A 144,179-nucleotide genomic window follows, 5' to 3' on the forward strand; every position below is an offset into this window, starting at 1 on the left:
GCTAGCTTATTCTACAATAATAAATAACTCAAAAATCTCCGCAGTTTACAACAACAAAGATTTATTTCTTGCTCCCATTACATGTCTTTAACTGATTGGTTGCACCTCTATTCTGTATCTTCTTCATTCTGGGACCCTGCTCAAATGAACAGTCCCAATATGGGACATACTGATCTTGGGGTAGAGAGGAAAGACAAATGGGAGAATCCTTCAATGAACCATCTGTTAACATTTCATTGTCCAAAACAAGCCATATAGCCAAGCTTGATACCAATGGGTCACCAAAACCAAGTCTTCCGGTGGAAGGGCAGGAAATTATTGGGAACAACTTTGTTGCTTAAATGACTTCCTGAAAACATATTTATCCAAACAATAGGTCACTCAACTATCTCCTTCACAGGACAACAGATCTCTCAACTGGGCACATCTGCTTGTTTATCAAATGACTTTACTCATCAGAATCATGGGATACAAGCAAAGTAAAGCTCAGGGGAAAATTCATAGCTAAAAAAATTTATATTTACAAATAAGACTCAAGTTAGGAAAAAGATTGCCAAGGAAAGCAGAAGTGAAGAATCATAAATAACGCATATGCAATAATGAATTTAAAAGGAGAAACATATAAATCCAAGAAATGTTTTTTCCAAAAATCTTAAACCTACATTAACATAAATCTTTAGGTCATCTGATCAAGTGAGGAAATGAGCAATACCATGAAAGCACAAAAGTTGGAAATGACAAGGGAATAACCACAAATAGAGGAAACTGCAAGATTCATAAGCGAATATTTTGCTCAACTCTTAGTAAATTAACTTGAGAAACTGAATTAAAAGGGTGGTTTTAGGAAAATATAAATTGCTGTTAGTTCCAATACTACTCAAATTATTCCAGAGCATAGGAAAAAAAAAAAAAAAGGAAAGAAAATGTCTAAATTCTTCTTATGAAGCTAGTGTAATCCTGGTAACAAAAACGCTAAAAGAAGCCACATATTAATCCCACTTATGAATATCAATATAAAATCCTACATAAAATATTAACCAATAGAATATAGTATTGTATTAACATAACATTTTATGATTGTTTGTGTTTTTGAGAATACTCCCAAAATAGTGCCCTCCATTTTCATCAGGGTTCTAAAAAAAAATCTGAAGACTAGGAATAGAACACATGGAGACCAAAACATCATCTGGATTTCCAATAAAGGCTATATTAGGGTCCACAGTTGACACGTTAGTCCAAAGGGGCTGCACAGTGAACCCCAGAATTAGATTTACTCAAATAGCATTCAGTTAGGGTGGAGACTTGCCCAGGTTATATCATGGAGAAGCAAAGACCTCCTACATGCTGTGGGAAGCTAGCTCGGAGAAGAAAACAGAAATGAGCTAAGCATGCCCGGTTTATTCTTCCAAAACTTATATATCATGCAAGTCACTCCACTTTCCTTGGGCAGAGAGAAGAAGGGATTGAGAGAGGCCAGGAATATTACATTAATTTGATCCTTCACCTTGGAGAGAAACATTGGAAGTGGAGAATACATTTTAGCTTTTTAAAAAAAAAAAAATTCATTTGGTTTGACCATGAGTCTATGGTCTACATCCCTCAAGAAAGAGACCCATAAGGAGAGTCCTGCTCTTACCCTCAGGAGGCTATTCCACCTAGAATTGGGTGATCTGGGACTTCGATGGACAAGATAGATTTCTCCCCCAGAAGGCTATGAACTGGCCCAGAAGAGTACATTATATAATAAATCCAAAGCCATGCTATCCTCAAGGCTGAAATTTTATTCTCCATTCTTTTTTCTATCTTAATTTTTGTTCCTGCTGTGCCAAAACAGAGGTTGTGCAATCAGTTTAAATGACAATCTTAAGGTACTCCAATGGTAAAACACAAATCCTTTTGTTGTCTTAGAAGCCCCCAACTGGAACCTTGAGGATGCAGTCAGCTAAATCCATTTTAGAGAAATTCAAGAAATTGAATAAGAACTGGGTAATAAAAAGATATTACTGACTTATTGTTAATTTTGTGAGGGGTGATAACAGTGCTGCTGTTTCTGTTATTAAAAGTCCTTATCTGTTAGAGACTCACACTAAAATATTTAAGGTTAAAGTAGTATCATTTTAAGAATTCTCTTTTAAATGTTTCAGCAAAAAAAGCAAACAGACAAAAGACAGTCAAGTGAACATACTGTAGATGTAGTAAGTGCTAGACTGTTAGAGATGTTCAAGGTATCTCAAAATCCCAGGAGCCTAATTCTGCTGCCTAGGAAAATTAGGGCAGTGTTACTTGAGTATTGGAAAATGCATACAGACTTTTCTGGTCTATTCGGGGGTAGGGTTACCAAGGAAGGCAACTGCATTCTAAACACAGGACATAGGATATGTAAGGGCACACAGGTTTGGATGTTGAAATACACATGGAAGAGCTCAGGGCAATTCATTAGTAAAAAATGTGCACAACCCTAGTGAAAACATATAAGGTAAAAAGTGTTATTTGTTTTGATTGTGCAGAGTTATGACTAGAATCAACTTTTTTCCACTGGATCATGCCATTTCAGACCAGTTAATTTTGTTAAATTATCTCCTCATCTAGAATGCCATTTTCCTTTTCCTTTATGAAAATACCAGCTATCTTTCAAGACAGGACTCAAGAATTCCCTTCAGTCAAAGGCTCTCCTTACCCAACATATAGTTAACTGAATTCCTCCTCTTCTGACTTAAGAGCATGCTATTCACTGTGGCACTGGATGATGAGCTCGTCTACAATATCAGGACAGTTTTATGTGGGATAATCTCATCTCCTGGGCTAGAAAAAGTTAACTCAAACCAAGTCTAGAAGAATACTTAAGATCTTATAGGACTTATCTGTAGGGCATTTCCCCAGACACAGGGAGAGGGCCAGATGTGAGCAGTCAAAAGTTCACACATCTACTCAACTCCCACAGATGCTCTTTGGGGTTGATATTTCAGTTTTACTACCCAGGGGCAAGAATCACCCCCAAAATGAAAATGAATGTGGTTCTATGACCTCCTTAAATGTTACAAAAATGGGTAATGCCAGAACTAAAAGCTGAGATCCTTTAGTAATATTGGAATATTAACATTTCTTTTAAAAATTTTTGTTTAACTTTGTTAATTTCAGTTAGGAATTCTAAAGAAAAGCACGAATGAAAATGGAATCTAAGAATGGATTTGAACTCTATGGTAACAATGTGAGTACATTTTATTTTTTTTAGGAACTTGGCTATGAAAAGACAGGCAAGCATGACTCTTTTAAAGGTATCTAAATCCAAGAAGGCAAAAGTTTAACAGAAAAACCATAATGCAGGGCAGGAGAAGAGTAGACATTTTAGTTCCTCTGTTATGTGGTACCCAGGATCACAGAGGGCGGTATCTCTGATGGATAATTTAGAGAGCTGAATTGTAGGCTTGGGTCTCATTAAAGCTATTAAATATGTTAGCTTGGTTGGTTTAGGCTGAGAATAAGATGGCTTTGCAATTTTTAAGATCACAACATAATGCATTTTTAAACTATAAATTAAAAAAAAAACTAACACATATGGCTAAACCCAAAGAAAGCTCAATATTAGAGAAAAACATAAATTAGCTGAGTCGGTTGGCTTTCTCTCTGTCAAGACTAAATACTTGTCAAAAGTCACATCAAGCGGGAATATTCAGCCAACAACAGGACAAAGGTACACTGAGGGGAAATATTTGGTGGAAGAGAAGGCATAGTGTTTTGGCAATAGCTAATATTCTGAAGCTTGGAATCTACTTGTTTAATATTGCTTATTTGTTTACAAAACAGAAATGATCTAAGTCTTTATTTAGTTGGTATATTCCTTTCCTATTGCTGCTTCCACAAATTACCACAAATCTGTGGCTTAAAACAACACAAATTTACTCTCTTATACAGTTCTGGAGACCAGAACTTCAAATTCAACTTCACTGGGCTAAAATTAAGGTGGTGACAGGCTTTTGTTCTTTTGGGAAGATGTAGGAGAGAATCCATTTCCTCGCTTTGTCCAGAAATTGGCTACCTACATTCCTTGGTTTGCGGCCCCTTCCTGCATCTTCAAGCCAGCAGCATAGTACCTTGTTATCTGTTTCTTTGATAGAACTGTTGCTTCCACCATCACATTCTCCTTTCTGATTCTGCCCCCCTCCACTTTCCTCTCCTATGGCCCCTTGGTATTACATTAGGTCCACCTGGATGATCCAGGATAATCTCCCCATCTCAAGATCCTTAACACATCTTAATCACATCTGCAAAGTCCTTTTTGTCATGTAAGGTAACATATTCACAGGTTCCAGAGATTAGGACATGGACATCTTGGGAGGACCATTTTTCAGTCCACAACTGTTCAACAAATGGATGATATGGAAAGACATTTTGATTTATGAAAAATTCCATTTTTATTTTCCTAGGGAATTTCCATTAAAGTCTCCACTGAAAAATAAGAAGGAATAATTTGTAAAAGTAACAATATTACTAGTCCACAAAAACTAGGTTGAACAGAGCAATTCATTTCTGAGGAATCCAATAAAATGGAAACATACTGTACTCTAAAGGAATATTCATGTGTCTCTACTTTGTCTTTAATTTATAGTGATAGCTGAACTACATCTCCCATATTTTTCTTATCCTCACTGTACCCTGCCCTGACATTAAAAGCTTCCTTATGATGTGGGTTTCATTGAGGGGAATTAATGGGTCATATTGATGGATTAAAATGAAACATTTGGAGTTGCAGTTACATTATATATGGTGAATGACCTTGAAAGTCTTAAAAATATTATTTTAGTCTTTCTGTAATATATATATATATATATATATATATGAGATGTATCAAATATCTAAATGTTGATGTTTGCCAGATTTTTAAAAAAATCATTCTTTTTATAAGCAATGAAGGCAATGCTATCATTGAACAGTACTTTTGCAAGAATTTCCAAGTCTCACAGCTCAAGTGTGCTGGCTTTTAGGGCCATCTATCTCTTTGGGTCTCTGCAAAATTAAATGCCAGCTGGCACAGGATAGCTATAATATAGGAGTTAAATATGGTTTTATGAATGGTTTAGCTATTGATTTTTAACTTACATTTAAGATAAATAAATCACTAAGTGGATCAGTTTTCTTGATCTAAGGTGTTTGAAAAGATATTAATGTGGATCTCACGGTACAGCAGAGCTATCCTATGGAGGTTGCATGAAGCAATTGTATGTTTCACAAGCTTTTAGAATTATCTATACTTAAAAATTTACAAAGAATAAAATTCACTATTAGAGCCAATGGAAAACCACAATTCAAAAGTCACTGATATTTATGACTAGTGGTTCTATCTCTAGAACATATATTAAGAACAAATTTTAGTTTTCTTCTACACTTAGAAAAAAAACTTTATTTTCTTCTGTGTCTTTGCTCTTTTTCTTCCTCTTGTCCCTTTTTACATAATCTTCAATCTACATATCCTAGTTCAAAGGGGGTCTAACCAAGATTTTCAACTTTATGTGCAATGGAATAATGAGGAAGAGGGGAACATATTCTACGACTAAGTGCAGGTCCTTCGGACATCCTTATAACATCCACCAGAAATATTCCTTCCTATCATAAATATCTAGGTGTTACATTTTTCTCTGTTTCAATCTCACTGCTATTGTGGGCTCTCCATCCCTTCTGCAGTGTCCCCAACTACTCTCTTACTTCCATGAAAGGGTCCTCAACAACTGTGGCAGTTTCTAGGAGTTATCTTCAAGTGTCCCCACATAGCTGATCTGGGCCATATCAGAAATGCAGCCATTTTTCCTCTCTTTCTCATCAGCAACATCGCCCATGAAATGCCAAGAGGCTCTGACGCTACCTCCACTGCACTTTCTTCCTTGTAAGGGCTGCATATGGTTGACAGTCCCCTGAAATCATTTCATGTCCTTGGACACCGTGCAGACATTTCTGTGCTCAACAAGAGACATATTTCCTTGGTATCATATTTAGTCATGGTAGTTCCTGAGGGGAACTACTTTGGGATCCCAAAATCTCTCATAGGTTTTGTGGGAAAATTACTTCTGTCTGCTTCCTGCTATAATCCTTCTCTCTCTAGGACTCAGACATGAATTTGAATGGATAGGGCAAAAAGAAAGACCATTATCTGAGACCATCATCCTGAACTCTGACTTCAAATTTCTCTTCCCCTTCTAGAACTATATAAAGTGTTTGGCACAAAACTTGGCATGTAATAAATGTTCAATAAATATTAGATGACAAAAGTCTCTGTCTCTCCTTTTGGTCATTTACATCCCTTAGAGTTCCATAATTAGCCTATTCGACATAAGCCTCAATTTACATTTTAAAGGTTTCTTTCCATAAATGATTCCTTGCCACTCAGTCATGAAGTTAAATAATCAGAAAACCTTGCATCGCATCTTTTTGTGGACATTGCTACATCAATAAAATGTGGAGTCCATTCCTGAATGCTCTTATAAATGAGCCCTTGGATGTCTCTAGAGTAGATCAGCCACTGGCCAATAGCCAGTGAGGAACAGTGACTGGCCAACAATCACATGACTGAGCTTAGCTGTGGATTCTCCAGCCCCAGGGGAGCTTTGAGATGTCTGCGTTTCTGACCAATGAGCTTGGCTGCAACCTCATGAACGACTTTGAGCTAGATCCTCGCATCTAGGCTACTCCTAGATTCCTGAGCCTCAGAAACTCTGTGAGATAATAAATGCCTGCTGTTTTAAGCTGCTATGTTTTGGGTAATTTGTTAAGCAATAATAGGTAACTAATGCACTCCTTACTCTTGATTCTTACCCTTTTAGCTCCCCATCATCAGACATTAATGCCTTTCATTTGTTTATTGTGTTTCTGTGAGACCAAGTGTTTTCTCTTTGGATTGCCTTTGTGTCCTCAGTGCCTGGAAGAGTTTGGAACGTAATAGGTGGTCAATAAACATTGAGTAATGAGTGTCTAAAATTTTCATGTAAAAGGTTAAAAATTTTCAATTTCATATACTGTTGTTAAATCAGTGTACAATTGTCTAATTTTATAGCCATGTGTGTTTACAGTAAACACTCTTGTGGAATGTTTGCCTACTCCCTATGATCCCCTTCACTGGAGCAGAGGGCCCCTCTGTATAAGGTACAATATGACCCCTAGCCCATGTCACTGATGATTGGACGACTGCTAAAAACCAGATCCAAGCTGAGCCAATCGGAAATTTTCCCCCTGAGTATTTGGAGTTAAAATCAAGAGAGTGAGAAGAAAGAGCCTCCCTGTGTGGCTGTTTCTGTGTGTCAGTCTGCACAGCCTACAATGTACTACCATAACCACACCAAAATTAACACAGAGGTGGATTTCTTTCTTCTATGTGTTCATCCCAGGATGATCAGAAGGCTTTATGCAACAGCAGCTACTCAAGGATACAGCCTGTTGGGACAGACACCATCTTGAATGTTGTCATCACTGTGCCAAAGAAAAAGCTGAAACTTTGAAGGATCTCACACAAGGAATCAACTGCTCAGCCTGGAAGTGACATAACATTTTTCCTCACAACTCACTGGACAGAACTGCTCACATCCTCTTGGTCTCTCTCCTCCTCTCACTCTCCCCCCAAGTATAAAGGAAGTGCATTCCTAGCAAATGCCCAGAAGGTAGGAAGTAGAAACTATTTGAACAGCACTAATGACTCCTCATCTAAACATAGATTGCATGAGCCATGAACAGCCATATACTTTCAGGTAGCCTAGGGATTGAAGAATGATGACAAAACAGATGTCCAGAGAGAAGTGAAGTCAGGAGAGAATTCTACCTCAGTTCCCAACTGTTTGTCTTTTTCAGGTCCTGTTTCAACTTTGTACTGAGATCTGAATGCATTCTTGCCCTTGGAGTTGGAAATCAATAATTCTGTGTGGGATATGTTAACTTTGAGATGCCTATTTGGCTTTCAAGTGGAGATGTTAGGGAGGCCATCTGATCTATAAGCCTGGAACCTATGGGAGCAGTTTAGGCTGCCGATGTGACTTTGAGAGTTGTCTATAAATGGTATTTAAAGCTGTGGGGGAGGAGGGAAGCATTTAGATAGAGCAGTGGATGAAGGATAGTACTCTAAGATACGAGGCAGCTAATATTAAAGGACAGTATAGAGGTTTCTCAAAAAATTAAAAATATACCTACTATATGATCCAGGAATTGCACTACTGGGTATTTACCCAAAGAATAAAAACACCAATTCAAAGGAATATATGCACCCTATGTTTATCACTGCACTATTTACAATAGCCACATTAGGGAAGTGGCCCATGTATCCATCAATGGATAAAGAAGTGGTGGCATATACATTCAATGGAATATTATTTAGCAATGAAAAAGAATGAAATCTTACCATTTGCAACAACATGGATGGATCTAGAGTACAATGCTAAGCAAATTAAACCAGTCAGAGAAAGACAAATACCATATGATTTCATTCATATGTGGAATTTAAGAAACAAATGAACAAAGGAAAAAATAAATAAAAGAGACAAGCCAAAAAACAGACTCTTAACTATAGAGAACAAACTGATGGTTACCAGAGGGGAGGTAGGTAAAATAGGTGAAGGGGATTAAGGGTACACTTACCATGATGAGCACTGAGTAATGTATGGAACTGGTGAAACACTGTATTGTACACCTGGAACTAATATAACACTATGTGTTAACTACACTGGAATTAAATTTTTTTAAATAAATAAAATACACACAGGGAATGAGAATGAATGTAAGAATTATCTTCCACTAGATCTTCCGGCTGATTTCTTACCATTTAGGTCAGTTCACATACTTGCCTGACTGCCCAACCTAATTTAGCCACTCTCTTTCACATTGTCCTTTAATTTTCTTTTATTACTTTCCTCTTTCTTACTTTCTCAATTATCTGATGTCCTTCAAGAAAGCAAAGATCCTTCTCAGAGAAGATATTTACAAATGACATATCAGAAAAAGGGTTAATATCCAAAATCTATAAAGAACTTACGAAACTGAACACCCAAAAACAAATTATCCAGTGAAGAAATGGGCAAAAGACAAGAATATACACTTTTCCAAAGAAGACATCCAGATGACTAACAGACACATGAAAAAATGATCAATGTCACTCATCTTCAGAGAAATACAAATCAAAACCACAATGAGATACCACCTCACACCAGTCAGAATGGCTAAAATTAACAACAGGCAACAACAGATGTTGGTGAGGATGCGGAGAAAGAGGATCTCTTTTGCATTGTTGGTGGGAATGCAAGCTGGTGCAGCCACTCTGGAAAACAATATGGAAGCTCATCAAAAAGTTAACAATAGAAGTACCCTACAACCTAGCAATTGCCCTACCTGGTATATATCCAAGGGATACAAGTGTGCTGTTTCGAAGGGGCACACGCACCCAATGTTTATAGTAGCACTAACAATAATAGCCAAAGTATAGAAAGAGCCCAAATGTCCATCGACGAATGAATGGGTAAAGAAGATGTGGTGTGTGTATATATACATGTATATATATGTGTGTGTATATATATATATATATATGATGTGTATATGTATATATATACATATATATGTATACATGGCATATATATATATACATATACACCATATATACACATATACACCATATGTATATATGTATATGTGTATATATATATATACATATATATATATACACACCACATCTTTATCCATTCATATGTATGTATATGTATATGGACACCACATGTATATATATATATATATACACACATATATATGTATATATACATACATACAATAGAGCTTTACTCAGCAATCAAAAAGAATGAAATCTTGCCATTTGCGACAACATGGATGAAACTAGAGGGTACGCTGCTAAGCAAAATAAATCAGTCAGGGAAAGACAAGTATCATATGACTTCACTCATATGAGGAATTTAAGACACAAAACAGATGGACATAAGGGGAAGGGAAGTAAAAAGAACATAAAAACAGGAAGGGGGACAAAACATAAGACACTCTTAAATACAGAGAACAAACTGAGGGTTGCTGGAGGGGTTGTGGGTGGGGGGATGGGCTAAATGGGCAAGGGGCATTAAGGAGGACACTTGTTGGGATGAGCACTGGGTGTTATACATAAGGGATGAATCACTGGAATCGACTCCTGAAAACATTATTGCACTATATGCTAACTAACTTGGAGGTAAATTAAAAACAACTAACTAAATAAATAAATAAACAAACAAACAACAAAAAAGAAAGCAAAGATCTTTCTCTCTTGTCCCTAGCATCTGAAACAATACCTAGCACACAGCAGGCAATATATATTATATATATATTTTTTAAAAGAATAAATGAATGCTGCAGTGCAAATCCATTTCACAAAAATATTCTGTGGATCATCTGTTGTAAATGCTAGAAGTGATGACAATTATACATATTCTTAGATACAAATTACTATACATCAAGACGATTGTCCTCCCACCAAGCATTTCTCTATGACTACCATGTAATGCAGAGCCATGAAAAGAGTATGACCTGAGAAATAGCAGTAGCAGCAGCATTATCTCTGAATTTGTTTGAAATGCAAATTCTAGGCCCCACTAAAGACCTACTAAGTAAGAATCCCTGTTTCAACAAACTCTCTAGATGACTCTTAATGCACACTAAATTTCATAAGCATTGATGGAGGATAAAACTAGAAAAGATTACTTGATTTCAAAATACCCAGACCTTCAAATAAATTAATACATGCATAAGAATATTAACACAGTCTTTATTCAAGGACTGTATGGAGCATAATTTGCAAGGAAGTCTCTTTCTTAATTAGACCTGGAAACCAGTGTGGAAAAAGATACTCACATAAAAATTCCACAATGCAAGTTTACCTGGAATAAATGCCGAATGGATCCTATAAGCCTCACAGCACACTCCACTCCACTACTTGAGCAGAATCATTTGAACACAGCTTTACAGAATGCTCACCATGTCTCATACCCTATTCTAGACCTAGAGAATACAAAGATAAAAGAAGGAAGGGGTACTTGTCCTCCAGGACCTCACAGTCTATTGCTGAAGACAAATAAGCAACCTAACAGAATATAAATGGTGATATAGGACTAAAAAGGAGGGACCTCACCATACCTGGGGCACCAGGGAATGCCATTCCAAAGTGAATCTTGCATCATATGTTGCAGTTGAGGGGGGTGGTGGTGGAGGGATTAGGGAATGGAGGAAGAAGAGCATACTGGACAGAGGGAAGAGTGTGCACAAAACAAATGAAAGCTTTCATGAAGACAGCATGAGCATTCCAGAAACAGCAAGAAGACGTGGAAAACAATGAGGCTGCTTCAAGTAATCAGGTATAGAAGAGTAAGTGCTTCAACAATAGCAGAGGGAGTGGGAACTCATCCAAGCATGATGTACCATATAGAGTTGTAGAATCCAGCTCTGCCAAGTGAGGTTGGACAAGTTAATTTTCTGTGCTTTACTTTATTGTGCAGATAAAAATGGAGATAATCATAGAGTGGCCATCAGTCTGGAAAGAGATTTTTGTTTTTAAGTGATTGAACTCTCTTGGTTAGGTTTTCTGGCATAGGCTTATTTAATGAAATCAGAGACATAAATCACTTGAGCAAAGCACCACAAATGTATTCACAAGGATTCAAAGAAAGGCTGCATTAGTTAATCATGTTCATTGAAATGCACACACTGAGTTGTGCATTAGTGATGAGAAAAAATACCTTGAACATATCATGTAATGCCATTGCAATGTAATCACTCATTTAGTTTGTGTATTTGTGTTGCCAGACTCTATGGTCACATGTTAATACTGACCTCATTGGGCTGTTGGGAGGACTAAAAATGAGTTAATTCATAAAAAAAAAAAAAAAAAAAAAAACCTATTAGGAAGTGAGAGGCTTTTTCTAAGCTCATTAACTGTTATTAAGGAAGTAAAACTGAAAAATGGAGAGGTAATGAATAAGAGGTACCAGTCCACTGCTAACAACCCATTGGATGGTGGTCCTATCACTGAAATGTTGCATACAAAAGAATCAAAGCTTCTTTCCTAACTGTGAGTAAGATTACTGGTTTGCCAGCCTACTTGTCTGCTTCCCTCCCTGGCTACAAAACGACGTCACATTCACTACTGCCTTTTTGGACAGATGAACACGGATCAGCTACTATGCGCTGGGTACTGAGAATGCAACAGTTCACAAGATCAGTGTAACTGTCTTCACGGAGCTTGGGTACGTTAAGTTCGAAATACCTCTGGAATCGACATTTTCCAAATTTTTCTAAAGTGTGGAGTAGCAGAGGCTGGCCCTCTTAATGCTAACAAACAAGGTCCACTGAGAATCAACTTTCCTATGTATATGGGTAAGGGAAAGAAAGAGACGAAACCATTAACGGAGGGAGGACAACGCGGTAAGGGAAGAAGCAAACGAGATTGACTGAAATAAGAGGAGGATAACATTCAAATGAAAAGGAAGACAAAGGTCCAGAACAGCTACACCCTCCCGACGCTCTCGCTGAACAGGGAACACATGCCCCAACCCACGCTCAAGAGCCTCGCAAACCTGAGAACGTCGCGCATCTTCAAAGGACCGCCTCTCCGCAGTGGTGCCCGGCGCCGCTCTATGACGTAAGGGTAGACGGGACTTCCGCTCCGAGTGCCGCCTAAGCAGCAGCGTTGCGATAGAGCCCGCTGTTTCCTAGGCCGACAGGTGAGGCATTGGCTTGGGGGGACGACTTTGCGCGAGAACCGACAGGCAAGCAGGCACAGGGGAGCCAGAGACCTTCCTCTCTGTGGTTTCTCGTAGAGCCTGTGTTGCCCTGGGCTAGACGGCCCGCAGGGCGTAAATAACTGCTGCGACCGCTCGAGGTTCGGATCCACTCTGATGCTGTCCCAGCAGTCGCTCCTATGGGCGCGGTAAGGAGCCGTTTGTACTAACTGCAGCCTGCCTGCGGGACGTTTATGGCGGCCCTTTTGGGAGTAGGGGCTTGGACATTGGGCATTTGGCCGGGAAGAAGTGACTAGCAGGGGCCAGTCTGGGCCGGAGACTCCACAAAGGTCAGAGTTCTTGCACCTCTAAGAAATTCTAAGAGTTCTAAGCCTCTAACTAGCCCTGGACTAGTCACTGTCTTCCCTCGAGCATCCCACTTATCCATCGGCGGGGTCATTAAAGGCTGTTTTGGTTTGACCTCAGTTTTCTCCTTCGGATCAGCCTCCTCCCCCCCATCCTCTTCCAAATTTGTTACACCAGGTACCCTTGAGTATGGACTCGTGGGCCAGTGTCTGAACTTGACACTTCCCTACCACATGTTTGATGTTCAGCCTTAGTTGCTCAAGTATTTTTCTGTGGCACCAACGTCAGAACCGAGCTCCTTCCTTTGAACTTAGAATGTAGCATGTTGGGGAAACCGTTGGGGCTTTCAGTTGCCTCAACTGCTTGCCCTGCATCATGGTATTTTAAAGAAGGAGTCTGTGCCTCAATTTTTCTCATCTGTAAAATGGGATACATTGGTATCCATTTGTTAAGATTGTCTTATCAAACAAGATAATTCTTGTGGCACTTAGAACAGTGTTTTACACACAATAAACACTCCATAATCATCCACTGTTACCGAATGACACACCCATACCCACACCCACTTCACAGCTCTCTAGATGTTCTTTGCAGCAGGCATCTTGTGCTCACACTGCTTTATAATCACTCTTCACCCTAAGGCCTTAACTGTAAATTCTTACCCTTGAGTTTTTTTATTTTTTCACACAAGGCAAGATGAGACATGTATTCTTTGATTCACAAATTCATTTCTCCTCTCACAAGTAGTAACAGAGCACCTGCTTTGTGTCTTGTATGCTTGTATGCCAAACACTGGAAGAGTTCATAGTCTATATCTGAACCCGTAGTTCTTAGCCACTTTTGTTCCAAGAGCAAATCCCTGTGATGAAAGAGATAGATATAACAAAAAGAAACCCAGAAAACTTAGGGGAAATCTCTGAAATCTTATTCATGAAGTTTTTTTTTTTAAGCTTCTTTCTAAAATGATAAATAGGAAAGTCTCTTTTGGTTCCCCCCATCCCCAATTTTTCCACCTAAAGGTGAACGCCTGCAGGATTTTGGTATAATGTGCATCATGCCCATTCCTTCTCTGACTTTCTCCTACAATACTGTGCTATTTATTCAGATTCAATAGTATTACATAAAATTTCAGAGTGCTATGTGACTGGAAAATACTGGAATAGGAGTCAGAAGACTATAGAATTGATTTTGCCATTTAAAAGCCCCATAACCTTGGACAAATAACATAACATCAGTTGTACGTCCTGTCGTGCAGGCATTGTTAAAGTCAGAAGAGAGGATGAGAATGTACTGCACAAATGAAAAGAATTACAAAGAAGGTGGTTTTGTTGCGACTGGTGAGATTATCATCAAGTCAATATAGAAAATGATGACTTCTCTAATATGTTATTTGGAGAAAGATGAAATGAATATAAATTTAATAGCAGACTAAAAAAGGTTCTGTTTATGCATCTATTATGTGTTGACTTGCAGCTGTATGTTTTGAAGCTTACATGTGACTGTGTGGTAAGATTCTTGGTTTTTCTCTTTAATTCCACTTATACCAATTGCAATTAAATAAATACATGTGTAGTTTCAAAAACTTTCTTATTCTGACATAAATTATATATTGACAGGAAGTTGCAAAAAATATATATATAAGGAGGTCCCCATGTCCCATTCAACTAATGTTCCCCAATGGTAGCATCTTGTATAACTATAGTATAATTTTTTAAACCAGAAAATTGACATTAATGTATCTACAGAATTTATTGAGATTTCCCCCATTCCATAAGCACTCATTTGTGTGTGTATATAGCTTCATATAACCACCATTTTCTTTATAGCCACAACCTTCTCATCCTACCTCAGTCCTTAACCCCTGGAAACCACTAGTCTGTCCTCCAACTCTTTAATTTTGTCTGTTTCAAGAATGTAGTATAAACACAACCATACAGTGTATAACTTTTTGAGATTACTTCGCATTAATTCCTTTGCGATCCATTCAAGTTGTTGAGTGTATCAATAGTTTGTTTCTTTTTATTGCTGAGTAGTATTCTATGGTATGATTTACCATAGTTTGTTTAACCATTCACTTGTTGAAAGACATGTGGGTGGTATCCAGTTGTGAACTATTACAGTTACGACTAGTATGAACCTTTGTTTGAAGGTTTTGTGTGAACATGTTTTTATTTCTCTGGGATAAATGCCCAAGAATGCAATTGTGCTAGGTCACATGGTGTGTATTTAGTTAATTTATATATGATTTTTCTTCTTCACCATCTTGATATGGAGGATTACATTGATTTCTTAATGTTAAGTGTACCTGAAATAGATCCCACTTGATCATAGCATATAATAATTTTTATACATTGCTGGATTCTTTTTGCTAATATTTTATTAAGGTATAGATATGACAGGCATTGGTATGTAGTTTTCTTTCTTTTTTTGTGCTGTCCTTGTCTGGTTTTGTCTTTTATCAACCCACAGGTACTCTAGAGTCTTTAGTGATAAACCCCTATTTCATTCCTAATATTAGTAATTTGTGTCTTCTCTCTTTTCATCTTAGTGGAGTTTTATTGATTTTATTGATCTTTTTCAAAAAACTGCTCTTTATTCCATTCATTTTTCTGTACTTCCAATTTTAAAAATTTGTTTAATGTTTACTTTTGAGAGAGAAAGAGAGAGTGTGTGCATGAGCAGTAGAGGGGTGGAGAGAGACACACACACAGAATCTGAAGCAGGCTCCAGACTCTGAGCTGTCAGCACAGAGCCCAAATCAGGGCTCAAACTGTGAGATTGTGACCTGAGCTGAAGCCGGCCGCTTAACTGACTGAGTCACCCAGGCGCCCCTACCCTTTCCACATTTCATATGTAATTGTCCTATTTCCTCTATATACATTGAGCACCACATCAAATAATGCTATGAACTTTTGGTTCAAGCATCAAATATGATTTAAGAGCTTCATAAGGAGAAGGATAGTCCCTTATATTTGCCATTGCTTTTAATCATTCCATTGTTCGTCCTCCTCTGAAGTTAAACCTTATTCACTTACTTCTTTCTGTTTGGAGAATTTCCTAAGGATAGGTCTGTAAGGGACAAATTCCTTTAGTTTTTCTTCATTTGAGAATATCTTTATTTCCCCTTCATTCTTGAGAGGTCGTTTTTCTTGATACAGGATTTGTAGTTGATAGTCTTTTTCCTTCAGCACTTGAAAAATGTTGTGCCACATTTTCCTGGCCTCCCTGATATCTAATGAGAAATCTGACATTCTAATTACTGTTCCCTTATACCTACTATTGTCATTTCTCTGTGGCTCCTTTAAAGATTTTTTCCCCTTATTTTGGTTTTCTGAAGTTTGACTATAAGGTGCTTTGTATTTCTGTAGTTAAGAAACTCTGTCCCGGTAAATATCAAAATTTATTATGTGAAAAAGATTGTATTTTAATTCAGTGGAGGAAAAGATGTTTTCTTTATTAAATGGTATTATCTTAAAGAAAACAAAGCAGATACTTATACAGGTGGATTAACACTTTAAATGTAAAAACTAGAATAACAAAAATGAAAATAAACATCTAAGAAGCTATATGTAAAATATAGGAATCCAGAAAAGGGCCAAGGGTCAGCAATATACAAAATTCTCTTGCAAGTCAATAATAAAAAGATAACCCATTTGGAATGTTGGCAAAGAATATGAATAGACATTCCATAGAAAACAAAGTCCAAAAGCCCAGCAAACATGAGAGGATGTTCAAATGCACTAGCAGCCAGAGAAATGCAAACTAAAGAGTGCGATGTTTTATACCCGAAGACTTAAAAGAATTAAAAATAATGGTAACTCTTACTGATGATAGGATTATAGAGGGAAAGATACCTTCCTAGATTGCTGGATGAAATGTGATTCTGACACCCTTTTGGAAAGCCATCTGGCAACACCTATTAAAATTCAACCCAGGAATTCCACACTTGGGAATCTGGCCATTAGAAACAAAAGAACTGGTGTATATGGATATATGTAAGAACATGGGGATTTAAGAGTACTTATGGCAACATTGTCTCAAAATACTGGGAGTCAGTGGAGCGCCTGTCAGCAGGGAAATGGTCACATGAATTATAGTGTATCCATATTATAGAACCATTGAAAATAATGAATTAGAGTTACACTCTGACTTAGCAGGATTTTTATGTATTATTATGAAAGTAAAATACATTGGAGTGTGTATAATATGCTCCTACATACCAAATACTGGCAATTCATATTTATCAAAATTCATATAAATGTTTATGTATATGTGTATGTGATTATAGAAAGATATGGAAGACCTTATACTGAGTTAGTAACTTGAGTTTAAGAGTAATATGCATGGACGTGAAAAGGAGAGGTAGAAATGAGGCATATAAAAGATTAAAAAGTAATTGACCATTTTTTAAAAATCCCAGTATATATTATATCTCATTTATACATTCAAATGAAATTGTGTGTGTGTATGTAAAATTTCTCAAACAAAGAACATGACCTCTGGAGTCATTCAGACATCTGGGTTCAAATTCTGACTCTACCACAGTCCAGTTTACGGGTTGTGTGACCTTATGCAAATTCCTTAGTATCTTTCAGTCAATTTTCTTCTCATATGTTTTGTTGGGGTAGAGGGAGGAAACAGTAGTACCCATCTCGTAAGATTTGTTGTGAGGGTTAAGTGATGACAATATGTATAAAGTGTTTAGCACAGTGCCTGGTTTATAGAAAGTACTCTTAAAATGTGAGTTCTTACTATTGCCTCACTTCTTTTGCTCTTTGGCATTTGTATGTTTTTAAAAATTCATTACCAGCTCCTAACTTTCTGGAAACATTCCCCTGTGGCTTATATGACTTTACATATCTTCTTAGTTCATGCCTGTTTCTAATTGTTCCTTTTCATTTTTTAGCTGGCTTTTTTTTTTCTTGCTTAGGGAAATTCCCCTCCCCTAAAATTGCAGCAGGAGCTGTCAAAGAATCTTTTGAGTTAGGTGACTGGGTGAATAATGGTACTCTCTATAACAACAAAGTCAGGATCTAGGATGGGATCTGTAGAGTTTATTTTTGAAACAAGATGATTTTAATTTTTGACACTTATAAAAGTTTGGTGCATCAGTGAGGCACCCAGATGAAAATGCTCAGTAGTTAGCACTCAAAGGGATGAGGGCCTGGGGCAGAACCTTCGGGTACAGGCAATGGAGGAGGAAAAGGTTCTCAGTGAGGATATCATAGAAGCCAAGACAAAGGAGCTCTTTAAGAAGGAGCTGGGCAAATCATCTCTCTACTGTGACCTTTCTGGAGCTTTAGCTCTGTGGGTCCCACTTTCTTCTGGTATTGTCGCTTATTTTCTTGAAACTTGCTGTGTTCGTAACTGAATCAGCTTCCTTTCCTCCAACTAACTTCCTTTCCCCAGTATTTCCCCTTTGTGTGGACTAGTGCTTTCATTCTCCTCATCTTTAGCGTCAGAATCTAAGTCATCTTTGCACTCACCGTTCCCTGGCTTGTCATACAGAATCATTACTAAGACTCTAGTCTCTCATTCAACTCCTTTATTCCCACCCTCTTTTCCTGCTTAGGTTATTTTGATAGTATCCAAGCTTTAGTGTATTCTTCTGGGTTTTTTTTTTTTTTTTCTCTGTCTTTCACAGTCTTTTTTAAAAGAACTACATTAATCAAATCCTTCCCCATTTAAAAAACTATCAGACTTCCTGTGCCTTCAACACTTTCCCAAACTGTTAAGAAAAAGAGAGTGAGGGGCGCCTGGGTGGCGCAGTCGGTTAAGCGTCCAACTTCAGCCAGGTCACGATCTCGCGGTCCGTGAGTTCGAGCCCCGCATCGGGCTCTGGGCTGATGGCTCAGAGCCTGGAGCCTGTTTCCGATTCTGTGTCTCCCTCTCTCTCTGCCCCTCCCCCGTTCATGCTCTGTCTCTCTCTGTCCCAAAAATAAATAAACGTTGAAAAAAAAAATTTTTAAAGAAAAAGAGAGTGAGATGTTAAAGGGAAAAGTTAATATGATCACCATTGACAAAATTGGTCAAATCAGCTTTTAGAAGGTTGTATGTATATTCTGTCCCTCTCTTAAAGGCTCAAAAATTCTTATTAGTGTAACTTGAAAAGTTCTGCAGAACTGAAATTTATGTATCTTTGTTTAACTTATTTTGGTAGGTTGTGTTTTCCAAAGTTGGCCACAATAACTCCCATACCACATATTCTTCTTGCAATGACTTTGACTTGCTTCATTTTGAGAGGGGTTCATTTTTCCTCTCTTTGAATATGGGTAGGCTGTGGCTAACATGCCACTGATGCCATGTGACCTGTGAGGCTAGGTCTTAAAAGGTTACTGTTTTAGTTTGGTCCTCTTGAGACAATTGCTGTTGAAACTCGGCCATTATGTTCTGAACAAGCCCAAAATAGTCCATGTGGAAAGACGACATAGAGTTGTCCAGTGCAGGTGTTCCTGGCCAAAACCTATCTGACAGCAGCATGTGTCATCAGACATGTAAATAGAGATACTTCCAGATGGCATCTCCTGCCCCCAGTGTACATATCACACACCCGGCTGTTGAGTCTTCTCAGCAAAGGTCCCCAACATTATGGATTAGAAATAGGATATTCTTCTGCTGTGCCATTTCTCAATTCCTGACCCAAAGAATCCATGAATATAGTAAAATGGTTGCTTTAAGCCACTAAATTTTGGGGTAATATGTTATGTCGCAAGAGTAACTGGAACACTCATAAAATATATACGATCTTGTTTGTGAATAATGACAGCTTGCTTTCTTTTTATCCAATTCACATACTTTTATTTCTTTTCTGTGTCTTATTGTATTGGCTAGGACCTCAAGTACAACACAGAATAGAAGTGTTGATAGCAGATTTGTCTTGATCTCAAACTTTCGGGTCGGAGGTGGGGGTAGGGTTGGTTTTCAGCATTGCACCCTTAATAAAATGTTTGCTGTAGGTTTCTTTTATAGATAGTTATATTTCATCAAGGAAGATCCCTTTTTTTTTTCTAAAGAGTTTTTTCATGATTATTGGATTTTATCAAGTGTATTTTCTGTATTGGTTGAGATGGTTATATGGCTTTTCTCCTTTATTCTGTTAATGCAGTAAATTGACTAAATTTTGAATGTTTAAACAGCCTCACATTTCTGATATATACACAATCTGATTGTCATGTATGGCCATGGTATGAATCACTGGATTTGGTCTGCTAATATTTTGAACAGAGTTTTTGCATCTATGTTCATGAGCGAGGTTGGCCTGTAACTTTTCTTGCTTATAATGTCAGGTATTGATACCAAGATATGCTGGGCTCATAAAATGAGTTAGGAAGTGATCTCTCTTTTTCTGTTTTCCAGGCAGCTCTGTTAGATTGCTGTTATTTCTTCCCTAAGCATTGACTCTCATCTGGCCCAGGAATTACGGACTCAGTGTCTTTACTAGCTATTGGACTATTAAGAGTCTTCTAGCCTTTTTGTGTTTGTCTGTATTGGAATTTGCCCATATCAAATGTATTGGCATAAAATTCTTCATGATATTCTTTATCATTTTGATGATATAACTCCATTATATTTTTAATGTCCATAGAACCTAGAGTGATAGCCTCTTTTCCCATCTTATTGGTTATTCATGCCCTTTTTCTTTATGAGTCTTCTCAGGGGCTTATTTATTTACAACTCTTTTGAAAGGCTAACCTTTTGGCTTTGTTAATCCTCTCAAATGTAAACTTTTTTCCTATTCCATTAACTTCTATTCTTTATTATTTTCTTTTTTTTCTATTTTTCTTTATTTGGATTCATTTAGTTTTCCTAACTCCTTAAGATAAATAGTTACATCTTTAATGTCCAGCTCTTTTTCCCTAATATTTTAGAAAGCATTTTAAGACTTTAAATTCTCCTGCAGTCATACCTTTATCTGCATCCCATACATTGAAATTTCTTATTTTCATTATTTATTTCATTATTACTTAGTTTTCAATTACATTGTGAATTCTTCCCCTACTCATCAGTTATTTGGACATTTATTGCTTAATTTCCAAAAATTGGGGGATTTTCTTATTATTTTTGTTATTTTTATCTAATTTCCACTGTGGTTAGAGAACATACTCTATTATTTCATTTTTTTGGAAATTTATTGAGACTTGCTGTATGGCTCAGTATATGGTCAGTTTTGGTAAATGTTCATGTGCACTTGAAAAGGATGTGCATTTTGCAATTATGTGGCACGGAATTCTACACTTGCTGATTGTGTTAATTATGTTAATATAAATATTATGTAATTCAATTTTTCTATATTTTTATTGGCTTTTTTCTTTGTTTATTATTTCAGATACTGAGGTACGTCAGAATCCTCTACCACGATTGTGGTCCAATCTATTTCTCCCTTTACATTTGCTAATTTTTAATTTATCTCTGGAGGCTAAAATATTATGTACATACTTATTTAGAATTGTTATGGTCTCCTGGTAGATTGACTTTTTGAAATGTTCCTGTTTATGTCTCATGTGCTTCTTACTTTAAAGTTTACTTTTTAAATCTGACTTCAGTATAACTATACCATCTCTTCTTTGATTAGTATTTCCATGGTTTATTGTTTCCATCCTTTTATACATTATGTATCCTTATTCTTAATGTGTATTATTTATAAGTAGCACACAATTACTTGTTTTATTTTTATCCAATCTGATCATCTTTGCCTTTATCTAATTAGTGTAATTGGTCTATTTACATTTAATTTGTAAATGTAATTTGTTACTGTTATATTTGGGCTTAAGTAGTTTTACTGGGTTTTTTTAATTTATTTGTTACACTTGATCTGTATTACTTCTCTGCTTTCTTCTTATATTTATATTAATTATATCCTCTATTTCCTCTTTTATTACACATTCTTGAGCAGTTCTTTTATTGGTTACTGATTTTTTTAACAGATTTTTTTTTCCAGTACTGTTTTTTCTCTAGCTTTTCATATGGTTTCAACATAAGCAAGGGTTTCCTTGCTAACATGGGATTGAACTTAATTCTAATATACGTTTTAAACTAAATTTAAAACAACCCCAGACTCACCAGATTCATAGAGCTCTCCAGTATGTTAACATTCATTAATAGAGTAACTAAAAACTTAACAGAACTTTAAATAAAGCTTCTGCTGCTGTTTTTGTACATATATGTACTTCTTATGTTGTGTTTTGAAAACAGTTACAGGGGCGCCTGGGTGGCGCAGTCGGTTAAGCGTCCGACTTCAGCCAGGTCACGATCTCGCGGTCTGTGAGTTCGAGCCCCGCGTCAGGCTCTGGGCTGATGGCTCAGAGCCTGGAGCCTGTTTACGATTCTGTGTCTCCCTCTCTCTCTGCCCCTCCCCCGTTCATGCTCTGTCTCTCTCTGTCCCAAAAATAAATAAACGTTGAAAAAAAAATTAAAAAAAAAAAGAAAACAGTTACAAATTTTACATCTCATCACTGGGACTTAAAAATTTCAATTTTCACTTGTTTAGTGACTAAATATTCTACAAGTAGTTTTAGTACTAGTGCCCAGAAACATCATTAATTAACTGTCAGTCAGGGCTCAGGTACATGCAAAGTATATGCTCTGCTCTGTGTAGTTGTGGGACATTAACACAGCCCTAGTGTTTTAACTCTGAAAGAAAATCATCTTACTACCTCTGTTTCAAAGTTAGTGTACTTTAATTGAAGACTATCTGGACATTGCAACACATATTTGGTTGTGCTCATCACAACAAGTGCCCTCCTTGATACCCATCTCTCATTTGGCCCATCCCCCACCCAACTCCCTCCAACTCTCAGTTTATTCTCTATAGTTAAGAGTCTGTTTTATGATTTGCCTCTTTTTCCCCTGTCATCTGTTTCATTTTCTAAATTCCACATATGAGTGAAATCATAGTATTTGTCTTTCTCTTATTTTGCTTAGCATATCCTATAGCTCCATCCATGTCATTGGAAATGGCAAGATTTCATTCTTTTTTATGGCTAAGTAATATTCCATTATGTACATATAGCACAACTTCTTTATCCATTCATCAGCTGATGGACATTTGGGCTCTTTCCATTATTTGGCTATTGTTGATAATGGAGCTATAAACATCGGGGCGGATGTGCCCCTTTAAATCAGTATTTTGTATCCTTTGGGTAAATGCCTAGTAATGCAATTGCTAGATCATAGGGTAGTTCTACTTTTAATTTTTTTTTTAATGTTTATTCATTTTTGAGAGAGAGAGACAGAGTGAGAGCAGGGGAGAGGGAAAGAGAGAGGAAGACACAGAATCCGAAGCAGGCTCCAGGCTCTGAGCTGTCAGCACAGAGCCTGCTGTGGGGCTTGAACTCACAAACCATGAGATCATGACCTGAGCCAAAGTCAGACGCTCGACCCACTGAGCCACCCAGGCACCCCTCTACTTTTAATTTTTTGAGGAACCGCCATACTGTCTCCAGAGTAGATGTCACCAGTTTGCATTCCCACCAAGATCGTAAGAGGGTTCTTCTTTCTCTGCATCCTCACCAACATCTTTTGTTTTCTGTGTTGTTAATTTTAGCCATTTGGACAGGTGTGAGGTGATACCTTATTGTGTTTTGTTTTGTATGACACAAGTTTTTTAAAAATACTTTTATCATTTGCAGTTCTTACATGCATGAATAAAGCAGAATTCTTATTGAGTAGCCAAAATGAAATGCGAATGTTATTTGGATTTGGATGCTAAAGCTAAATGAGACTCATTTATAACTCCACTTGCAAATATTTTTGTTCATTAATGTAGCCTCACTCTCTCACCGGCTGACTTTATAATAAATAAATATTATAAATTTGAACTGTAAAATTTATACTGATCAAATGCTGCTTTTCTGTTTTATATATTGTCTAGGTTTGTGTAAGATTTAATTGGAAAAATTTTTTTCTAAATAAAATTAAACCCATTAATAAAAACAGATCAACACCTATATTTAGGTAAGTAAAGATTACCTAAGTTACACAAATTGTATTTACACTTGGTTTTTATCCACCCTAAGTCTTGCTGGTTATTAAAACTGATTTCATTTAAGATTGCTTATAGGCTGTGTTTGTAGGTAGGGCCATCACCCTCTACTATTATATACTTAGAACACATTGTCCCTTCTTAATTGGACACTTGTTTGCAGACCAAATCACCTTGGATTCTTAGGTAAGGAAGAACTTGAAATTTCTTACTGTTAAGGTTTCCTTTGCTTTTCATTTATTTATTTATTTTTATTATTACTATTATTATTATTTTTGGCTATGTGGGAATCAGAAACATAAGTGTGAGTAAAATTAAAAGATGCTGTGTTGGGGTGCCTGGGTGGCTCAGTCGGTTGAGCGTCCGACTTCAGCTCAGGTCATGATCTCGCAGACTGTGAGTTCAAGCCCCGCGTCGGGCTCTGTGCTGACAGCTCAGAGCCTGGAGCCTGCTTCAGATTTTGTGTCTCCCTCTCTCTCTCTGCCCCTCCCCTGCTCACATTCTGTCTCTCTCTCTCTCTCTCAAAAATAAATAAAGATTAAAAAAAAATTTTTTTTAATAAATAAGGACATTAAAAAATTTAAAAAAAAAAAAAAGATGCTCTGTAATACATAGGTTTACTCCAGGTCTCTTAGTTTTATTTTATTTGAGGTATTTTAGAGGCGTAATTAATTTTTTGTTTTCCAGATTTTATAGACTGTGTTTGAGTTTCTTATCTATTTGAATTCTTATTAATTTTGTGGCTAATCAAACTCCCAACATGTCACGTGCTTAAAGTTAAGTATTTCTGAATAGAATATAGTTAATAACTTTGGATTCTCTTCTAGTGCAAGTATGCGGTTTATCCAGTGTCTTCTCGGATGGTGCTCTAATTTAATGCAATATAGAACAGTTAAATCTCATTATTTCCAACATTTTATAAATGTCATAAGAGCTTTATAAATATACTCTGTTTTGTGACAGTTTCAGAGATTGGAGTACAGTGACATGTATTAGTGAGCTAAAGATCGATCCTTAAGAAAATGTGAGATGATACTTTCATTTATTTAGTCAATTTATTTTGAATGAAGAGGAGTTCCCACTTTTTGAGTAAGAATTTTTTTTATTTTCTAAGTCGTTTTATTTGGGAAAGTTTTAGACTTTGGGTTACACATGGAGATTGGGGTGTATGTTAATGTTTTCTTCCTTCCTGTGTCCAATCCTTACCTTAACCTAAGGTGGCTGTCAATCTGGGGAGGTTTGGGTGGTGCCGGTAGTGAGTTTGTTGACTGTTGTGCTGTGAGAGTATGGCATGACATGAATAACAAGTGCATAGATTACCAGGTGAAGTTTACCTGGTTACCTTTACCACTGTTGACTTATGTTAAAGAAAGGTGCTGTGAGTTTAGAGTTTATTTGAGGTGTTCAGGGAAGACCTCAAGTAGGAGGTAGGATTTGAGCTACGTCTAAGATGGGAAAGATTTGAAGAAAAAAATCTGGATAGACAATGCAGGATGTATCAATCTAGATCCATTCAAGAGACGGAAGCCACACAGTAACTCACATGGTTAATTTAATATAAGGAATTATTAAGCTGTGGAAGAAGAGAAACTATAAAGTTACTATATAAAGAAAACTCTAAAGATCCCCTAGGGATGAGGGAAAGTACCCAAGAAGAGACAAACTGGGAACGTGGGTTTAGATCTTATTTAAAAGGTGTGGTTGCAGCCCAGTGTGTGATAGAGAAAGTTGGTGGTTGCCTGCGCCAAAGCTGATCCACAGTTGCCATGTCAGGACGTGAACCAAGACTGGTGGGAGGGTGTGCAGAGTGAACCAGGGTGCTGGTGTAGGTGTGAGGTCTGGAGCGTGTGGTGCCTGCATGGAAGGGCCACAGGAACAACTCCAAGTGAGTTGAGGCTGATAGGCAGGTACAGAGGAAGTTGGGACACTGCTTTGGGTACTGCTGGAATGGGAAGTTGAAGAAGCTTCCTTTTTTTTTAAGCAACCCAGAGCTCTATTGGGCAAGGCACTTCCAGCCTACTGTGTGTGACAGAGGTCAGGTGGCTGGCTCTTCAGTGTGCATGTGAGCTGAGGAGAGGGTGCAGGGAGCAGCCACCTGGTCTGAGGTACTATCTGGGATTCTTGCTACATTGCTGCTGCTGCCAGAATAGAGAGCTAGAGAAAGAAGAAACACATTGCAGCCAACCAAATTCTGGACAAACTGTACTCTGTAGGCACCAGTTATTAGAGTAGGGTTTTGTTTGGTTTGGTTTGGCTTTTCAATCTTGGCGCTGTTGACTTTGGGGCTAGATAATTTTTTTGTTGTGAGTGTTATCCTAGGTGTTATAGGATGTTTAGCAGGATCTCTGGCTAATCTGATCCTGAATCGTACTCCTGTGAAGTCTTTCACTTCACTGAAGATGTGTCTCCTTGTTTCTCCTTACTCTTGTGGTTTGTTTTAATTTTGTGTGTGTGTGTGATCCTATAATCCAGAATAGATGAGTGGTCATATACCTACCGTATATGCTTGTGTTTATTGAAATTTGCCTTTTTAAAAAAATTCTTGAATATTGTCTTGGCCCAAGGTTTTACATTTTAGCAACTCATTTTATTGTTTTTCTCCTCTCATTTAGAAATGGACTCCAGTATCAAGGAGGAAGTTCCTGTGCATGAAGAATTCATTTTATGTTGTGGAGTTGAAACCCAGGTTCTAAAATGTGGGCCCTGGACTAACCTCTTCAATGAGCAGAGAGCCAAGAGGCCTAAGCTGCTTATTTTTATTATTACAGGTAAGTTTAAAAATCTGGATGAGGAGTCTTTATACAGATACTTCTATAACTTTTTCAGATTTTAAAGAGAATTTGATAAATATAAAAAGCTTTGTGGAAAGAAATAAAATCACTCAAATTATTGATAACAACCACGCTTAGTACTTTAGTGGCTGGGCTTTTTGTTTTTCTTTAGTGCATTTATATTATATATATTATGTTGTGTATTACATATGCATTTTATTTTTATTGTTTTTAATATGAAATTTATTATCAAATTGGTTTCCATACCACACCCAGTGCTCATCCCAACAAGTGCCTTCCTCAATGCCCATCACCCACTTTCCCCTCCCTCCCACCCCACATCAACCTTCAGTTTATTCTTAGTTTTTAAGAGTAAAAAGAGGATCCTGGGAAGATGGCGGCGTAGGAGGACGCTGGGCTCACCCGCGTCCTGCTGATCACTTAGATTCCACCTACACCTGCCTAAATAACCCAGAAAACTGCCAGAAGACTAGCAGAATGGAGTCTCCAGAGCCAAGCGCAGACGAGAGGCCCACGGTAGAGGATAGGAAGGGCGGAGAGGCGGTGTGCACAACATGGACTGGCGGGAGGGAGCCGGGGCGGAGGGGTGGCCTGCCAGCCAAGCAGAGCCCCCGAATCCGGCTTGCAAAAGCGGAGGGGCCGGACGGAGTGTGTTCCGACAGCAAGCAGGACTTGACATCTGGAAGATTATAAGCTAACAGCTCTGCTTGGAGAACGGGAGGGCTGGAGGACAACGGGAGGGAGAGTTGTTGAGCCCCGGATGACAGAGCTCAGCTTGGCGGGGAACAAAGGCCCTCACCAGCGCCATCTCCCTCGCCCATCCCCCAGCCGAAATCCCAAAGGGAACAGGTTCCTGCCAGGGAACTTGCTTGCACCGCGCAAACACCCATTGCTGTGCTTCTGCGGATCCATCCCTCCAGCGGATCTGACTCCCTCCTGGTGCCGCAGGGCTCCTCCCGAAGCGGATCTTCCAAGGAAAAGCAGCTGAGCCTGCCCCTCCCGCCCCTGTGCACCTTGCTGATCCACCCCAGCTAATACGCCAGATCCCCAGCACCACAAGCCTGGCAGTGTGCAAGTAGCCCAGATGGGCCATGCCACCCCACGGTGAATCCTGCCCCTAGGAGAGGGGAAGAGAAGGCACACACCAGTCTGACTGTGGCCCCAGCGGTGGGCTGGGGGTAGACATCAGGTCTGACTGCAGTACCACCCACCAACGCAGTTATTCAAGACAGCACAGGGGAAGTGCCCCGCAGTCCCACACCACTCCAGGGACTATCCAAAATGACAAAACGGAAGAATTCCTCTCAGAAAAACGTCCAGGAAATAACAACAGCTAATGAACTGATCAAAAAGGATTTAAACAATATAACAGAAAGTGAATTTAGAATAATAGTCATAAAATTAATCGCTGGGCTTGAAAACAGTATACAGGACAGCAGAGAATCTCTTGCTACAGAGATCAAGGGACTAAGGAACAGTCACGAGGAGCTGAAAAACGCTTTAAACGAAATACATAACAAAATGGAAACCACCACAACTCGGCTTGAAGAGGCAGAGGAGAGAATAGGTGAACTAGAAGATATAATTATGGAAAAAGAAGAAGCTGAGAAAAAGAGAGAGAAAAAAATCCAGGAGTATGAGGGGAAAATTAGAGAACTAAGTGATGCACTAAAGAGAAATAATATACGCAAAGTTGGTGTTCCAGAGGAGGAAGAGAGAGGGAAAGGTGCTGAAGGTGTACTTGAAGAAATGATAGCTGAGAACTTCCCAGATCTGGGGAAGGAAAAAGGCATTGAAATCCAAGAGGCACAGAGAACTCCCTTCAGACGTAACTTGAATCGATCTTCTGCACGACATATCGTAGTGAAACTGGCAAAATACAAGGATAAAGAGAAAATTCTGAAAGCAGCTAGAGATAAACGTGCTCTAACATACAAAGGGAGACCTATAAGATTCGTGACCTATCTCTCTACTGAAACTTGGCAGGCCAGAAAGGAATGGCAGGAGATCTTCAATGTGATGAACAGAAAAAATATGCAGCCGAGAATCCTTTATCCAGCAAGTCTGTCATTTAGAATAGAAGGAGAGATAAAGGTCTTCCCAAACAAACAAAAACTGAAGGAATTCGTCACCACTAAACCAGCCCTACAAGAGATCCTAAGGGGGATCCTGTGAGACAAAGTACCAGAGACATCACTACAAGCATGAAACCTACGGACATCACAATGACTCTAAACCCATATCTTTCCATAATAACACTGAATGTAAATGGACTAAATGCGCCAACCAAAAGACATAGGGTATCAGAATGGATAAAAAAACAAGACCCATCTATTTGCTGTCTACAAGAGACTCATTTTAGACCTGAGGACACCTTCAGATTGAGAGTGAGGGGATGGAGAACTATTTATCATGCCACTGGAAGTCAAAAGAAAGCTGGAGTAGCCATACTTATGTCAGACAAACTAGACTTTAAATTAAAGGCTGTAACAAGAGATGAAGAAGGGCATTATATAATAATCACAGGGTCTATCCATCAGGAAGAGCTAACAATTATAAATGTCTATGCGCCGAATACTGGAGCCCCCAAATATATGAAACAATTCCTCACAAACATAAGCAACCTTATTGATAAGAATGTGGTAATTGCAGGGGACTTTAACACTCCACTTACAGAAATGGATAGATCATCTAGACACACGGTCAATAAAGAAACAAGGGCCCTGAATGAGACATTGGATCAGATGGACTTGACAGATATATTTAGAACTCTACATCCCAAAGCAACAGAATATACTTTTTTCTCGAGTGCACATGGAACATTCTCCAAGATAGATGACATACTGGGGCACAAAACAGCCCTTCATAAGTATACAAGAATTGAAATCATACCATGCATACTTTCAGACCACAATGCTATGAAGCTTGAAATCAACCACAGAAAAAAGTCTGGAAAACCTCCAAAAGCATGGAGGTTAAAGAACACCCTACTAAAGAATGAATGGGTCAACCAGGCAATTAGAGAAGAAATTAAAAAATATATGGAAACAAATGAAAATGAAAATACAACAATCCAGATGCTTTGGGATGCAGCGAAGGCAGTCCTGAGAGGAAAATACATTGCAATCCAGGCCTATCTCAAGAAACAAGAAAAATCCCAAATACAAAATCTAACAGCACACCTACAGGAAATAGAAGCAGAACAGCAAAGACAGCCTAAATCCAGCAGAAGAAGAGAAATAATAAAGATCAGAGCGGAAATAAACAATATAGAATCTAAAAAAAACTGTAGAGCAGATCAACGAAACCAAGAGTTGGGTTTTTTGAAAAAATAAACAAAATTGATACATCTCTAGCCAGGCTTCTCAAAAAGAAAAGGGAGATGACCCAAATAGATAAAATCATGAATGAAAATGGAATTATTACAACCAATTCCTCAGAGATACAAGCAATTATCAGGGAATACTATGAAAAATTATATGCCAACAAACTGGACAACCTGGAAGAAATGGACAAATTCCTAAACACCCACACTCTTCCAAAACTCAATCAGGAGGAAATAGAAAGCTTGAACAGACCCATAACCAGCGAAGAAATTGAATCAGTCATCAAAACTCTCCCAACAAATAAGAGTGCAGGACCAGATGGCTTCCCAGGGGAGTTCTACCAGACGTTTAAAGCAGAGATAATACCTATCTTTCTCAAGCTATTCCAAAAAATAGAAAGGGAAGGAAAACTTCCAGACTCATTCTATGAAGCCAGTATTACTTTGATTCCTAAACCAGACAGAGACCCAGTAAAAAAAGAGAACTACAGGCCAATATCCCTGATGAATATGGATGCAAAAATTCTCAATAAGATACTAGCAAATCGAATTCAACAGCATATAAAAAGAATTATTCACCATGATCAAGTGGGATTCATTCCTGGGATGCAGGGCTGGTTCAACATTTGCAAATCAATCAACGTGATACATCACATTAATAAAAGAAAAGAAACGTATGATCCTGTCAATCGATGGAGAAAAGGCGTTTGACAAAATTCAGCAACCTTTCTTAATAAAAACCCTCGAGAAAGTTGGGATAGAAGGAACATACTTAAAGATCATAAAAGCCATTTATGAAAAGCCCACAGCTAACATCATCCTCAATAGGGAAAAACTGAGAGCTTTTTCCTTGAGATCAGGAACACGACAGGGATGTCCACTCTCACCGCTGTTGTTTAACATAGTGTTGGAAGTTCTAGCATCAGCAATCAGACAACAAAAGGAAATCGAAGGCATCAAAATTGGCAAAGATGAAGTTAAGCTTTCACTTTTTGCAGATGACATGATATTATACATGGAAAATCCAATAGACTCCACCAGAAGTCTGCTAGAACTGATACAGGAATTTAGCAAAGTTGCAGGATACAAAATCAATGTACAGAAATCAGTTGCATTCTTATACACTAGTAACGAAGCAACAGAAAGACAAATAAAGAAACTGATCCCATTCATAATTGCACCAAGAAGCATAAAATACCTAGGAATAAATCTAACCAAAGATGTAAAAGGTCTGTATGCTGAAAACTATAGAAAGCTTATGAAGAAAATTGAAGATGTAAAGAAATGGAAAAACATTCCATGCTCATGGATTGGAAGAATAAATATTGTCAAAATGTCAATACTACCCAAAGCTATCTACACATTCAATGCAATCCCAATCAAAATTGCACCAGCATTCTTCTTGAAACTAGAACAAGCAATCCTAAAATTCATATGGAACCACAAAAGGCCCTGAATAGCCAAAGTAATTTTGCAGAAGAAGACCAAAGCAGGAGGCATTACAATCCCAGACTTTAGTCTCTACTACAAAGCTGTAATCATCAAGACAGCATGGTATTGGCACAAAAACAGACACATAGACCAATGGAATAGAATAGAAACCCCAGAACTAGACCCACAAACGTATGGCCAACTAATCTTTGACAAATAGGAAAGAATATCCGATGGAAAAAAGTCTCTTTAACAAATGGTGCTGGGAGAACTGGACAGCAACATGCAGAAGATTGAAACTAGACCACTTTCTCACACCATTCACAAAAATAAACTCAAAATGGATAAAGGACCTGAATGTGAGACAGGAAACCATCAAAACCCTAGAGGAGAAAGCAGGAAAAGACCTCTCTGACCTCAGCCGTAGCAATTTCTTACTTGACACGTCCCCAAAGGCAAGGAAATTAAAAGCAAAAATGAACTACTGGGACCTTATGAAGATAAAAATCTTCTGCACAGCAAAGGAAACAACCAACAAAACTAAAAGGCAACCAACAGAATGGGAAAATATATTTGCAAATGACATATCGGACAAAGGGCTAGTATCCAAAGTCTATAAAGAGCTCACCAAACTCCACACCCAAAACACAAATAACCCAGTGAAGAAATGGGCAGAAAACATGAATAGACACTTCTCTAAAGAAGACATCCGGATGGCCAACAAGCACATGATGCTCAACATCACTCCTCATCAGGGAAATACAAATCAAAACCACACTCAGATATCACCTCACGCCAGTCAGAGTGGCCAAAATGAACAAATCAGGAGACTATAGATGCTGGAGAGGATGTGGAGAAACAGGAACCCTCTTGCACTGTTGGTGGGAATGCAAACTGGTGCAGCCACTCTGGAAAACAGTGTGGAGGTTCCTCAAAAAATTAAAAATAGACCTACCCTATGACCCAGCAGTAGCACTGCTAGGAATTTACCCAAGGGATACAGGAGTACTGATGCATAGGGGCACTTGTACCCCAATGTTTATAGCAGCACTCTCAACAATAGCCAAATTATGGAAAGAGCCTAAATGTCCATCAACTGATGAATGGATAAAAAAATTGTGGTTTATATACACAATAGAGTACTACGTGGCAATGAGAAAGAATGAAATATGGCCCTTTGTAGCAACATGGATGGAACTGGAGAGTGTGATGCTAAGTGAAATAAGCCATACAGAGAAAGACAGATACCATATGGTTTCACTCTTATGTGGATCCTGAGATTAAAACTGAGAACAAACTGAAGGTTGATGTGGGGTGGGAGTGAGGAGAGGGTGTGTGATGGGTATTGAGGAGGGCACCTTTTGGGATGAGCACTGGGTGTTGTATGGAAACCAATTTGACAACAAACTTCATATATGGAAAAAAAAAAGAGTAAAAAAAAAAAAAAAAAGAGAGGGAGGGAGCCAAACTGTAAGAGACTCTTACATATACATTTTAAATCATAATTGGAAGTATGCATATAGTTTTGTAATCTACTTTTTAAAATTTCTTAATACCTAGAATAATTAGAACTACCAAATTTGTGACATTTTTCTAAATAATTTTTTCTATCTCATTCCAAGATGATTTTAAGTTTACTGTGGAACGTTTATTTATTCTGAGATGTGTAAGCTGGGTCATTTGTGACTTTTGCAGAATCACTATCAATAGAATGTCCAGCGTAGTTTCTTGATCATAGATATTCAAAGCCCTTTTAAACTTGTAAATTAGAACATATTATATATATATAGAGAGAGAGAGAGGGAGAGAATAGATATCTATCTATATAAAGATATATCTTTATATATCTATATCTCTATATAGAGATATATAAAGATATAGAGATATATTTATATATCTCTATATAGAGATATAGATATATCTCTCTATATATCTATATCTATATATCTATATATATATCTCTATATCTCTATATAGATCTATCTGATATGTGTGTGTGTGTGTGTGTGTGTGTGTGTGTAGAGATAGGTAGATACATATCAGCCTTAAAGATTAAGATTAAGAATGAAATTGTGACTATATATCATACCATATATAGCTAAGCCAATTAGGTATTATGATTGCATTTCTTTTCTTGTACATTTTTTTCTTGTTGTTCTCTCTGAGCTAATTATTGTCTTATTTACTTAGTTTTCTACTTTTGAATCACTAATTTATCCTAAAATTATTCTCTAGGAAATGAGAAAAAAAAGTCCTTTTAATGCATTTGAGTAATCAGTCTGGTTTTGGTTTTGTTTTTCTCATTTTTGTTTTGTTTTGTTTTGTTTCTTTGGAGATACGCTTCCCAGAACTCTCAGTTCATTGGCTCCAGTCTGGACTGATTGCTCTGTAGGTCTGCTGCCCAGGCCATGCTGGGAATTCCTGTCACTTTTCTCCTGAGTTAGATTCCATTTCCTGGATCCCACATTTTCTTATTTGTTGCTTTATTGGTTAAGCACATCTCTTAGTAACTTCCTGAGAAGAGGTACACGGGAAGTAATCTTTTAAAGATCTGTCATGTCAGAAAATGTCTCAAACTTCTAGTTTGGAGATAATTTGTCCTTAGAATTTAGAGGGCATTTTAGCTTTTCATGGTCCAGAGCTGCTTTTGAGAAGTCTTGATATCATTCTGATTTTTTATCTTTTATATTTGAAGCTCACCTGCAAGGAAAAGCATTTTAGATCTTTTCTTTGTTCTAAGATTCTGAAACTTTACCATAAAGCACCTTGTATGGATATTTTTTTCATACACTATAGGTTTTTTGTACCCTTTTAAACCAGAGAGTCAGATACTTCAATCCTAAGAGCTATGTTTTCTCTTCTTGTTTTATAGTCACCTGTTTCATGGGTAAATTATCATTTTCTTTGGCTTCTTGCATTATTAGAGTTTTTACTTTCTTCCTTTTTCTGTTTGTTTGCATTAGCATTTGTTTTTCCTCACATGTCTGGTAATCCTGACTACCCTTTCATTTTTAAGAGGAAAACACAAACAGCTATTGGAATCTTTGTGTTCAGGGATGAGGCTTGTCCTCAGGTGTGCCTAGAGTGACCAGCTATTGTAGTCTGAGAGATTTTCTAGGACACATGCCTTTCAGTACTAAAACCACAATAGTCCTATGCAAAACAGGATGGCTGGTCACCCTAGATCCCACGCTAGGGTAAGGGTAATTGGGTAGGGACCCAGCATTTCACTGGAGAATTTCCAGCTTTCAGTTATCTCTACCTATTTCTTGGGTCATTCAGTTTTCCTAGGAAGGAATCTCCCAATATCCTGTTTGAGGAGTGGAAGCCTGTTTGTGAATGTTCAGGGCTGAACAAGGGAAAGAAGGTAGGAAGTTTCAGTGTTTAGTAACAGTTAATCAAAGCTCTTCTCAGTATAGTGCTTCCGTTTTCAGTTGGCCTAAGATTCCTGACCCAGAACCTCTTCCGCTTAGCCTCTTCTGGAAATAAAATTTCCTGTTTCCTTTCATGATATAACAGTCATTTTAGAAAGCAGTCTGTTGGCATCTATTGAAATTAAAAATACATATGCTTTAATAGCAGCTAGGGAGAGTTTGAAATTATAGGCATGACAAGTACTGTTTGATGGAGCAGAGATTTGAGGCCATGGTAGAGTATAGGATTGAGAAGGTAAGTAGAAATGTTGTCTTGGACTGGAGACAGGATATTCTTCAGAGGCTAGCATGAAGGAGGTGAAGTTAGTTACCAAAGTAGAGAAAGTATGAAAGCACGTCAGAGAAAGTAAAGTAATTTCCTGCCTCCTGAGCTCTGTTTTTTCTTCTAATTAAGAGTTGAGGTGATCTGTTGAGAATAAATATGGCAGAGGGTAGATAAGGGCCCTGAGGAAAGTGGTCAGCATTGAGAATAGCAGGTATATAGGATGAAAGGAATTATCAACTGAGAACAAGTAGATTTTGAGCAGCACTGTGATGGAATAGCAGGTATATTGGGAGTGAAGTCTGACCTATCAGAGGTAGAATGGTTTGAATGTTAACCATTTCTGGGTAACGAAAAAATCTAAACCAGTGGTTCTTAAAGTTGGTGTTGGGACCAGCAGTATCATCTGAGAACTCATGAGACATGCAGGTTCTCGGGCCCCACCCAGACTTTCTGAACCAGAAACTCTGGGGGTGGAGCAGTCTGTGTTTTAACACGCCTTCCAGGAGATTGTGATATGCTTACCACTGATCCTAGGCTGTGGCTATCAAAATTAGTTGCTTAAGTTTCATGTGCAGGAAGTTCGTTGAATTTGATCAGGGTAATGAATTATGGGACAAAGGTATTGGCTCAGTGAATCTACCCAGATTTTGAAATCTCCTGACATGGAATGGCACCTAAAATTGTTATTTAAGGGCCAGGGTTTTCAGGGAATGTGTGAGAATGACTAAGAAGTTGATAGATGGAGATGGAGGAGGAGAGGTTGTTGCAATAAGGTAGACGAGTAGGTGGAGCTGACAGTTCCCTGTGCTTCTCTACTCAGAGGTGTCCATTCACTCACTCACTTACCCTCAGAGCTGGGAAGCTTGTGTTGCAAAAGTCTTTGCTCTCCTTGAGGTGCATGAGGTGTTAGAGAAGAGTGCGGGCTCTACTGTGGATGCTTGAAAGGAAGAGTCCACCATAGGGGAGAGCCAGGTTTAAAATATGAGGAAGAGACAGATAGAGGGAGCGTTCAGTGAAGACACTGTGAAGAAAGAGAAGCTTAAAACATTTGTTGCTTTGTGGTGTCATTGTTTTGTGGTGCTTTGACATTTTCAGATCATTCTTAGTTTTTTAGTGTTCTTTTATGTTTGCCCTTCTATTCTCATTGCTGCCCTTGGCCCTTTTCCTTGGAGTTCATGGGAGCTGAAGGCTGGTGCTGCTCATTAGTTTATAGAGTTCAGAATTGTATTTTACATTTGGGCTTAATCTATTTATACTGTGGGGAAAATTAGGATGACAGTATTTCAAGGATTGTTAAACCACTGAAGACATCATATTTAGTCTGTCTCTGATAGTTGATGTAACATGTCATTTTAAATCACTTTGCTTTTGCAGCTAGCAAATTTAATCACTTTTAAGTTGGTAATGATAATGAGGAGTGATTTATTAGAATCCACAGATTGAGGAACTTTTAACTTAACTTCGTCTTTTCCAGTGAAGCTTTGTTGTAGAATTTCTGTTAAGTAACAATATCCTTGGACTTTCTTTAAATAAAGAAATGACCAAAGGGAACCAATTTGAGAACTCACTGTAAAATATATTGAGTCATTATAACTCTCCAGTGGTCATATGGGGATAATAGAGTCATGCGATATGTCTTAGATTTGAGTACAGTGATCAGACAAGCGGACAAGGCTCCATGTGCAAGCCCAGTGTTCTTTCCATCTGACAACCTTCTGTATAGATGCTATGCCACATTAACTTTATATGTGGCAGGTTTTGTCTCCTACAAGATTAAGTGGAAGGCAAAAATCTACAATTGCAATGTTAAATAGTTTATTGGCAGTTGGGGTCTAGAGATGGTCACCACAGCCTCTGTTATATGTTACTCAAGCATTTGACTATATGTTTGATCAAGCATGTGTTTATAACACATTTTGATATCCTTTGATAAAAAGTTTTACTAGCAGTTTTATATTGAAATGTTTTCAAACATCCCTATACCTGAAAATACATGTGTACATGCATGTGTGAATGTGTGTATATCTGATTTTAGCTGCAGAAATAAGACCCTTTAAATTTTTTGTGGTTTCCTAACCAGGAAGTTAAATTCATGGTTCATAAAGTGTTATTTAAGGGCCACGATATTTAAGTAGTGAACTATGCAAAGACATTTAAGTGGTTTGCATTACATTTTCCACTTCTATCTCACTTGTCAGTCAGATCTTCCTGATACTTACTGGCCATTGTGGACTCTTCTGTTTCTTCAGGAGCCAAGCTCTTCATTGCTTGAGGGCCTTCGTACCTGTTCTTCTCCTGTTCTGGTATCTTCTTTCCTCAAATTTTTACAAGGTCGATTTCTTTTCATCTTTTGGGTCTTAGCTAAAGGTCATCTCCTTAAACATTTTTATCAGGCCACCCTAATCTCTTCCCTTGAGGATCCTCCCACAATCATCATATAACTTCTCCCACTCTTGAATTAGCTTCTTTATTTATTTAGTTATATGTATATATTTTCCTACTGAATATGAATTATAAAAAGGCCTTTAACTGTCTTGTGCCTGACACAGTGACTTCCATGTAGAAGGTGATCAGTAAATAATTGGTAACTAAAAGAATATACAAAAGAAGCTATAGTACTGAATAGAATGAAATGAACATGAAGCAGTTGAAAGTATCATTTACTTGATGATGACAAAATAGTGAACAAGAAAGCTTCAAGGTATTTGCTTAAGATCTTATAGTCATTAAGCAAAAGAACTCAAAACCCAGAGATAGGTGGAAAAAATTGTTTTGTAGCAGTTCATTAGCTAGTACTTTTCAGGTTCATATTGTAACTCATTGTAATTCGTGGTAATTATTGCATCTAACTCATGTAGGTGTTATCTTTGGATTCTCCTTAAACCAGTTTTAATGTGCTGTGCACCTTAAACTTATAGAACACGACATGTCAGATTTATTCAGTAAAAAAATAAATATATAATAATAATTATAGTAATAATAGCTACCATTTATTCAGCCCTTTCTTTGTGCCAGGTATTGTGCAAGTAATTGCCCATTCATTATTCCTAATGATAAGGCCAGCTACTCTGTGGGGCTTTTGTAAGATTAACTAAAACAAGGTATGCAGAAGATCCTAAACCGGATAGTTTATGATGAAGAACTGAAATAATGAAGAAATCAGTGTCAGGTAGTTTATGTTCTTTTCTAAATTCAGTATTATTATTTTCTTTTGTATACTCTTCCAGTCATCAAATACTTATTGAGCACTTATCATCTGTGTGACCTTGGGCAAGTTGTTCAACCTCTTTGTACCTCAGTTTCATCATTCATAAAATGGAAGTAATAATAGTACTACCTCAGGTTGGGACTAAATGAGTTAATACATGTAAAGCACTCAAATGCTGCCTAGCATGTAGTAAGTTCTAGCACTTTAAAATGATGATTATTATTTTCTACCCATGTGAAAAAAAATGGTAAAACTTAGCTGAGAGACCTAAAACATTTAAATATGAGACATAACCCATTCCCAGAAGATTATACTCAGTAATATAAAAAACATCAAACCTGGGGTGCCTGGGTGGCTCAGTCGGTTAAGCGGCCGACTTCGGCTCAGGTCATGATCTCGCGGTCCGTGAGTTCGAGCCCCGTGTCGGGCTCTGTGCTGACCGCTCAGAGCCTGGAGCCTGTTTCAGATTCTGTGTCTCCTCTCTCTCTGACCCTCCCCCGTTCATGCTTTCTCTCTCTCTGTCTCAAAAATAAACAAACGTTAAAAAAAAAATCAAACCTTTTTAAATTAATGTATAAATGAGGTGAATTTCATCAGAATTCCAAAAATAAATTTTAAAAATTGAACCTGGTGGAAATAATTCTAAAGGTTATGACACCAGCCTAGAAAATTTAGGGGAAAAAATTAAGAGAAGGGATTTGGTCTGCCAGTTACTGAAACATTTTTTAAAAAAAAGAAAGGAAGGAAGAAAAACACAATGTAGTAATCAAGGCAGTATGGTGCTGGCAGAGGAGAAAAGGAAAAAATAAATGGAATTATTTGGAATCAGAATTAGCAAGCAAATGTAAGAATTCAGGGTTGAATTCAGAAGACATTTCAAATCAATGCAGAAAGAATGGGTTATGTAATAAATGGTCTTGGGGCACTTGGCTAATCATTTGGAAAGAAGTTGGATTGCTACTTTGTACTTGATACTAAAAAATATTCCAAACTTATTAAAGATTTAAATATAAAACATGAAACAGTGCTGTCCACACCCACCTTAGATGTTATAGCCCCAGTGCTGTACATCCCTCCTCTATTCGTCAGCCAGTCCGCTGACCAGAGAACATATTACTGCATTTAAAGAAGTTTCTGTACTATTTAACAAAGATGTCACTGGCACAGCTACAAAAAGGAATATAGAACTCAAGTCACTAGGTCTGAATGCAACAGAAGCAGACTAGCAATATGGACGACAAGACCATTTACCGCCATCGCTAGCCATGACACGTCTGAGTAGCTAACATTTATACAGCACTCGCATCGAGCAGTGTTTAGGTGCTTTACCTTTATTAATTCACTTAGTTCTCACATTAGGTAGTGCAGTTATTATCCTCATTTTGAAGACAAGGAAACCAAGGCTCAGAGAGGTTAAATAACCTTCCAGAGGTCACACACTTAATAAGTGCAAAGCCATGATTCCAACTCCTACAGTCTGGCTCCAGAGTCTGTGCCCTTAACCGCTTTGCTACATTCCCTGTCAAGAAAACTGAAATGATGAAGAAATCAGTGTCATTTGACAAGGGTGGCAGAGGTTATATCAGTGCAACAAAACCATGTCATCTAATTACAAAGAAGAGAAACCTAATAGCATGAAAAAATAATAAATTGTACAATAGATATTGCTGGAAATGAACTAGTGTCTGTGAAAGTATTATACAGATGGTGACTGCAAGATGAAACCCCATTTCACTGTCATTTCCCCCTAAGATATATCATATTGACTCTTTTCTAAAAGGTTATTATTCATTCTGTTTCTCTATAGCAAACCCATGTCAAAAATACCTTCTGTACATACACAAGAAAAATCTATATGTTGGTGGTCTTTTTCCCAAAAGGTCAAACTATACATATGGTTACAATAGAAGTACTTGTGGTAAATGACAAACACTCAGTACACTCCTCAAAGTACGCTCTGTGAATGATTCTTACACTGATTTGTTTTCATGCAGCTTGGTAACTGAGCAGAATAATATCTTGAAGGGCTTTAGAGGCAGGATTAATGACTTTAAACCAATAGGATGATAAAGGGAAGCCAGTGTAAGGTGTTTAAATAGGATACAGCTATGATTTGATCTGAAGTTTGAGGGTATCTCTCTGGGTACCTGAAGAATGGATTCCCGGGGGACAAGAGTAGCCAGAACTCCCATTGGGAGACTAGTGCAGAAAACTTGATGGGAAGTGATAATGCTAATGGAGAGAGGTAGACAGTATAAGGATGTATTTTGGAAGCAAAGTTCACAGGACTTACTAGGGAATTGGCTGTGAAGAACAGGGACAAACCTGGTGTTAGTACTTGAGCATTTGGTATAGGGTTGGTGGCTCCATTTTATTAAGGAATAGGGAGGAAGAATTTATCTTGAAACAGTTGGAGAACAAAGCAGGAGCAGGAATCTTCTGAGCGATCATTCCCAGACTTAAGGCAGAAAGGATATTAAAATTGAAGTGTATGTGTCAATGTTAGTAGATTTGTAGAAGAAAGTGTGAGGATAAATCCATCGTTTCCACTCTGCACATCTTCTTATATGAGCTTAGCTTTGGTTAACTAAGATCTGTGTTTCTTTTCTTAGGTAATCCAGGTTTTTGTTCCTTTTATGTACCATTTGCAAAGACTCTGTACTCCTTAACAAACAGACGCTTTCCAATTTGGGTTATCAGTCATGCTGGACATGCTTTGGCGCCCAAAGACAAGAAGATTCTTACAACCTCAGACGGTATGTCTTTATTAACATCTGCTTTCCTTTACAGTGAGTGAGTGTTCATGAATCTGGAAAGCCTGCTAAGGTTAAGAGTTACATCATTGAAAACCTCTGCTTGTGGCATTGGGCCCAGGCTCTCACATTTTGGTAATTTTAGGGTTTTTAGAGTCATTTTAATTTTTTAAGGTAATTTTCTCTAAAAATTTGAGCAGATCAAACAATTTGTGTAAAACTTGCCTTTTCTGTGTACCAGCTAGTAATCAGCTATATATTTATTGATCAAGCACTATATCTCCAGAGTTGTACCACGAGGTGGTGGGGGAAAAAAGTATTGTAAGCCATGGTCCTTACTCTAAAGAGGCCCTTACTCTAACATTCAGAGAATGATTAAGTGATAAACCCTGGCCTGCTAATCATGTAGATATTGAAGAAGTGAACAAAGGAGAGAACACAGTATCAGTTTGAAAAGACTTTGTGGAATAGATGGGTTTTGACAGTTGAGTAAAATTTGGATCTAGGGGGTAAGGCGAGTGCACAGGTGTAACAGGCAGAAGAATTAGCACAGCAGGGAGAGAGATTCAGTAGGTGTGCCAGTGCTGGGCAAGGCCAGACACGGAGGAGCCTTGGACCTGGGGAGAGAGCTCTGACTCCATTGCTGGAGGCCTTTAAATGCAGGACATAAAACCATATAGCTGCAAATTACTTGCTTCTAAAGCATAAAAATTTGGCATGTTCACTCTTCTAAAATAAAACAATGAGAGGGGGAAAAAAAATACAACTTAACTTCTCTGTAGGCATCTCATTCAAGGGCCATTTGTCCTAAGCATGTCCCTTAGTTAATTTGAGGTGGGAGAGAGGTGGCTGTGGTGTCATTGCTGAGTTGCTCCACGTCCTGGTGTGCCTCTCCTGTGGTATGAGCATTTTAATGAGCATCTAATTATATGGGAAACCACATGTGGGTAGGGAGGGAGAAAAGGGCAGGTGATAAGGGAACTCTCTGTACTAATCAGTAAAAATTTTCTATAAATCTAAAACCATTCTTAAGACCTGCTAAAAATTACTAGAATTTAAAAATAATTTAATATTTACATTGTGCTCTTTATCACTGTTTTAACTTGGCCTGCCATAACAGAAACCATAGACTAGGTAGCTTGATTAATAGGAATTTATTTTCTAGTAGTCTGGAGGCTATAAGCCCAAGATGAAGGTTACAGCATGGTTAGGTTCTGGGGAGAGCCCTCCTCCTGGCTTACAAATGGCCTCTTTCTCTTTGTGTCCTCATATGACAGGGAAGGAGACAGAACAATTTCATGTGCTCCAGGAAGCTCTCTGATGTCTCTCCTTGCAAGGCCACTAATTCCACCATTAGGGCCCCACCCTTATGACCACCTCTAATCCTAATTACCTCCCAAAGGCCCTATCTCCCAGTACCATTACATGCGGTTTATGGCTTCAATATAAGAATTTTAAGGGAGACAAACATTTAGTCCAGGACAGTCATGAGTAAGAATGTTTTATACATATATTTTTAAGCTTTATTTATTTATTTTGAAAGAGAGAGAGAACAAATGAGAGGCTGAGAGAGAGGGAGAGAGAAAGAATCTTAAGCAGGCTCCACACTGTCAGCACAGAGCCCAACTCAGGGCTCGATCTCACAACCCTTGAGATAATGATCTGAGCGAAATCAAGAGTCAGACACTCAACCCACTGAGCTACCCAGGTCCCCACGAATGTTACGTATGGACATTCCAAATCTGATCACAAGTATAGGTCAGCATATATATATATATATATATACCTGAATATATATTGTACCTGAATAATACTAAAACATACCAGTTACTACTTGAAATAGTTTTACTAAATATTTAATCAGGTTTTAATAGTTGCCTTTGGTCTGTCCTCAGAAGTATTTCAAAACTGGTCCTTTGAGGGTACCAGGGTGACTCAGTCAGTTAAGCCCCCAACTCTAGATTTCAGTTCAGGTCATGGTCTCATAGTTCATAGGATTGAGCCCTGATTCAGGCTGTATGCTAACAGTGTGGAGCCTGCTTGGATTTTCTCTCTCTCTCTCTCTCCCTCCCCCCTCTCATAATAAATAAGTAAACATTAAAAAGGAAAAAAAAAAAAAGAAACTGGTTCTTTGAAGCCTTGAGTAATGAGGGAAGTTTCTGTTCTAAGTAGAATATCTTCCCACATTCATGAACATCTGCATGTGTGCTAAATTTGTAATAATTGCCTTATTTGAAGAAGCGGGTGACAGCTAAGAGGTGTCTTATTTTTATCCACATCCTGTTTTTGGCTGTTAACTGGAACATACGGTCAAGACACAATGTAGTTTTTGCAGAATTTAGGAACCAGAACCACCCTCATGACTACAAGGTTGATGGCTCTTTGGTTCTGTTGTTAGTATGGAATTTGGTTCTCTTTTCTTTTCCCTCCTGAAGCCGTAGCTCAAACTCTTTGTGTGTCACCTCACTGTGAACATCTCAGCTCCCTGGCTCTTGACCTCCCCTCTTAATTCTCACATATGGTAGTAAAGATCAGCTTCCTGAAATGTTAGTTCTGGTTCCAGAGTCCTGTGTTAACTTTAAGTTGATTTTAACATGAGATACCAGCTCCTGAGAATGGAATTTAATCTCCTTCCTCCCTGGGCCCGCACCCCACCAATTTCACTTAATTTACTCATTTTAACGTGTCTCTTTGCTAGCACTTAGGGAAAAATATGCCTGCACTTACAACAGATCTGTTGGACTTACATTGTTTATTGTTAGGTAAGTCATCAGCCAGATTTCCTATGTCCTCCTCTTTCTTTAAGATATCACATGTAAGATTACCCTCATCTCAGGGGCGCCTGGAGTAACTCAGTTGAATATCCGATTCTCGACTTTGGCTAAAGTCATGATTTCACAGTTGGTGAGATGAGGCCCCCCATCAGACTCTGTGCTGACAAGCGTGGAGCCTGCTTGGGATTCTGACACTGTCTCCCTTTCTCTTTGCCCCTCCTCTACATGCTCTAAACAAACAAACATTAAAAAGAAAGAGATTACCCTCATCTCCGGAAACCCTCCACTCCTCTCTGCTCAGTTTCCACTCTGTGCTCAGGCCTTTGGTAAGTCAGACTTCACTTCAGTACTTTAGTTGCTCAGATTTCTTCTGCTACACTTCCACCATCTTTTTTTACTTCCCTAATTATCTTCTGTGTAGAATTATAGATCTACAGATCCAGTGCAATCCTTGTATAAATTCCCACCAAAATTCCAATGGCATTTTTCACAGAAATAGAAAAAAAAAATCCAGGGTGCCTTGGTGGCTCAGTCGGGTAAGTGTTCGACTTCGGCTCAGGTCATGATCTCATGGTTTGTGGGTTCAAGCCCCGCATTGGGCCTTGCGCTGACAGCTCAGAGCCTGGAGCCTGCTTCGGATTCTATGTCTACCTCTCTCTCTGCCCCTCCCCCACTCGCACTCTGTTTCTGTCTCTCAAAAATGAATAAACGTTAAAAAAAATTAAAAGAAAAAAGAAATTAAAAAATCCTAAAACTCATATGGGATCATAAAAGGCACCAAATAGCCAAACAAACCTTGAGAAATAAGAACAGAGCTGAAGGCATCATGCTTCACGATGTCAAACTATATTGCAAAGGTGGTAATCAAAACAGTGTCACACTGGCATAAAAACAAACCAGTGGAATAGAATAGAAAGCCCAGAAATGGACACACACATATAAAGTCAATTAATCTTTGACAGGGGCTCCGAGAATGCACAATGAAGAAAGAGATAGCATCTTCCGTAAATGGTGTTCAGAAAACTGTATATCCAAATGCAGAAGAATAAACTGAAATACAGTTTATAAACTGAAATACTGGAAATTAATTCAGAATGGATTAAATACTCACATTAAGGCCTGACACCATAAAACTTATTCTAGAAGAAAACATAAGGAAAAATACTCCTTGACAGTGGTTTTGGTGGTGATTTTTTTGAATATGACACTGGAAGTATAGGTATGAAAAGCAAAAATAAACAGTGGGACTATCTCTAAAAAGCTTCTGCACAGCAAAGGAAACAGTCAACAAAATGAAAAGATAACCTGTGGAATGGGACAAAATATTTGTAAACCATCTATCTGATCCAAAATATATAAGAAACTTATATACTTTGATAGCAAAAAAATTAAGTCTGATTTAAGAATGAACAGATTTTTCCAATAGCTAAGAGGTGTATGAAAAGATGTTCAACCTCACTAATCATTAGGGAAGTACAAATCAGAGCCACAGTGAGACTCACTTCACATCTGTTAGGATGACTGTTATCAAAAAGATTAAAAAAAGTAACAAGTATTGCCAAAGGTGTGGAGAAAGGGGAACCCTTCTGTACTGTTGGTACAACCATTATAGAAAATAATATGGGAATTCCTCAAAAATTGAAAATAGAACTTCCATATGATCCAACAATCCCACTTCTGGATATATATCTTTTTAAAAAATATTTGTTTACTTATTTTGAGAGAGAAAGCGTGCATGCCGGAGGGACAGAGAGAGAGGAAGAGAGAGGATGAGAGAATACCAAGCAGACTCCGCACTGTCAGAGCAGAGCCTGATATGGGCCTTGATCTCATGAGCTGTGAGATCATGATCTGAGCTGAAATCCGGAGTTGGACACTCAACCTACTGAACCACCCAGGTGCCCCCGGATGTATGTCTAAAGGAAATGAAATCAGTGTCTCAGATATCTGATATGATATCCCATATTCATTGCAGCGTTATTCACAGTATATGGATAATTCCAGGATATTGAAACAACTTAGTGTCTGTTAATGGATGAATAAAGAAAATGTATATGTAGACACAATGGGATATTATTCAGCTATAAGAAAGAAGGAAATCCTACCTTTTCAACATATTGATAAACCTGGAAGATAGTATGCTAAGTGAAATAAACCAGACACAGGAAGACAAATACTGTATGATCTCAGTTATATGTGGAATTGAAAAAGTCAACCTCCCAGAACCAGAGGCTAGAATTTTAATTGCCAGGATTTGAGGAATGGAGGAAATGGGAAGGCATTGGTCAAAGGGTACAAACTTTCAGTTGTAAGGTGAATAAGTTCTGGGGATCTAACATACAGCATGATGATTCTAGTTAATAATGCTATATTGTATAACTGAAATTTGCCAAGAGAGTAGATCTTGGTGTTTGCACCATCACAAAAAAGAGAAGAGGTGATTATTCCCTCCATCTTGAGCCTACTGATGGCAGTGCCCTTAGTTTGGGATGCCTGCAGCACTTGCCCACACACACATCGCTGGTAGGGAGCTCCACAGACATTTCCTCCATCAGGGCACATATTTATGGCTGTGCTGGCTCTTGTGGTTCTTATTGTGATCCACAGGATTCACTTCAGCAAGAAACCATCAGGGAACTCTGAGGAAACAAGATTTATTACCTATAGTTCCTGGAGGGTACATGGCACAGGGAACAGATATGGGGCTCTGCCTTTATTAGGGTCTGAGGGTGGGGTGTCTACAATTTTGGAGGTTTACTCTGTAGAGCCAGAATCAGGGTTTGGGAAGGTAGAAGTGGGTCACACAACAGTCAGTTATTTAAATTACCCAAGGCTTTCTGAAAGGTACCTTTGTGTGTGTGGGGGGGGGGTGGTCTAGTTCCTTATCTGGTTGTTTTGCTAGCAGCTGTGTCATAGAGATGGCAATATGTTTATTGAAGATGGATGTCTTTTGACGTGGATACCTCGTCAATCAAAAGCTTAAGGTCAGGTACTTACACTACACTGCGTAGGTGATGGATATGTTCATTTGACTGTAATCGTTTTACATTGTATACACATATCAAATCATCACGTAAAAACAATCCTGTATAACCTAAATATATACAATTTTTATTTGTTAATCATATTTCAATAAAGCTGAAGAAAAACAATTATAGATAGTGGATGATGGGTACTTGGGGGTTTATTATACTATTCTCTCTACTTTTATGTATGTTTGAAAGTTTCCACTCTTGAAAAAAAACTTTAAAGAAATAAAAATAATTATAGAATCTTAGATCTAAAAGTATCTACAGCAATCCTACCATGAACCCTTATTTTTTAAGGAAAGAAAATGAGGCCCAACAAGGCTAAATCACCTGCTGGTGAGTGACAGAATTTTGACAGAAGTGCCTTTTTCATAGTGTCTTTTTCTCTGCATTATTGTGTGTGCTTGTGCACACTTGTGTGCATGTGTGTGCGTGTGTGTGTGTGTGTGTGTGTGTGTGTCCTTGTGTCCCTCTATGAATGCAATTCACTTGAGATTGAGAGTCTTTAACACTTTGCAAAAGACTAGGGTATACTTTGAAAAGTAAGTCGATCCTGATTACCTAGCGTGAGAGATTTTCAGAGCAGTAGTAAGTGAAACTAAATACACAGATCTTGTTGCCTTGATTAAAAACATCTATTTCAACAGCCATTGTATTGAAATGTAACTGAAGGTGGACAGAATGTAGAGCAGATACTTGCTCTGCTATGAACTATTTTAAAAGATACATCTTTATTGTTTTAATCTATTTCTTCATAATGTGCCCAAAGAAATTTGGGGGTTCAATACCATAGTTTTTCCTTTGTAAGGAAATTTATATGTTTGCTCAGAGTGTGTTTTTGCTGTTTGGAAAACAGAGGTGTTAAAAGAATTCTTCTTAGAAAACAGACTCAATTAACATGCTAAACCTCCAGAAGCTGCCGGCCCTTCTGGCCTGTTATCTTAACCTCTGGCAAGAGAAGAGACAAGCCCAGGACAGAGGGAGCCAGGAAGTAGTGGAAATACCTCGGGATACTCAGTGAAGGATAATGGATCTTCTTTTCTGTAATGTAATGGTGATTAGCTAACATATCTGATTCCTACATTCTTAACCTGGGTGAGAAAGACCATCTACAATAGAAACCGTGTACTGAATTACCTAATGAGAGCAACATTCAACTCAGTTATCAACAGTAAGTCCTTAAGTGAAGACAAAACCAAGCATTTGAACATGATGAGCAACTTTGGAAGTTGAAAATAGATTCAAAGAGTAACCCTAGATGAGGGCTTCTCAAATTTTGGCCGGCATCAGAGTCACCTGGAGGATTCGTTAAAACAGATGAGTGGGTGTCACCCCAAGTTTTTGATTCACATAGATGTGGGGTGGGATCTGAGAATTTGCATTTTTAACAAGTTCCTGGGTCATGTTGATACTATTAGTCCTGAGACCACATTTTCATAACCATTACTGTAGATCTTCACCAGTAAACACTAGTGAGGAAAACCAGTAGAAATTAACTGTTGTATGTCTGGATTTCTGAGAAATGTCTTTAGTTCTTGTTTTATTGTTCTTGTTATTTATAACTTTGAGTATACTTGTTGCTTAGGCTGCTTCTCTACTATTGAGTTAATAACTTAGTAATTAGAGCCTGGTTCCTTTGCTCCCTAATGAGAACAGTGCCATCTAGAGGCATTAGCCCAGAGGGCCACCAAAGGGCCAAAGGAAGCTGTGGTTTACCTAGAGAGGGTGAATGGACAACTCATCATCATCGAGGGTTTATTGGCAACCTACTTGGTTATTACATGAAATTCCAGTATCCGCCTTTTAGGTTAGTGCCTTTCTAAAAATTTGTTTAAATGTTTATTTTATTTTTGAGAGAGAGAGAGCATGCGAGCAGAGGAGGGGCAGGGAGAGAGACAGAGGATCTGAAGCAGGCTTTGCACTAACAGCAGAGAGCTCAATGTGGGGCTCAAACTCACAAACAGTGAGATCATTACCTGAAGTCGGATGGTTAACCAGCTGAGCCATCCAGGTGCCCCAGGTTAGTGCCTTTCTGTCTGTTCTGAAGAGCCAAAACCTCTGTGCAGGGCAGGGGAGGGTGCTGTGGGCCCCACTTGCACCCTCATTTAACCAGAACAGTTCTGCTTTCATCTGTTTTACATAGTGAAAGTTATGTTTGCAAATGCAATCCATGGTAGATTGCTTTGGATAGGCAGGACAGATATATTATTCATCATCCAAGATTATTGCTCTAAAGTACAGGTTTTTTGACATGCAAAATATGGCGTGAAAAAGATGTAATCATTGAGAGAAAGGACATAAACTATAACCACCCATCAAATGTTGAAAGTATGTTTTGCTTCATATTAGCACATGTTAAAATTATGAACAGTTGGAAATAATATTCTAGTTGCACCACATTATCACAATCATAAATTGAGTATAATTGGGAGAACAGATGTTCACCGATGTCAGGAGGGGGTGATTCAAGACAAAAAAAAAAGGCGTGAAAAGAAAATGTGAGGAATTAGAAGTATAAACTCTCTCTGGCTTTGATTTACTATAGAGTCAGCTTACTTGATGGCAGATTCATTATCAACTATTTTAAGTCATTTGTTCAAAAAGTATAACATAAAAGCTAGAAATCACAGTGGTTTAGTTTCAGCTGATAAAACATTACCTAAAAAAGTTATACAATCTTTCAACTAATGATGAATTTGGGTCATGCTTATCCAAAGAAACAATAAACCACTCCCATTCCAGTATTCAAACAGAAGGAAAGAGAGAAAAATGGAGTTTTCTCTCTTGCCAGAACCTTGATTGTCCAAAGAACATGAAGGTAAAATGGAATGATTAGATGAGCCCAAGGCAAGGACAGTCAGTCAATGCTCAGGGCTCACAGTCATTGGAAATAAACAAGTCTCTAAGTAAGTGGGAAGAGACAGAAAACCAAAGGGCAGAGCAAGAAAAGAAGTTAAGAAACAAGCAAATTATAGAGTCTTGGGGGAGACAGAAGTAAGAAGCACAGCAGGACTAAGGAGAGTGACACTGCAGTTAGTGTCCTGTTACTGGGTCTCTGCCCCTTTCTTTGTGGACCTTAGGTCTCATGCAGTGGAACCCCGACTCCTTGGTGATGTTCAGTGTCCTCCTTGATCTAGTTGCAGCCTTCCTTTCCGACCTCATTTGTCTTGTCCCACCTCTCTATAACCATAGACACAGAACTCATCACTTTCCAAAATTACACCTCACACTTTTATGCCTTTGAGCTTTTGTTATTTACTGTAATAACATTATGTTCTCCTTGCTGAATCAATCTCTCTGTCTCTCTCTTTCTCATTTCCCATATTTTCCCCCATTGAAATCTTTAGCAGATCATTGGGTTTTGTCAGGGTTTTGGAAAGCATAATTTGATGACCCTGGTTTTCACCATCTATTTGGAGAATAATAATTAAAAATTATTTTACAAGGCATGTTTGGGTTTTACAAAGGTTTTTGTTTGATAGCGGTTTTAAATAGAGTGCCTAACGTCACTGTGTTACATACCTTAAAGGCTAACAGAGACACACCAATGTTTAGATACAGGGAGTTTACAGAACTACTTAGGGGGCCAGGGACAGTCAGGGCCTAAACTATGAGGGTGTGCTTTCACATCGACTTAGTAAATTCAGGGCACCATCATAAAAGGAAGACTTTAATTTAAGTAAATTAAATAAGCATAAAGAATTAGAGACAGTTCATGTCCACTGTTTCACTGATATTTGGCATAAATCTAGGTAAAGTCCTTTGGGGCTTTTGTATTCCATTGAGAGTAATGAAGAAGTGAAGGGTGGTTTCCCCTATAAAACTGATGTAAGATAGGTAAGAACAATATGCCAAAGCATTCTTTATTAAAATTTTTTTCTTTTATTTTGAGAAAAAAATTTTAAATGTAGAAAAGTACAAACAGTAGTGTAACAGTCCAAATTCTGTTAGTTGATTTTCTCTTGATACCTAACACTTTGCCATAATGGCCATATTTACCATCATTGCCTCAATATTTTCTGTTAATAAATACAACAATACAGAAAATTTTCATTTTTAGATCCTATCTCCAATTATAATTTAGAGTAAATTATATTTGTAGTGACATTAATGTAATGATGCACAACATGTGATACTATTTTGTGTTTTTAAAGCTTTACCTGAAGAGTAAATCATATATGTCTTCCTCAAAGCATTCTTTAAAATATGAAGTGCCATTTTTAGCCTTTTAATATCCATATGTAAGTTGTTTAATTGAAGTTATTATTAATAAATAGCTTTGGAGTAATGATGGGGGCAGGATGGAAGAGTCCACTAGTTGAGAAATTTTGGTGTGAGAGTGGAGAGCTACTGTCTGTAGACTCAGTCCCAGCAAAAGGCTCATGTAGGCTAATCTCCAATTTTGTTAGTTAGATTGCATTTGAGTGTATAGAGTTATACATTTATAGTAGTATGCATTAGTAAAGAATATTTCCTGGATGTTTATCTTGGTTTATTTGGAGAAGGACACAGTAGTTTTCATGAAACCAGTATGCATTACCTTTCAGCTGTGATGCAGTAAAAATGTGTCCTTTTCTTGAGGAAATGCTTAATATATACTTATTTCAGTGTTTTACAATTGTGTTTTTATCTATTTCTGTTTGCTCTTATTAGATTCCGAACTCCTTGAAGGGCAAGGGATTATATTGTATTTATATCTGTATTTTCAAAGTCACCATGAGCCAACTAGTCACCATTTTCTGTCAGAGTGGTCAATTCAGTTGATGTGAAATGGAACAAAATAATAGTTACCAGATTTCCTGTATACTGAATCTGTCAGGGATACTTATTTATTTATTTATTTATTTATTTATTTATTTATTTAGAGGGAGGAGGGGCAGAGAGAGAAAGAGAGGGAGACAGAGAATCTCAAGCAGACTCCACACTGCCAGCACAAAGCCCAATGCAGGACTTGAACCCACAAACCGTGAGATCATGACCTGAGCCTAAATCAAGAGTCAGATACTTAACTGACGAGCCACCCAGGCACTCCCATAATATTTTGATCTAAGATTGACAGAATGTTAATAACTGGATCAATCAATTTGAATAACTAGATGAAAAGTAAATATGAAGTACTAATATTACTTAATTCCTCTATGAATTTTGTAGAAACAGATTATATATACCTTTTGAAATAAACTCCAGCATCAGTAAATGAGCTATAAAGTAAATTCCATAGCAATGGGCCTAAGAAATAGGGCCAGGTTCTAAAATGGAATTGTCAGTATCATATTTAAGACTGTATCTGGATAAAGATTATGTTCCAAACATACTTTGTTGATTATAATTTGGAGTACATTTTTCTATAGAAAGAATAGCTTAAGTAATTTCCATATTATTATTCTTCTGATTTGGGTACAATTGAATGTAGTTTTTTTTACTGTATTTTGTGGACAGTAAGTTAATGATTTCTAGCATTTTTTCAGAGTATATTAAAATAAAATATGAAAATATGTAGTGAAGTTTATAGCTTTTTAACTTCTAGTTTTTGCTAGTAAAATAATGTCCAGGTAGCACGTTTAAATTTGCTATCAACATTATTTCTAGAAAGTGCTTTCTCCTTTAATCTCATTACTACAGCAGACACTAATAAGTAACGTGTTTACCTTCGGGATCTTCTGAGGAGTTCCCAGAGGTAAAGCTAGATTTACTTCTGAAATATTCATTTGAGTAATCTTTTGAATTTTAATATGCATTAAAGTTTATACAAAATATAACCTTTTAGAACCTTATTTCTGCTGCCAGTGAAGTTTTAAAATGTTCACTGCATTTAGCTCGTTCCCTTTCTGTTTACACTATCCACATAAATGTCCTTGGTATATATTCGAGGGAGGACATAAATGACAGGAACTGAAGTGACAGTAATTGTAACTATCATTTCTGTCACAGTTTATGCCAGACAGCTGTGCTCTGTGCTTCAGAAGCGTTGTGTTTACACTGCCAAGACCACCTCCATTATATATGAGGACACTGAAGCCAGGTTAAGGGACTTGCCCTAGCCACCCTCTTGTGAGGTCCTCAGCTGGGATTTAGACCCAGATTTATCTTGCCCCTAGCACCCATGGTATTTACTACACCATACTATCCCAACGAAAGGAAGATTTTTGACATTTTCAAACATTGTGTATTTTGAAAAATAAAGGATTTGGCTTGCAGGTGTTATAGATGCTTGTTTTTAGAGTATCTGAGAACAATATGATCCCTTCTGGGTAGACCGATCAGAGAAGATAAACTGAGAGGGAAGCATAAACTACTCAAACTTAAGTGTAATATTAAATAAACATTTGGGTTGGGAGCTATCAGGGGCCCTACCAAAGTCAGACTTCCAGATTCTGTCTCTTCCCAAGTCTGTTTGATGCTGAACTTCCTTGTTAAACGGAGAATGGATTCGAGGCTGACGTAGGAAGAAGGATTAGGGCAGAACACATCTTACCCAAGAGATCAGTAATACCATGGAAAAAGGGAACTAAGCCTCACTGACTGGGTAGAAAGGTCTTCAGAAACTGTATGCCAGGCATTGGGAGACAGAGATAAAAGACATAAATTGTAAAGTAGGAATAAATCAGGAGTAGTGTGGTGAGATAAACGTGGATGGGATGTTGTGGGAACTGAAAGGAAGGCTAATTTCTCCTCGCCTACTGAATCATGAAATGGCCTTTCAGAGGAGATGACACTTGTTGGGAGGTTGAAGGATGAAGAAGAGTTGGCCAGATTAACAGGGGGGAGCTGAGCACCGAAGAAAATGAAAACAGCACGTACAGATAAAACTAAAGAGCAGTCCTTTGCAATGAGTTTCGGGTACCTTTTGAATGAGCCACGTTGTGGCTCATTATAGTTCGCATGAGTAACTTGTAGGAGTCAAATTCTAGTAATTCAAATTTTAATAAAGAATTTATTACCCTTATGATACTTTGAAATATTACAAGTTCATAAGGAAAACCTATTGACGTTTTCTATATGTATAGAATATCAGAGCTGACAGCGTCCTCAGAGAATGTCTAATCAGTACATATTGTCACGCCACACAAATATTTACTGTGTGCTAGTAGTCACAGAGGACACAGATGAAAAGATGGACCTTGCCTCCAAGGAGCTCACAGCCTCCGAGAGGAAATAAGCAGACCATAACACAAGTATGGTAAAGGGTTGTAATAAGGATAGAGAGTACTGGTTAAACACAAAGGAAGGCTCATTCATTTTTCTTGGAGATTAGCTAGATAAAGTTTTAATTAGCTCTTGAAGATTCCAGAAGACAGTTCATTTAAGGAAGGAAAGGAAGAAAGGATATTTCAGTTAAGGCTGCTGGTTAAAAGGAACAACTTACAACATTTCTCCTTAAGCCCTTCAGTCAAAGTTCTTCAAACAAAAATTACCTCAAATAATGAAGCACTGTCGTGGATAGTTGTCTATTAATAATATAAACTGGCCTAACCAGTGGTTCTCAGTGTGTGGTCCTGGGACCAACATGTCTGGGAAGCTTAGAAATGCAAATTCTTGAGCCCCAACCCAGACCTACTGAACCAGGAAGTTTGGTGGTGGGGCCCAGCAGTCACCGCTTTCACGTGTCCTGCAGAGGATTCTGATACCTGATCAAGTTTGAAAACTAGTGGCCTAAGCGAACTGTAGTTCATGGAATAGTTGAAAGTTCATGGGCTTTGAGGACAAAACCTGGGTTTGAATCTCACCTTTCTCACTTATTAGGTGTGTGACTGTCAGTCTATCACCTAATGTCTGTGAGCTTTGGGATTGTCATCTATAAAATGAAATCACTAACACTTCCTTTCCAGGACTGTTGTGAAGACGGGTTGATGTAATTTAAATAAAGTGTTTAACACTGTAGCTAGCACATTTGTAGGCTTTAAATAAATGGTGACTGCTACTGTTGTTAGTTTTTTTAGATATTTTTCCCAGTGAATTTATTACTTTCACTAATTGAGTGAAAACATGTTCATATCTTTTGCTTTTAGATTCAAATGCTCAAGAAATCAAAGACATCTATGGACTACAAGGTCAAGTGGAACACAAGCTAGCTTTCTTGAGAACTCATGTGCCAAAGGAAATGAAACTTGTGGTCATTGGCCATTCAATAGGCTGCTATATTTCCCTTGAGATTTTGAAGCTTGCTCCTGAACTGCCAGTAAGTATGCCTCAGGCGGTGACAGTAGGTGCCTGATGATGCTCTTGCACAAATCCTCCTCAGCTCTCCTTCCCCCTTTTGTCTCTTGTTTAACTGATCAGTAAAACAGAGAGGGGGGTTATTTGGTGGCTGTGTTTACTTTTATTTGTATTACTGTGGGCCTGTGCTAGTGTATGTATGTTCATGCAATTTCCATGTGTTTCAAAAAATAATACGGTAAGAGGTAGGGATTTTTCCAGATGGATGCCATTGAATCTAGGGTTATCTGGAATTCTTAAGTTGTATGTAACTCATTGTCTTTTATAAAAGAATATTGAAGAGCAGTTACCAGCTACGACCCAGCAAGAATCTTTATTGGGAGAGTATTTTACAAATGTTCATGCCTCCTTTCAAAAGGAAGAAAATTTATCATCATTATCATCATCATTATCATCAGTAGGCAAACAACAGCTGCCCTTTATGGAACACTAAATCTTTATTAGGTCATAAGTCTGGAGCCTTATCTGTTCCACAGCTTGGCAGCCTTTTTGAGACATTCATTTATTCATTCACAAATTATTGGGTGCCGCTAGGTGTCAGATATTAAGTGAGACACTGGAGACACAGAAACCTGTTTAAAGTGCCCAAGAAATCTAGGGAGCTAGAAGAGACTTAAAACAGAAACTTGTACTTTCACTAACATGTACCATTGAAATGACCTTTTGAATGGATGCAATTCACAACATAAAGTATTTCTTTATTTGATAAACATATATTAAACACTGGCCATGTGTCAGGCCCTGAGCTGTGTTTCGAGGACATCCCAGTGAGTAAGACAGCCTTTGAGGTAAGAGAGTCCAAAGTCTCGTGAAGGAGACACACTAACCCATAGGTCTGATAACTATGATCTTACATAAGTACGGGGTGTGAGGGAGTACTATTTAACCTTGTAATCCAAAAGCAAGATTGAAAGTGGTTCCTTCCTGGAATCTCATTCCATATGATAAAATCCATCTAGTGGAGTTTCGGAGCTCACTAGGAATTTTCTTTTTCTACCAGCTTGGCACACTTACTTCTTATAATCGCCCTTAGGAAATGTACAACTATAGCCTCCGTGGGTGTGTTTTTTAATACCAAATGGAAATTGTTAACTTTCTTTTATTGAGTATAAGAAAATGTATTTTTCATTTCTGAATGTGACTTTGATAAATTCAAGATTGGAATCCATTTGCTGTTTTATTGTTTCTATTTTTTTTCCCATGGATAAGCCATCTTAATCAGAAAGGAGAGATTTCATTTCTGTTTTTAGCATTTGGCTTGGCTTCTAATCTCTTTTGTGCCTTCTCAACGTTTATTTATTTTTGGGACAGAGAGAGACAGAGCATGAACGGGGGAGGGTCAGAGAGAGAGGGAGACACAGAATCGGAAACAGGCTCCAGGCTCCGAGCCATCAGCCCAGAGCCCGACGCGGGGCTCGAACTCGCGGACCGCGAGATCGTGACCTGGCTGAAGTCGGACGCTTAACCGACTGCGCCACCCAGGCGCCCCTCTTTTGTGCCTTCTAAATCTCCTCCAGTACTGTGTGATGAGGTTACCATCTTCACAGTGCCCAGCCCTGCCACTCAGTGCTTCTGTTTACACAGTTGCCATAAGCCCTGGTTCCAGAGCTAAGACACCTACCTACGTTCAAACAGTCAGTGTCGTATTTTGTCTGTGTGACCTGGGACAAGTTATGGAGTATCTCTGTACCTCTGTTTCCTCATCTGTGAAATAGGGATAATAATATGTTCCCCAAAGGATTTTTGTGAGGAATTATATAAAGAAGTAAGAATGCTGTCTAGACCTTAGAAGTTCCGTAATAGGTATTAGCTATTATTATGATGATGGAAATGACAGTGGAACCATTGGCTCACTAATTAAGTTAAGTACTATATTAATTATCAACAGCAAGTAACAAATTGCCCCAAAGCGTAATAGCATAAAACCATACACGTTTATCCTCTCACAGTTTCTGTGGGTCTGGGATCTGGCTGATCTTATGATCTTATGAGACTGCAATCAAGGTGTCTTCCAGGGCTACAGTCTCATTTGAAGATTTGAATTGAGACGGAGGTGCTTCTAAGGTCACTTATGGGGTTGTTGGCAGGACTCCATTCCTTGAGGGTTTTTGGACTGATGACCTTGGTTCATTGCTGGCACTTGGGTGGAGTTCACCCTCAGTTCCTTAACATGGGAGAGTCTTTCTAACTTGCCTCATTAGAGCAACTAAGGTAGAAGAGCCAGAGGAAGAGTCTTATTGCAAAATGGAAGTCACAGACTGTAACCTCATTACAGAAATCATATCCCATTACTTTTACAGTATTCCATTTGTTAGAAGTAAATCACTAGGTCCAGCCCCACCCCCCTGACTCGAGGAACAGATTACACTAGAGCATGAATATTAGAAAGTAAGGATCACTGGGAGCCATGTCAGAGGATGCCTGCCACACCACTACTACTACTACAGTACTACAGTACTACACTACTAACTACTACAGTTAGGATTCCACTTGTGTGGTGTACAATCAAGTATATAGATTCATAGATCTGTATAAATTAAAATACTGCATTTATTTCCCAGTATAGAGGTGAGTTTATCCTGTCAAATAGAGTATAGCAAACTGATATGAAATAGAATTTTGGGTTATTAGTTATCCCAGGTGTTTTAAACACTTAAAAAATACGTATTTTAAAGAAAAGAGTCCTTGACATATTTGAAATAATAATAGCATTATCATTTGTGAGAGTTAATTTTTTTTATTTATTTATTTTGATAGAGTGCATGCACAAGCAGAGGTGTGGGGGTGGGGGCAGAGAGAGGAAGAGAGAATCCCAATCAGGCTCCGTGCTGGGCATGGGGCTCAGTCTCACAAACCATGAGATCATGACCCAAGCCAGTATCAAGAGTCTGATGCTACTGACTGAGCCACCTAGGAGCCCCCATTTGTGGTGGCTAATTTTATGTATCAACTTGACTGGGCTAAGGGAAAGCCAGATAGCTGGTAAAACATTTCTCAGTATGTCTGAGGATGTTTCCAGAAGAGATTAGCATTTCCATCAGTTGACTGAGAAAAGAAGATTTGCTCTCATCATTGTGAGTGGGCATACTCCAATCCATCCAGGTCCCAAATGGAACAAAACTCAAGAAAGGAGGATTCTTTATCTCTCTTCTTCAGTTGAGACATCCATCTTTTCCTGACCTCTGACACTGGAGCTCTGAGTTCACTGGGCTTCAACTCTGGGCCTTACACCATCAGCTCCTCTGGTTCTCAGGCCTTCAAACTCGGACCGAATCATACCACTGGCTTTCCTGGTTCCCAGCTTGCAGATGGCATATTGTGGGACTTTTTGGCCTCCATAATCATGTGAACCAGTTCCTATAATAAGTCTCCTTTTATATATATCTATATCTTTGTGCGTGTGTGTGTGTGTGTGTGTGTGTGTGTATCTCCTATTGGTTTTTTCCTTCTGGGGAGCCCTGACAAATACACTATTCTGTAAACATAGAGAAGAAAATATTCATTTCTGAGTCCTTCACAGTCTATTAACTTAATCACCAATCTTTTTGGGTTTTATTTGCTTCTCATCGATTCTGCATGTGATGTATGGTTTCTCTTGTGCATATTTGAAAGCAGTTGTTGAACACACCTGTTTTGAACCCATCTCTCCATTTTGGCATGCATTCACAGGTCTATTGGGAAAAAAATACAAATGCATCTTAAGGTTAATGCAGCTTCTTACAGCTCCTTTAGCTTTAGAGCTTTCTAATTGTTGCTCTACTTCCAGGTGTTCTTGCCCTTGGAATAGTGGTGAAAAGGGGGAAGGAAGATGAAACATGAGCTTAACATACTCTGTTTGTGAAGACATAACTCATACTGTGATTATAGAGTTTTCAGAGGGACATGTGAAACTGTGTTTTCTTAAAGCGGGTGTTTTCTAGAAAATAACGCATGCGATAAATTGTCCATAAAGGTTACCCGGGGAAGAGGGTGAACATCTGTATGATTTTTTTTATTATTATTCAAAAGCTTTATCTGGTTTCAATTAACTGCATTGTTGAAGTTCCCCCCACCCCTCTTTAAACACCTGGCCCAGTTAATATCGGTGGTGTGATCCCTGCTGAAGTGTTGAAATTTCAGTGTCTCTGGGCTACTCTAAGACGGCACGGTGCCTGCGTGCCTGAAGTTAGCATGACACGCTCCATTTAAGATGCATTGGACAATCAAATAAGTTTGTGTAAGCCAGAGTGTTGCAATCCCTAATCATTTTGCCAAAAATAAGTTAGCTGTTATGTTTTATAACATATGAAGTGTGATAATAAGAAACTTGTGTTTCCATCTCTTCTGTTATTTTTACTGGAATATTTGACTCCCATAAGATTTTGAAGACATATGTGTAGTTTAGTAGCTGGTTTATTTGGTTTTATTTTGGTTCAGTTCTTTATAATATTTTTATAACTAATTATAGGAAACTTTGGTCTTAAAATCATTTTAAGTAACTTATTGTACACTTTAGATGTATTATCTGACCTATATTTAAATATACTAAAAAAAAAATGGCTTCTTTAAAAGTCTAGAATTAAAATTTTTTTTTGTTTCTTTAAGCAAATTTGTTACATAGAATTATCAAAATTCTTCCTGTGTTTTGACAGTAATGTCCAGAATAAAGAATTTATTTTTTTTTATTTTAAAAAAATTTTTTTAACATTTTATTTATTTTTGAAACAGGGAGAGACAGAACATGAACAGGGGAGTGGCAGAGAGAAAGGGAGACACAGAATCTGAAACAGGCTCCAGGCTCTGAGCTGTCAGCACAGAGCCTGACACGGGGCTCGAACTCACGGACCACGAGATCATGACCTGAGCCAAAGTCGGCCGCTTAACCGACTGAGCCACCCAGGTGCCCCCAGAATAAAGAATTTAAATAGAAGCTGGAGAAAATAGATATTTGGAAGGCTGTTAAATAGTAGCTGTCATAACTTCTAATAATAAACATAGTTTTAGACTCATAGGATCTTAGAACTGAGATGGGCTTTGGGAACAGTCTTGTCCCATCTTTCTTTTCATGGATAGGAACTGAGAGCACAGTCCCTTGCCAGGATGCAGCCTCAGCTCTGTCTGAATCCAGGGGTGGCGTCCAGTTATGTTAGCTGTGGGTATAAAGAGAGTCTAAGAAGATATTTGATGGGTCTTTCAAACTTAGGATGATAGCAGAGCCTGCCGATAGCTCACTATACTCGTGGACTATACACAACAAGCTGCACGTGGTCCATTACATTGCAGCTCAGGGAACAGGAGATTCCATGAATGAATGCTGTTTTAGCAATTCGGAGCTAGAGGTGGAGTAATCAGAGCAGAAATAGTAGTCTTATCCCCACTATTTAGAATCTTCTTTCAACATTGATCCTATGTATGTTAAAAAAATGTGCCATCTGATTTTGCCAGTAAATTGTTTGCATAAAGTTCAAGGTTGGGAGTTGAAAGCCCTTGATTCTTAAGTAGACTGAGCACTGAGTCTTGAGGTGAACCTCAAGTAATTTAACTTTTATTTTCCTCTAAGTATTTATATAGCATTTTATGAAAACACTTCATTCCCTTCCAGGGATAGCAGATCCTTCAAAACCTTAATTTTTTATATCATTTGGCCTTTTCTTGGGGAAAATGCACAATAACATAGAGCTTCCTTTGTCTGTCTGCTTGGCAAAAATGTCTTCTCTCTAAATGAAATTTCCAGATTACTTCAACTCACTTTTTGAAACACCAGATTCTTTTATCCAGTTGGATAAAACTGTGTCTAAAATTTATTATTTATCTGCATCCTTATCTGCATCTGCATCCTTCAACAATGCATATTGATTATGGAGGAATTAGTGGTTCAAGGACATCATTTTGAAAAAGTGTTATTATACTATAGTAAAACACAATCAAAGGAAGTTTCCTATGTCCTAAAGTTTCTTATATAATAGTGCTTTTAAAAAATAAAAATAAAAACTTGTCTGCTTATTTTACATTTTCTCTGTCTCCTTCCTCAGTGTTAGGCTCCGTGTTTCTTCCCTATTGCAATTTCTTACTGCAGTTTGCCGCTAGTAGAGAAAAAAGATAATCATGTTAGAATTTTGTGTTAAGGATGGACAGGTCTTAAATGAATATACAAGAGTAAAATTGATGAAATTAAGTACATGGATTTTGTTACTGCTCGGAACTTTCTTTTGTTTCTTTTGGGATCCCTGGTGGTGTTTTAGGTACTCAAAATTTGAGAGACATCAAAACACACTGCAAGTACACCTGAGAAGCTTGAAAATTTTTACTGAAAGAGTTAAAATAGCATGTTAAATCACATGTGTGTTGATTTAAGAGTGCCTCTTGTCTGCAGTAAGGAAAAAAAATATTCTGCAAGCAATGAGATTATTTAGACTGTGGTGCACTTCCACTATTCTGATGAACCTTCATGTCTGCAGTCAAAGTTAGATATGCTTGTGAGAAACATCCATATAACATCAACAGTGGAGATAAACTGGAGGGAGGGGGAAGAATAGGAGATCATTCACATGTCAAAGTGACTGTTGTGAGAGACCTGTCCCTAGATTAAGTGTTAAGAAACAGAAGGCAAAATGAGGAGGTACCTTAAGGCTCTGAATGTTTTGAAGAAAGAGATGGCCCCTCACTGAGAAGATCAGAAGACTTTGTGAAGAACTGGTATTTGAGCAGGGGAAGACTGAGTTAGTACTTAGAAATGTGTAGGAGTAGAGAGTTCGATGTTTGGGTGGTAGGGGGTTGTTATATATTCTAAGCGGTGGGAACAGTATGAAAAAAAATGGTTTTTATCCCTGGACACATGAAGAGAGCAGTGAGCGATCTGATTAGGGTGCAGCATAGTGTGCATGAAGGGAGCCGTGGGAAGTGAGAACCGAGGCTGATAGAAGTGGGGACAAGAAAGTTTGGGCTCGGGGTTTGGACTCTATTTCTTGGACAGCAAGGAGACACTGAAGGACATGTGATGATAATAGTCCTGCATCAGATATGTTAATGTCTCAAGAAAAAGGAGAGTGAACTGGGGAGAGAGTGTAGACTCAGAAGCTAATAACCAAGTGATTGGGCAGGTTTACTACTAGTTCAGATGAGAAATAATGAAGACAGTATATGGAATTTGCCAAGGGAAATTGTTAGGAAAGAAACAGGTCATAGGTATATATGAGGAGAATGACTTTCTTTGATAGAGAGGAGGATGAAGAAGAGGAAGAGGGGCGCCTGGGGGGGCTTAGTCGGTTGAGCGTCCCACTCCGGCTCAGGTCATGATCTCCCGGTTCGTGGGTTCAATCCCCGCATCGGGCTCTGTGCTGACAGCTCAGAGCCTGGAGCCTGCTTCAGATTCTGTGTCTCCCTCTCTCTCTCTGCCCCTCCCCCATTCATGCGCGCGCTCTCTCTCTCTCTCTCTCTCTCTCTCTCTCTGTCAAAAATAAACATTCTTTAAATTTTTTTTTTAAAAAAAAAGAGGAAGAGGAAAAAGATGTAATAATTTTCCAAAATAACAACTGCAGTCCATTCGTGGATTCTGAAGCCACTGCAGTGGCTTCAGTCAAGATAGGGTAGACTGTGCTATAGTAACACAGGGTCAGTAGCTTTTAACAACAAAAGTTTATTTACTGTTCATGATACAAGTCTTTTGGGGATTAGTCGCCCCATGTAGTTCTCACCTTGCACTCTTAATCTAGAATCCAGATTGATGGAGTAGCTTCCATCTGGAATATTCCAGTCTCGTGGCAGAAGATAAAAAGGAAATAATGAACCAGCCACTGCATTTTAAAACCTCTGCCTGGAAGTGACATTTGTCGCTCTTCACACAGCATTAGACACAGCAAGTTATACGACCAAGTCTGCCATCAACAGACTGCAGAGTGTAAGGAGGCTGCAAAGTGTCATCCTCCTCAGAGCAGAGAAACTTGTTTGTGAACAATAAAATAGCATTTGTAAAAATATATCTAATAAAGTAGAATAGAAAGTATTAGTGTATTGTATTGCGAAGCTTCTGTTTCACTTTTTATGGAGTATGTTGATACCCTACATTACAATGTAGAATGTATATCTTACTGTGAGTTAAGGTTAAAAAAAAATTGAAAGCCATTACCCTAAGCTGGAGTGTACCACTCAGTAAGAGAAGAGAAAGGAGAATGTCAAGGAAGATGTGGATACATGGTGGATTAAAGATGGCCAAAGATTCTTTGCCATTCCTCTCTCAGAGATGAAGTCCCTTTCCCTTCTCTTTTGCATTTGGGCTGGGCATGTGACTTTCACCAATGGGATACAGTGGAAGTGATATTCTAATAATTCTCAGCTTAAGGGGACTGGGAGCTTCCATTTCTTCCCTCTTGGAAGCCAGCTGCCATATACAAAAGTCCAACTGCCTGAGACCATCATGCTGTGAAAAAGCCCATGCTGGCCACATAGGAGGAACCAGGTGTGAGTGAAACCATGGACCTTTCAGCCTATCTCATTTGCTACTGAATGCAGCCCAGGGAGTGACCAGCCAATGCCACATGGAACAGAAGTCTGGCTGAGCCCTGTTTGAATTCCTGACCCCACAGAATAAGAAAGAGTAATCATTGTGGTTTTAAACCATAAGTTGGGGGATGGTACATTATGTGAAAATAGATAACTGAAATAGGGTAGCAGAGTTGAGTTCAAAGAGAACTTCAAGCTTCTAGTATTGGTAACCAGAAGGCCATTAATGACCCGTAAGAGAACGTTTGTAGTGAAATAGTGGGAGAAGGAGATTGCAAGCAGTTAGGTGATAAATGGATCGTGTTCCAGGAATTGGCCAGTGAAGAGGAGGAGACAAGATGATAACTTAAAGAGGACACTGGTCAAGAGAACATTTTTTTCCCTGTAAGTGGGAGAGCATTTCACATGCTGAGAGGAATAGCCCATGCAGAGAGCGATGTTGAGAATGAAAGAGAAATGGGAACATTTGTTGGAGGATCATCATCATCTATTTGTCTCTTAAACTTGCACACTTGGAAACTAGGAAAATTGAATTTTTATTAATCTTGGACTAAACCCTTTCAAAAGTGTTTTTGTGATTTAACTTGGTTCTTCATTTGAGTCTAGAAACCTGAAACAGTTTTTAAAATTGATCTATTGTCATCACTAACAATTATACCCAACATTCATGTGAAATTTGCAAAACAAGTTTACATGTAATAAGGACAAGAAACAACCTAATTTTTTCCATTTTGCGATGGAGAGACCATAGTTCCAGAGAGTTACGTGTCTGACTTTTATGTCAGTTAGCCATGAAGCGGCAGAACCAGGACTCTGCCTTCTGTTTTCTAACTTTTCATTATCTGTTTTCCAGGTGAGGTAGCTGGGGGGGTCATGATGATAAGGGGTAGAGTAAGTTACTTTGACAAACCACCAAAACCTCTTGGACCTAAATGTAAGATTTCTACTGCTGTTTCTTTAATACTTGAGCTCTTTAAATACACAAGGAAGACTTTAATGGGAAGCAGGTTGATGCTTTCATGGGGAGTTCAGAGAGAATTAGGAGGAATGAGAACCTGTGTGTTTTCTAGAGCAAGGAAGATAAAGGGACTTGGTGTTCAGGCATGGGCCAAGGGCAGAAACTGAACTCAGAAGACAATGAATCAGAATCCTAGGACGGAGCTGGGGGCAGAGGGGAGATGGAGTATGGAAGGAAGTGTGTGGTTCTGTAGACACAGTGCACAGGAATGCCACACTTGTGTCCTTGTGAACCATGAGTGACCCCTGGTACGTGAAAACCACAGAGGTCAGGCAGTCAACAGCTAGCTACTCTGCTTGGTGAAAGACTCCATTTCAGAAAATAATAAATCCCCTGTTCTGAGGAAGGTTTATATAGAATATGATGAAATGCTATTTTACCAATCGCTTATGCATTTATTTAAATGTATTTACTTATCTGTTTATGTGTGTGCATACACATTATCTTTTCTGAATTACCCAGGAGACTACCTTGCTGAAAGCTGAACACATGGAAAGTTTCAACTTTTTGACTTCAGCCATTTTTTAGTCATCTGCATATTTTTAAAAAAAATCCTAAAATTGCTTTCAAAGTGGAAAAATTGTGTGGGCTTTTTTCATCTTTTCATAACTCAAAAACTATTTAATATATTTTTCTCAAACTGTGCAAAAAAAAAAAATCACCTTTGGGCTGAAACCAAGCATGGAAAATTTCACCACAAAGGGCTAATTTTTTTGGAAAGCTGCAAGAAAGTGAAAACAGGGGTTTATAATAAAACATTCTTCATGCATGTTAATACTTAGTACTTTATCTAATGCATTTCATCTGAGTATTTCTGAGCACTTTTCTGATTTAAATATTGAGCCATTTTAGTATTTGTGTATCCATGGTACTATCAAATATGGAAAATTCTCCCCATCCTCTCACAGACCCAGTATATTGGGAGTTAATGACATGCGTTTAAAGGAACAAGTAAGGCAAGTGAAGTGAAGTGACTACTAGCCAGACAGCCTTATATGCTGCCTATACTCATGTTATCACCACTGCTTCCTGGCCCAGGCATAGTTGTGAGTAGAATATAATAGATGATATGAGGCACTCATTCAGATAGCTAAGCCGGCATTTCTCAAAGCAGCATCAGCATTACTTGGGGTCTTGTTAGCAATGTAGATTATTGGGTCCCACTCAGACGTACTGAATCTGAGACTTTAGGGCTGAGACCTAGCTATCCGTGCTGCAGGTGATGCTGATGCACACTCCCACCAAACTTTCCGGAAGCTGGGAACACAGAACGTACGGAGATTCCGTGGACAATTAAATCTGCCCCTGGTCTTTCGGGAACATGTCAGCTCTGTCTTCTCACATCCTCCCTTGGAAGCAGGAGGAACGCTAATCAGGTTCTCTAAAGGAAAGTTCTTTTTTTCTGTATTTCATGTATCCTAGCTCTTTCTGCCTACGATCCGATCCACAAGCACGGTGACCCTCTTGAGTAGAGGTGCGGATATCCAGATTGTTCAGGGAAACAACACTCCCAAGAAGTATTTTCTCATTTCCTTGAGTTATCAGGGTCAAACCTGGGGCGGGAACGTATATTTCACTGTCATTTCTTGGATTTAAGTGGCAAGGTAGCAGAAGTCTGTCAGCAGAAGCTGACTTAAGCCCCACACTTCAGGGTGCGTGTTCTCAATCTTACGTTTTGCAGTGGCCTCTGCATTCCAGCAAACCCCAATGCCTATATTATTGTGTCTCTAGGCACTGAAGTAGCTGTATTTGTGGCATTATAACAAATTCTGAGAATGTTCTTCTGGTGGCAGAAGTCAGCAGTCAACTGTTGTATGTGGGCCTTTAGCTAACCACCTTGTTTTGGAGATAGGAAATTTAGACATAGCCTGGGAAAGGTGTTTAAGTAGTTTAAAGCAGTGTAAAGGTGGGGCGCTTGGGCAGCTCAGTTGGTTGACCATCCGACTCTTGATTTCAGCTCAGGTCATCATCCCATGCTTCATGGGATTAAGCCCCACATTGGGCTCCGTGCTGACAATGTGGAGTGTGCTTGGGATTCTCTCTCTTCTCTCTCTCTCTCTCTCTCTGCCCCTCCCCCGCTTCCTCTTTCTCTCTCTCTCTCTCTCTCTCTCTCTCTCTCTCTCTCTGTCTCAAAATAAATAAACGTTAAAAAAATATAAAGCAGTTTAAAGTTATATTCAGTTGCAGTCCATCTCAGCAAAGCGTGAATACAGCTATCTAAGCTAATATAGATGGAAAGGAAAAAGAGACTCCTTTTTAAATTGATCATCTAAAATTTCTATCATGAAAACCTTCAAACAGAAAAATAAAAATAATTGTAATTGTATAATGAATTTACAGAACCCATTATCCAGATTAATATAGCTACTAGTATCTTGTTACCTTTGCCTTTTTTTTTTCTTAAATACTTTCAGTTGAATTGTAGCCCTCATGGTATTTTACCCATAAAGACTTCATTGGGCATCTTGAAAAAGGGGCTTTTTGTTATATAATTGCCATGTCGTTATCACAGCTAACAAAATGATAATTCTTTGATATCATCTAATATAGTCAATATTCAGATTTTCTTTGTCCCCAAAATGTTTTTTTACAGTTGGTTTGTAAGATCTTAAATTTCAGGAAGGCAAAAAAGTAAATGTAACTTTGAAGGTTGATGTAGTAGACAGAGAGACTTAACATACTAAATGTACCATAAATTGCTTTTGTAGCTCAACACGTAGCTTTTTAAACTGAACGTGAAATTGTTCACAGAAAAGTGTGGATAGATCATGATTTTATGTAGGTCATTTTAAACCTATCTAACTTGAGTTTTCATGCTTAGAGAATAATACAGCACCTCCTCTCAATATTGTTTTATCTAATAAGAAAACAATGAAAATTTGAACTGTTATGCATTGTTGCATATTAGGGTATAAAATTTTGTAGAAGATACTTAGTTCTCTTGTAAATATTTAGAATTATGAAAGATTAAATTATGAACTATTTTTTGGTGTGGCAGTTAGTATATTACTGTTGCTATCATTTGTGGGTCTTACTTAATTCACCCAGCAACTCTTTGAGGGGCTCCTGTTCCCATTTTCTACATGAGGAAACTGAGACCTCAGACAGAAGTAACTTGCTCAGGGTTAGACAGCTGGTAAGTGCCTGTGGTAGGATTTGAACCCATGTGTGTTTGACTCCAAAGTCCATGCTCCTAGCCACTAAGCTAAAAGGTTAGCTTCTTATTATAGAGAATTTGTAGAAATCAATAAAAAGAACAGTAGCTTTTCCAATAAAGGCACAGAGGACATGAACAGATAATTCACTAAAGAAGAGCTAATAAAATCTATCAAAAAATATGTACCTAGCACAAAATACATGACACAGTGCTTAATAAATTAGTATATGGTAGTACTTAATAATGTCTGCTTATTGAGTATATAGAAGCACTTCATAATGCTTGCTAAATGGACCTCAACAGTTATCAAAATGAGCTGCTACAATAGTAGCAGTATTTAAGAAAAGTTTAATGTTGTATGTGTATATACTTCTGTATACACTTTTAGAAAGTCTGAACTGGTAAACACCAGGTGGCTTGTATTAGTGATCTCTGGGTTGAGAGTTAAGGGTATGTTGGAGGTAGAGACTCTACATTGTTTCTGCTATTTTACAATGACTGTGTGTTATCAGAAAAAAATAATTCCTATAAAAAATGGCCATACCCTTTGAACCTACTAATTCTTTTCTTTGGAATCTATATTAAGAAAAGAATCTCAAAGATAGAGAAAACACTCATGTACAAAAACTTGTCATTTGTTGTAGCAAAAAATTGGAAACACCCTAATGTTCCGCCCTAAAGGAAGGGTTAAGTGGACTATAGAATGTGCAACTATCAAAATATATTCCCAAAGGGTACTGTAGTACACAAGAGTTATAGAATGTTAAGGAGAGTATTAAAATATTAAATGAAAACATACATTTAAAAGCTTGAAAATAAAATTACCAAGGTGAATATAGTGATTGTGTTTGAGTGGTGAGTTTGGGGGCGATTTTTTTTCTATTTACTTTGTGTTTTAAAATTTTCCTTTCGGGGTGCCTGAGTGGCTCAGTCAGTTGAGCGTCCGACTTCAGCTCAGGTCATGATCTCACGGTTCATGGGTTCGAGCCCCGCTTTGGGCTCTGTGTTAACGGCTCAGAGCCTGGAGCCTGCTTTGGATTCTGTGTCTCCCTCTTTCTCTGCCCCTCCCCTGCTCATGCTGTCTCTTTCTCTCTCTCAAAAATAAACACTAAAAAAACTTTTTAAAATTTCCTTTAATGGCATATGTTTCTTCACTGCTATAAGCATTTAATGATCATGTATTTTCTTTGTTTTTTAAGAAAGCACTTTGTAAGAGTTCATAACAGAAAGTTGGTTCAGGAGAGAAAAGTTTTGATAATTTGTTAGATAGCAATTGATAACAGGTAAAAGGGTGAAAAGTAAAAAGGTGAGGTCAACTTCCTGGTCTCTCTGCAGGAAAATCCACCCCTGAGACCAGTACTGTTACCAAGTCGGTAGCAGCATCTTTCGCAGTATCAGCAATGCTCAGGTCTTACCTGTCCTACCTACTCTTCATCCTCTACTCAGTCAGCTAGCCTTTTGTCCTTCCTGGTGATTTTTTATTAACCTGTGTCTCCCCACCGCTCCCAGAATAATTTGGATTGTTGATAGGTATGTGTTTTGATGGTCTCTTCATGATTGTTATTTGAATGTGATTTTTTTTTTTTTACAAAATCACAGTTGGGATTAACTCATCATTCATCATACTGCTAGAGTAAAGAAGGTTCCTTTTCAGAACAATACAGTCCTCCTATTCAAATCTCATCGGACTATAAGGTTCATAGTGGCTAGGACTCTAAGAGGCTCTGGGATATGAGTGAGTGCCAGTGCTAAGGCAGAGGGTTATCTTTATGAATACCCTCACAGTTAGATGGATACAGGTATGAAAAACACGCTCATACCTTGCTACATTTAGACTTTGTTATGCCAGTGAACTGGGTGTTCACAGACATACAGACTCGTAGAGCCTTAGTGGATGGAGCACAGCAGTCAGAGAAGAGAGAATCTGCAAAAGTGTAAAAACAGATGAACAAGATTCTGTGAAGTTCTTCTGTGGTTAGTGTTCATTTTAGCCAGAAGATTCTTTTTTAGGTCTATCAGCCTATGGAGATGAGAACTGCGAACATGGTCTTTAGGGAAGGAAAAGGTTCTCTAGTATGGTTGTCCAGTGCATGAGGCTCCTTCCCCCTCCCTTCTTGCTCTGACGGAAAATCTGTGAGCAATATGTAACGTAGGCCACAACAAATTCCCTCAAGTGGAAAAAGCCCGGCAGGCACTGAAGGGGAGATGCTTCACAAGAAGAAAATGTGGTCGCCTTGAGATCTTGCATTCCAAGCCAGTTCAGACTAACTGCATTGGGTTGGGAAGAAGCCAGATTATCAGGTGTCAGAAAGATATACTGATGAAGGGATAAAGATTGAAGCCAGCATCATTTCTGGCAGCCTGTCCCTAGGAAAGCAGACAATACAGCATTCCCAGTATCAGTTTTACAGAGACCAGAGGGAGCACGCATAAATGAAGTCTGTAGATAGTCCAGAAACTCCATTTCAACAAATAATTTTAACTTATCTCCTCACCAGTAGAGTCCTGAGAGCCTCTATAGTAAACCAAATTGAATGTTAGAGATTCAACCTTTTCCTTTTCCATTGCTCAGTACCCTTAGGGAGATACTGAGGAGCTTCGTGAGCCCCACGGCAGGCGAGAAAGGCTCTGAGGGCTTCCGTAACATCATACAAATGTTGACTGACGCTGACTCAGAAGTGATTTCATGAAATCTTAGGGGCAGATTCTGGTTATCTGAGTTGCAGGGGAATGTTCCTCAAGGTCCTCTGAGAGAGATGGTCTCCCGTGGCCGTAGTCCCTGTGCCTGCCAGTGCATACCTAGTGCTCGCTCCCTCCTAGCTATTATCACTTCTTCTTATCCACTTCTTTTCTGCTTTTTCCTCCCAGCACCCAACAGATGCCTTCTGCCCGTCTTCTAAAATCATCTCAGATGCAGACTCTTGTCAGAACTCTTTCCTGATTCTCCTCGGTCATTTTTATTGTCCTTCCTTTGAAACCTTTTTTTCACAATTCTTATATATTCCACCTTGCATCATAGGTATTGTAATTCATTTGGTACTATTAGATTTTTAAGCTTTTCTTTTTTTTTAAGTTGAGGTATAATTTACATAAAAGAACTCTTTTTCTCTCCCCACCCCAATCTACATATTTTCTCCTACACTGCTTTTCAGTTCAGCAATCTTCACTTCAGTTGCATATAAACTTTTAAACCCAACTTTTGCATTCTCAATTCAGTTATTCTAGTTTTTGCTTATAAAATTTCCATTTTTTAATTTTTGTTGTTACAAATTCTTAAACTTCTGTTGTGTCTGATAATCTCAGTATCCAAGTCTCATGTTGTTGCATTTCTTTCCTGCTGTCCCCTTCTTTGTTTTTGGTCATGTCTTCTTGTCCCTCAGTATATTTGTGTAGGAGTCAGAGTTCTCCGGAGAAGCAGGACCAGTGGGATATATGTGCATATAGAAGGGGATTAACTCTAAGGAATTAGCTAACGCAATCCTGGAGGCTGACAAGTCCTAAGAGCTGTAGTCGGTAAACTGGAGACCCAGGAGGGGCAGGTGGTGTATCAGTTCTAGTCCCAGAGTAGGCAAGCTAGAGACCCAGGAAGAGCTCACGTCTCAGAGTCCAAAGGCAGAAGAAGAACAATGTCCGGGCTCAGAAAGAGTCCTCAAAAAGAATCCTCTCATACTCAGTCTTTCTGTTTTATTCAGGCCTTCAGCTGACTGGATGAGGCCAACTGACATCAGGGAGGGCAGTCTGCTTGACGTGGTCTACTGATTCAAATATTTATCTCATTCAAAACACCCTCACAGATGCACCCAGAACAGTGTTTGACCAAATATCTGATCATCCCATGGCCCAGCCAAGTTGACATGGAAAATGAACCATCATTGCTTAGTAAGCTGTTCTTTTTTTTTTTTTTTTTTTAATTGAATACCTGACGTTCTATGTGAAAAATTGTTACGACAATATGAGGCTTCTAGATTCCTCCATGGAGAACTTCCTTTTGCTTTTGACTAGCAATTATGGTGAGGGATGATCACTTTAATGCCATCTGGAATCAGGCTAAACTAACAATATCTTTGTGAAAGTTGGTCTATTTCCAGTTGGTCACTACTTCTAGGGGGTAGCCCTTTGGTAGTTCCCACTGAAAGGCTAGGGTGCCTTCTCTTTAATGGGCACCAAATGCCCAAATTTAGACCATTGACCCATATTATATTTCAGCCTCTTGTCCTCTTAGCTACTGCTCACAAATTGGTAAATAAGAAAAGCTGTTTCAACACACCTCTCTTGAGTTTCCTTTTTCTCTAGAATTTTGGCCCTTTCAGTCTCTTCTGCCTTTGATGCTTTCAAAGGCACTTTAAGAAAATACTTTTTCCAGCTTTTCTAATTGTTCTTGGCAGGAAGATTGCTCTGCAGTAAGCTAGTCTGCCCTCCCTGCTCCACTGTGACCGGCTGTTGCCTGGCTTTAAGTTCTTCAAGATCTGCTGTTGAAAAATATACCATTTTGAGTTTTTGATTCTTTATGTGACTTGTTTTTTCTCTGGGCAATTTTAGGATCTTTACTTTATCCCCATTATTACATTTTATGATGATATTCTTTGGACTGTTTATCCTTTCTAATTTGAAAACTGGCATCCTTATGTACCAAAAACCTCTCCTGTATATTTTTTTTCCTTGTTGTCTCATTATTTACATATTAAACATCCAGAAATGATTCTCTTGATTTATTTTATTTTCCATTATCAATCTCTTTCTTCTCCCCCCCCCACCCCTGCTTTTTCATTCTATACATTGAGAAATATGGGATATTTTCCCAACTTTTTCTTATAATTTATATAACTAAACTTTTAATTTCAGCCTTCATGCAAATAATTTCTAAGATAACTTCTTGTTCTTTTTTCCCTTTTTGTAGTGTCCCTTTTATTTTATGGCTCACTCGCTTTCTCTTTCTGAGGAGAACAAATTTTTGGAGTTTTGTTGCACTTTTTGTACTATCGCGATTCATTCTGGATTCCTTTTCTCATATTTTGTTTATGTTGATCTGTGTAGTATAATTGAAGCTTTGCTCAAATGTCTGGCATTCCTTTGTTATCTCTTCATGTTTAAGAATGAAGCACCGAAAATCCTTGGCGGTTTTGTGTGGGAGTGGGCCTTATCAGTGAGTCAGCCTCGTTGCAGGGTGATTGGACAGGTATCCTGACATTTTTTGTGTGGCATTTGTCAGTGTCACTGTCTGTATGGTGTTTCTCTGAAGCCACTCAGTTTCTCAAGAAAAGTGTCCAAATCTCCCGCCTAAGGGCAGCATCATCAGAGCAAAGCAGCATGAGAGGCTGGTGTTTGCCTGTGAGAGTGTCCGCACTCAGTGTTTAAGCTTTCATTTGATTCCTCTTTCCTGTGGGCCCTTTCCTCTGCCTTTCTCTGTGCCTGACCCAGCTCCAAAAGCTCTCTCCTTCAGTTTCTATACAGAATAAACCTGTAGTCCTGAGCTGGCTTGCAGAGGAGGAGTTGCTTGAAGGTATTGGATGAGGCAGCCATTTTGGAAGATTTGCTGCCCGTCAGCCAGACGTACATTCATTCAGTCAGCGAGGTGCCATGCACTGTCACTGAGCCCCTGTACCAGACGTGAAGGTACTCGTGAACAAAACAGAAAGGAAGCTCTGCGCTCTCAGAGTTCACAGTCTGCTAAGGGGAAATGGTAATAAACATGAAAAATGCCCAAATTAATATGTTCAATGGTGAAACTACCTTGATAAAGAGAGCAAGACCAAGGGGATTGGAAGTGCCATGGCTGGGGATAGAGGGCAGTGGTGGACTGTACTTAATTATTTAATGCTTTATTTGGAAACAATTTCAAACTTAAAGAAGAGTTGGAAGAATAAGAATAGCACAAAGAACACCATATATACACAGGGTGCCTGAGTGGCTCAGTCGGCTAAGCATCTTTGGCTCAGGTCATGATCCCACGGTTCTTGAATTTGAGCCCCGGGTCAGGCTTTGTGCTGACAGCTCAGAGCCTGGAGCCTGCTTCAGATTCTGTGTCTCGCCCTCTCTCTGCCCCTCCCCTGCACATTCTCTCTCCCTTTTTCTCAAAATAAATAAATAAACTTAAAAAAAAATACCATATACACTTTATCTACATTTACAGTTAGCATTTTACCTCATTTGCTTTACTACTTGTTCTCCCTCTCCCCATCCTCTCACACTCCATCTGTCTCTGTGTCTGTGTTCTCTCATGTATCTAGTGTAGGGGTGTATATATACTATGTATATATATATATATATATATATATATAGTATATATATATAGTATATATATATATATATACACACACACACACATATACAGTATATATACTGACTATATTTATATGTGTGTATATACGCTCAGATATATAGAGAATATTAGTTGCTTGCTAAAATTAAGCTGATAACAAAGTCCAATAAAACCTTGGTTTGTGAGCATAATTCATCCTGGAAACATGCTTGTAATCCAAAGCACTCATATATCAAAGCGAATTTCAAGAACCATCGGTTCAGTTGTGATCACATGACATTTGGTGTCACGTATTACTCATATTGCAAGACATCGCTCGTTTATCAAGTTAGATAATTTGTTAGAAATCTTTGCTCATCTTGTGGAACACTTGCAAATCAAGTTACTCCCAATCCAAGGTTTTACTGTACATAATTCCCATGTCCATCACATAGCATTTTCAGATACCATGGAACGTTTTCACTTGATAAATTAGTGACCTATTGCATGTGTATGCCAAATACTCTTAAGAGCAGAGATCTTTACAGGCTGTCAGGAATGCGTCCACCCCCATTACAAGAAGGTAAGGAAGGGCCTTCCCCAAGGCACTTGTCCCCTCTCTGGGCTCCATAGAAGCTAAGGTCTCAGGAATGCAGTGAGGCATGTGGGAGGACTTGGAAACTACCTCAGGTGTTTGCTGAGCCTAGGAGACAGCCAAGAGGGATACTACTGTAAGGAACCTGCTGTATCTGTGTGTCAGTGGGAGCAGGAACACCCCCTTCAGAGACCTATGAGGAAGAAGATATGTTAAGATACATCTTTAATACATCTATTTTTTTCCTGATCTGAAAGGAGGATAGATCCTTACCTGTTTCATTACCAAAGCTGGTAATGGGGGGCATATGCATGAACTTCAGTTATTTGGGCCAAATAACTTGTTTTCCCAAGTTTTCATTTCTGCCTCCTAGAGTCTTAGCTTCCCTGTTGGATGTGCTTGTCGCCACATAAAATGAATCTTGAGAGCCATACTATGAGCCTGCCTTTTGACTTCTGGGAAGCTAGGAGTGTTTACTGGGACAGCTTCTGAGCAGAAATCCCTTGTTGTGTGCTGCTTTGGCATGCACCCAGAGTGCGCCTCTGGCCGTGGGCCTCTCCGTTGTTACGCTCTCCCTTGGTCTGGAAACCTGTGATGGATACCTTTGCTCATCTTAGTTCAGGTACTAAAATGGCATTTTAGTATATGAAACTGAAGTATACATGTTTCCCAGTGTCTTTCAGCAAAGTTAAATGGGGAGGAGTCTTTTGTACAGGTTTCCCTGAATTACCCTGAGCAAAGTCGTCAGCACTTTGCTCATGTACGTACTCAGTGAATATTTGTCAGCTTCTCTTTCCAAAGCCCCTTTCAAAGGTTTCTAGGCCATGATGAATCAGAGGTTTCTGGTGCCCATTGTATGGTTCTCTTGCACTCTTTCTTTCTCATAGCATACTACCCATCCTGCATTATTATAAATGTCTCTCTGCTTAGACTTAAGTTCTCTGAAAGCAGAGACTCTCTGTCTTATTCACCATTGAGTCTCCAGCATTCACCGTAGCATTGGCATATGGTAGGTGCCAATTTATCTTCAGTGAATGAATGAATGAATGAATCAATCAATGAAAAAACAAGCAATAGGCCTAATTAATGACCCTTCCTTCTCAGTTATTCTTGGCTTAAGCTTTTAAAGACTGGAGTTTTTAATTTTGGAAAGTTCCAACCCCACTGCTGAACAATTGGAATTTTTTGTTTCCTGACCCACATAGGCTACTCCAGCTCCAAGTTTAGGGAATTGCCACGTAGCAGGTTTTAGGTCAGTAAAACCATCCTTTTAGATTCTGTGTCACTTTGCCATTGGAAACCAAGAAAGAGCTGAAATTGCCAAAAGCCCGTGGTAGTCACGTAGACATGAGGATGGGTCTGCTGTCGTCACCATTCGCTGCATTCTGAGGCTACCTGGAGGACGCAGTTCAGTTCAGAACAACAGATGCTGTGTCATGGAGTGCTGTACTGCAAGGGTCTGTGAGCATCGTTATTTTCGATTTGAGTGCTTTGTGATTCTGAATCTGAAAGACTCAAAAGAAGGTGAATTCCGAGAGAGATTAAGCTGATTAGAAGAGAGAGTTTTTGCATTCAAAATAAATATGAAGTGTATAAAATGACAAAGGCTTGTGAAGAATGGGCTATGGGAAGATTTTGAACCCATGTTTTAAACATTTAAGTGTAATCATAAGATATAAGTATACCTGCAAATATGCAAGCATTCCTTGTAATTAGCAACATTGACATGTAGATTAAATGCATGGAATGGCTTTTTTTTTTTTTTTTTTTTACATTCAGGTCGTTAAATTGTAGAAAAATCCCTTTCCCAGAAAGTCATGACTATAATTCAAATGCATAGAAAATGGTAAAAGTAATCATTTTCTCGAACGCCAATTTTTTCTTAAGGAAAACATGTTGAAGCGGCATAATTTTTCTCAGTAATCAATAGTTGAAGGATCCCATGTTCTATTTCGTAAGACATAGGATTAGTTATTTCTGAAGCTAAATGGTTCAAAACACTTGTAAATATTGGCATGCCTCTAACAATAATGATAGTGATGGCTCAAACATAGGAAATTGTGTCACCAGATAATATTGATTGCTAAGAAGTTATTTTGTATGCAAATATATAGTGTATATAGTCATTAATGGCATGGGCTCTAAAGTTATGCTTGACTGCATACCTCATCTTTGTCGGTAAACCTCCATTTTCTCATCTATGGATGAAGACAGTTACTTGATAAGTTTGTTACAGGTATTAAATGAGATAATGTACACAGGGTGCATTAGCATAGTTCCTAGGAAGTAGTAAGCTAACACTACCACTGCTACTGTAAGCACTTTCTTACTGTGGGGCATATTCCTATCTTACTCATGTATGAAATTGTTAAGCAAAATATAAGATCTCAAAAAGCAAGCACTTGATCATTAGAATAGAATGGCATCTGCAGTTTATAAACTGCATATGTGTGATTAAATAAGCCTAACCCTAACCCTAACCCTAACACTAACCCTAACCCTCAGGAGAGGAAAACATGGCCTTATGGAAAGAGAGAGAAACAGGTTTAAACTAGGATTATTTCTAGGTCTGTGATTTGATCCTAGCAACTTTATCTTTGAAGGCTATGTGGTTTATCGTGCATGTTTCCTAACATGTCTTAACAATGTTGGCAATCATATAGAAGGAAAAACTGTGTGCCATCCATTCTTGTTTTTAACATGTGCAGTGGAGGAGCACCCTGACATTACGACAGAAGGTGGGCTCAGCTAATAAACAAATAGGGAGAGTAGCAGTGATGCTGTTCTTTTGACCATGTTAAAGGAGCATGGGCTTCATTTAGTCCTATCATAGAGGCATCCTTGCTGCACCCTAGAAGAATGGATCCATCTGTAGTACATTATCTGAACAGTAAAATTTATTGATGGTTTTTTTGGATTTTACTCTTTGTTTAAGAAAAAAATACCCATTTAATGAAACAGATTGCATACAACCCACACCTGAACATCATGCATCTTACCTTATGGCTGTAGTTCAAATTGTTCCTAACTTCCTTTCTGTAAAGTAATTAATAATAATAATAAATTCAGGAAAAATAAACATCAAAATACTATATCTAATCCCCCAAAATGTACCTCTATAAAAAGTCCCAATGTGTATATTTACTTTCCTGTACTAGTCAAGAAAACATGGTTGTGCTTCATCATCAAAGTTGACTCTGGTAGATTTCAAGAGAATGTGAAATATATGAAAATGTTTCCTTAGAGTAGAATGAATTGGCCAGCCTAGAAGTTCTTTCTTTAATGAGACAGTAACATAAGAAAATGTTTTGTCATGTACACAGATTTGGAAACCTTCTCTGCACAGCTGTGTTATAAAATTGGGTACACTTTCTTGACCTTGGTGATTTTTTTTGCCAATGGGTTTCTATATGAATAAAAGAAATTTTTATTACTGTGGCTTATCCTATCAAATTTGGGCTATAAATTTCATTGAAGTTACTATTATGGTATCTAAGGAAAGTATAAGTTTCACCCAACAGGTAATAACTGTTGTTCTCCAAAGGCAAAAGAGGAAAACCAGTCTCATCAACTAAGTATTAGTTGTGATAAACAATCTTTGGTCTTCTTATAGTTTTGAGAGGCAATGATGCATTCAGAGTATATATTAGAACTTCCTTATTGTTTCGGTACATTCCCATGATTTCAGAGTGCACTTTAATTCTCATTTTGTTATTGATATAAATCAACCACATGTAACCCTGTAGTTGCTCGTGTATTTTTAGAGTTTCCCTTGCATGCAGTTTCGTTTAACATGGGTCACAGTAATGGATCATTTATACAAAGTAACGGATTGCTTCCTCTTTCTGCCAGCTGATTTGATCAGTCCGAAGTTCCTTTATATTGTGGGTTACATAACTAGTATGGAATCTGTATGGTATATTTTTTAGTAGGACAGTAACTGTATTAACCATTTATATTCTCTAAATCTTTTAAGGACATTTTAATAATCACAAGGAAGCCATTGTTTTGAAGTGAATAAACTTGAAACTAAAATGAGCAATGAGTTATAATAAAGGACTAAACTACCAGACTTCTTAGAAAACAGATCATTTTCAGGGCGCTTGGGTGGCTCAGTCGGTTAAGCATCCATCTTTCGCTCATATCATGATCTTGCAGTTCGTGGGTTCAAGTCCCGCGTTGGGCTCTGTGCTGACAGCTCAGTCTAGAGCCTGCTTTGGATTCTGTGTCTCCCTCTCTGCTCTTCCCCTCCTTGTGCTCTCTGTCTCTCTCTCAAAAATAAATAAACATAAAAAAAAAAAACCAGATAATTTTCATTAGGTAATTGTTTTTGTTTAACTGTGGATTGGCCAGGCGGGGGAAAAAAAAACAAAAACATTTCTTTCTAGCTTTCCCATTTAACATATTTTTCTGCTTTGACAAACAGAGTACGATAGAACATAATAGTTTTACTTTCCTAATGAAGAATTGTAGTGCCTAAACGTCCTAGTTCTGCGTATATTCCTTCATCATCCATGGTGCTATTCTATAAATGGCAGAAGGTTTAGGGATTAGGATTAAAGGTAGTGATCTCACATTATTCCCTGGAATTATTTTTTTAACCAAATCCCTGATAGTGGTTGGTTTGGTTATTTACTAAGATAGTGTAAAAGTTGCCCAGATGAGGAAATAAGACTGAGAGCTGAACAGTTAAAGTCCAGTTAGTGGAGGGAGACTGCATTATCTAGTGACATCTCCAGGTATCATTTATAGGACATAGTTGAGGAACCTGAAAATAAGCAAAATCGCCTTTGTGTTTCCTGAATTAAAAGCCCAAAGAGCATATGAGCCCAAATGCATAGAATGTCTCATTTAAAGCTTGCTAAATCCCAACCAGCTGGTTTCAAAGAAGAGAGAGAAATTGGAAATCCTTGTTGTCTGCAGGTGCAAATCTATCTGACGTCTCATTGTAGTATAATGTTCCATTGTATGGGTGCATCACAATATGTGGGGCCACTCCTCATTATGAACTCTCATCTCCAGCCCTTTGCTGTTCCAAATAATTCTTTTTTCCAGTTTTCCCTACTGCATTTAATGAACAACTCCTTTTTTCTCCACCGATGCCTTTATGCTAAATTTAATTCCCACATGTATTTCAGGTTTGTTTTGAGACTCCTTTTTGTTCCACTGAATTATGTGATCCTTTTCTGATATCATACAGTTTTAACTATTGTAGCTTCATAATCTGCCTGTTATTTAGGAGAGCTAATCTCTTTCTCTTTTATTTCAGAATTCCTAGATGGTTAATGCATTTCATTTTCCAAATTAACATTAATAGAATTCATTAAATTTCAAAATAACAACCATGTTTTAGTATTTTAATTGGGACTGAAATGAATTAATAAATTAACATTGTGGAAGAATTTGTATCTCTTTTGCAACAGAAGAACAAAGAAATGCCCCTTTGTGTATAAATTTTTTTTTTAGATAAGCACTACATTTTTTTTCTTACGTTTGTACTTAGCTATTATTTTTATACATGAGATTTTTTAAAATATTTTAAACAAAAGTCATATGGTAATTTTGCCTTTCCAATATTTAGAACTCATTTTTTTATCTTGTCTGATTTCATTGGTTTAGTACCTTTGAGATAAAATTAAACACCAGAGTAATTCTATTAAAATGGAAGTCAGACATACCACGTCTGTTTCCAAAACCCTCCAAAGGCTCCTCGGCTACCCAGCGTAAAACTCAAAGTCCCACTAGACCCTCATCCTCTGTCCCCTTGCCGCCCCTGTGATTACAGCGTGAAATGCTCTCCTTTTACTCACCGCACCCCAGTGACACCGTACTCCTTGCTTTTGCTCAACACAACAAATTAGGTTCTGTCTTATGGCCTTTGCGCTTGACTTGCTCCTCCCTGTCCCAGAAAAACTTTTTTTCCAAATATTTCCCAGCTTACTCCATGACTGACTTTGCTCAAACGTCACTTTTCACTCAACACCCTGTTTAAGGGAATACTGTCACTTCCACCAAGTCCTGGTCTTCTTTCATTATTTTATTTCTTCCCTATGCCACCGTGGACATTTTACTAACATATGCATTTTTCTTATTATATTATTATTCATCTTCATTCCTTAAATTGTCATATAATTACTTTAGAATTATTAATCATTTTTGTGATTTACTGACATATATTCTGTATTCATTTTTTGTATCACTCAATTATTTAATACTTACTATCAATTATATTTTTATTATTTGTATCTTTCTCATGCAAAAAAAATAGTAAGAAAGAAGAAAAAAATAAGGTGAGGATATACAAAAAATAAAAAGCAACAACGTAGGATTTTAGGTTTATATTTTAGATGCAGCTTCAAAATACTAGGAATTATTTAAATAAAAATGCAGTAAATGTATTAAGCATATTAGGTAAAAGACAAAGATTATCAGGTTAGATAGAGAAAAATAATCCAAATATATTCTCTAAATATAAGGTCATAGAAAGGTAGAAAGTAAAAGAGTAGGAAAAGTTACATCTTGGAAATTCTAACCAAAAGAAAGCTGGTGTAGCTATGTTAATATTAAAATAACCCCTAAGGGAGAAGCATTAACAGAAGTGAAGATAGTTCCTTCATAATTGTAAAGGTTTACTCTATCAGGCACTAATAGTATCAGTAATGAAAGGAGTGATATTGCTACTGACTGTCCAGAGATTGAAGTATAATTGCAGGATATTATAAATAATTTTATGCTAATAATTTTTGAAGTTTAAATGAAATAGACAAACCTGTAGGAAAAGTTAACATCAAACAGAGTCAAGAAGAATTTTTAAAAAGCCTGAATGGTCCTAAGACATTAAAGAAATTGAATCCATCAATAGGCAAAGCTTTTTGTTTTGTTTTTTAGTAGGCACAACTTTCTAAAAATAAACTCTAGGCTTCACTGATGAGTTCTATCAAATATTCGGAGAATAAATCATTATTATTTTATGAAATCCTCTAGGCCATGGAAGAGGACACCATACTCTCCAACTCAATTTCTTCAAACTAGCAAACCCTTTACATACAAACCTGGAAAAAAATAATATAAGAAAAGAAAGTTATAGACCAGGCTCACTTATCAACACACAGAAGTCCTACACAAAGTACTAGGAAACCATGTAAAAAAGATGTATCATGACCCTGGTGGGTTTATCCCAAGAATGAAAAGTTAGTTTCACATTAGAAAATCAATTGATGGTTTACCGCATTAATAAATGAAAGGAGAAAAGTCATATGACCATCCAATAGGTACAAAAAAGGTAATTGATAAAATTCAACATTCATTTATGATTTTAAAAACCAATTAACAAACTAGGAATAGAGGAAATGTTTTTAATCCAACAAAGTATATCTCTAGAAAACCTTCAGTACACATAATGCTTCTTAGTGATTATATTGGGAAAAAGGGTTTTTTTGTTTGGAAACAAGAATTATTTCTGTCAGCATTGTATTAAGGTTTTGGTTAACTCAGGTAATATAAGAGAAAAAGGATAAAAAGATTTGAAAGGAAGAAACAACACTGTCATTATTTGTGGATAATATGAGTGTGTACTTAGAAAATTCAGAAGAATCTGCAGACAAGTTATTAGAACCAATAAGGGACTTTAAAGTTTGCTGGACAGAAAATCAACATGTAAATATTATTTATATCATATATATAAGCAACAACCACTTAGAAAATGAATTTTTTTAAATATCCTATTTACAATAGCATAAAAATATAAGTACCTAATACCCTGACAAAGTTGTGCAAGATGACTATATGTAAAATGTCTAAAACATTTTCAGAGACACATAAAAGGAGAACTATCCCATGTTCATGGGTTGGAAAGCTCAGTATTGTAAAGATATTACTTCTCCTCAATTTATAAATTGAATACAATCAGAATCATTGAGATTCAATGAGATGTTCGTGGAACCTGAATAGGCAGCTCCAAAATGTGTATGGAACTGCAGAGAGCCAAAAATACCCAAGGCATTTTTGAAGAACAACAAGGTGGGGTTTAACTTCTTCTACCAAATATCAAGATATTGTGAAGGTTTTAGTAGATAAGACATTGTGCAATTGGCCCAGAGTTAGATTAGTAGGCCAGGTCAGAGAGCCCTGAAAAGGACCCATTCACATCTACACAGGATTCACAACAGGAGTGTCGCTGTAGAAAAGCAGGGAAGGGGCAGCCTTTTCAGTTAATAATGCTGGGACAATCAAGTTTCCATATGGAAAGAAATTAAATTAGACCCATATTTCACAGCACACATGGCAATCAGTTTCAGGTAGATTATGAACCTAAATGTGGATGACTAGACCACAGAGTTTTTGGAGAAGCTATTAAAGAATGCTGGCTGCTGGGGAGCCTGCCATGACTGAGGACTGTAGCCAGCCTGGCTTCCTCAGCATGGCGTGTTCCTATAGCTCCTGGTGAGACTGGCCAACGAGAGGCCAGCTGAAGCCAAGAAGTCAGTTCCTTCATCTTTCCCTTTGTGGCCACCGCAGCTGCTGACACACCTGCTTGCAGCCTCGAGGGAGAAGACTTCCTGTGGTTGGGGCAAGTAGCTCCTTCATGGTCCTTCAGCTGGGAGGCCTCAGCAGGGCAGTGAGAAACCTGCCTCTCCCAGCACCAAAGATTGCTTTGCATAAATCCACTCTGTTAGAATTTCTCGAGTCTGGTTAAGTCCAATAGAACATTGGTAGCACTTAACAGGAATAAAAGGACTCATGATGTTAGAACTACCCAAAAGAGAGGGAAAAGACTTCTGAGTTTGAATGTGTAAAATCGATGGCTAATTGTAACACCACTCCAGTTGCTGAGAGAGCTCATCGTTTATACCTCTTGGAATCTTAAAGCATGCTGCTTGCTACCCAAGCGAAGTGCCAGATCCCCGATTTAAACTTCTAGTGTTCAACAAAATACTAACCATGTACTTTCTGTGTGAGTTCTAGACACCCCCTAAAGAGCGTGTACTTTGAGAAACAGAGGAGGAAAGTCTAATAGTTAATACCATGCTGTGTAAGTGTTCTTGTTGATCCACATCTTTAATACTTGGTGTTGTTAGGCTTTAATTTTGCCAGTCTGAGGGTATATTCCATATCTCTAAGAGAGACAGCAGTCACACTTGACTTTGAGCATCCGACTCCAGCTCCGGTCATAATCTCATAGTTTGTGAGTTCGAGCCCCTCATCGGACTCTGTGCTGACAGCTCAGAGCCTGGAGCCTGCTTCCGATTCTGTGTCTCCCTCCCTCTCTGCCCCTCCCCCGTTCATGCTCTGTCTCTCTCTGTCTCAAAAATAAATAAACGTTAAAAAAAAAAATTAAAAAAAAAAAAAAGAAGATGCCATGCTGTCAGTGTTTTGCTTCTGGAGCCACATAGCTGTTCATTTTATACATTATTTATTAAATCGCATATTCATATTTTATATGCTTTTCTGTATGTATCTTATATTTAGCTTAAACTTTTTTTTAAAAAAAGTAAAACTATTGCGTCCATTCTCGTTTCCTGTTCTACACTCTGTTAATACTGGTGATCTATTTCATTTATATTACCGTATTGTTAATAGGGACTGTGCTTAACTATTTGCCTTTTCTGATCCCCCATAGAAATTATTTTCATTAATTTTTAAAATATTGGTAGTACGTAATGGTAAATGTAAAATGTTTTAGCAATGCTCCTTTCTTGTGGAGTATTATTAAAATATATTTCTTGACATCCTGATGAATTCAGTTGAATTATATTTTTGTCCTTAAACATTCTCCTGTGTATGTAGAGATTTCTAGCTTTGCTTGTTTCTAGCCTGCACTTTATTAAGGTTAAATCATTTGTTAGAAATGTATTTGGTCCTGTTAAAGATTATCTTTTATCGGTAACAGTAAGGAATAGAGGAGGGTTTCAAAAAGTGAACTATCCCCAAATATAATCAGTAAAAGAAATGCTGACTAGACACATAATTTTTTTTTTAAGTTTATTTATTTTGGGGTGGCTGGGTGGCTCAGTTGACTGAGTGTCCTAACTTCGGCTCAGGTCATAATCTCACTGTTTGTGGGTTCGGGTGCCATGTCGGACTCTGTGCTGACAGACGTGGAGCCTGAAGCCTGCTTCAGGTCCTATGTCTCCCTCTCTCTCTCTGCCCCTCCCCTGCTCATGCTCTTGCTCTCAAAAATAAATAAATATTTTTTTAAAAAAATAAAGTGTATTTATTTATTTTGAGAGAGTGAGCAGGAGAGGGGCAGAAAGAGGGAGAGAGAGAGAGAGAGAGAGAGAGAGAGAGAGAATCCCAAGCATGCTCCACACTGTTAGCTCAGAGGCTAATGCAGGGCTCAAACTCATGAACCATGAGATCACAACTTGAGCCAAAGTCAGATGCTTAACCCACTGAGCCACCCAGGTGCCCTTAGAAACAGAGTTCTTTAGGGGCACCTGGGTGTCTCAGTCGGTTAAGCATCCGACTCCAACTCAGGTCACGATCTCATGGTTTGTGGGTCCAAGCCCCACATCAGGCTCTGTGCTGACAGCTCGGAGCCTGGAGCCTGCTTCGGATTCTGTGTCTCCCTCTCTCTCTGCTCCTCCCCCATTCGCACATTCTCTCTCTCTCTCTCTCTCTCTCTCTCTCTCTCTCTCTCAAAAATAAATAAACATTAAAAAATTTTAAAAATACAAGAAACAGAGTTCATTACGTAGCTCTACTTTCTTCTGTTACCATTAGTCAGTCAAGGTGGTATAACAAATGTTATATGAATTCCTATTTCGGCAATCCTTCAAAGGGATTGTGAACTGCTGTCACAATCAGGAAGTTATCTAGGAATCTGATTTGCTCCTCACCCTGAAAATTAACCCCAATAACGCAAGGGACATCCTTCTATGCTCCCCAGATTATTTGTGCACTGAGAAGACAGCATATGGTGATTCTTCTCATTTAGAACAGATCTTCAGTCATATTCTGAAACCCAGTCATTTGTCAGTACTATACAAAAGAAACAGTAAAACAGTGGGTTATCCCTTAAGAAACTTCTCATCAAAGTATGTTTTTTATTGTAGATAATTCGCGCCTTTCTGCTTTTTCCAACAATCGAGCGACTATCTGAGACGCCAAACGGCAGGATCGCCACTCCACTTCTGTGCTGGTTTCGATATGCTCTCTATGTTTTTGGCTACCTTTTATTTAAACCATGGCCTGAGAAAATCAGGTCCCTGATAACAAGAATTGGCCTTCAAATGATGAACGTGCAGTACGAATTTTCGGTCCTGAATATATTGGAACCATTCTGCCTTGGTAAGCACATTTTAAAAGGTTTATGTTTATTCTTGTATCAGAAAGTAGTAAGAGAACAACCTCAGACAGTCCATGAATATCGAGCCCCAAAGCTTAAAACCAGACATAAAATAAAAATAGAAATAGAAGCTTTAATTTTAATTTCATCAAGCTTTAATTGTAAACCTTACCCTTCTGATTCTCCCCTCTTGCTGCCAGATGGTGGGAAGGAATATTTGCAGGAGTCTAGCGTATGCCCTGTTAGTCCAGTGTGAGAAATTAACAGAAACCAGCCAAGGAAACCAGGCCAAATATTCCCATAGAGGGAACAGGCTATGCTTTTATTTTTCCTCTTTAAATGTTTTTGGAGGAGTTTAAATGATAAAAGTAATAAATAATAGTCATGGTAATACAACACTGGGTATTGTGCTGAGTATATTTTCTGAATGTGCCAGGGAACATTTGCTACTTTATCTTTTGCCTTCAACCTTTGTTTTTAAATGTAATCTACCTTTGTAGGTTAATACTAATTCATAGAATGCTTGTAAATTATTTTCATAGTAAAATAATCCTTTTTAATCTATACCTCAAGAGGTTATTGCATATTTAATTATCATTAAATATGATAATATGTGCAATGTGTCTATATAATATTTTATTTATAATAAGCCTCCAACGAATGATATAACAACAGTTACAGCAGCAGCAGCTAATGGCACCATTCTAAGCTTTTATTTGTAGTTCTCAAAACTAATCAGGTTTGGGTATTTTACTGTCCCTGTTTTACAGATGAAGATACTGAGGTACAGAGAAGTTACATGATTGGCACAGTCACACAACTAGTGGGTAGTGTTTAAACTTTGACAGTCTACCACTGTGCTAAGCTTCCTTTTACCATAGTTGCTACTATTGTCTTTCTGCCCCAGTTAATCGTAATGGCAAGACTCCTGAAGAAAGCTTACCGTATTCACCTGTGTTAAGAGCACCACACAGTCATGTACATAATGAATCCAGGAACAAGTCACAGCCCTGTTGTACAGCTACAGATTGATTATACAAGGTTATTTTTCCAAATATGTAGCAAGAAGCAATCATTACAAATACAAGTTCAATATATTTTCTGTATTTGTATGGATTTTTGTCTGCTCCATACTTTCCCCAATGTCCATTCTTTATTACAGCCTTAGCATAGCAATGGAAGAAGATGAGATAGGAAGAAAGGAAGCAAGAATAAGGACAGTTATAAAAATCACCAAAGATTGAAGTTGGAGAAGTCCCTTAAAGAAGGATAAGGTCCAGCCCTTTATCCTTCCCTCATATTATAGAAGAGAAAGAGATGGCCTAAGTGAAAATAGTATTGACTGCAAGTTAGAAACGCTCAATTCTCATTTTGGTTTTGCTTTGGTTTTGCTTACTCATTTTGGTCCAGACTTACTCTGTGACTTCAGTTTAGTCCCTTCCCCTGTCTGGCCCTCAGTCATTGTTCAAAACAAAGGTGAGACTAGATAATCTCTAAAGGAACAGTACACTTTGGAAATTATTTGAAACCAAAGTGGAAGTTACGTGAAATTCTGGCAAACATGTATAAAATTACTCCACATTTACTTCAATAAATAATTTTATTTTTCTTTACAGTTTTTCCCCCTTTGGTATTTTTCTTTTTACCCTATAGAGGGAACTATAAAAAGCATTTTCCAGTTAGGGACTCCATTTTTCTCCAAGGAATTCTGCTTCCAGGAGGATGGTATAGATGTACTTTTCCCTGCTTTTCCTACTAAGTGCTAAAACCCCTGCATGTTAGGGAACACAGCAAACAAAAAACCTTGACAAATAGAAAACAAATAATAAAATGGCATACAAGCTCTAACATACCAATTACATTAAATGTAAATGGAAAAAATACACCAATTAAAAGACAAAGATTGACAACATGGATTAAAAAGCATTACTTAAGTATATGCTATCTTCAGACAACCCAGTTCAAGTATAATTATATATACATAGATTGAAAGTAAAAGAATGGGCAAAGATACATCATGTAAACAATAATCAAAAGGAATAAGGAATGACTGTATTAATATGAGATAAAGTAGACTTCAGAACAACAACAAAAAAAATTACCAGGGACAGAGAGGGACATTGCACAATAATAATAAAAGGTTTAGTCTACCAAGAAGACAGAAGGCAGCAATCCTAAACATGTGTGCACCAAACAAGACAGCTACAAAATATATGAAGCAAAAACCAATAGAATTGAAAGAAATAATGGACAAATCCACGATTATTGTTGGATACTTAAGCACACCTCTCTCAACAGTTGATAGAACAAGACAAAATTAGCAAGGATATAGAAGAATTCAACCACAGTGTTCACCCAGCAGGACTTAATAGACATTTATAGAACTCTTCACCCAAAACATGAGTTTCTGATAGGCATTAGGTAGACAGCTACCTGTGCTTTTCTTATACCTCTTTAGAAATATGTTCCAGGGGTGCCTGGGTGGTTCAGTCAGTTAAGCGTCCCACTTGGGCTCAGGTCATGATCTCATGGTTCGTGAGTTTGAGCCCCACATTGGGCTCTGTGCTAACAGCTCAGAGCCTGGAGCCTACTTCAGATTCTGTGTCTCTCTCTGCCACTACCCCGCTTGTGTTCTGTCTCTCTGTCTCTCTCTCTTTCTCAAAAATGAATAAACATTAAAAAAAATAGAAATATGTTCTAAACTCAAACCAGGACATGGAGTATACAAAAGTTTTATTTGTTTTTCTATATACATTTAGTAACTATGTAACACATATGATATATAGTCAAGTATTTAATGTTTTTAACTAAAAGATAATTAAAGATGTTTTCCAATTTTTCTCTACCGGAGTTATAAGCACCCTTTTAGAGAAGTAGGCTGTATAAGCTGCACTTCAGAGAAAGGAATCTTCCTTTCAGCTATAGTGATTGACCTCCTGCTGCATCTTTCAGTGGCCCCAAGTGCAGGCATTCAGGAACAAGATAGTTTGGACATGACACACTATCCTCCCAGACTCAAGGCAACCAGAACCTTCTAGCCACATTGCTGCCTGGGGAGCCCTGGGATTCCTTTTTCACACAACAACCCCTGTAGAGTTACACTATGTGCAAATTAGACTCTAAAGCAGACTGAGCCCTCAGCTGCCTTACTTCATCTCTGTTCCAAATAACCAACGTGCAAACAAACTTTTGGAACATAGCTCTCCTATTTCAGACATCCTTCCTTCTCTGATGTTCTGTTCTCTTTGTTCTAGATCAGGCCTTCTGATGTCCATGTAAGCAGTACTTTGGCGGTCTCTTTTTTTCCCCATTACTCACTCAATCTGTGTAACTGGGTAAAGGGAAAGCAGGTGAAAATTACTCGTCTTTCTTCTTTGGGTTCTTGGTTCATTGTCTACTTGGGTTTTAGTTAAGTCTCATAGTAGTGATCCTAGGCTGATCCTTAACCAAGCATTTAATCATGCTAGCCAGTCTCTTCCTACCTATCCCCTTTGGGTTTCATATCACCCTGGCCTCCTCTTGCAACAAGTACCATAGAAGCAGTTTTGCCTGGGCTTGCCCTGGCAATCCTTTAGGCAATTCCTATTACCTTGCTTACTACAAAAGGAAGACGGTCCCAGCTGAGAAATACCCATACTAATAAGACCCTGGCTTTTGCAGGTGATTAGTGGACTTCTTCCAAGCTTATATCCCATGAATGGTAAATGTAATCAGTATTCAGACCAGCCACTTGAATCAGCAGCATGATTTTTAGGTTACACAAAGAGAGGGTTTATCAAGACAAAGGAAGACCAGCTCCAAGATCATTCTCAGGGTCTGTGCAATCTGTGACATCCTCTGTAGACCTGTTTCTCTGGCTTTCCTGTCATCCAAAGAGTGACCTTGAACATGCCAGCTTGACTTTTAGGAGGGCTTGCAGTGTTTGCACATTATGTAATGTCTGTGCTTTAGTAGAAATCTTACAGAAACAAACGGAGGAAGTTTGCTAGTCCAAGTAGTGGATAATAAATCCTGCCTTATCTAGATAGAAACTGATTTTCTATATCCTTTAGTTTATACACACATTTTTTTGTTGTAGTAAGGTCTGAAAAATTCAAGGAACCAAAATATTCAAGTATTTCAAATGCTGTTGCCCTTTTGGCAAAGACGGCCCTTCCTGTAGGCTGAGATTCTGTGTATTAGCCTCCTTCACCAAACTGAGTGAGTAAAACCACTTCCTATCCATCATTCAAAGAGTAGCCCTAATTCAATTACCATACTTTATAAACTTTACCACAGTGTCCATCAGATGAATTTACATAATTAAATTGTTTTAAGTGTTGTTTTCAAAGAAAATATATGAGGTTTTTTACTTAAATTCTGGAATGTTTGCTACTACATATTTTCTTTACAATAGATGTTCTTCTATTTCATTAGACATAGGCTTTTAACTGAGACAGCTAAATTGGATTTCCTGATCAAAGCTGAAAGCAAATATATTTTAGCTTAGCAGTATCACAGGTCAGGATAATTAACTTTAAAAAATATTCTGGGGTCTTTTCATTAGGCCAAATGGATGTTTTAATTCCTCTCAGTTACCTAACTAGAAAAACAGTGCAGAGACAAAGGTCATTCCTGGTAGGTTATGTTATTTTGTTGCATACATTCTTGTAAAAATCAAAACAAAAAACAAACAAGCAAAAAACTTTCATTATCTTTCCTTTACTTGATCTATATGGAAATAGCTTTTTAAAACATGTACAATGATATGAAATGAACTCTTCAACAAACTGAAACATAAGCTTTATTACGGAATCAAATTTCTTCTCAAAATATTTTTAATCCAATCTCAGAATAATTTTTTGAGTAAGACAAAATCAGACTCCTTTGTTACCTCTCCTCTCATTTATGTGTGTAGCTTAGAAAAATCTATTTATAGAAGGCAACTATAGCTTTACTAATTAATGGAAGTTTAGCCTAAAATGCAGCATGAAGGAGAAGTTGTGTGTGTGTGTGTGTGTGTGTGTGTGTGTGTGTAGTCAGTATTAAGATTTAGGACAAAAGTTGATTGGATACAACACTAGAATATCATCTCTGGTTTAGAATTAAATCATTCAATGAAGGTTTTACTATGTTTTTCTAAATAAACATATATATATATAATCTGCCACTCTAAAAAGCTGTATTATTTTTTCTAAAAAAATACCTGCAGTTGTGGTTTTCACTTTGGTGAACTTAGTGTCACAGAAACAAGATGATCTGTTTGCAGACTAAATGGATAGTTATAATCATCAGTATAATGGCAACACCAAACGAACTGAAGCATTTTGTGGAGCCCTACTAGTGGCCCTGGGCCACCTGCCACCACAGCAGCAGGACAACTTGGCTTCCAGTGCCCAAGCTCTACTTCAGACAACTATGTATGCATCTCCCCCAAACTTCCTGTTGTATCATTAATTGTGGGTTTACTTACCTCTGCATTGTCCCCCACTGCTGAGACCAGTGCTTTATGAAGCCTAATTTTCGGCCAGTCTCAGCAGAAGCTCTTAGACTGTCCCCACGCCTGGAGTGATTTGTCCCAGTCTTATACCACTACCTCCCCGCTGGGCTCACTGGTGTGAGTGTGCTTCTGCCTCCACTTCTGGCCTCCATTGTGGCCAGACATCACCTCTTGCACCGCTTCAAGGAAAGCAGCAGGTTTTTCCTCTCACCCCCTCATCCCCCCAAAAAAACCAACACCAGCTCAGTCCCTTCCCATTTCATTTAACAACCCTCGCTGACACCTGCCATGAACCAAATACTCAGATAAGCACTGGAAAGAGTAATAAATGAAATATAGCTCCTGCCTTTAAGTTAACTTCCAGCATGGAAGAATTTTAATACATCACCATTAGGGCTGTCATGAGAATAACCACAGGACATGAGTAGTACCAATAAAGGAGAAATCAGTTCTACCTAAGTAAGGAAGGGAAGAGAAGACAAATGAATTCGGACATGAAGATGAGTTGGGATTTTTCCAGAAAGATGAAAAATCACATCAGTACAGGTAACTGAGGTCAGCAGAAGGCAGTGTTCTGTCGTATATTACGTGTACTTGGAAGCGCTTAGTGATGCTTAGTCTGGCCTGTGAGATGCAAGTCCCACTGGTCCCTCCAGCGCCGGCCCCCACTCCTTTTGTTCCATTAGCCACTCTCCTGCAACGTGAAGTCCTGTAGTGACACTTGAACACTAAGCAGGTTCAGAAGATATGGTAGCCAATAAAATAGAGTATCGGACTCCTTGGCGAGTTTTTTTACACCTGTATTTAGATTTGTAATGGAAAAAAAAATAAACAACTCACACTCTCCGAAATCATTCTCTTTCCTTCATGTTTTTGTTTCCATTACTCCTACTTCTGGATATTTCCTTCACTGTGGTGCTTGAAACTCTGAATTCTGCTGGGTTTCCAGGAATGCTATTGACAGTCATTGCCAAGAGAAATGTGTTTTCCCCTTAGGAAATTACATGTCCATTTGGTATTATTATTTCTGACCACTGTGTTGTGTTATGAGCATTTCTGAGGAATGAAAAAAAATGGCTTCCTTGGAGCAATTACAGGAAAGGAAGCTGGTATGTTACTTTCTTAAAAAATAAAAAAAAAAGTATATTTAGATGAGAAATTATCAGAAGGAAAAATGGAAAAAAAGGTAGGGTGAGATACATTCCCTGATAAAAACTTTACTTTTAGATTATAAAATTCCTTACCAAGTTATTCAGATTTTTAAGTTGTTTCTAATTGAGGAATGACACTACAGAAATGTGATTAAAACATAAAGGTTTTTACCTCCCATGAATTATCCCAAAGCAAACTCCCATATAACTCCCACTCATCTCAAGAGTCACCATTGCCTGGATCTCAGAAACCTCCCTAATGGCCCTGCACATCCAGAAATCCACTTCAAAGCTCATTCAGGTTGTTGGCAAAGTCTGGTTTGTGTGGCTTTATGACTGAGGTCCCCATTCTCTTGCTTACTGTGAGCCAGGGGTCCCTCTCAGCTCCTAGAGGTCACTTTCCATTCCTGTCTACATGCTCCATCTTCAAACCAGCAATGGTACCTCTAATCCTCTTAGCACTTTGAATCTCTAACTTCCTCTTCTCCCTCCAGCCAGAGGAAAACTCAGATTTTGAAGGACTTATGTGATTAGGTTGGGCCCACCAGGATAATCACCCTTAAAGTCATCTCTGCTCTATAACGTAACCCAGTCATGGGGGTAATATGTCATCAGATTTACAGGTTCCACCCACACTCAAAAGGGAGTGGATTCCGGGAGGGCAAGGATTATTTGTTTCAATTTAGAATTCTGCCTGCCACAGACCACCTATTTTCTGCTGCTCTTCAATACTACCTCTGTCAGAAATCCAGTATCCACATATGTGTAGGATATATGGAAGAGTTTATGTAGAATCAACATTATTTCTTCCTTAAATATTTGGTAGAGTGGACTAATGAAGTCCTCGTGCCCTGGGGTTTTCTTTGTGAAAAGGCTTTAAATTACAAATTTAATTTCTATGATATAAGACTTTTCAGGTTATCTATTTTCAAGTAAGCTTAAAACTTTTGTCTTTGTTGTAGATTTTGTACGTTTTTATCTAAGTTGTTGAATTTCTTCGCATAAAGTTGTTCACAAAATTACCTTGATTATCTTTTTTGGCATCTGTAAAATCTATAGGTTGTCACTTTTCTTTCCTGATATTTAGTAATGTTTTATGTCTCATGTCTTCCCACATGTTGTTTTTTCCTGATCAGTCTGGCTCAAAGTTCATCAGTTTTACTGAACTTATTCTTGGTGTCATTTATTTTCCCAACTGTTTTTCTGGCTTCTATTTAATTAATTTCTGCTATGAACATTCTTATTTATCCTGCCTACATTGAAGTTGATTTTCTTTTTCTGGTTTCCTACAGTGGAACAGAGGTCATTTATTTGAGATCTTTTTCCATTTATGAACTGGGTTTTTGGTGCTTTATAAACTTCTCTCTAAATACTGCTGTGGTCATGTCGCACAAATTTTGATATGTTGTGTTTTTATTCACTTTACAATGCTCTTTTATTTCCCTTTAGATTTCTTCTTTGACCCAGGGGTTATTTAGAAATGTGTTACTTCATTTCTAGATATTTGGAGATTTTCCAGATATCTTTCTGTTATTGATTTCTAATTTGGTTCCATTATGACCAGAGAGTGTATTTTGTATGATTTTGTTTTAACGGACTGATACATGTTTTATGGACCAGGATATGACTTAACTAGGGAAATGCTCTATGGATACTTAAAAAGAATGTATATTCTGTTCTCATTGGGTAGACTGTTCTATAGATGTCACTTTGGTCAGGTTGATTGATGGTGTCCTTTTCTGTATCTTTACTGATTTTCCTCTCTAACTGTTCTGTCAGTTATTAGAAGATATCAGGGTGCCTGGGTGGCCCAGTCAGTTAAGCATCCGACTCTCAGTTTCAGCTCAAGTCATGGTCTCACAATTTGTAAGTTAGAGCCCTCCATCAGCCTCCACACTGACAGTGTGGAGCCTATTTGGGATTCTCTCCCTCTCCCTCTCTCTCTGCCCCTCCCTGCTCATGCTCTCTCTCGCTCTCTCTCTCAAAATAAATAAACTTAAAGAAATTAATTATTAGAAGATGAGTATTGAAATCTCTGACTATATTTGTGGATTTGTCAGTTCCTTTTTGTATTTCTGTTAGTTTTTACTTCACGTACTTGAAGTTCAAACATACCAGGTGCATAAACATTTAGGACTTTTATTTATTCCTGATGAATTAACACTTTATCACTACAGAATCACCCTCTTTATCTCTGGTAGTATTACTGGCTCTGAAATCCATTTTGTCTGATATTAATATAGTCATTCTACTTTTCTTTTGACTAATGTTAGCATGATTTATTTCTGTTTTTTAACTTTTAGCTTATTTATGTCTTTATATTAAGATCCATTTCTTACAGGCAGCAAATAGTTGTATCTTGGTTTCTTACCTACTTTGCCTTTTGATTTGAATGTCGAGACAATTTGTATTTAATGTAGTTATGAATAGAGCTGGGCTTAAATCTATAATCTTGATATATATTTTCTATTTGTCTCCTATGTTCTTTGTTCCAATTTTGCTTTTTTCTACCTTCCTATGAGTTAATTGGATATTTTATGCTTTCATTTTATCTCCTGCATTGGCTTATTAGTCATTCTTTGTTTTGCTGTTTCAGTGGTTGCTTTAGGATTTACAATGAACATTTTTAACTTTTACAGTCTTCAAATGACTTACCATTGAAGTATACCGTAAGAAACTTAACAACAGTAAGCCTTTTCTCCCTCCTAGCATTTGTGATATTGTTGTCATATATTTTATCTCTTTAAACAGTCAGTTGTCTTATAAAGAGATATAAATAAAAATTGTATTTTAAATTTACCCACATAATAACTATTTCTCTTTTTTTTAAGGAGAGAGAGAATCCCAAGCAGGCTCTGCGTCTCCAGCACAGAGCCTGACATGGGGCTTGAACTCATGAACCCTGAGATCATGATCTGAGCCAAAATCAAGAGTCAGATGCTTAACCAACTGAGCCACCCAGGCGCCCCATCTGATGTCCTTGTGCAGATACAATCTCCATCAGATATCTTCTTTTTGCTTCAAGTATTTCTCGTAACATTTCTCTTACTTCCACTGGTAGTTAATTCTTTCAGTTTTTGTATGTCTGAAAGCTATTTTCACTAACTATAAAATTCTAGATTGGCAGGCTTTTTTTTTTCTTTCATTACTTTAAAAGTGTTCCTCCACTGTCTCCTAGTTACATCATTTCAAGAAGAAATCTGCTGTCGTTTTAAGTTTTGGTTCCTCCGTAAGTAAGATGGTTGACCCTTAAACAATGTGGGGAATAGGGGCGCCAACCCCCCATGCAGTCAAAAATCTGTGTATAACTTTTGACTCCCCAAACACTTAACTATTAATAGCCTGTTGAGCAGAAGCCTTACAGATAACATAAACAGTTAACACATATTTTGTGTATTATATGTATTATATACTCTATTCTTACAATAAAGTAAGAGAAAAAAAATCATAAGGAAGAGAAAATATATTTACAGTACGGTCCTGTATTTATCAAAAAGAATCCATGTTTAAGTGGACCCACACAGTTCAAACCCATGTTGATGAAAGATCAACTGTGTATCATTTTTCTCTACTTTTAAGATTTTCTCTTTATACTAGTTTGAAGCAATTCCTTAGGTACTTTAATATAGTTTTCTCCATGGTTCTTGTGCTTTGGGATTCTTTGAGCTTCTTGGATTTGTAGGTTTATGGTTTTAATATTTTAATATTTTTTCAGATATTTTTTTCTGTGCTTCCCTCCTTCAGAGACTCCAATCACATGGTATATGATGCCATTCTGAAGTTCACTTGTGGTTCACTGATGTTCTGTTCTTGCCCCTGTCCCCCTCCCCCCCACTTTCTTTCTCTGTGTGTTTCCCTTTGGATAGTTTCTATTGCTGTCTTCAATTCACTAATTTTTTTTTTTAATGATGTCTGCTCTTCTATTATCCCATCTAGTGTATTTTTCATCTCTAGAAGTTTGATATGAGTCTTTCTTATATCTTCCATAATTCTATTTAACACATTCAATATTTCTCACTTCTCAAATATATGGTATAGGTTATAGAACTCTCAATATCTGCAAATACCAATTTTTTAAAATAGGTTAATTTTGATGTAATTAAAATGCCATAAAACTCACTCCTTTAAAGTGCACAATTCAGTGTTGTTGTTGTTTTTTTAGTATATTCTCAGAGTAGTGCAACCATGACAACTATGTGACTTTAGAATATTTTCATCACCTCAGAAGAATCCCCATGCCCATCACTCACCATTTCCCCCTTACCCCAGTCCCTGACAACCACTAATCTATTTTCTCAATGTATTTCTCAATGTATTTCTCAATGTATAACGGACATTTAATTATAAAAGGAATTATACAATATAATAATATATATACAATATAATACAATACAATATTATATACAAGATATATTGTGTACTATATATTGTATATTATATACAGTATAATAATATAATTGTATACAATACATATTGTATATTATATACAATATAATAATAGCCTTTTGTGACTTGCTTCTTTCATTTAGCATGATGTGTCCACGGTTCATTCATGTTGTAGCATGTATTAGTACTTCATTATTGCTCAGTAATATTCCATTGTATGGCAGTATCATATGTTTCTTTTCCATTTCTCATTTGATGGCCATGCACATTGTTTCTACTTTTGGGCTATCACAAACAATGCTGCTATACACATTCCCGCAAAGTTTTGTGTGGACCTCTGTTTTCAGGTCTCTTGGGTTTATTTACACCTACAATTGGAATGGCTAGATAGATGCAGTAACTCCATATTTAACATTCTGAGAAACCATCCAACTGTTTCCACGGTGCCTGTACCAATTTACAGTGCTACCCACAATGTATGAGGGTTTCAGTTTCTCTGCATCCCTGTCCACACTGACTTTCGTTTGTCTTTTTTCTTGTAGCATCCTGGTAGGTGTGATGTGGTATAACATAGTTTTGATTGCATTTCATTGATGGCTAATGATGTTGAGCATCTTTTTACATGCTTATTGGCCATTTGTACATCTTCTTTAGAGTAATGCCTGTTTAAATCCTTTGCCCATTTTTAATCAAGTTTTTGTCTTTTTGCTGTTAAATTGTAAGAGTTCTTTATATATTCTGGATACTAGATCCTTATTAGATGTACAGTTTTCTTTCATTCTGTGGGTTATCTTTTCACTTTTCTTGACAGTGTCCTTTAAAGCACAGTGTTAATTTTTATGAAAACCAGTTTATTTTCCCTTTTCTCACTTGTGCTTTTAGTGTCATATCGTAGAACTCATTACCTAATCTGAGATCATAAAGATTTATTCCTATGTTTCCTTGTAAGAGTTCTATACATTTAGTTGTTAAATTTAGGACTGTGATCCATTTTTAATTAATTTTTGTGTATGGTATGAGATAATGGTCCAACTCATTCTTTTGCATTGTGTATATCCAGTTTTCCCAGCACCATTTCTTGAATGTTTACCAATTTTATTATCTTTGTCACTTTTGGGTCAGTTTTTATTAATTTTTTCCTTATCTTGGGTTGTATTTTCCTGCCTTGCATACTTGATAACTTTTTATGGGATGCTTTACATTGTTAATTTTACTTTGTTGGATGCTGGGTATTTTTGTATTTATGTAGATGTTCTTAAGCTTTGCTATGGGACAGTTATGTTACTTGGAAATAGTTTGATCCTTTCTGTTCTTGCTTTTAGGCTTTATTAGTTGCTTGCAGAACAGCATTTAGTTTAGGGCTAATTTTACCCCTCTACCAAGGCAAAAACCCTTCCAAGTTCTTTAGTTGATACACCTTTTTTTAATGTTTATTTTATTTTTATTTTTGAGAGAGAGAGAGAGAGAGAGCATAAGCAGGGGAGGGGCAGAGACAGAGGGGACACAGAATCTGAAGCAGGCTCCAAACTCTGAGTTGTCAGCACAGAGCCCAACACAGCCTCACGAACTGTGAGATCGTGGCCTGAGCCAAAGTCGGGCACGGAACCGACTGAGCCACCCAGGTGCCCCGATACACCATTAATTACAAGACTTTTCTGCTAGGCTGGTAGGAACAGTAACTACTTCCAGTTTGGACACTGTGCCATCTAAATCCTTTCAAGTGGTTCTTTCCCCAGCTTCTGGTGGTGTCTCACATGATAGTGCCAATCAGTATATAGCTGGAGCTGAAGAGGAACCCTCTGCAGACTCTGGAGCCCCTCCTTCAGTAGCTCTCCCCCTCTCCACTACTCTGCCCTACAAAACCACCACACTGACCTCCCCATACCACCTCTGCCTTGTTTGAAAATGTGCCCCCCCCCCAAAAAAAAAGAAAGAAAATGTGCCCAGAATTTGTTTTAATCAGCTGTGGCAAAATGACAGACATGGAGAACAACTGCCTTTGGAATAAGAGTTTATTACCCACAGCTCCTAAGAGGAGACAGCGTAGAAGGAAGGCATGAGGAAGGCTCAGGGATGCTAAGAGTCACCTTATTGGAAGGAGAGATTATAGACACTGATTAATTCTAGACCGCAGTAGAAAAAAATACGTTTTGCAAAATTTTAGGTACAGCTAACCATTCAGTGAATAAAAACAGAATTTATGCGTTCAGACTATTAGTGAAAAGAAATTTTTTAAAGATAGTAAAGGGGTGCCTGGTGGCTCATTCAACTCTTGATCTTGCAACTCTTGATCTCATGCAACTCTTGATCTTGAGGTTGTGAGTTCAAGCCCCACACTGGGTGTGGAGATTACTAAAATGAATAAATACATTTTAAATAGATAAATAGGAAAAGAAAACTCATCGTTCACACGAAAGGGTGTGGAAAGAAGAGTTAGAAATCACAAGTAAGTGAAGCATATACAAAACAGGATGACAGGAGTCAGACCAAAGATCTTTTAGATCAATAGATGTGACTATGTTAAGTCCTTTATTTAAGAGATACTTTCAAATTATGTTTTTAAAGAAACCTATGATTTAAAGAGACATACTTAAAACAAAATGAGAAAAGATTGAAAGTAAAGAAAAGGACACATATACCAGGCAGTGATGACAAAAAAAAAAACCAAAAAACAAAGTGACAATAATACCAATCAAATGAAAAGGAACACGGCATTGAATGAAAGTTTTCATAGTAGTACAAGAAAGCCACATAAATTCATGTTGTGTCTTGTTTTCTTCTTTCTCAGGTGTGTGACATCTTGAAAGGGAGAGGGTCAGTTTTGCTCATTATGCAGTCAATACAATGGGACTAACCCTCATTAAAAACGTTTAGCCTTTAGGGGCGCCTGGGTGGCTCAGTCGGTTAAGCGTCTGACTTCGCTCAGGTCGTGATCTCGCGGTCCGTGAGTTTGAGCCCCGCGTCGGGCTCTGTGCTGACTGCTCAGACCCTGGAGCCTGTTTCGGATTCTGTGTCTCCCCCTCTCTCTGACCCTCCCCCATTCATGCTCTGTCTCTCTCTGTCTCAAAAATAAATAAACGTTAAAAAAAAATTAAAAAAAAAAACGTTTAGCCTTTAAATTGACTTTAAACCCTTTTTTTTTTTACATTTATTTATTTTTGAGAGACAGAGCATGAGCAGGGGAGGGGCAGAGAGAGAGAGGAGAGGGAGACACAGAATCCAAAGCAGGCTCCAGGCTCCAAGCTGTCAGAACACAGCCTGACGTGGGGCTCGAACCCACGAACCGTAAGATCATGACATGAGCCGAAGTCAGACGCTTAACCAACTGAGCCACCCAGGTGCCCCTTGACTTTAAACCCTTTTAGTTGTATCTTTAATAAAAAAATTTTAAAAAAAAGGTCAGGATAGTTTCACGTTAGTAACTGCATGCAGTTTCCCTGGTATACATGATTTATCTGTGAAAGTCTGTGCTTCTAATCCTTAAATCATAAAAACACACTGATCAGGTGCACTACACGCCATCTACTGAGGTGTCTGACATTAGGCCATCGTACTGCTGTGTGTTGCTATTGAGAAAGGCAGGTGAGAAGAGCAGGTTCTTTTGTGGGACATGCTCTTTCGTCCGGAGGCCATGCACACTGCCTGACTCACACGCCTCTCTTGGCCTAGTGATAACTCACATCAGGTAGTGCTTGCTGAAAGGAAAAGGGGGAACAGGAATTAAATACAGTGGATTTGACATGTGTGTTTGTTCTGCATATTCCAAGTGTTTGACTCTTTTTTTTTTTTTTAATATAGCTAATGCTGTCTACCTTGGAGGCCAAGAAATGATGAAAGTGGTGGAGAGAGACAATGAAACCATAAGGGCACATTTATCTAAGGTAATCACTTTAATGCTGCAAAGCAGTAAGTAGATGGGCAGCAAAGTTTACTGAGCATGAAGGGCTAGAACTGGTTAGTCTGTAAGATCTCAAGGGTTTGTAGATTTCATACAGAGTTCTACTTCTAGTTAAAATATGGCCGTTCTAAAAGTTGCATAGGAAGGAAGTAAAGCTGACTACATACTTAAATATATACTTAAATATAGTTTACCACCTGTTTTTGTTAGGGTTTTTTTTTTTTTTTTTTCAGAATCAATGCTTCTCTCTAGGGCCTTATTCTGAGAAGACTCTCAATAATATTTATAGAATAAATGAGTTATATTAACATGTGAGTAAAACACTGGACAAGAACTGACATCACTATGACCTGTTGACTCAGCTTGTCTTTCTTTACTCCCCAGTGCATTAGAGTAGGAGTGTCCAGCTTTTACACCAAGACCAGATTTCTACACAAGCAGATGCAGAAAGGCCAAGATTGAAATATTTAGTACTTGGGAGTTACTGCTGCAAATTAGCTAGAGTCTTACACGAACACATTTGGAAGCACCAGACCCTGAAACTGTGAGGGTGCCATGGTTTAGAATATGTCTCAGTACCCTAGAATTTAGGTGGCCCTGGTACTCCCATGGCATCACTTGTCTGTCTGTTCATCCTGAATAGGATAGAGCTGCACTGTCTAAATAGGGTAGCTGCCAGCCACATGTGGTTTCTTGTGGCTGGTCTGAAAGGAGATGTGCAATGAGGGTAACATACACATTGGATTTCAGAAACTTAGTACCCAAAAGGGGTACATGTTGAAATGACAATATTTTAGACCACTGAATTAATAAATAAAATAGATAATTAAAAGTAATTTCATCCATTCCTTTATGCTTTTTAGTATAGTTACTAGAAAATTTTAAATTACATTGTGCCTTTATGTTTCTGTTGGGCTGTACTAACCCAGAGCTTTATAGTCAGTGCTGAACTGTGGCATCTGCTGGGTATAATGCAGCGCCCTTACTGAGTGGCCACAAACAGGGCCCGGGAGCCTACAGTCTACAAGTAAAATTTTAGATACCCCACCCCAGGTTTAGAATGTCTTTATAAGCTTTGAGACTTTGACTTAAACTTGCCACAGTGTTAATTCGTATTTCTAGAACCTCCCAATACACTTATCTTAAAGCATGAAATGTACATATGTTCTTTCAAAAAGTATTCTCAGAGTATTGATCTCTAGTAGCTTCACTCAGAGAGAAGACTTTTGAAAATCTGTGTTTGTCTTAACGGCCACAGTGGTCATCTTTTTCTAAAATAGCATTTGGCTAGAGACTGAAATTTTGAAGCCAGAAGGAAACCCTCACTAGCTGAATGGAGGAGGTTGGGGCCTCAGAAGGACACTCTCTCCAGGCCTTTCAGCTGTTTCCAGTCATTGAAGGATGTAAAAATTCAAGAAAAACAGTATTTTATTTTTCAGCTAGATTATAAGTGAATTTGTTTCAAAAAAGCATTTAAGTTCTCAAGGCTAGAAGTTCATAAAAACAACTCAATTCCCGGTTAATAATAAGACTGGCAGAAGCTCACTTCCAAAATTCACACTTGCTGAATGACTAGACCCGTCATGTGTCGAAGCCCATCTTACCACCTGTGTAAGCCAGCTGCTGTAAAATACTCATCATTTCGGGATTCTGTTTGTATGTTGTTCTCAGAAAGAGGTCAAAAGAAGGTGCTAACTTATTCCTGTCCTAAGTTAAATCCATATGCAAGTATAATCATTCCCAGATCGAAGTCTGCTTACGGTAACTGTGGGAGCACTGTAAGTTTCCTGAAACTTTCGGGAGAGAAATACGGGAGTATAATGGTAGATGGCAGGCATTTCAAGGTTAATATTAACACAGTCACAAGAATAAACTTTTCCAACTACAGAAAACTCTTTTGTTTCATTTTTAAGATAGCATTAAATGTACTTGTGGAATTTTGGAAAGTAAAGCATTGTTTAGTTTAATGATGCAAAACTACCTTGCAGTTCATTGATTATCATTTGTACCGGCTAAGTTTGATCTCTCCACTGGAATAATATAGTTGCAATTCCTAAGTGAAACGAGGTACAGAGAGACAGGAAGTTTATTGCAACTTTTTTTCTGTAATGAAAAAGAGGAAACATGCTGTAATTTAATATTGGTAAAAGTTGAATCAACGTATGTTTCAGTCTTGCTTGAGAAAATAAGGAAACTTGAAAGGGTACATACTTTTAGGAAGATGGTGGGCAATGCCTCTTTCCTTCCAAACAACCCTGATAAGTAGTTCAGCTTGAAAACCGATTTCCAAGACTAGACATATCCCTTTTTAGATACTCTAGTCAAGGATACCCAGTCCCATTTCAGCCCAAACATATATGTTCAAAAACTTCATACCTATCCAGGGCTTCCCTTCCAGAGAAGGGCTTCCCTTCCAGCCCTTCCAGGGCTACCTTCCAGTGTGAAGACTTTTTGAGCCATATATTTTGTTACAAAGATCTTATAGTGTGTCTCAAATATTCCACTAATATAAGAGAGTTCTAAAAAACGCATCTTTGTGCCATCCAGTCAGGAAGCCACAAGAAAGTTAGTCTAAAAATAGTCTCTCTGCTACATCATGTGGATGGCTTTTGGATTGTTTCTCATCTTCTAGAAAACTATCATCACCAGGCTTTGGTCCTAAATTCAAATTTTCTACCACTGGATTTCCATTGTCCACATGAAGAGAACTTTTTATCTTCTTGAGGAAACTGGACCTTTTTAACTATGAAAAATCCACCAGGCTGATTGCCTGCCTGCCTGCCTGGCTTCCTTCCCTCCCAACCTCCCTCCCAGGTCTAGAGACTTTATATACAGTATCAGACAGTTATGTTTATTAGCAGTGCTTTGATACTACATAAAATTATGTCCCTTTCCTGAAGCAAATATACCAGACTCATAGTTTTTTCCAAAAGACTATACTGTGTCCTTTGGCATCATAGGTTGTGTTCTTTCTTCACCTGACTGAATCCTATCTGCCCTTTAAAGTTCATTTATTTAGGGGCACCTGGGTGGCTCAGTCAGTAGAGCATCTGATTCTTGATTTTGGCTCAGGTCAGGATCTCATGATCTGTGAGGATTCATGAGTTCGAGTCTCACGTCCAGCTTCACACTGACAACACAGAGCCTGCTTGGGATTCTGTTTCTCCCCCTCTTCTGCTCAAGCTGCTGTTCTCTCTCAAAATAAATAAACTTTGAAATGTATATATTAAAAAACAAAGTTTATTTATTTGAGAGAGAGAGGCAAGAAAGAGGGAGAGAGAGAATCCCAAGGAGGTTCCATGCTGTCAGTGTAGAGCCTGACATGAGACTCAGTCCCATGAAACGGGAGATCATGACCTGCGCCAAAATCAAGAGTCAGACACTTAACTGACTGAGCCACCCAGGCACCTCTGGATCTTATCCATCCTTTAAAACCTGGCTCCATTGTTATCTCCAGGAGGCTTTCCCAGCCCCTGGTTTTGGTTAGGTGTCCCTCTCCCAGTTCACCTGGCTCCCTGTGTAAAGTTACAATATTACATTTATCACAGAGTATTCAAATGGTCGGTTTGCCCTTTCCTCCACCTGCAGGTCAGGAACTATGTTTTTCTCATCTTGATATCTCTAAGACTCAGCACAATGTACGATACCTGCTGAGTAATCAACAAATGCGTACTGGATGGATGGATGGGGAAGCCACTAGGGTAGAGAGTCTAAGCCTTCCCTGTGCCATGCGTCTCTTTGGCTCTCTCATGTGTGGACCCCTACGCAAAATAATTTGTCTAAGTGCATAAAATAAATACATGAAATTACTACAAAAAAGCAATTATATTGAAGTATATTTATCAAAATAACTTAAAAACAAATTTGTGATATATAGTATATACACCTTTATTAACACATTAAATAGTGACATATAATACCAGTCAGAATTAATACTGAAAATGTTTATTTTGAGAGAGAGCATGTGCGTGAGTGAGGGAGGGGCAGAGAGAAAGGAAGAGAGAGAATCCTAAGTAGTCTCTGCCCTGACATCGACAGCAAGGAGCCCGATGCACAGCCCAATCTCACAGACTGTGAGGTCATGACTTGAGCCGAAATCAAGAGTCAGATGCTTAACTGACTGAGCCACCCAGGGTAAATTTATAGCAATGAGCATAAATAATTTTTTAGTTATCCTCAACAAGTTTACTGCGATTTGAGAATTTCCGTAATTTTATAGGTGACAAAATATAGGTGTTACTCATACTATTATCATTTATTGCCTGCATACATAATTGAAGGAAATACTAAATTATAGTTAGAGGTTAGCAAAAATAAAGATGTCATCTTTTTCCCAAGCAAGTGTACGTTACCCCTCCCCCACTGCCACTTCTATACAAACCCACACGGACCCATAGACCCCAGTGAAGAAGCCCTTCCTTGGAGACACTAGAATATAGGTTAGGCAGCACGGTGTTGTGGCTTGTGCACTGGCCTGAGAACAAGAAGCCATGAGATGTTACACTAAAAAGACTAGATTATTTTGAGATGCTAGGGAGCCATTGTAGGGTTTAAGTAAGGAGTGATATTCACAATGTTTGGCAACCATATGACACAGCCATTGACCCATCAGAGCATGTGCCATCTGTGAACAGCCAGCCAGTTGAGAGCTACCAGTTCACATCAGTCAGCCCTAGGAATGTGGCTAGATTAACAAATGAGAGGGATTATTTTGGGGGAACATATGGAAAATATGGGATAAGAATGAAATTTGAGGTAGGGAGATCATTCAGAAGGCTTTTACAAGGACTCAGGCAGTGTGATGGGGGTGGAGAGGAGGTAAGATAGGAAAGATTTAGGAAGTAGAAGAACTTAGTACTTGGGAGCAGACTCTGTAACTACTGACCTGTGTTGCTATGGGCCAGCATAAAGGTGCCCTTCATGTGTGCATGTTAGTTCACTGATTAAAGTTTTGAGTCTATAACAAAAAACAACAGCACTTAGTACTAAGTGAAAGAATAAGAGAATGGAGATGGAAGAATCTCAGATTATTTCTCTATATTTTGATTGATAACAAGATAGGGAAGGAGCATCAGCTAGTTGGGGGAGGTGGTTGAGAGAGTAGTTGATTTGGGTACTTTGTTTGAGACACCTGTGGACACCCAAGTGGGCACATGTCTGGCAGGTAGCTGGCCGTACGGTGTGAAGCTTAGAACGGTAGTCCGGGCTGAATTTTGATTTGGAAACGGTAAGAATAGATTTGAAGCCATGAGCTTGGGTAATAGTAAGAAAAGGAAGTAGTATGTGGAGAGAAGACATCTAAAGATTGACCCTTGGGGAACACAGCTTAAAAGGTTGGGAGGAAGTAGAGGGGCTAATGGATGAGACGGGAGGGGGAGGGACAAAAATGAGAACTAGAATAGAAATAAACCCAAGGAAGAGAATCAACTGTACGTCTTCGCCACTCCTGTCCCAATTCTTTGGAGAACCCCTGAGGTATGTTCTGCGTTAGGAGGCACCTGGTGTGTCTGAGGCAAATAGGTCAGCATTCGTGTGTTCTGCCCTTGTTCTAAACTGTACGAGAATGTATGTCTCATTCACAGAAAAGTGAATTCGTGTTTGGTTTAGAAACTTGAAGTTTTCATTTAAAACTCACTTAGGAGGGAAATTCTAAACTGCCGTGACCATCTCTGGCCTCGGCGAATGGAAACAGCTGGTGTCTGCTGCTGCCAGACGGAATCTGGGCATCACTGCCGGTCAGCAAGGGTCTAAAATTGTTCCCGGCGAGAACACACGAGGTGCAGCTTTCTGACAAAGGCAGACAGCAGTAGAAGGGCCGCCCTGCGCCCAGAGAGCCAGGCCAGGGTGACAGTGTTGTTTGGGAAAAGGGGCAAAGTGCCCTCAGGAACAGGAACCCCTCTGCTACGGCTTTTTCCCCATCCTGCTTAGCCCACCCGAGCCCAGAGGTGCACGTTGCCTTTGGGAACAAACGTTGTGCAGTTGTTTGCAGATTCGGGCATGCAAATCCTTCAGACATGCACACGTCCTGCTTAGCGGAGCATGGGAAGTGCTGCCTGGACCTACTAACCAGGTCTGCCTTCCGCCACGCCTCGGTCTGAAACTGATTGTGTTAGTTCTGCCTGTCTCATTTGAAGCCTGTTCAGAATGTCATAATCATCCTGGAAATACATAGGCTTGTTTTTATGTCAATCGTTTTGACCTTGAAAGCTTCGTGTTACGTACGTGTGTGAGCACACCCTGAGTTCTCAAGTGAAGAGTGATTGAAAGGGGTGGGTATGCACAGGGGAGCAGAGTCTTCTCCTGGCCTGGGGTTCAAACTCCAGCTCCACCACTTGGTCACTTATGTGACCTTGGTTAAGCTACTTGACCTCACTCTGTCTCCTTTCTCATCAATAAAATGGTTTAGTAATAGCATCTAGTACTATACATTTGTTCCAAAAATATAATGCTATAATTCATATAAAGACCTTTAAAGAGTATCTGGCATGCCCTAAGCATTCAGCTAGAAGTTTATTAATATTATTATAAATTTAGTCATACCCTAGATGTGCCTCTGAGTGCTTTAAAAAGACTATTTGCTTAACTTCTCCTCCCCCACACACTTCTTCCTAGATGTTTTCATTTCATCCTATAGTTAAAGATTTCGGTAATATTAAATATATAGCCAAGAGACCCTGGAATGCCCCAGTCCCATTCTAGATCCCAGCCACTGCTCTGCTTGAGATGCCTGAGGGAGATGTTGAACAGGAATGAACAGTGGTGAAGGAAGGCATAGGAGCACTTAATCTTTACCAGGACTTGGGCCAGTACCCTCATGCAGAAGATTCAGATGAGCTAAAGGTCCTAAACAGGACCCTTCAGCACATCTGCCAGTTTCCTGAGGCATATGACCAGGGGGAAACACAAACACAAGGGGATAGATTTGTTCCCGATGCCTCATACTCTGTAGCCTCACCAAAGGGAAATTGATGCCTCAGGTCAGCTTCGTACTCTAGTCCCAGGTAAGAAAGAGACAAAGCTAATCACTGGCTGGTCCAGCGCCTTCTGTTTGGGAGTAGGTGGGTTCTGACCCTTTATGCCTGCGTTTAACACGGAAAGGAAAAAGCTCCACTTTGCAAGTCTGTTGGTGCGCAGTCATTTCAGCCACTGGAGAGGGGTCCGGTCAATAACCTGCCAGCCCTCACCTCCTCCTTGGGTGGCTTGATTTCCACCTGCTCCCCAAGGTGCCTGCAGAAGGGAGAGGGCTCAGTGGTCTTGCCCCCATCCTCAGCCACTTTTCTTAATCTTTGGGGATTTTAATTCTCATGTTTTCAAGAATGGTAATTGAGCCAATTCTGGATAAAAGGAAGAAAGGAAACAAGGTAAATGGGAAAATGAATTTCCTAAACTGCCTCCCTTTCTTTAACAACTCTTCAAGTTCCTAAAAATGGTTGCTTGGAAAGACTTGCAGTGAAATTTTAAAAGTTTGAGGCTGCTCTGTTCCCAGGAGGAATATGATTTTTAAATAACTGAAATGAAGAGGCTTATGTTACAAAACAGGTCTCCTTCACAGGTGCCTGGTCTGACTTTGGGGAGGGGATGAGCAGCAAGCAACCTGTTTTGGATTCTCCCCAGGGGTGGGATACAGTGCAGGAGGGTTAGTACCCTGAGCCTAGGAAAGCTGGAGGGGGGTGAAAACAGGGCAATAAAGGCAGGACAGTGAGATCTCGCTGGGAAGTACCTAAATGTGTGTGGGTACTAATTTGACCTGTCTGTAAGCAGCTCGCTTACAGTGAGCTTACAGCATCTGATCTTTTGCTTTTTTGATCAAAAACAAAATAAAAACAAAAAACAAACCTACACCTGTTGGGTGGCAGTTATTTCTGAAAAGGAAATAAGAAGTGGAGAAAGCAGGAATGGCGTAAGTTTTTTGACTTCTCAGAGCACGGTAGAGAATACGCGTCTCCTCCCTGAACATCTACACCATTGCTCCTTGGTTGCTTTCTCAGGGCGGCTGTTTCCCCTGCCATGCGGCTCGAAGGCTCGGGGTACTCTTTCTAAAGAAATCTGCACGTAAACATACTAGGAAGCCTGTTCATTCAGCACCCAGGGAAGCAGCGGGCCTTATCTCCACTGCCCAGGGGCTCCCTCGGTGAGCCCTACCAGGAGGGTAGTCTCCGAATGCTGGTGCCATCCTTCATTTTGGAAGATACTCAACCAGGAATACCCAGATGGTGCTGCAGTGTAGGCTCCAGGTCTCATTTATAAGTAAAGTGGCTGAGTGTCCACTCAGTGAGCTGAGCATGAGTGGTGGCTTGCAGACAGGGGTTGTGCTTCACTGTTTGTTTGGTTGATGACTGATCTTGGATCTTCTAACTAATGTCTTTCCCCATGATCTTTTCACGGGAATACAGTGTGTGTGTGTGTGTGTAGAGTGCATGTTTGCTATACATGATAATGTATATAATAACACACTTTGCTTTAGGCTTAAAGAAAGTGTATATTACTTCCATATTTCTTTTAAAAATTTTTTTAATGTTTATTTATTTTTGAGAGACGGAGCATGAGTGGAGGAGGGGCAGAGAGAGAGAGAGAGGGAGACACAGAATCCGAAGCAGGCTCCAGGCTCCGAGCTGTCAGCACAGAACCCGACGCGGGGCTCAAACTCACGAACCGCGAGATCATGACTTGAGCCGAAGTCGGCGCTTACCCGACTGAGCCACTCAGGCACCCCTCCATATGTTTTTAATATGAAATTTATTTGTCAGATTGGTTTCCATACAACACCCAGTGCTCATCCCAACAGGTGCCCTCCTCAATGCCCATCACCCACTTTCCCCTCCCCTCCACCCCCCATCAACCCTCAGTTTGTCCTCAGTATTTAAGAGTCTCTTATAGTTTGCCTCCTTCCCTCTCTCTAACTTTTTTTTCCCCCTTCCCCTCGCCCCTCGTCTTCTGTTGAGTTTCTCAGGATCCACATATGAGTGAAAACGTATGGTATCTGTCTTTCTCTGCCTGACTTATTTCACTTAGCATAACACTCTCCAGTTCCATCCACGTTGCTACAAATGGCCAGATTTCATTCCTTCTCATTGCCAAGTAGTATTCCGTTGTATCTATAAACCACATCTTCTTTATCCATTCATCAGTTGATGGATATTTATGCTCTTTCCATAATTTGGCTATTGTTGAAAGTGCTGCCTTAAACATTGGGGTACAAGTGCCCCTATGCATCAGCACTCCTATATCCCTTGGGTAAATTCCTAGCAGTGCTATTGCTGGGTCATAGGGTAGATCTATTTTTAATTTTTTTAAGAACCTCCACACTGTTTTCCAGAGTGACTGCACCAGTTTGCATTCCCACCAACAGTGTAAGAGGGTTCCTGTTTCTCCACATCCTCTCCAGCATCTGTAGTCTCCTGATTTGTTCATTTTAGCCACTCTGACCAGCATGAGGTGGTATCCCAGTGTGGTTTTGATTTGTATTTCCTTGATGAGGAGTGATGTTGAGCATCTTTTCATGTGCCTGTTGGCCATCTGGATGTCTTCTTTAGAAAAGTGTCTATTCATGTCTTCTGCCCATTTCTTCACTGGATTACTTATTTTTTGGGTGTGGAGTTGGTGAGTTCTTTATAGATTTTGGATACTAGCCCTTTATCCGATATGTCATTTGCAAATATCTTCTCCCATTCCATTGGTTGCCTTTTAGTTTTGTTGATTGTTTCCTTTGCAGTGCAGAAGCTTTTTATCTTGATGAGATCCCAATAGTTCATTTTTGCTTTTAATTCCCTTGCCTTTGGGGATGTGTCAAGTAAGAAATTGCTGTGGCTGAGGTCAGAGAGGTTTTTTCCTGCTTTCTCCTCTAGGGTTTTGATGGTTTCCTGTCTCACATTCAGGTCCTTCATCCATTTTGAGTTTCTCTTTATGATTGGTGTAAGAAAGTGGTCCAGTTTCATTCTTCTGCATGTTACTGTCCAGTTCTCCCAGCACCATTTGTTAAAGAGATGTCAAGCTTTCACTTTTTGCAGATGGCATGATACTATACATGGAAAACCCGATAGACTCCACCAAAAGTCTGCCAGAACTGATACATGAATTCAGCAAAGTCTCAGGATACAAAATTAATGTACAGAAATCAGTTATATTCTTATACACTAATAATGAAGCAACAGAAAGACAAATAAAGAAACTGATCCCATTCACAATTGCACCAAGAATCATAAAATACCTAGGAATAATCCTAACCAAAGATGTAAAAGATCTGTATGCTGAAAATTATAGAAAGCTTATGAAGGAAATTGAAGAAGATACAAAGAAATGAAAAAAACATTCCGTGCTCGTGGATTGGAAGAATAAATACTGTAATGTCAATACTACCCAAACCAATCTACACATTCAATGCAACCCCAATCAAAATTGCACCAGCATTCTTCTTGAAGCTAGAACAAGCAATCCTAAAATTTGTATGGAACCACAAAGTACCCCAAATAGCCAAAGTAATATTGAAGAAGAAAACCAAAGCAGGAGGCATCACAATCCCAGACTTTAGCCTCTACTACAAAGCTGTAATCATCAAGACAGCATGGTATTGGCACAAAAACAGGCACATAGACCAATGGAATAGAATAGAGACTTCAGAATTGGACCCACAAATGTATGGCCAACAAATCTTTGACAAAGCAGGAAAGATTATCCAATGGAAAAAAAGACAGTCTCTTTACTTCCACATTTTCTGAGCCTGACTTACATCAAAAGCAGCTTATCAGAAGAAAATATATTTTCTCAAAAATTATGTTAAGGTCCTGTGGCTTCTTTTTCCTCTGATCTGAGCACAACTCTCACTGTAGGGAAGAATCGAGACAGATTTTGCCCCCACAGGAGATCCCTTTGTCCTCATTGTTATCACCAGTGTCCTTTAAGACACCAGTATCACCATGTGTCCTTTAAGAGTGCTTACTATATGCCAAGTGCTTGATGTGCTTTGTTTTCTAATCCTTACCACCCCACAAGGCAGCTGTTCTATCCCCACCTTGCTGATGAGGAAACAGGCACAGACAGGCTAAGAAACTAGTCTAAGGGAACAACTAGTGATAGAAGAACGCTAGTGATAGAAGAACCAAAATTCCAGTCTAGGCAGGTATGGCCCAGGGCCCAAGTTCTGCACGCTGCACCATGCTCTCTCCCTGTGACTGCATAATGAACTTGAGCAGTTTCACAGATTATTTTACCATAATAGAACACAAAGGCTTTATGAGAAGCCCTTTCACTCTGAGCATGATGGCCCTGAAGCGCTATTTGCTCCTCTGCTCTAGTCTACACCGTATCATGAAACAGATCGCTCGAAGACCACTTGAAGAGAGGAAGTTCACTTTGTTAAACTGCCAAGAACTAGCTTATACCAAACTTGGCTTTATGATGAATTATATTCTAAGGAGCTTCTAAAATTCAGCTTATGCATGGGGCGCCTGGGTGGCTCAGTCGGTTGAGCGTCCGACTTCGGCTCAGGTCATGATCTCACAGTTCGTGAGTTTGAGCCCCACGTTGGGCTCTATGCTGACAGCTCAGAGCCTGGAGTCTGCCTTGGATTCTGTGTCCCCCTCTCTGCCCCTTCTCCTTCCCTCTCTCTCTCAAAAATAAACATTAAAAAACTTAAAAATAAATAAATAATATAAAATAAAATTCAGCTTATGCGTAAGGTTAATAAAATGAATGAATGAATGAAGGAATGAGGAAGGAAGGAAGAAAGGAAAGAAAGAGAAAGAAAAGAAGTAACATTCTAAGACTATGAAACACTTTTATTAGGCCTGTGATTCCCATAATGCCTGTAGTCCTCTGGATTGTTGAATAGAGAAAAGTAATACAAATAGAGATTTTTTTTCCAGCTTTATTGAGATATAATCAAGGTAAAACATTGTATTAATTTAAGGTATACAACATAATGAATGTGATATATGTATATATTGCAAAATGATTACCACAGCAAGTTTAGTTAACATAATCACCTCACATAGTTACAAATTTAAATTTCTTGCTATGAAAGCTTAAAAGATCTGCTGTCTTAGCAACTTTTAAATACACAGTACGGTGCTGCTAACTCTAGTCAGCAGGCCCTGCATTAAACCCCCCAGGGCTTACTCATAACTGAAAGTTTGTACTTTTTGACCCCCTTCACCCAATCCTTCCACCCATCCCCACTGTCCGCCCGTCTCTGGCAACTACCACTCTCCTCTCTGTTTCTATGAGTTCCTTTTTTTGTTAGATTCCACATATAAGTGAAATCATACAGTATTTGTCTTTCTCTGACTTACTTCACTTAGCATAACGCCTTCAAGGTCCAGCCATATTGTCACAAACAGTAGGAATTCCTTCCTTTTTATGGCTGAATAGTATTCCTCTGTGTGTGTGTGTGTGTGTGTGTGTGTGTGTGTGTGTGTACACATCACCAGATAGGGATTCTTGTGGGTTTTTTCATGTTTAATATTTTGAGATATATCATTGAAAGTGATTTTAGTTTGTTATCAGCTAAATCAAATATATAAACTTAGGTCATAAGATGGTTTCTGGTATTTCTTTTGTTCTTAAAATAAATCCTCTGTTAGTGATGAATAAAAGCCAACAACTCAAAATGTGTTCTAAAAAAAGATTTGTTGAGGCACCTGGGTGACCTAGTCGGCTGAGCATCAGACTCTCGATTTCAGCTCAAGTCATGATCCCAGGGTCGTGGGATATAGCCTGCATCGGACTCTGCACTGAGAGCGGTTAAGATTCTCTCTCTCTCCCCCTCTGCCCGTCCCCTGCTCACCCTCTCACTCGCTCTCTAAAATAAAAAAAGTAAATAAGTATTTTTAAAAGGTTTGTGGACTCCGTCAGGGCAGAATCCAGGTTTTCCTACTTTGGACTCCAGAAGTACTTTATACCCTTCTCTGCCTGTTGTGTTTAAGGGCCAGTGTGTACATGCCTGTGTTCTTCCCTAGTCTGGCAGCTTCTCCAGAAGTGAGATTTACTCCCTTGTGAATTTCAACCACTTAGCCAACGCCAGATGGCAAGGAGGGTTAGAGTCATTTTTGGTGAGACTGCTTTGAATCTGTTAGTTTCAGCAGCAAAAAGTGAGAGAAAAAAACACCCACATGAGAAAAGACAAATGTGGCTTCTCAATGGTAGCAAACTGCAACAATTTGCAGGGACATAGCTCCTTAGGGGCACGCTGAAATGTTTAAGGAAAATATGTCTGTGAGCACAGGCACCCTAGCAACTATAATTCCACCTTACTGCAGAACACACGAGGAAAAGCAAAAAGCACAGTCCTGAGAAGTTAAATTTACAAAAACTGGGAAAATTAAATTTTGTGTTTAATAGAGAAACGGATTACTTAACATGACAGCAGTTTGGAAACACGGAATAATTTCCATTCAGTAATGTGTACTTTTTATCAATTCTCATGCATAGCAAAGCTAGTGCCAAGGAGAAATAAAACTACAGGAAACAATTATTTATCTTCTTACAAACCTCTGAATTTAAACGTCCTGCTGATAACCTGAGGTTCTTAGTTAACAGTTCCGGTCATGTCCCAGCAGTTACTACACCCGTGACACACAGAGCCCCAGAACTACATAGACTTCGAGAAGGCTGTAAGTGAAGGTTGTTGGGTTTGCTCCTGCCCTTGATTGTCACTCTCAGTTTTCATGGCCAGTTGAAGACTGCCCAGTCTTCAGGTTTTGTCTCTTCACAACATGGGTCAGTTCACTGTTAATTGCAAATCATAGTAAAGGGTACAGATTAGGAATGTTGTCTCTGGATTTATACCCCAGCCTTACAACTCACTAATTCTTTGAATTTAAACAACTTAATCTCACTATGCCTCAGTTTCGTTTTCTGTAAAATGAGGATAAAATACCTTCCTCAAGAGTATTGTTGTAAGGACTCTGTGAATATAGAGCTTAACATGTTATTCTCAGTTTTTAGCAGTTCATTATTATATGTTGTGATGGTTCTTTGTTTTGACACATCGATATTATAATAGTATATACACTCTTAACCACCATGCTTTGGTGTCCAGTTCTTTCTTTCTTTCTGCTTCACCTGTCTCCCCCCACCCCCCACTAGTAGCTCCACACACCCCATACTTTTTCTGTTTCCTGTTTAGGGTTACAGATGCAGAGCCTTCTGTCCAGATCTATTGCCTGTGACTTCTAATCTATAGGGATGGAAAGTATCTTGAGCCAGTGTATATAAAGGCATTAGAATAACCACATGTTTTACTTGTAAGCCAAGATTTTCATAGAAGGCTGCCCTTCAGTGAATATAGTCTGAAGAAAACTTTCAAAACACCCAAGCAAAAAGACCTTACCCCACCATTACTTAGAGATTTAACGAAATGCAGCCACTCTAAATGGTTACTGGTCATAGAGGCTTAAGAAGTAAAATTAGATGAACCTATGGGAAATCTGGAATCCTCGCTGTTAATGCCATCTTGCACACTTTGTGTTAAGTGTCCTTGGACATGTCTTGGGTAGCTTAACTACTTGGACACGACTTGTCTCTGGATACCCTGAAGTAGGTGTAAGGCCTCTGTAATCCACATGTGTTATTCCTGCTCAACTGTCCACACCTTCATTCGTGAGGGAAGGGATGGTGTTTCCCAGCCCATCAAGCTGGACTTTTCAATGAAGACATTTTAAGTTGTAATTCCCTCACTGAAAAGTAAATGCTAAACTCTCCAAAGGAATAGTCTCTGAAATATGAGACAGAAAGCAGCAGCAGGTGCACAGAGTGATGGAGCGCTCCTTGTCAGAGACCCCTGGAGAGCTCTTTCTGCCTTGCTGTCCCTCTAGTTGATCCTTCTACAATAGAGCTTTTCACAAGACTTTGCCAGCTTATGCAGGTGTGAGGGCTCCCAAAGCACCTTTGTCGGCATTCAGGAATCTTAAGGCAAGAGAGTGCACTGGGGCAGAGGAACACACATGACGGTCATGGGCCCAAGTCAGCACTTCCAGATTTCTCAGCACTGTTTCATACTATGAGGAAGTACCGAACCACTGGGCATGAGGACTGTAACGTACTCGATTTCCTGGATATAATTTAAAAGATTCTTGTGGGTAAGGGTAGGGTATGGTTTAGAGAGAACCTAAAGTTATTAGCCCTATTGGTAGGTAATTAATGCCTGCGGGCAGGGTGTTGCTGGCCAGAATCATCACCCTCTGCTGGTGGAGTTGCAGCATGGCAGAGCTGTAGAGAGACTGATACCCAGGGGAAGGAGCCAGGCTGCCACCAGGTTCTCTGTCCTCCAGCAACAGAAAGAACTTCATACGCTGCTAAGAGCCATGGCAAAATGAATTTTGGTTTTAGGGGCTTTGGAGTACCCACAAATGGTTGTAGTGAGCAAAACACAGGAGAATGGGAAGAAGAAGTGAGCAGCCTGTGAGCCACAGATCCTTTGCAGCTTTCAAAACTAAAACCTCAGGTGACAACCAGAAAGCTGTCTATGAAGTAATTCAGAATAAGTCTGCAACTCAAGGTTTAGTTGTTAGTAACTGACTCTCTGGAGTAGTCTACATATTTTCCTCTTTAAAGTATTGTTTTAACTGTTCCCTTAAATATTGGTTAAGTCATAAGGTTATTGTAATAAAGACCAGTGTCTTTATCAAAAGAGTCTCCCTTGTCCATATTCAGATAATGGATTTAATGACTATTAGATCAAAAGCACCTAGTGGGCAATAACACATGTGTCCCGCGTCATCTTCCCGACACACTTTGACTGCTCCCATCTCTCTTTGCCATTGTAGCCAGACCTGGTCGTGTCACTTCATTGTGTGAAGTCTTTTGTTAGCTCTTATCAGGTTTCCCCCACTATCCAAAAGTAGAGCATTCCTGTAAAACCTTTTGTAAGTTGAAGTGACGTAAACCAAAGAAGTATTTACCTTAATTTATATGGAAAATTTTTTGAGTGTTCCCAGACCCAAAAAATAACCTCTCTTAGGCTTTTCAGATACTTTAGGACACATCATGCTAGTGGGTGCCCAAAATAAATCCAGGTAAAGCCCAGATGCTTGCAGCCACAGTTCAAAGCTATGGTGGCTTGATGTGAAATGTAGTTCCAGGGGAAGGAGCGTGGTGGAGCCACTCCCTCTTCCAGGTGTGCGCTGCCTCTGTACCTGCCCACTGCCAAACAAACACTGAACACTATTTTTGCTTTTAGCTTTTGTTCATAAAAACGAAAATCCGCTTCGGGTGTCTTTTGTTTAGCGAAAACAGATGCTAACATAGGTGTTTCATAAAAGCAAAGTGGCATAACATGAACTTCGGAAAAGCAGGGGATACCTGTATGTGCATATATACGTATGTACCCATACACATATACACATTCGTGTATATACGTACATACACCTATTTGTGTGTGTGTGTGTGTGTGTGTGTGTGTGTGTGTGTGTGTGTGTGTCATGGGCAGGTATATAGATCAGTATCCAGTAAGGGTCTTAGTAATGTCTTAAAGGAGGCTCTGTCTCCATGCAGCTGCTTGCTGTCACCTGGAGCATGATTATATCACCTGCCCACTGAATCTGCATACTCTCCTGCTGCATGGAGCCTATTCAGAAATGTTACAGACACTCTCAGGATTCTGATCACTTTTCGTCTGCTACATTGAGAAGCCTGAGTCTCTCTAGTTCCTCTTTGGATGCATTCAACAAACATATCCATATGTCTACCATGTGGCTGCGTGAAAACTGTGAAGTGTGTATGAATGGTCACTAGTCCTTCAGCGATCATGTCTCAGTCACTCCTCCCTGTCCTCCACAGCCTTCTCTCCAGTGTCCATCCCAGCCTCAATGTACACAACTTTGCTGGCATGTCCTTTTAGTGAATCGTGGGGAATCTATCACACAAGACTCTCCCTATGTGGGGATGGGTTTCTTTCCATCAGATGCCTCTTAATTCACTCTCATAAACCATCAAGGTCACTTCCTTAAGAGAGCCATGGTCTGGAGGGAGGCTTGCGGCTATCTTATAGGGCCAGGTACAGGGGCTGTTACCAGAGCATTGCAGGTTGCTGGTGTCATGTTTGTGTTGGCAGAGGAAGTGTTTTCTAATAAAATGTTTTTGTCTTGTCTTTTAGCTTACATTTTACTATGGTACTATGGATGCTTGGTGTCCAAAAAAATACTATGAAGACATCAAGAAAGATTTTCCAGAAGGAGATATTCGACTCTGCGAGAAAAAATTACCTCATGGTTTTATCATCCATTTTTACGGAGAAATGGCTGGCATGATAGCTGACTGGCTAAAGGATGATCTGTCCAAAATAGAAGCCCTGACACATGGAAGCGTCACTGACAGCTAGTACATAGCAGTGGTAGGTGTGCTGTCTCTTAGTAGTTAGTAGTGTACTTAGTAGGTAAGTGTCCAGTGTAATGTCTGATACTAGAAGACGTGGCTTGCTGTCAGCTCCGAGCTAGCTCCCCACACTACAGACTGAAGTAAGCCCAGTTGGTGAAATATGCCATAGGCTTAACAGAAACATTCGCCCAAGACTCAGTGATCAGTGATCTAAACAAGACCTTTTCTGTTTGCACGGGATACCCATTTGGCACTATGCAGTTTATTCTAGTGGACAGGATCCTTGCAGACAAAAGGAGGTCTAAATTCAGTTGGTTTTAATTGAGTTACCTTGTAGAACAGGCTCTCCTAGAGGAAATTACAAAAATGTAAAAGAGATCAGTGAATGCTAAGTGTATAGTCAGAAATGTAAGTGTATGTGATCATGAGGACGCACATTCCAATAGCAGGAAGTGATGACTAGTGGGTCTTGGCAGTGGACCTGGGTCTCCCTTAAGGACAGGAGCTAGAGATCAGCCCGGACTAACTTTGTACAGGTCCTGGCTGAGCTCATCAGAATCAGACTGGATGCCAGGCCAGCCTGCAGGACCTCCCCCCACCCCCTGCTCCGACCTGTTACTACATTGCGTTGGGTCACAGGCCCCCAGCGGGGCCAACATCAGGGGAGGTACTGCTTGTCTCCATCTCTAAAAAGCTTCTCTGAGGAGTGAGACTTCCTGATCTTCCTGCATTACACAGAGAATAAAGTTCACCAGACATTCCACTGGTGAAGGAACCAGGAAGAGCTGTTGAAGGATCCTGACTGTGCCTCCTGCTGCAAGACAGCCAGCAAGCTCTGTGCTGAGCCTGCCAGGTTGTGAGCTCGCTGCAGGCTCCTCTTCTGCAGGGCCCGGATGGGGAGGTCCTGGGTTGTCCAAAGCCGGTCTGTACCTGCCTCGTGGACTTGCCCCTTCTGTGTTTTTTCTAATAAAAGTACACTGAGGGCCAGCTATGAGCTAAGTACTGTGCTAGGCATTGAGGATAGAGTGCTTAGCTATGCCATGATTCTTTTCTTCTGCAAATCGTCCAGTAAGTAATTTTTGAGAGGGCATCTTTCAATTGCTGAATAGAGAAGGACCATAAATGAGTTCTACATTTCTGCCTTGGTTTTGTGAGTTGGAAAGAAGTTATTTTACTAATGAACCAAAACAATCCATTAAATTATGTGAATTCACCTTCTCTGGATGCCTTGAGGACCAGTAGAGAAGAAGCTTGTTCTCCAGCCTAGAGCAGGCTCACAATATTTCTGCCTTCCCTAAAATGACTCAATCCTGGGATCCTAGGAGCCAATAAATCCCACTGACAGCAGTAATAGTTGACAGTTGATCAAAAACATTCAGTTTTTTTCCTAGAGGAGACCCCTCATGGCGTTATCATTCCGAAAGAACAATAGAATGTTGTCCTTCCTTTCAAAGTCTAAAGCCCCCTGATGAAAGCTTCAGCTCTGATATGCTGCCAACCCAGTGGTGAGGGTTGAACGAGTTACTGTGCCTTGGCATGGCATCTGCATCAGAGCAAATGACTTCTCAGAGGGGAAGAGCCAAGTGCTCCTGGCCCCGGAGATAAACCAGGAGACACACAGGCCACTGGCATAGGGCTATATACGAAATCCTGATTGGCCGCTGTGTGGGTGGGCCTTCTGGAAATCTGGTGTCAGAAGCTCAGATTCACGGCTCTGAACTGCCTTGCACATAGGAGATGCTCATAGTACTAACTTGAAGCCCTTGACCAAGTCCTGGTGAATCACACCTACTCAGAGAATAATAGCATCGCCAGCTCCTTTCAGCATTAGTTTGTATTACTCTGTCCGTATATATGACATTGTGTCTTATGGTGGTTTTTCAGAGCTTAAATAAATGATGAAAAGTAGAAGATACGGGCTCGTTTTCTGTTTATCATCTAATCGCCAAATGAATTTTCAAAATAAATGTTTAACCAACACTTAGAACTGCCTGGCCTGACCTCTGTATGGGGGGTGGGGGTGCATGGTACCATCTGAACAGGCCTCCTGAGTTAGACTTGGACCCAAGTCTCTCTGTTGGATTTTCTCATTCCTCCTTTTAGAGAAGAATCTGATTTCAGGAGATTGAAGTTCATTTCCTTAGGAATTAAAGCACTGAATATTTCTATGCATATATATGACATGATAAGGTATACAGGAACTCTGGAGGCCTTGTCACCTATGTGATTTTTAGACAACTTTCTCTAATTTCTCCATGCATCAGTGTCCTTACTTAAAAGATAGGATTAATGGGGCGCCTGGGTGGCCGGTTGAGCATCCAACTTGGGCTCAGGTCATGATCTCATGGTTCATGAGGTTGAGCCCCACGTCGGGCTCTGTGCTGACAGCTCTGAGCCTGGAGCCTACTTCAGAGTCTGTTATCTCCTCCTCTCTCTGCCCTTCCCCCACTAACATTGTGTGTGTGTATGTGTGTGTGTGTGTCTCAAAAATAAACATTAAAAAATATATATTTTGCTTCATATGGGTTTATCTAGTGCTGAGTGAAAAGTCTAAGCTGGAGTCATGACCAGTGGCCTTGGCCAGGCTGCTCTGGGCCAGGGGACAGAGAGAATCTCCAGAGGCACTTCCTGGGGCTCTCATGTTCGAGGTGGCCAGGCACCTCTCACCATCCACCTCTCCACCCAACCCTTGGAGAGCCAGGGACCTCTAAAGGCTTGATTTTTTTTTCTTCACCCTACATTATATTAAAATTAATTCCATATTAGACTAAAAAGACATGATAACTTAATGCAATGCTTGATTCTGAATTAGATGCTTTCTTTAAAAAAACATTGTTGGGAAGTTTGTACAACTTGACTGGGATCTACAGATGAACTGGGAGTAAGAGATCAGTGTTCATTTTCTGACTTCAGTGGTTGGATTGTGGAAAAGAGGATGTCCTTATTTGTACTCTGCAGACACACTGAAGTGTCTGGGGGTGGGCTGGGGCATCATGTCCGTTTGCTCTCACATGGTTCAGAGGAAACAAAATGTTCTTGGTACTTGTAACTTTTTTGTAAGTTTGAGATGAGTTTGAAATCTATAAAAATAATTTTTAAAAAGCCACCATGCTCTCTCCTGCATCTGTCTCTCATGGATGCTTTTCTAGAAAGTAAAGTTCTTTGGGGCGCCTGCATGGCTCAGTCAGTTATGTGTGTCCAACTCGGTTTTGGCTCAGGTCATGATCTCACATTTTGTGAATTCGAGCCCCACATTGGACTCTGCACTGATGGGATTTTAGATTTGAGGAAGGCTTTTGTTTATTTTTAATGGGTTAATTGAGTTCGTGAGTATAGCATCTAGCACCTTGTCTGGCTTACTGTAGATGCTCTGTAAAATGGTAGCTAAAAGAAAAGGCTAGCAAACTTGCTTTTCTCTTACTGTGTCTTCTCTTTGGTGCAGCGGAGGACCCGGTGACATCTCAGCTTCTGCATTTTTTCACCCAGCCTGCAACTTGATTCTTGCAGTCTTAACATTTCTGGTTCATACTCAGGGGGAGGAACAGTTACCCCCCTCCCCCCTCAGCTTTGTGGCCCAAGGCCATGCAGTCTTCCCACACAGAGCAGAGGATGCTCAAACAGCACCTTGAGGACCTTACGGTAGATTTAGAAAAGATGCAGGAAGCAAAACATTCCTTAACATGAGACATCATCTTTGTTCCTAGCCTTCTCTTGCAGGAAAGAAGAGGACATACTTGGGCCGCACTGTCCCATGGAAAATGAGGTTTAAAGAGAGGTCAGTGGCTGGAACTAAGTGTGCTCTGTGAACACATCTCACTTTGGGCCATGTGGGGAACCACTGTGGAACATGGGTCTGGCCTCTCCCACCAGACTGAAGGCTCTAGGTTGCCATATTCTGTGAAGAGGAAACCCCCAAAAGGAGAGTGGAGGAGACTGCTCCTAGTACCAGAAGGACAGGTGAGAGAGAGGAGAGAGCCCATAGAAGCCACCGCCCTCCCTTCACATTGTTTCATGTGGGCTTGTTTCATGTGGGCCTCGTGGTCCCATGAGATTATGGCCACACTCACTACGGATTACCACAGAGGTGACAGGTAAGTGACTGGCTGAAGAGCTCACAGCTACTGAGAGGTGGCAGGAATTCAAAGGCAGCCTCTACTCCAGAGCCAAGATCCCTCCCCTTTACACGGCACCGTGCTGCCTCCTGGAGGCACCAGTGGGCAGTCCAGCAAGAGCAGAGGGCTGGCACAGGAGTGGAGAGAAGGGAAATGAGGGCCAGGTTGGCAGGTCACGTGGTTGGTAACAATGGAATAGTTTGAGAAGAATGAGGGAGCAGAGTGTGTGGCGGGAGGTGGGGCTGGGGTACATAGGGCAGTGAATTGCAAGGAGTCACAGCAGAGGCTGCTTGTCCCTCCTTCTGACCTCCGCTCTCTGCCACAACTGCCTTGTCCCTCCTTCTGACCTCTGCTCTCTACCACAGCCGCCTTGGCCCTTCAGGCACTGGTGTCTCTGACCGCACCTGCACCCTGAGAACATTGGAGTCAACTGCTCCAGCTCTGAGAGTGCCCATGTCTCTACTGCCCACCCCCAGACTCGGCCCCAAACGCCAACTACTCCTGCCCCGCAGCATAGACCCTTCCTCCCCCCAGAGGGAGGGAGCCCTCACGGTGCCCTGGCCAGGTCTCTACTGGAGTACTTACCAGCTATTCCCAGAATTCTACTTTTCCAGTCTGTTCCTCCCCGCCCCTGATGCCAAACTCTTCCCTAGCCTTAAAAGGAAAGTTTGAGGACATGGGACTTGTGTCTTCATCATCTCTGTGTTCTCAGGGCTTATAGAATAGGGCCTGCCACACAGAATATTCAATAAGTTTTACCTAAATTAATAAAAGTTTCTACCATACCTGAGGGTCAAGGTCTCAAGAAACACAGTCCTCTCACTCGGTCGGACTCTCAGGGAATCATGTCTCAGGGACTCTTCATCCCTCACAACTGAATGTGTAAATGGAAATGTAAAGTGGACCAGCTCTTTTCTGCCTTAAGCCTTTCCTCAGCTGAGCTGTGCACAACCGGGACGGACGGACTCAAGGACATCGACTGTTGGCTTTCTGGCTCCAGGGACTGCAGAAAGCGAGGCCCCCACACTTCATGGCCATTCTGGTCCCCTCCAAATGCAACTGTTATTTCCATTATTCTATGGTTAGAAAGCCTCTGGAGTTTGGGTATTAGCAACTACCAAATATGCAGTTATTATTTGTTGAGCGTGAACCCCGTGCAGCACCCCTGAGTGGGAATTACAGCAACAATGCACAAGACCATGCTCCAGGACAGCAAAGCATTTTCATTTTGTGGTACATTCCTCAGACATTCTGGCAGAGGGACCTGTGCTGACCTCCCTACATTGGGACAGACTTCCTCGCTGGGTTAAGTCTATGGGAAAATTCCTCTTCCCTGGGAAGGGAATGTGACCCTGTGACTGGGCGTCCATTACAGCCAGGGGGTGCGGGTGCACCTGCAGGGCCTCCCTGCTCACAGAGGGACTAGGATCCCGCCTCTGCAAATCCACCCTGCTCAGGCCCCGCACCGCAGCTGGGCTCCCTCCTACTGGCCACTGCCGAAGGGCCGCGCACCTGCATGCTATTAGGACTGGCAGACGCCCACAGCCTCGCAGGCGGTGGCTGCACACTGGTGACACGTTGCAAAGGATGAGCTTCTCCCCAGATCACTGTTCCTTCTGGATAGAAGATTGCGGGATTCCCGGGAGCACAGGAGCACGATGCATCCACAACCAGGTCAGGCAGTGCCACCCTCAGCGGCACAGCAGGTGGCACGCATGTGCCTTGACTGCTGGGCAGTGAGTGGGCACTGGGCACACCAGGGTGCGCCAGAGGGAGCAGGGCTGGAAGTCTCCACCTCCCGTTAGTCTCAGTCACTGTGGACCTTTCAGACTTGCTCTCCTCAGTGTTTGGGGAACAGGATAAAGTGCTAAATGCCACCCCTGACTTTGCTTTCTCCCTGTAACTACCCCTTCTCTGCTCACCGGGTAACCCCCTAACCACGGAAGCCCAGGGTAGGCCAAGTGGAGACTGAGAAATAGGAAAATGAAGAACCAGCCAAGAATTGTTGTAAACAGCATAACGAGACTACACTTTTCAATGGCACGGTCACAAGTCTTACACTTTCACATACCTACCACATAAGCTAGTTGAAAGGCGAATATAATTCCCTTCCAATGAAAAAGACTCTTTAGTAATGAAATTAAGAAGCGAAAGGGGAGCAGACTTTCTTGAGCTACCTTTCACGGGAGAGAGACTAGCATTAACACGCTGCAGGAACAGCCAATTACAGTAGACATGTGCTGCCATCGCTCTGCAAATAGGTGGGTCCCACTGGCCGTACCCAGATCCCAGAGGAGGTCATTCTGGTAACAAGTCATTAGTGAGGACAGTTCCTGTCACCTTCCCACAACTGCTGCTCTGTCACTCATCCTCTCCCAGAAATACTTAAGGAACAGATGAAATCACTTTCTCTTTCCTCTGTTGTAGAAAAAGTTGTGAGGGCGGAACAGCTGTAGAACGCTGTGTAGCCGGTGATCTCCTGCCTGGTCTGGGACAGCCAAGGCAGTGCCGCTGAGCGCAGATCTTTGTACTTGTCTGAAGAGTACTGAGCAAAAGCGGCCCGTCCCATTTGCTGCAGGACTCTGTTGGTTTCCCTAAAATCTATAATTGGCCTTGCAGAGCAAGCTGCTACCGTCGGGCGTTATGCCTTTGGATTTCTGAGACTCGACAGTGCCACCTCTGGAATGGGAGCGCTCAGGCTTTCTGAAGTGAGACAGATCCCACAGCAGCCTGGCCTGTAAAGAGCACAACCTTTCACTCGGACTGTGTTTGCAGTGATGATGTTCACTCATCCCAAGTGGCAGTGTCTGCAGTGCCGGGTGGCTCAGTCAGTTAAGCATCCAACTTCAGCTCAGGTCACGATCTCATAGTTCATGGGTTGAAGCCCTGCATCAGGTTCTGTGCTGACGAGCCTGGAGCCTGCTTCAGATTCTGTGTCTCCCTCTCTCTCTCTGCTCCTCCCCTACTCCCTCTCTGTCTCTGTCTCCGTGTGTGTGTGTGTCTCTCTCTCTAAAAAGTAAATAAAACATTAAATAAATAAATAAGGCAGTATTCTTTTTCCAAAGGGACAGTGTCTTCCACTGCATTCTGGCCTCTTCAACCCTGAACCCAAGCTGGGGTGCTTCCCCATGCAGTGTGGGGCTGTGCAGTGTCCTGCAGAGCCACACCAGTCACAGAGCCCCAGGGCGCAGCAGCCCCATGCAGAGGCCCCCATCCGTATGCACTTGACAGCCTGAGGTGTGTCAAGGGGGGACGGTCAGCATAAAGGCGGACAGACCCAGCGATACCCCGCACCCCCCTTTCCATGCAGTCATCCAAATGCCTGAACGGTTGGCTTCCATTCTTAGTGTTGAGCAGTGGGAGAAGACCATCAGAGAAAGGCTGAATAACGAGGCAAAAAACAGTTCTCGAAAGACCAGCCAGGAGCAGGTTTATCAATAAAATATTTAATCACCTTATCTGTACAAAATATTAAAATGGTTAACGAAGAGTATACAAGCATGTTTAACAAATATATACTGCTATAGAAACGTCAAGAAAAATAGAGATTGCTGTTTTACAGTTCATTTACATTCCGATATGTACAATCTATTTAAACTTGAGAATACATATACACAGTGGATTTGTACCTGACCTTGAAGAGCTCCCTGCCAACCACCCTGGGCATGGGCAGCATTCACGACATCAGTTCATGCTGCCCCAGTGGCCCGTGGAACAGCAGGGATACAGCCTGGTCTCCAGCCTCCAAGTCTCAGAGCTCTGCTCTGGCCAAACCAGAGCTAGAAGGACTGCTAGCAAAGGAGAGTTCAACTTGCATTCAGTGAGTTTAAAATTCTCACCACTTTTCCCTCTTACTCCCGGGCAAAGCTGAGAAATAGTGGGTATCGTTGCGAAATGAAAGGGACTTCAACCCCCATCAAAATAATACATTTTGGTATGTATTGAGCTGTGACAGCATTCCTGTCACTTTGAGTTTTGCCCGTTTCCTTAAGATCACAGTATTGGCAGCGGGGTCAAGGTGGCTCACTAAGGGGCAGGCAGCTACTGGCCACCTTAAAGCAGAGCCTGCTTAAACAGAGGGATGCTACAAGCTGGTGCAAGAGTTCTGCAGAAACCTCTTTATATAAACATATATACGTATGTGTATTAAAAGTTTTCCAAACTTTTCAGAATCTCCTTGTCTCATGTGCTGAAGGGCAAGTTGCAGTCAGCATGCTAATCCTTGTAAAAAAAAATGCATTAACATTTTCATTTGGGACAAAATACTTCCAGCTGAAAGGCCTAAGGTGACTCAGTTATGACTCTTTGTTACAGAAAACATAAAAGTTGTTTGCACTACCGTAAAAAGTGAAATACAAAACAAACAAACAAACACAAAAATCCAAAACAACAACAGCAACGACAAACCAGCAATTATTGTAGGGAAGCTTATGTTCAAGCTGTGATTTATTCAAGGCAGAGAATGCCAGAGAAATTCCACTTTCCAGAGTCTCTGTTCCTGGCTTGGAACACTTGAGTATTTCCCAGCCAGAAAATACATTCTTGCTTTCTCCCTGAACATGCATCATCATTTTCTAAACAGAATGCTGAATGGCTGGCTTTCCTCGGACTCTGATCGGCCCTGACCCGGAAATATAAGTTGCAAAGAAAAATAAGTCCTGCTTGTGAAGGCACCCCTTCCTCAAACCAGCCTGCTCAACCTCAAGCCAAGTTATTGCCGTCCCGAGCCCCGGGGGAAACCTCGGACACGTGTGTCTTTTGCTGCCCTCGGCAGCCTTCATGTGCTCGGACATAAACATGCAGACCAGGAAAGGCTTTCTGTACACCTTGTCAGACTCACTCCGCTGAGAAGTCCAGGCTAGGGCTGCCCAGGTGTAAGAGGTCTGAGAGAAGCCAGGCTTGTTGGGAAGATGTGCAAGTATGTAAAACAGCTACAACGTGTGGCAGATTCCCCAAACCACCTTGCCCCTTCCCATCTTGCAGCCCAGGAAGGGCCCTCAGGGGAAGTGCGGCCTGTGTGCCTCCCACTGGTTTGTGTTTGCCTCCAATTCAGCAGGACTCCGATGAGTAAGCCTTACAGGGAATCTGGTTTTTGTTCAGCCACAAGCACACCTCGGCACCAGAAAGAAGGTTCAGATGAGGTTCTAGATTCCTGCAGCCAAGTGTCGGAGCAGGGCGTAAGCTCAGAACAGGCATCTCGCCCCCGCGGTAGGCGGGTGTGTTCGCCACTGCTAGTTGGAGCAGTGCAGAGAGGACTTTGCAAAGAAGACAGCCACGGGCCCACCTCCTGCCTAGCCACATCTCCAGCTACCGCTGCACCACACTCCTGTTTGCCAACAGCTCAAAAGATCGTAAACTAGAAACGCAAAACCAAAGCCGCTGGCCGCATCCGGAAAGGTCTGTACTGCCAGGCTGAAAGGTGCCTGGGACTTGACCATCAGAAGCTTTTCCTTGTTTTTCTAGACAACTTATTTCAGCTCCCTATAACTGACTTAGAAAAAGGATACAAAATATCTGCCACTACAGCTTTTACCAGGTGAGCCTCTCTGGAATGAAGAGTTTCTAAACTCGCAGAAGAAAGTGCTTCATATGCCAGCGTGCACAGCTGTCTGTCCCGTCAACAGACTCACCTGACTATAGATACCCCTCTCTCTGGAAGCTTCCATGCATGCTGCAGCCCTCTTGTCATTGTAGGGGGATGCACGGGAGAGAAACCAGCCCTTTCTCTCGCAGCCCAGACCCAGACATTCACACACACCGATGTGAGTGACATCACAGGATTACTCCCTGGAGACCTGCACAGGCAGGAGCGAGAGGATCATCGCCCTCCACTTGTGCTGCTGAGAGGACGTGCTTGTACTTTTCAACAACTCTAAGCACAGCTTGAAATGCAGACCAGTTTTGGGGCACCTGGGTGGCTCAGTCAGTTGAGCATCCAACTTCGGCTCACGATCTCTCGGTTCGTGGGTTCAAGCCCTGCATCGGGCTGTGCTGACAGCTTGGAGCCTAGAGACTGCTTCAGATTCTGTGTCTCCTTCCCTCTCTGTCCCTCCCCTGCTCACGCTCTCTCTCTCAAAAATAAAATAAACATTAAAAAAAAAGAGAAACGCAGACCAGTTTTTTTGATGATCTCACACTCTTTGACTCCACCTTCCCCTGGTTGCTCTGCCGAAACTGCTGCTGCCGCCATTGTGAAGCCCCAAGCGACGTCTGCCCAGTCAGGAGGCCTATGGCCAAGTCCCAGGCCAGCTGCAGGCACAGAGCCTCCACAGACAGTTTTGGGGGCGGGTAGGGAGAGGCCAAACTCTGGGGAAGCTGGATGTGTGTGCATCATGAGCAGAGAGTATCCCCGACCCAACGACCAGAGCCAACCCCCAGCCTTCATGCAGCTACATCCAGGTAGGAGACTCCACAAAAGGGAAGCGTGGACTTCCGGACAAGAACAGGCTTCTCTCGCCTCGAGCCCCATCAAGATTTAACTATTTAACAGATTCAAGTCCAAAAATGGCACAAAAGGAGGAAGAAGCTTGCTCTAGCTGAAATGGCCAGAAGGCTCCAGGCACAAAAGGCAGAGCTGTCTGAAAAACTATGAATAACATCTTTTGACTCCTCCCTTCTAGTGTTTCTTCATGGTAAACTCTGCCACCATTATCCAGGCAAGAAAGAAAGAAAGAAAGAAAGAAAGAAAGAAAGAAAGAAAGAAAGAAAGAAAAGAACCTGTCCTGAAAGAAAGAGAAGAAGCAGCTGTCCTGATGCCTGCCCCCAGGTCACTCCTCCAGCGAGCTGGACCAGACACAGGCATGGCAGTGAGGAGGGCTGGCGCACTTCACTCCTACATAGGCTTGCTTGCTTCCTCCAGGGACTCTGGGACAGTCCCAGGTCCCTGTCTGGGCTGCCAGCAAGGCCCAGCCTTTCTTTCCTCTGCTGCTCCCACAGACGCACCAGCAGCAGGGGACAGCCTTCCCAGGATCTGGTCACAGAACAGTCTCAGCAGATGTGGCTCTACCTACCCCTGTGTGAGCACAGGTCCCTCACTTGGGACACAGGAAAGGTCATGGCTCTGGGGAGGTGAGCTCTACCCCAGAGATCTTAGCCTCTCCTGCACCTGCCTTGACCCAGGTAGAAATCAAAGCCACATCCAGGAAGCACCAACAGAGGCCAGGAGTGTAATGGACACACACATACACATACATGTACACACAGGCAAGAGCCGTGATACTTGTGAGAAGCACCTACGATATCGGAAGGGGACCCTTTCCAGGAACAGTCACATCTGCTCTGCCTGTGAACTATGTTAGTGGGCTTTGGGACCAAGTAGAACCCTGGGCCCACGGAACTGGAGAGCTCCTCATTTTACAGGGGCGGAAGTGGGAGCTCCGGGCAGGGAGATGGTTGCCCAGACTGACCCAGACCTCTCAGGAGGTGCCTTGCAGAGCTCTGGCACCCAAGTGACCATGCAGCAGTCAGACAGCAGGTGACAGCATGGGGCAGTTCACTCCTGGGTGTGCAGAAGTCCACAGATACACCAGTGCTGCTGAGACAGACCTCAGAGAGACCTAATCCCTCCCATCCCAATCCCAATGTCTTCTAACTGCTGGGTTCACTTGCCAGCTGCCTCTCCTTCCCAGTCCAGACACCTGGGGGGACAACGCAGGTCCTTCGCTGCCTCTGACAGATGGCTGCTTTCCAGACCCTCGGTGCTCCCAAGCCACCTGGCATCTGCTGGAGGCTCCTGGCCCAGGCCCACTGAGAGGGCCCTGCTTTCTGGGCCTGGGGACACTTATGCATCCCCATGGACATAGGCCCTAACGATGTTTGTGTCCCAGACACAGCTGCTGTACTTTCTCTTCTCATCGGACTTTCTGGACACCAGATTCAAGTGAGGCGAGAGTCTGCCTTTTTCTGTGCACAAGCTCCTCTTGGAAAGAATTCAATTTTTCTCCCTGCTTTAAGAAAGAAAATCAGTCTACAGTCCCGGGTTATTTTCTGCTATGAGTCTGAATGAAATTACAAACAGGATAAATGACTTGTAGGATTTGAGTTACACTCTGATTACATCCACAGGGTGGTCTATACTCCCCTCAGCACTGACAGCAAGAGCCCCAGTCCTGTTGACACTTCCAGGAGACTGTCAGGGGACCTGACACTGCACTGGGTTTGCTGGATTTGACTCGACTTCACACAATCCACAGCTCTTCTTTTTCCCATGCCACTGATAGTGAAACGCCAGGACGCCAGGGCGAAGGGGAGTGTGTACATAATGGAGGGGCAGAGCTCAAGCTAAGGCAACAGAGCCTGCCACCCTCTCGGGAGAGCCCAGTGCTGCTGCTTGGAACGCCAGAATTCAACCAGGGAAGCATTTGGGCATCAGTGGACACAGCTGTCTGCCAGTGGAAATGTCTGGCTTCCAGAAGCAGTGACTAGCCTGTCCTCGTGTTTGGCAGACCAGGCACCAACGCCCCAGCTGACCAGCCCTGTGCTCCCCAAGCAGGGATGTCCACCCTGTTCTCCAGCAAGGAGGAGTGGTTCAAATGGTCTCAGCTAGAATACATAAGTCTCTCCCCACAAAATGGAAAACTCGACGTACTTTAGGAAGAATACTTTGGTGGCCCTAGACCCAGGGGGGCCCAAGCCGGGATAGGGTGGGGGGGCTGCCTTCACTCACAGTCCTGACACACTTTCTCTCTGCTTGACAGCAGCCAGCTCTCCCATGGCTGGGGACTGGGGCTCCCAGCTGAGTGATTCGGGCCCCCGCCCCCGGCGCCCCACTGCCTAGAAGACAGTACCATACTACCAAACGTGCTGGCAGAATCCTTCTCCAAATCCTGGCCATGCTGGTCGAACCACATCATAGCAGCAAAACCCAGAAGCGGTGGCCCTTTTGCTGTCATTTTTACAAGGTGTGACACATCTTCTCTGTTCACCTGCTTTGAACTCTAAGATGCCAGAGGCCCAGGCAGAGTTGTAGAGGGCACAGGTGGTCTGTGGTGGCTCCACTCAATTCCAGAGCAATTCCGGGAGGCATTCCTTCCATTCAGTAAACAAGAACACCCTGAGGGCATCTGAGACCCTGGAAGGAGCTGTCACTGCCCAAGGACACATGATGCAGCCTGGACCTCAAGACATAGGAAGATGCCTACTTCCCACATCACTTACAACACATCTCGATGGAACGAGGTCATTAGGAAGAAACAAAGAAAACGGACATTTTTTTCTTGCCGCAAAAAAAGCTCAGGCTAAATCAAAACATGTCTTCCCCAAAACTTGTTTTTCCTAGTCACTAAAAAAGAATCAAAATGTTTCCTTTTGTCCAAGATATTAAATAACCTAGAATTTCTTCAGAATAATAGCGAGTTTCTTATTAACTCCCTTTCTAAAACTTCAAATACTACCACCTTTTAGTGTCATTTTTTATTCTTCATTATGACAGGGCAATCACCATGCAATTATTAAAATCAATTTAGAAAAGTGAAGCTTCTCTGGCAAAATCCACAAACGTAATGGGACCATGCATATACCAAAGCTGCCGCTTTGGGAAGTTTGTTTTAACCTAAAGAGACTTACATCTTATTATTTATAGCTACTCACATAGCCACAGCATATAAATTCACATTATAAATGTATTTTCCTTTGAGGGAATTTTACAAGATAAAAAAGGACTCAGGTGGGGCCCTTAAGTCAATTAGCTGTCTAAATCTTCAGTATCTCTCTCTCTCTCTCTCTCTCTCTCTCTCTCTCTCTCTCTCTTACACGTTAAATCACTGAGAATTAAAATTTGAATAACTCATCTATGGACCTTACCATCCAAGACCAGAAGGATGGAATGCTTGCCTTTCCCAGGAACCGTAAAGGAGAAACCCCAACAGAGCTTTAAATAGGAGTACCCAGCAGGGCGGCAGGGTTTTTCAAAGAAGCCCTCGGAGCCCTGGACAGGTGGAATCCAAACTGTTTCTCCTCCTTCCCTCAAAGCCACAAAGGACTCCCAGGCAGAAATGAACCAAATAAAACAATGGGGACTGGGAGACAGGCTTCCACCTCTGCTTGGCCACACCAAGGCCCCCCAACGCCCTTCCGAAGGGGCCACAGCAGCCAAACTGAAAATGCCCCTCCACGCTGCAGAGGGAGGGGGGCCTTCCTCCCCGCTCTGCACCACTGGGTTGTGGGGAGCTGAAATCTCACAAAAGCACTTTTGTGTAGCTTCACTTCCCGTTACTATCACACTGCCAAAAACTACAGCAACAACACTGTGAAGGCGTGTAAGAGCCGACACAGACTTGATAGCTAAGCGCAAGCACATGTTGGCCCATTGTGAGCACACCCTTTGGAGCCGGTTGCGCCTACCTGGCAGACAAGCCTGAGTCTTCTGCAAAAGCCCGCCCCAAGACGCCTCCCGGCCTCTTTCCCAGCTCCCTAGCAAAACCTCCTGTCAGGTCTCTAGGAATAGGCAGAGCCGCCCGCCTTTCCCCATTCCCAGCCACTGCACCAAGCCTCCTCCTCAGCACCCCCAAGGCTTGCTCGATACCTCCTTGAGCTGCCCATAGGAGCTTCAGAACCTGGCACATGCCACCCCACCCCCCAACTCCATATCACATCAGGCTGGCAGTTAAAAAACTCTCCTCCATTTCACTTCCCCCAAAAAGAAAAACACTTTTTTTTTCCACATTCTAGATCATTCCTAATTGGAACTGATTTTTTTAAAAAGGGTAGTGCTGGCCTTTGCACAGATCTGGGTAGTTCCCCGCGATGTGTTCTTTCGGACAAATGTTCCCTTTCAAAACTGACAGGGCATGTTAGACTTTTTTAAGTTAAGGAAAAAAGATGACTTTTGCAGCAGTTCCTTCCCAGAGTAAATGGCCTCCATGCCACGCACACCTTCAGAAAGGACATTACAGCTGTTCAGTTGGTCCCAGGGTGTACACCAAACACCCAGCCACCCAGCCAGGTGCTCCCCTACACTCAGCCACAAACAGAAAGGGGTCAGACAAAACGTACTCCAGTACCCCACTAGTCCACCCATTCTGGAGCCCCCAATTCCCTAACCCGTTCCTACCCGATTTAGCGCCTGTGACTGTTAACACTGCCACAAACACCATCCTCTCTCCAAAAGGGGACGACGGGTACGATGGGGATGTGTCATTCCCCATCGGTAAGCGTCATTCGGTAGCGTCAGGTCGTCTGCTCCCAGGGCTGGTGGACGCTGCCCACGGTAAAGGTGTGCATGAGTGAACGAGTGTGTGGGTGTGAGTGATGGTGTGAGTGGGAACGTGCGCTCTCCCTCCGTGCGGGCGCGGGACCAGAGGCGGACGCGCACCCACGCTCAGTGACAGGCCCCGGCCCACAGCTGCTCTTCAGCAGGGGGTCCTCGGTGGCGCGGCTGCCTGCCCCCTCCCTGGCCGGGCCGGGCCCTCACGCTACCTGCAGCCGCACGCCTCCACCACCATGTCCTCGTACTGCTTGTAGACCACGTTGTTGGCGGCGTCGATATAGAGGATGCTGATGGGGCTGAGGCGCGCGGGCACGCAGCAGGAGGCCGGCGCCGCGTCCGGCGCCATGGAGTTGAGCAGCGTCTGAATGATGGCGTGGTTGGTGGGCTCTAGGTGGGAGCGCAGCGGGAAGTCGCAAACGCCCTCGCAGTGGTACGCCTCGTAGTCCAGCGGCGCGATGATCCAGTCGTCCCAGCCCAGCTCCTTGAAGTCCACGTGCAGCGGCCTGCGGCTACAGCGGGTCCGGCCCCTTCGCCCGTGGCCCCGGCCCGCGCCCCCGCCCCCGCCGCTGCCCTGCGTCGCCCGCGCCCCGGCCAGCGCCGTCCGCCGCCGCCTGCGACCGCTGATGACCGCTGTCGGCGACCCGGTGCCGGGTCCCGGGTCCCGCGGCGGCTCCGCCGCCAGCGCGGCCCCGAGCGCGCGGGCCTGGGCGCGGATCTCCCGGAACAGGCTCCCCTTCCTCTGCGTGCGGGAGGAAACCACGAGCAGAGCGCGCTCTTCGGCCGCCGCGCCGTCCCTGCCCCGGGAGCCAAAGCCCAGCAACCGCAGTGCCAACGGGCCCTGCGAGGGCCCGGCCACTGAGCGCAGCAAGAGGCAGAACGCGCGGGTGGCGTGCGGCTCCTGGCGGTGGCGCCGAACTGCGTCCGCCACGTCGAACACCTCCCAGCGCGCTCCGGCCAGGGGCTCGGCGGCCCGCGAGTGCAGCAGGCGGGGCGCTCGGGCGGCGCCGGGGCAAGTAGACAGCAGGAGCAGCGGCAGGGCAGTCGCGCTGCCGGGGCCCAGCTCCGGGGACTCGTGGCGCAGCACGCGCAGCTCGGCTCCCACCACCTCGTCGGCGTCGGGAAGGCTGGACACGTCGAACAGGAAGCTCTGGCCGGTCTCGGCTGCGGATTCGTCTGCAGAAGTCGGGCAGAGACAGGAAGAGCGCGGTGAGAGGGGAGAGCGAAGCCCGCACTCCGGGACGCGGGGCCTCCTAAGTGCATATAGCCCAACTGCCCCGGACGCGGGAGTAAGCCCGCTGGAGCTGGCGCCAGCCCTGTCGTCTCGGCCCAACCAGACACCTGCCAGCCTGACCCAGAGTAAAGGGAGCCTTCGCCCTGACTGTCGACTATCGGGACCGGGGCTTCGGTTCATCGAACCAAAGTTCCACCACCTGGACAACCCACGGGCACTCACTTATCGCTGAGCCTCGGGGACAGGACCATACCCCCTGCACCCGATGCCACGGCAGGTCCGCTGCCTGACCCAGAGCCCTGGGTTTGCGGGGTCTAGGTCGGATGCCAGACTTTCGGGCCGGTGGCTGAGAGAGGGCTCCGCGGGAGGCGTATCAGAAGTCCTATGCCCCTTCCGAGGTCTAGAGGCCAGGCCGAGGTCCCGCGCTGTACCCGGACTGCTCATTATTGCCCCGCTGAGCCCCCCAGGAAAGCCGCGGAGTCCTGGCTGTACGAAAACGGAAAAACCATGTCCCCTGAAAACTGCTTCTTCCTCTACCTCTCTTCCCCAGCTCAACCTGGACATCCTTGCGGGCCACGATCTCCCGTGCTGGCCTGGCCAGGCGTGCGAGTAGTCCAGAGGAAAACGCGTCAGCGGGGCTGCATAAACCCTCTGGTGTATCCAGCCTCCTCCTGGCCAAGCTGAAGGGGAACTAAGGCCCAATTAGGGAGGGGCCCGGCTCGGCCCAAGGTCTCAGAGCGAGGAGCGCTGCTGGTCGCAATGGGAAACTCCCGTCTCAGCTTCTCCCAGCTTTCCGCGGCCTCCTATGGAGGAGGGAAGGCGGCAAAGGAGCGCGAGGAACCTTCTCCGAAGGGTTTGGAGCAATGGGGGAGGGGGGGGGGTGCTGCAGTGAAGGCAGTGGCTCGAGGAGGTCTCGCCTCCAGGACCCACCGATCCCTCCGCGGACATATTATTTCCCTCCGTTATGACTTCTCTCTCAGGGTTTGGGGGTTTTATTTCTGGTCGTGGGCACTTTTTTCTTTTTGGGCTCAGGGGGGAAAAAAGTTGAAATTCCAGCGAGCAGCAGATAAGGAGCTCCCTTTGAAGAAGGTCATATGGTTTCGTTTTGCCCCAAACTCGGTGAGAGTGTGCAGACCGCCCCCACCACTGGAAATCTGCTGACAGACTACCACCGCCAGGCCCTCACCTCCCTAGGTCCCAAGTCTGGGCTCTGCCGGTGGCTTCTGGGGACCTCAAGTAGCTCTGCTCCAAGTTGAACCCAGAGGGGAGAGCGAGGGAAGCTCCAAGTGCTAGGCTAGTAGGGCTCCTCCCCGCCACTGCTTTCTCCCAGGGCTCCCTGTGGGCACTTTTTCTGAGCTCCCCCCGCCCCCAACAGCATGTCCCTTCTTGAATGTGCTACCACTGCATGCCCTCCTTCCGGAGGCAGGAAGGAGAGCTGCCTTCAGAGCCTGGCCAGCCAAGTAGAGCTCCCCAGGAAAAGATTTAGCTCAGGCTGAGGCTAACCAGAGGCCTAGCTCTACCTGAGAAAGAGCAGCTGGTGCCTCCCCCGGCCTACAGCCCTGCGCATTCACCTCGTCTACATCCTGGGAGCCCACACAGCAGCCTTAGGGCTAGAGCCTCCCCTGGCCTAGGACTCAGGCTTTGTATCCAGCATCCAGTCCAGGGGGGACACACAGAATGCTACATGGTTGCCACTGAACCAGAGAGCCATCTGGACCCAGGATGTCCCACACTCAAAATAAAGCAGTCTGTGGGTAGGCATTGTGTGTGTGTTCCAGGAGGAGGGTGACTTGGTCACATCTACCTGCTTTCCCAGGCTAGGGTCTGGGATGCACAGCCAGCAGAGGCTCCCAGAAACGGCCAGTCTGCCGCTTCCTTTCCAGCCCTATTCCCCCCCCTTTTTTCCCCTCCTGCCTTCCATGCTGGATCTTTGGCTGGATAGAATTAAGGCAAACATTACTTGCATTTCCGCCTGAAATTAGTTAAATTTTCCCTATCTATCTGCTTTAATGACTTCAATAGAGATTAATAAAATCCAGATGACACACAGCCACCACCACAATCTCACCCACGTCCTACTTTTGAGAGACCCAGGGCAGAGTAAGGTGGGGTGCTGGGTCCAAGAGAGGCCTGCATTCCTGCAGGGTCTCACTGACCACCCTCTCCTCCTCACACAACTGGGGTCCTCCACCTCTGGCTGTCCCAGGGGCCCGGCACAGACACCCATGGCCACACACCTCCACTCTGACACAGCCTGCCAGAAAGGGACCTCCGTGTACCTGGTGGTGCCACCAGCCTCTCCGGGGCCACTTATTTCAGTCTAATGCCTGCCTCTTTCCCTCATTCCCCTGAATTCCCCCCAATTTGTGCGCCCCCCCCCCCCCCCCCAGGAGACTAGAAGCTGCAGAGGTTGCTGCAATGAAAACAGCCACTGCCGCCTCCACCACCATCACTGCGCAGTCCCTCTCGGCCCGGGCCCCGTCTTGCTTCGGATCTTGGACTCAGCCTGCCTGCCTCCTCGAGGGGACCCGCCGGCCGGCAGGGCCAAGACAATCCGGCGGAGGGACCGGCTCAGCCCTCTGGGACCGGGCCCTGAGAGCTGCTGCGCCTCTCGCCACAGTCCAGCGGGTTCGGGTGCGTGGGACTCGGCGGAGTTTCTAACACCTGAGGCTGGGACGTGAGGAGGCCGCGCCCGGAAGGGTCTGGAGCAGGGGCTCGGCTCTGGCGGTGGCCTCAGCCTAGGAGCGGACAGGATGGACGGGCGCAGAAGAGGCGTGAGTACCTTGGTTCGCCTGGTCTGCGAAGCCGGTGATCGTGTCCGCGCGGCCGTGGCGGCCAGAGCCCGAGGTGGAGGCGGCGGCTGCCCCGGCCGGAGCCCTCCCGGCCAGGTTCCGGTAAAGCGACATCATGAACTGGTGTGGCACCACCGAGCCGTTCCTGAAGCCGGAGCCGGCGGCGCGGCGCGCGGCGCGGACTCCGGGAGCCGCGGCGGCCGGGGCAGCGGAGACGCCCGCGGCCGGGGCGAGGGTCCGCCCGCCGCTGCCGCTGCCGCCGTCGCCCCCCGGACTCCCGACCGGCCCTGCCCCCGCCGCTCGCAGCACGGCGGCCGCTTCGAGCCCGTCGCGGGGGCGGCAGGCGCTCAGCAGCCAGAGGCACAGCGCGGCGGCCGCGCTCAGGTCCATGGGCTCCGTGGGCCAGGCGGGCGGGCGGCGCGGGCTCCGTGGCTCCGGGAAGTCCCCCGGCGCCTTTTGAACATAGTGTTTAATAATGGGGGAAGTGTGCGCAGCAAGTCGCGGCCCCCCCTCCTCTCCCACCCCACCCCCGCCCAACGACCGGAGCAGCGCCCCCTGCTGAACACTGGAGTGGCAGCGCCGCGCCCCCCACTCCGGCCTAACGCGGAGTCCGGGACGGGAGCCTCCTCCCCGCGCCGTAGAGCTTCGCCCCCACTCTCGCCTTGCAAGTCTTACCCGCCCGAGGCTCCCGCCACAAACCGGGGCCCCGCCTCCCTTCCCCAAGGCGATGCGCCCCCCGCTGCCCACCCCGCCCCCGAGCCAAATGCGCCCTCCGGAGTTAGAGGCTCCGAGGCATCGCGCGTACCCGCCCAGCTTCGTCCCCACTCCCCTGCGGAGAAGCACCCGCCCCCCGCCCGCTCCAATTCCTTGAGTGCTTGAGACGCCAGAGGTGGGGCCACGGAAGGGCTCGGCCCCGCCGGTCAGTGCTGCGACCTCGGGGCCAGGGCGCACAGAGAGGCCACAAGGGCGCACGGAGGCCACAGGGCGCGTAGGGCTGCCACAAAGGCGCGTTTTTCATCACCGGTTCGAAGGCTGCCCAGACTGACACAGCCTCCAAAGATCGGAACGCGCGGCGGGAGCAGGGGAGGGGACCCGTAGGGAAGAGAGGGCTAGCGGCTGGAAGAGCAGTCCGGAAAGACAGATGGATGTGGACCGACAGTTGGAAAGCAACGGTTTGCGCTCAGAACGTGCGCTTAAGCCGGAGTCACGACCTCAAAGGAGCGCAAGAATTACGGTGGCAGCCCCGGGGTGATGTGGGGAGTCCTGCGCGGGAGCAGCGCCCTGGGTTCATTTGTTCAGCGAAAGTGACGACCTTCCGCCGGCCTTCTTGGGGGGCCGGCCAACGGAAACGGGCTACCGGGTATGTTGGGGCGCGGCCAGACGCCGGGAGGGCGGGCAGCAGAGAGTCTCAGGCTGGCGCCTCCGTACTTCTCTGGCCGCCGTTACGGGTGATGGGTGGAGGGGACGCCCCGCAGCCACTGCGCGGCATCCCGAGCTCACTCGAGCGGGGTAGGGAGGTCGTCGACGGGTATGGATCGGCTCAGCTCCACCGGCAGCCCAACATGCCCCAGTGCGGAAACGTCCAGCGGATGGACGAGGTCTTCTTGGTAGGCAGGTGGAGGACCTGAGCCGGAACGACACTCAAAGCAACGCAGACGCGTTCTTTCTCCTTTAAATTTCACTTTTGCTACCAAACTTGAAATCTGGACGGGGATTCGGTGCATCATGGTCACTTTGAGTTGATCAGCGTCAACATGACACCACAGGACTCAAAGCCCGGTGAGTCCCAAGTCTTTCCCGGTTGCGCCACACTGGCCCACGGTCATGCCCGGCCGGGGAGTTCCCTGGCACCAGCGGTTTGGTCCCAAGCAACCTCTTCAGTGATGACCATGCTGGCCACCGCGGAGACACGGCACCTGCTCATCTGGGCACTTTGGTCCACTCATCACCACCCCCCCCCCCGGGGTTGTATGGGGGCAGGAGGGGAGGTCTGGCGAGGGCCAATTCCCCCGGACCCCAGGCCCATCAGGTGGGCGGAGGAGAAAGGCATTAGTGTGGGGAAGCTGTGGTTGGGGCCCGGCAGGCAGGGGAGGGGAGGGAGGACGTGGTGGGGGGGGGGGAAGGGGGAGGGAACAACAAGGGCTGCCTCAACCCACCCTGCTTTAGGTACTGAGGATGGAGTGCCAGCAACAAACAAGGCCTTGGCCACAGGTCTCCCTCTCTGGGCGGTGCTGGTACAAAGTGGCCCTGCAGGAACCCACGCAGGTTGTCTGGCAGTGCCTCCCCCTGGAGACACTGGTCAGGCTCTTGGCAGCCCAGCTAGGGGGGCCCCTCGGTCCTTGCCAGTGCTGGGTCCCTGCTGTCTTTCTAGCTCCTTTCCCCCTAGAGCTACATGCGAGCAATCTTTGATTATGATTTGTACAAACACCCTGGGAACCCAGGGCCAGGGTCAGTAGTGCAAGTTCTAGTCCTGGCTTTGACCTCTTAAGAGCAAGGACAGAATGGGAAGGTGCTGGCAGAGACTTGGCAGAGCCCCTGCTGAACGAACACGTGTTGATTATATGATTCTTCTGTCCTGCGGCTGCCTTGGGGTTTAGGAATTAGTGTTCCTGAATTCTTGCTGCCCCTTAGCTTCTTTGAGGCCAAATTTCCTCATCTGCAAAATGGGAGGATTCTCACCTCGGGGAATTTGTGTGTGGCCAGGATAACAGGCTGGCACAGATGAGACTCAGTAGCCTTGCCCCCCACCCACCCTGCCCCCGGTCTGCTGTGGGGCCCAAGGGTGATGATGGCTCGAAGAGAAGTGGCTCACAGGCACTGGAACACTCTGGAAAAGACTGCCCACCAGCTGTTTGTGCTTCAGCCAGGACTTAACCACTCCCACCTGTGCTTCTTGTCTGTAAAGTGAGCTAATCATTCATTCGTTCATCATTCATCCATCCCCCAATTCATTCCTTCTTTCCAGTAAATACTTACTGCCAGTAGTCTTCTATGTGTTGTGGCTTTAGCAACGCACAGGACAGGCACATGGGAAGCCGGGGCCGGAGGGGTGGAGTGGGGTTCGATCAGCAGAGGACACACCAGAGCTGAGCCCAGAGAGGAGGGAGGCACAGGGATGCTTGAGCCATGTCTGGATGTCTGGCTCCCTCTCCTTCCCCTGAAATAGTGACAGTAATCATTTGTTCTCTGAACGCTGGGCATCAGGCCAACTGCTTAACACACCTCCTGTTACTTCATTCCCACCACTGCTGTGTCCCGTGAGGTAGGTATCATTACTCCCATTTTATAGACAAAGAAAGTTGAGTTACAAAGAAATTGCACACCTTGCGCAGGGTCACTTGGTAAGGGACAGAGCCTGGAGTCACCAGCTGTTTTTGCCCATCCCGTGGCTGCCCACAGGGGAAGTAGGAATGTGAAAGGCTTGGTTTGTAACACCTCCCAACCCCAGTGAAGAGGCAGAGTGTCCTGCCTTTCCTCTCTAGCTCTCCGGAAAATTCTTGGCAGAGAATGAACTCTCGGGTCAGGTCTAGGTGAAGACCATGAAAGCATCCGCCTGGGGACTCCTCCCCACCCCTGCTGCCAGCTACAAGCTCACAACGTCTGCCTTTGAGCACATTCTGTCATCACCAGCAGCAGGGCCTGCCTGCCTGCCTGTGGCTCCTGAAGTCACAGAGCTCAGAGTAGGATGGGCTACCAGGAGCACGTGGTCCAACTGCTAAGTTTCCATGATGTGACCTGATGGCTTCACGAGTCAGGCCCACACCCAGGGCTTGACTTGATCCACGTCTCTGGATGCACTGGGGCCCATGAATCAGTACCTGTCTGGAGTGAAGGTGGCGCCCTCCCTGAGGATGGGGAGACCTGAGACCAGGAGTTCCTGGTCCTCCACCCCTGACTCCATGAAGCTGAGGCCTCTGGTGAGGAGGTGGCCCTTGTTGGACCCGCGATGCCAGGCTGGCCCAGGCTCACTTGGGGCTTCCTCTTGGGGGATGCAGGGAGCCTCTGGTAGGCGGACCAGGCAAGAGAACTGGAAGTTGTGTTCTTTGCGCTGCTTTAGAAGGGAGTTTCCTCTGCCTTCTGTGTTGCCCCAGACGCCCCTGGGAAGCTGTTGATGAGGCCCTGACACCAGTGCAGGAAGTTCAGAAAACCAGGCACTTCCAGCTTTCACTGTTCATCAATGACCACCTCCCAACTCCCCAGCACTCCAGACTCCAGTGGTTACCACCTCAGAGACAGGGAGTGAGACTGGCTCCAAGGGCAGGGGGTGGGGAGGGTAAAAGCAGCCTGGTTGTGGGCTGGGTGTTAATGACTGAGGTAGAGAGGAATGGTCCCCACATTCTGACCTCCAGACCCTTCCCTCGGAGAGTACTTTGCTGCTCATCCCTTCGCTGCAGAAGCTGTCTGCTCGCTCAGAGCACCCGGAATTTGACCAGGTCACAGAACCCTAGGATCCAAAGGAACATTTTGGGTTATTTGGGCCAGCTTCACCGCATGCCTGAATCATGACAAACTGCTACCCGGCTGTGCTTGTGTACCTGTAGAGATGGGGAGCCTCATACCCCACATAGCCTCCTGATAGCTCTGAACGTGAGGAAGTTCTTCATACTGCACCTGCAAGAGCCACAGCATCTCCCAAAGGCACCTTTACATGTCATCTGGAGCATGAGCCTGGCACACTGGGTTGGGTTGCCACTTAGGAAGTTACATTTGACCCTTGAACAAGGCAGAGGTTAGGCACCCACCCCCCACCTCCTGCGTGGTCAAAAATCTGAATATAGCTCTCGACTCCCCCAAAACGTAACTACTAATAGTATACTGTGGACCAGAAGCCTCGCCGATAACATAAACCATTGATTAACACACATTTTGTATGTTACATGTATTATAAACTGTATTCTAACAATAAACTACAAAAAAAAATGTTAAGAAAATTGTAAGGAAAACACATTTACAGTACCGTCCTGTATTTATCAAAATGAATCCATGTATAAGTGGACCCACGCAGTTCAACCCCTTGTTGTTCAAGGGTCAGTCATTGTCCTGGATTCTGCCAGCTAGAGCCACCTTGTGGTGACCTTCAGGGACCAGAAATTGCACCGGCCCCACCTGCAGCTTGCTCAGTCTTGAACAAGTGACTCCTGCCACACCAGACACTGGGCCTCCATGTGTGATGACCGGTCCCTTAAAGATGGCCTGCTCCACGGTTCTGTTGTCCACAAGGAAGCCAAGTCTCTGGGGGAAGGAAGTGACTAGCATCGAGCCATCTGGGATGGCGGGTCCCTTCTGTGATCCTGTGCCTTTGCTATCCATGCAGCTCAGCAGGTGTCACCCCAGCTGTGCCTGCGGCACCCTGTAGGTGAGGCAGATGGGGGCTCAGCCTCCGCCTGTCCAGGGCAGCCAAGCATTATATTGGAAAATAAGCCAGATGCCCCTGGCTATGATTGGTTGATGCTCCTGAGAGTCTAAAGACCAGAATCCAACTCCAGCCCCTAACCTTGGGCTGTGTGTCCCTCAGCCCTTCCTGCCAAGTGCACGGTGAGCTCGACAATCAAATGGCCATGGTGGGTCCAGCTGTGGGAGGTGGAGAGCAGGTGAGGGTGGGTCCCACTGCCAGAGACCCAGACGGGAGCCTCTCTCAGTCTGGACCTGCCAGGCCTCTGCTCTTTGTGACTCAGAGCTGGAGAGAGGGTTGGTGGTGAGGGGGCAGGGCCCTGGGTGAGCCGGGGCTCTGCCCCTGGAGAAGGTCTCTCTGGGAGGGTGTGAAGGGAAGATAGTGACATCGACCCACAGAGGGAGCCACCTACTACTGCATCTGGTGCAGCCAGTCTCCCCTCAGTTGGAGATGTACTTCAGTCCTCTCCCCCAGAAAGAGCTGGGATGGGGCTGCCTGGGCTGCAGGTGTGGGAAGATTCCAGCAGAGCTCTGGCTCAGCCCTCTGATGCCTGGGGCTGGGCTTCCTCAGGCTCCCAGGAATTTCCCATGCTCAACCCAGGGCTGCCTCTCCCCGTTACCCGGCAACAGCTCAGGCATCCACAGCAGGTTGGCTGCAGCCTGGCCCGGGGGCCACCTGCTCCAGCTGGCCCCTGGGCCGGGTCTGCTAGGTGGGGGGAGGGGACAGAGAAGAAGGTAGTGGGTGGCCTCTTTCCTGGAAGTTCCACAGGGGACATCCCAGAGCCCTTCCTTCCCTTGGGAACAAATGGTGAAGGGCTGGTGGACACTGCCATCTGCTGGCCACTGGTTATAACAGCATCACAGTATGGCAGCTCTCTGGCCCATTCCGATCTACAAAACCCAGGCCTGCCCGGCCAGTCTGGGGGAAGACCGAGGAGCCCCTGCACCAGGACCCCTGCAGTTGAACCAGGTCACCTGAAGCTGTAAGGTATCCTGGGAGATGAGGGGACAAGGGCCACAGGCCTCCACTGAGGCCAGGAAAGAGACTACAGTATGGGGTCATGATAAAGACCTGGCTTCCAAACCAGGAAGTGCACTTCGTAGTGCACTAGCCTTGTGACCTTGGTTAAATTAAGTAGCCTGCCATCCCCCACCTCCT

At 41.4% G+C, this 144,179-nt stretch overlaps 2 protein-coding genes across 3 annotated transcripts; one reads left to right on the forward strand and one right to left on the reverse strand.

Moving 5' to 3' along the window:
- Positions 1-12,599: 12,599 nt before the first annotated feature.
- On the forward strand, positions 12,600-120,272 carry LDAH (lipid droplet associated hydrolase). Of its 2 annotated transcripts, none has more exons than XM_043604454.1 (7): positions 12,600-12,719; positions 26,676-26,831; positions 41,131-41,274; positions 55,084-55,253; positions 85,832-86,066; positions 100,879-100,961; positions 118,068-120,272. In XM_043604454.1, exons 2-7 carry the CDS (start codon positions 26,678-26,680, stop codon positions 118,290-118,292), a joined length of 1,011 nt encoding a protein of 336 aa, XP_043460389.1. In that variant the 5' UTR covers positions 12,600-12,719; positions 26,676-26,677; the 3' UTR covers positions 118,293-120,272. The 2 variants fall into 2 exon arrangements, with proteins under 2 accessions (XP_043460389.1, XP_043460390.1); XM_043604455.1 differs by having other exon boundaries at positions 12,651-12,925.
- Positions 120,273-133,133: 12,861 nt separating this feature from the next.
- GDF7 (growth differentiation factor 7) lies at positions 133,134-138,019 on the reverse strand. Its single transcript, XM_043604456.1, has 2 exons — positions 137,620-138,019; positions 133,134-134,779 (listed from the first exon to the last, which is right to left on the reverse strand). The coding sequence occupies exons 1-2, from the start codon at positions 138,017-138,019 to the stop codon at positions 133,812-133,814; spliced, it is 1,368 nt and encodes a 455-aa protein (XP_043460391.1). The 3' UTR covers positions 133,134-133,811.
- Between the last annotated feature and the right edge of the window lie 6,160 nt (positions 138,020-144,179).

Source organism: Prionailurus bengalensis, chromosome A3 (genome assembly GCF_016509475.1).
Source record: "Prionailurus bengalensis isolate Pbe53 chromosome A3, Fcat_Pben_1.1_paternal_pri, whole genome shotgun sequence".
NCBI lineage: Eukaryota > Metazoa > Chordata > Mammalia > Carnivora > Felidae > Prionailurus > Prionailurus bengalensis.

Excerpts from the sequence above, each read along its gene's own strand:
- GDF7 (XM_043604456.1), bottom strand. The coding sequence starts at position 138,019 with ATGGACCTGAGCGCGGCCGCCGCGCTGTGCCTCTGGCTGCTGAGCGCC. Across the intron at positions 134,780-137,619 it reads CGCAGACCAGGCGAACCAAG|ACGAATCCGCAGCCGAGACC; the intron begins GTACTCACGCCT and ends CGACTTCTGCAG.
- LDAH (XM_043604454.1), top strand. The coding sequence starts at position 26,678 with ATGGACTCCAGTATCAAGGAGGAAGTTCCTGTGCATGAAGAATTCATT. Across the intron at positions 41,275-55,083 it reads GATTCTTACAACCTCAGACG|ATTCAAATGCTCAAGAAATC; the intron begins GTATGTCTTTAT and ends TTTTGCTTTTAG. Across the intron at positions 86,067-100,878 it reads ATTGGAACCATTCTGCCTTG|CTAATGCTGTCTACCTTGGA; the intron begins GTAAGCACATTT and ends TTTTTAATATAG.